This window comes from Camelus ferus, chromosome X, assembly GCF_009834535.1.
Source record: "Camelus ferus isolate YT-003-E chromosome X, BCGSAC_Cfer_1.0, whole genome shotgun sequence".
In the NCBI taxonomy this organism is placed as follows: domain Eukaryota; kingdom Metazoa; phylum Chordata; class Mammalia; order Artiodactyla; family Camelidae; genus Camelus; species Camelus ferus.
The window spans coordinates 41248856-41364477 of NC_045732.1; the positions used below are offsets into that span (position 1 = coordinate 41248856).

Genomic DNA, 115622 nt, shown 5'->3' on the forward strand with positions numbered 1-115622 from the left:
CTCTTCTTGTTATTCAAGTCTTAGCTCATATGTCAGCATCTCCAAGAGGCCTTCCTTGACTATCTAAAATAGACTACCTTTTATCCAAATCTTTCTTCGTCACATAACTTATTTTCCTCACAGGACTCACTGCAGTTTGAAATTCTCTTATTTGAACTCATTTTATTGTCTGTCTCCCTCACTAGAATGTGAATCACAGGAGGACAGGGACCTTGTTTGAATCCCTACTGCCTAGAACAATGCCTGGTATATAGTAGGTGCTCAATAAACATATGGATGAAATGGTATTTGTTTGATTATTGACTCATCCTTGTGAAGAATGTTAGCACCAGAATGAAGGCCAGGACTTTATGTGGGTTACCGCTACATCCTCACACTTAGTACAGTGCCTGGTGCACAGTAGATGCTCAACAAAGAATTGCTGGGTGAGTGAATTAATGTTCCACACACACCTCAACATACTTCAGACTGAACTTAGACTCTTCTTTCCCACCAAACCTGCTTTTCCTTCTTTATATTCCAGCTCAGTCAATGGCACCATTATTCATTCTGACACCCAACCCAGAAATGAACTCACACTCCCTTCACTTATTTACCCACTATTTTCAGGTAGTCTTCTAGCCCTGTCTATTCAACCTCCAAAACATCCCACTTACCTGATCATTTTCTACCCCTGCTGCAACTATCCTGATTCAGGCCTCATCTTTTTTTCATGACTAATGCAACTACTTCTTTCTCTTCGCCTCCCTTTTCCCCCCTTTTTTATTATGAAATGCTTTATAAATTTGCATGGCATACTTGTACAGGGGCCATGCTAATCTTCTCTGTGTCTTTTCAATCTTAATATATATGCTGCCGAAGCAAACATCCTCCTGCCTCCTTGTAAAGCTAAGAAAGCTTAAGCTACAGGGCTTGTCACTTGCCACATAGTCATATGTCTTACAAGGTTTGCAAAATATATTTTAACCATAATTGGCTAAAATTGCTGTCCCTTTCTGCTGAGAGTTTTCCTGATCACATTTTCCTTGTATTAGGTGATGTTGGAGCTGCCTCAGGCATTTTTGAGACCCAGCTAAGTGGAAGTTGATTTGGGGCATACATTTAGTTTGGGTTTGGTGGAGGCATTTGTATGTGGTTTGTATTACTTCTATTTATAGTTATTACCCAAGTGTAGCAATGGCTTCTAGGCATACTCTACTGTCTACCTTTGAACGTTAACTTTGTGTTCACAAGTGTATGTTCTTTTCTTAATGAAATCCCACCTCACAAACTGTATAAGCTGCAGATCCCACTAAACCTGCACTGTCTCTGGCTAAGCCAGATGCAACTCTCTTGCTCTTGCTCAAAAACCTGCAGTGATTTCTTATTGCTTACAGGGTAAAATCTAACACTCAACTTCTTTTTGTAAATGTTTTCCCATGTGCATTTATGCATTTGTACATGATAATCCTTTTATATACAATGTTGTTAATTTAGTGAAATTTCTAACCTCCAAGTCTCTCTGAAATCTTCCTTGACAGCAGCAAGCAGCTTCTGAGGCACTTTCTTGGCCTCATTTTGCACTTTGCAAGAGGTATCTGGGTGCTTACTGGATACTGTATTCCAATTGTTGACTTGCAAGCTAGTTTGCTGCACTGGCTGGCAATTTCCAGCCAAAGAGTCCGTCTTTTTCATCATCGCATCCCCAAGGCCTAACCCACCGTCACTTGGCAAATTGGTAAGCACAGGCATTTTTCTTTTCTAAAGCGGTGGGACCCTTTAAGAAAATGAAACAGTAAGTGTATTCCAAGAGAATATTCTAGAATGCCTGAGAAAACCAGCGCCACCTGGAAGCATGTGTGTGGCGTTCCATTCACTCAACTTCTCCCACCCCACTCTCAGGCTGTAGTCAGAAAATCGCGGGACAGGTGCATGGAAATCCCTGAACTGCATCGGAACTGAACTGAAACAGTAGGGTCAAAGAAGAGCGATTTCGGGGGAAGGGGCTGCTGGGGAGCTGACAGAAGCTTTACGGGGGAACTACGACCCAGGGACCCAGGGCAGAACGCGGGGGTAGTAGAGAGTGCAAGGTTCAATTCCCCGGCTCTGCAACTCAAGCCACTTGGCTTCTCTGAGCCCGTGTCCTCGCTTGGGGAGAATAATAGAGCTTCCCTTGCAGGGTGAAGGGTAAACGACCCGGAGACCGCCGGAAAGAGCCCGCCTCGCTGAAGGTGCTCAATGAACCGGAGCCTCTGTGAGTACTCACTCCGCCTCCACCCCGGCCCAAGGCCTGCCCCGCCGCCGCCGCCTATTAAGTTTGCAGCGCGCAGTCACACAGTTCATCTCCTCTCATAGGAGGAGTGTGTGTGTGTATGTATGTGTGTATGCCTGTGTGTGTGTGTCTAGGGTGGGGTTGTGGTTGGAGGGGTGGTGCTTAAAGCCCGAAGAAGGAGGAAGGCGGGGAAGGTTCTGGCCCCACTCAAAATGGAGCCAAGCACCCGCCTCGTCTAAGATGGCGGCTTCCCCGCCTCTCGGCTCTGGGCCCTAGGCATCGATTGGGTACCTGGGGAGTCGAGCTGGTCCAAAGGTAACCGAACCCCGCCCCGCTTTCTCAAGGTGAAGCCCCGCCCCCTATGGCGTCACGCGGGAGCCGGAGCCCGCCCTTCCCCGCCTCCGCCGCGGTTACCTCGCGTGCCCGGCCCTCATAAGATGGCGGTCGGGTTGCCTCCCCGCGGCGGCGCCGCCACTCTCAATATGGTAGCTGTTTACCCCATATTTCTCCTCCCCTCTCCGCCTCAACTTCCTCGTTGTTTTGAATAAACTTTATTGACTACTTCGAATTGCCTACCACCGCCACTGGGCTTCTCCCGGCGGCTTTTCAGGCCGTTTTTCTGCAACCGGGCCGCTGGTTCATCTCCTTCCTCGTTGGTTTGCTCGCAGCAATCTCCTGTCGGCCCAGAGACGCCGCCGCTTGCCCGTTCGTCGGGCGGCCTCCGGACTAGGCCCGAGCAGCGGTCTCCAGTAGGCCCGAACGACCGGGCTGGGGCAGAGCTGTGCAGAAAGCTGCCCTGAAGCACCGCTGGGAGGCCAGGGCCGCGCGACCCAGCGGGTGGTTCCAGGGGAAGGCGAGCGAGGTTCGCCGCGTTGCCGTGACGATCCCAGAATTCGGCGCGCGCCGCCTGTGGGGCCGGAACTGCCGGCCGAGCCTCCGCTGAGCCAGGCGCCGAGCCCGGCCGCCGGCGCGTCGGGGGGACTGAGCTCCGCGGGCGTGAGGAATCCCTGCAGCTTTGCGGATGCAGAGGTCTTTGTAGGGTTTGGGACCGAAGACGCTCTTGTCAGGTTTGTGGCGTGAGGAGGTTCCTGTCAGTTTGCGAGGCGTGAAGAGATTCTCGTAAGTTTTGGGGGCTGCAAGGATATTCCTGTCACTTTTGGGATCTCTGATGAGATCCCTGTCAGTTTGGGGGGACGTGGGAGTCTTGGTCAGTTTGAGGGGGCTGTGAGGAGATGCCTGCTAGTTTCTGAGCTGTGTGTGTGTGTGAGGAATCCTTGCTTAGTTGCTTAAGTGTGAGGGAATTCTAGCCAGTTTCAGGGGTTTTGAAGAGATCCTTTTGAGTTTCTGGGGTGCAACGAGAACCCTGTCGTTTTTGAAGCAGAGGGTGAGCTGATCAGTTTTGAGACTGAGATTTATTTCAGTTGTTGGGGTGATGAGATCCCAACTGGTTGGGGATGGAATGGTTTTGAGACTGAAGGAGCAGATCATTTAAACTCTATTCACACGACCCCAGAACTGTGATTTGAGTTGGGCGCCTAGTCTTGTCTGCCTCGTTCCTGAAAGACATCGAGCTAATTTTCGAGTAATTTGAGGACTTCCAGAGATTCCTCATCTCTCTCTAGTTGCCTCTATTTTGGGGGGAGAGGAGGGGCTTTTTCTGAGGTACCCTCAGCCTCACCCTTTAGGCTATGGTTTGCGTCATAATAAAGAAAGCCCTGGGAAGCAAGGTTGCTAGCAAGGAGAGGGGGCCGTAAGGGATTAAAGCTTCCTGAAAAGGCGTCAGATCTTTCCCTGAAACCCGGAAAGAAGTTATCACAGACCCTTGGGGCCGAAGGAGGTAGGGAAGGGGGAAAAAAAGCCTCGACGGCAGAGCGCTGTTCTTTATTTGTTAAAGGAATTCTGGCGGCCGGTGGACTTTCTCTGATTGCCCCCTACAGCCCCACCAGCTGTGTTGCATCCCGGCAGCAGTCACTCCCCATTTGTGAACTGAGGGGTTGGTACCCAGGGAGACCTGATTTACACTGTAACAAGTATTGTTTGTGCCCAGCCTTCGTCCAGAAAGGACGCGTGCTGCCGCCTCCCGCTCCTTTTGACGCTAGGAACCTGGCCCACCGCACCACGCTCCAAAGCCCGGCGAAGATGGCCTCGGTACCGGTGTATTGCCTCTGCCGGCTGCCTTACGACGTGACCCGCTTCATGATTGAGTGTGACATGTGCCAGGACTGGTTTCACGGCAGGTAAGGAGGGCAGGCCAGGCTGGACAGGGTGCAGTGGCCAGGTGCTCACTCGCTGGCTGGCTCCTTTCCCAACTCTTGTTTTAGGTTCCTGCTCAGAAACGTATCCCCCCTCACCCCACCCCCACCCCGAGGATTTAACTCCAACCCATCTCCCAGACCCAGATTCTTCCATCCCTCCTTGTAGATTAGGGCCTAGCTGACATTGGCCTTGGATTTCTCCTCTTTTTCTCTTTTCTCATTATGTGTTTCTTCTTTGTATTATTCTTCTGAACTTATTTTTCCTTAGAAAAATATGTTTTTACCAGCCAGAAAGTATCAGTTTTGTATTCTGGCAATTTTGTTTTGCTTCAGAAGCAAGCTTTGGGATAGACAGTACTGCATTTCTGAGTCCAACAAACATGGATTTGAGTTGTGGCTTTGCAACTGATTATCAGAGTGACCTTGGGCAAGTTGCTTTGCATCTCTAAGCCTCATTGTCTTCCCGTATAAAATATATCTGATACATTCTTCCTGATTATTTAAAGAATTTTGCTTTAAATAGAACTTGGTAAATGGGGCACAAATGCAATAGTATTTTATTTCTGCAGTGTTTATCTGCAGAACCATCCAGCTAAATCGAATTAAGCAGAGGAGATATTAGGTAAAACAGTAGGAGGGAAACCACTAATGAATTCCCTTCAGTTCAACATGTGTGCACGTAAGCACCTGTCACCCAGGATTCCAGAGAGGTTAGTGTGTGGAATAAACCTGTAATATTATCCCATTATTGGGACTTATATCCCAACTCTGGAAAGAAAACCATGAGAGGGATTTGTATACTGGAGGACAAAACAGTATGTGGTGCCCTCTTCCTCTTGTGTGTTGTTAGATTCTAGAATTTTCAGTTGTCACCAGTCCCTTCCAAAGGAGCTGTTCCCTGTTATCACATCCAAGACCAAACTGAAGGTGCTGGTGCTGCTGAAATTCTGCTCTTAGCATGGACTGCCCCGTGTGGCACATCTAAATTCATATTCAGCTGATCTTTATTGAGTATTTACTGTGTGCCAGGTGCAAAGGTCTATTTCCTGCCTCACCGTTATTTCATTTAAGAGGGGATAGACCTAGAGGATGGGGCCTTTTTCTTTCCTCTGGAAATAAGTGGGGATTAAGATGTCTTTCAGGATTCCTGGTATCTTTGCTAGTGCTGATCAAGTCACTCCTCTGCTTAAAATTCTTTCAGTGGTTCCCCTACAGAGTAAAATTCAGTCGTCTTTGTGTGACAGACAAAACCTTTTGTGATCTACTTGTTCAGTTTCCCGCCACTCCTCCTCTCTTGTTCATTATGTCCCAGCAAGACTAAACTACTTATAGTTCTGAGGAAACTTTATACTTCTTTATGCCTCTTTGTCTTTGCACATGCTATTCCCACTAATGTCCTCCCATTTACAACTCACAGCATACCTCCTTTGTGAAAGGCCTCTTTCCTTTGGGTTCCCATTGCACTTTGTGTTCATCCTTATTGAAAGTAATTATTTCATCATATCATAGTTATAAATAAGTCCATGTCACTCATTACAGGAGTTACCTGAGGGCAGAGGTGTCATCTTTTCAGTTTTGATATTCTCAGAACCTAGTTCGACACTAAACATGTAATAGATGCTGAGTATATAGTTGAATGAATGAAGTGAGTCTTCTTGAAAAAAGCTATTGCCTGTGGCCCTTGCTTTGGATTGTATAGGTTTAAACCTGAAAAATGAATGCCTACCCACAATATAGAGACCCCAACTCTGCAATCTGGGAATAGGGAATGGGAATTAGTGCTTCTTGAGTGCTTACTGTGTGACAGGCCCCCATGACAGAGACTTGGCATACATTTACCTCAACTAATCCACATCTAAGTCTGAAAGTTAGATATTATTTTTAAAATAATGTTAAATATTTTTCCTGATTATACAGATGAGACATGCTCATTGTAGAAACTACAGAAGAAAAAAGAAGGAAATAAAAATTATCCATGAGCCTGCTATCCAGCACAGTCCACTGTTTAATTTTTTTGTTGCATTAACTCCCATCACTTGACTTAGAATATCAACATATATTTTTACAACATGGGATTGTATTATAAGTACTTTTTTTTTTTAAATAAATACCATTTTGTAACCTGACTTTTATTCCTACTTAATACTACAATGTGAGTATTTTACCAGGTCATTAAATATTCCTCTAAACCTGATTTCTGATATCCCATCATATATCTGTGTCATTAGTTACTCGGTCATTTCCTCTGAGGTTGGATACTTAATGTTATTTCTACTTTTTTGTATTATAAATAATACTATGATGTGAGGGAAACTTTGGGGGTTCTGGAAATGTTTTGCATTTTGATTTGGGTGCTGGTTAAAACAAAAGGAAAAACATTGTGGTTGAACATCTTTGCACAGTAGAGACTTGACATTTACAAGGAACACCATTGAGGCCTCTAAGAATTCCAAATTTACAAATATGGAAATGGGTTTATGGGCTAGACCCCTCCTTAATCACATTTCTGTGGTGAGCCTATGTTTCTGTGCATACCCTGACATAAGTTAACTGCATTAATTTTTTTCCCATGAAAGAGACCAAGTTTTTATCTCTTCTCATACTTTTCTCTATGGGCTGCCAGAGAATATGGAAGCCAGCTGAGAATCAGGTCTTTGATGGGTGGCTGCTCTTGCTTACTCAGTGCATTGCACACACACACACACTCACACTCACACACTCTCACACTCTCACACTCCCACACTCCAGGCTCACAGTGCTCCAGCTAAGGCTGTACTTTAGTGTAATTGAAAATTACTAAATATTGTGGACTTTTCATGGTTGCCCACAAATGCCTGTAGATATAAATCTGTTCACATCTCTGATGGGTTCTATAGGCTAGATTTCTTAAAAGTCCAGTTAGAGATTAGTAATGCCACATTACTTCCTGGAAAGGTTATGACAGGGAAAGTGGTTATTCCATTTTCCTGATGAGAATCTGGAACTCACGGAGGTTAAGTTATTTTTGAGTTTGGATTTGAACTTAGAATTATCTGGCTCCAGAGCCTAGGTTCTCAAAAGTGGAAAAAAGATGGTATAGCTCCATCCTCCTACTGTATAGACCTGGGTTTTACAGAGCACTTTGATTTGTAGAGCAGTGGTTCTCAAACTTTTGTGTGCATCAGGATCACTTGGAGGACCTAGTAAAAGACAAACAAGATAGGTAGGCCCTACCTACAGGGTTTCTGATTCAGTATGTGAGCGGGGGCCACTCTCAGAACCACTGATTTAGAGCATTGTTCTGTCTCAGTTCCTTCCTTTTCTGTGGAATGTGACACCTTTTGATGTTGGGAGATGGGTGGGCTAACATATCATTCCTGTGCACTGTTGTTCTCAAAGTGTGGTTCATTAACTGGGAATTTGTGAAAAAAATGCGAATTCTTGGGTTAGGACTCAGCAGTCAACAAACAGGTAGATTCTGTTGCACCAAACTTTTGAGAAACATTGCTGTATACTGGTGGGGAAAGTTAGTTTGCAAGCATTTATTGATGTCTGGGGCTTTGGTGAAACCTCATTCCTTCACTGTTTTCCTATGTGTAAAGGAAGTATTGGTTGTCACATCCCCAAGTGGGTGGCTGTGATGTGGACTTTATACTCTATAGGAAATGGCACTGGCTTCAGGTCTGGATTCAAATTCTGATTGTTACTTTTTAGGAAAGGATTTCATCTCTGTGATGCCTCAATTTCCCTGAGAGTGGTTGTGATGATTTAAATAAAATGGTAATGGCCTTTGTTTATTGAGCACTGGCTAGTGTGCCAGTCACTATGCTAAACACTTTGCATAATTATCTTTATTTAATCTCTTTTTGAGTTTTAAAATTATGAATTCAATTCATTTAATAGTTATAGAATGATTTAAACTATCTATTTTATATTAGGTATGTTGTGGTTTGTGCTTTCTAAGGAATTGATCCATTTCTTCTAAGTTGTCAAATTTTAAGTGTATAGAATTATCTTTTTGATATCTGCAGGCTGGCCCGGTGATGATATCACATTTCATTCCTGATACTGAAAATTTGTGTTGTCCTTTTTTCTCTTTGTCAGACTTGCTAGAGGTTTGTCAGGTTTATTGATCTTTTCAAAGAACAAACTTTTTGATTATTGACTTTCCCTATTGTCTTTCTGCTTTCAATTTCACTGATTTTTGCACTTTATTATTTCCTTCCTTCTTGCTTTGGATTCATGTTGCTCCTCTTAATGTCTTGAGGTGGGAGCTTAGGTTATTGATTTGAGACTTTCTTTTTTTGAATGTAATCATTTAGTGCTATCAGTTTCACTGGTACTGATTTAGCTGTGTCCCACAAATTTTCATGTTTTCCTTTTCATGTAGCTCAGTGTAATTTTTAACTTTATCAGAGATTTCATGTTTGACCTATGCATTGTGTGGAAGTATGTTGTTTAGTTTCCAAGTGTTTGCAGATTTTCCTGTTATTCTGTTATTGATTTCTGGTTTGATTCCATGGTGGTCAGAGAATATACTCTGATTTCAGTTCCTTTAAATTTTTTAAAAATATATTTTTATTGAAGTATAGTCAGTTTATAATGTATCAATTTCTGGTGTACAGCACAATACCTCAGTAATATAGCAACATACATATATTCATTTTCATATTCTTTTTACCCATAATTTACTACAAGATATTGATTATAGTTCCCTGTGCTATACAGTATAATCTTGTTGTCTATTTTATATATAGTAGTATCTGCAAATCTTGAACTCCCAATTTATCCCTTCCCACCCCCTTTCCCCCTGGTAGCCATAAGTTTGTTTTCTATGTGAGTCTGTTTCTGTTCTGCAAATAAGTTTGTCTTTTTTTTAGGTTCCACATATAAGTGATATCATATGGTATTTTTCTTTCTCTTTCTGGCTTACTTCACATAAAGTGACATTCTCCAGGTCCATCCATGTTGCTCCAAATGGCATTATTTTATTTTTTATGGCCAAGTAGTATTCCATTGTATAAATATACCACAACTTCTTTATCCAGTCATTTGTCAGTGGACATTTAGGTTGTTTTCATGTCTTGGCTATTGTAAATAGTACTGCTATGAACATTGGGGTGCATGTATCTTTTTGAATTAATGTTCCCTCTGAATATATGCACAGGAGTGGGGTTGCTGGATCATCTGGTAAGTCTATTTCTAGTTTTTTGAGGAATCTCCATACTGTTTTCCACAATGGCTGCACCAAACTGCATTCCTGCCAACAGTGTAGGAGGGTTCCCTTTTCTCCACAGCCTCTCCAGCATTTATTGTTTGTGGACTTTTGAATGATGGCCATTCTGACTGGTGTGAGGTGATACCTCATTGTAGTTTTGATTTGCATTTCTCTGATAATTAGCAATCTTGAGCATTTTTTCATGTGTCTATTGGCCATTTGTATGTCTTCATTGGAGAATTGCTTGTTTAGGTCTTATGCCTATTTTTGGATTGGGTTGTAGTTCCTTTAAATTTACTGAGGTCTGTTTTATGGCCCAGAATATGGTCTGTCTTGGTATATGTTCCATGGTCACTTGAAAAAAATGCATATCCTGCTGATGCTAGGAGTTTTCTATAAATGTTGATTTACTCCTGTTGTTGATAGTGTTGCTAAATTCTTCCATATTTTTACTGATTTTCTATCTAGTTGTTCAGTCAGTTGTTGAGAAAAGAGATATTGTAATGTCCAGCTATAATTGTTAATTTGTCCTTTCAGTTCTATCATTTGCCTCACATCTTGTAGTTTTGTTGTTTGATGCAGGTGCATTTAGGATTGCTGTGTCTTGATGGATTGACACTTTATTATGTAATGTCCTTCTCTGTCTCTGGTAATTTTCTTTGCATGGAAGTCCACTTTATATGATACTAATATAGCTACTCATGCTTTCTTTTGATTAGAGGTTACATGGTATTATCTTTTTTTAATCCCTTTATTTTTAACTGACATCATTGTATGTGAAGTGAGTTTCTTATAGACAGCATATAGTTCAGTATTATTTTTGTCCTCTCTGCCAATCTCTTTTAATTGGTATATTTAGACCATATATACTTAATGCAGTTATTGATATGTTAGAGTATACATTTATCATTTCATTTTTTTTTTCCTTTTCGGGTCATTTCCTCTGTTCTTTCTGTTTTCTTCTGCCTTCCTGTGGGTTACTTAAATCTTTTCAAGAATTCCATTTTGATTTATCTATACTGTTTTTAAGTGTATCGCTTTGTAAGCTTTTTCAATACTTTCTCTAGGTATTAACGTAACTTACCACAATCAACTGGTATTGACATTTTACCAGTTTGAGTAAAAAGTAGAAACCTTATTTCCCCTTGAATTCCTTTATATTCTGCTCTTTATCTTAAATAGTTCATCTGCATACATTGAGAACCATATCATACAGTGTTAGAATTTTTGCTTCAACTGCCAAACATGATTTAGCAAACTCAAGAGGAGAAGGAAATATATTGTATGTACCCATATTTTTACTTTTTCCCTTGTTCTCTCTTCCTGATGTTCCCAAGATTCCTTCTTTTATCATTTCTTTTCTGTTTAGAGAGCTTCCTTTAGCCCGTCTTTTAGGATAGGTCTACTGGCAACAAATACTCTTGGTTTTCCTTCAATTCCTAAAGGGTCTTTTCATTTGATATCAGATTCGGGGTTTCCAGTTCTTTTCTTTCAGCCCTTGAAAACTGTTGTGCTCCTACCTTTTGGCTGCCATGGCTTCTGATGATACATCCTCTGTCATTCAAATTGGTGTTCTCCTTTAGGAAATGTCATTTTTCTCGCTCATTTCAAGATTTTTCCATTGTCTTTTGTGTTCAGGATTTTGATTATGCTATTCCTCAGCGTGGATTTCTCTGGGTTTGTCTTTTGTTTTAGTCTTACAGATTGCTGAAGCTCTGTTCATTTTTTTCAATCTATTTTCCTTCAGTTTTTTTGAGATATAATTGACATACAGTGTTGTTTAAGTTTGTGTAGCGTATAATGACTTGACTTACATATATTGTGAAATGATTTATCTTATAACTGGAAGTTTATACCTTTTGACCACCTTCATCCAGTTCTCCCACCTATACTCCCACTTCCAGAGGGTAAACACAAATCACATCATTTTTTCTATGAGTTTGGGGTTTTTTAAAAATTTCACATATAAGTGAGATCATATAGTATTTGTCTTTGTCTGAATTATTTCACTTAGCATAATGCCTTCAGGGTCTGTCCATATCGTTGCAAATGGCAGGATTTCCTTTTTTATGTTTAAATAGTACTTCATTTTTTGTGTGTGTTGTGTGTGTATACACTTTTTTTATCTATTCATCTTTTGATAGACACTTAGGTTGTTCCCATTACTTGGTTATTGTAAATAAGTCTGCAGTGAACACAGAGGTGCAGATATCTCTTCGACATAGTGATTTTCTTTCAGGTATATACCTAGAAGTGGAATTACTGGATCATGTGGTAGTTTTATTTTTAATTTTTTGAGGAACCTTCATACTGTTTTCCATAGTGACTGCACCCACCACTTGCAAACTGCACAAGGGTTCCCTTTTCTCCATGTTCTCACCAACACTTGTTATCCCTTGTCTTTTTGATAATAAGCCATTGTAACAAGTGTGAGGTGATAGGATATCTCATTATGGTTCTGATTTGTATCTCCTTGATGACTAGTGATGTTGAGCACCTTTTCAGGTACCTGTTGGCCATTTTTATGTCTCCTTTATAAAAGTGTCTATTCTGTTTCTTTGCCCATTTGTAACCAGACTTTTTTTGCTATTAAGCTGTGTATTTAATGTGTTTTGAATATTAACTCCTTATTTAATATATGATTTACAAGTGTTTTTTTTTCCGATTCCATAAGTTACATTTCATTTTGATGATTTATTTTTTTGCTGTGCTGAAACTTTTTAGTTTGATATGGTCAAGGTAAATTTTTGATTTATTTTTGGTATTATTTATTTTTTATTCTGTTGCTTGTGCTTTAGGTGTCATATCCAAAAAATCATTGCCATGACCCATGCTTAGGACCTTTTTTCCTATGTTTTGTTTTAGGAGTTTCATGGTTTTAGGTCTTACATTTAAGTCTTTAATCCATTTCGAGTTAGTTTTTGTGAATGGTGTAAGTCAGGAGTCTAGTTTCATTCTTTTACATGTGAATATCCAGTTGTCCCAGCACCATTTATTAAAGAGACTGTCTTCTCCATTGAGCAGTTTTGGCTTCTTTGTCAAGTATTAGTTGATCCTGTATGCATGGGTATATTTATGGGCTTTTGATACTGTTCCATTGGTCTATGTTTTGATTACTATAACTTTATAATATAGTCTGAAATCGAGAAATGTGATGCTTCCCAGTTTGCTGTTTCTCAGGATTCCTTTGAATTTGAAGATTTTTTTTTCTGCTTCTGTAAAAATATATCACTGGAATCTTGATAAGGATTATTTTGAATCTATAGATGGTTTTGGGCAGTATGGACACTTTAACAATATTAACTCTCCCAGTCCATGAAGGCTGGGTATCTTTCCATTTCTTTGTGTTTTCTTCAATTTCTTTCATTGGTATCTTACAGTTTTCAGTGTAGAGATCTTTCATCTCCTTTGTTAAATTTATTCCTAAGTATTTTATACTTTTTGATGCTGTTGTAAATGGGACCATTTTCTTTTTCATATAATTTGTTTTTAGTTTATAGAAATGCTCCTGATTTTTGCATGTTAATTTTGTATCCTGCAACTTTACGGAATTCATCTATTAGATCTTAAGTTTTTTTGGTGGATTTTTTAGGATTTTCTATATATAAAATCATGTTATCTGCAAATAGAGATAATTTTACTTCTTTCTTTCCAATTCTGATGCCTTTTTTTCATTGCCTGATTGCTCTGTTTGGGATTTCCAGTGCTCTGTTGAATAGAAATGGTGAGTGGGCACCCTTGTCCCTGATCTTAGAGGAAAAGCTTTCAGCCATTCACCACTGAATCTGATGTTGGCTGTGGGCTTGTCATACATGGCCTTTATTATGTTGAGGTATGTTCCTTCTATGCCCCATTTTTTTAATGTTTTTTAATCATGAATTGATGTTGAATTTTGTCAGATGCTTTTTCCACATCTTGTTTTGAGATGATCTTTTCTTTTATTCTTAATATGATAACCTTTATCAATTTGCTTATGTTGAACCATATTTGCATTTCAAGGATAAATCTCATTTGATCATGGTGTTTCCTTTAATGTGCTAATGAATTGGGTTTGCTAGTAATTTATTGAGCATTTTTGCATCTGTATTTATCAGGAGTATTGGCCTATAGTTTTCTTTTCTTGTAGTGTCCTTATCTGGCTCTGGTATCAGGATAATGCTGGCCTAATAAAAAATGAGTTCAGAAGTGTTCTCTCCTCTTTGATTTTTTTGAAGAGTTTGAGAAAAATTGGTGAAATTCTTCATTAAATGTTTGGTAAGACTCACAAGTAAAGCCATCTGGTCCTGGGCTTTTCTTCATTGGGAGTTTTTTTAAATTAATGATTCAATCTCCTTATGAGTAATTGGTCTCTTCAGATTTTCTGATTCTTCCTCATTCTTGGCAGGTTGTATGTTTCTAAGAATTTATATATTTCTTGTAGGTTGTCCAGTTTGTTGGCTTATAGTTTTTCATACTTCAACCTATTTTCTTTCTGTTGTTCAGATTGGGTAATTTCTATTGTTCTATCTTCAAGTTTACTATTTTTTTCCTCTGTTGTTTCCATTCTGCAGTTGAGCCCATGCAATGAATTTTCATTTAAGTGATTGTTTTTTTTTTAATTGTCATTAGCTCTTTTCTGTATCTTCTATTTCTTTGCAGAGATTCTATTTTTTTTTGTTAACACTTTGTACTTATTCATTTGTTTCAGGCCTGTTCACTGAAGCGTTTTTGTGGTTGTTCCTTTAAAATCCTCGTCAGATAATTTTAACATCTGTATCATTTCATTGTTGAGATTATTGATTTTCTTTGCTCTTCAGGTTGTGATTTTCCTTGTTCTTGATATGATGAGTGATTATTTTCATTGTTTATTGAATATTTTGGGTATTATGAGATTCTGGATATTATTATGTCTAATTGTTTTTGCAGGCCTCTTCCGACAGTGCACTTCAGTGGCTGGGGAAGCGGGTACTACTTCATTACTGCCAGGTAGAAGTGGAAGTCCAGGTTTCCCCACTTGCTCTCTGTTGGCACTCACTACCTCAGATCCTACTGCTGTCTCTAGTCAAGCTGCCCTCTTTCCATCATTCAGAGTCATCTTACTTTTTTTTTGTATATAACATCCAAGATTTTTAGTTGTCCTTAGTGGGTGAAGTGTGTTTACTTCATTGTTCCAGAACCAGAAGTGACCAGTTAATCTTTACAATAGCTCTTTGGAGCTATTATTTTCTCTCATGAGGCTAAATAACTTGCCCAAAGCTACAAAGCCAGTTAGTTGCTCGACTATGAGCCAAACCTCAGTCTCTGGGACTCTTACTATAGGATATGATACTATAGATAGTATAAAGCACTGTTCAGGTTAAGCCGTTTTCAAGATGTTGTGGAAGACAGAGAAAATCTGGCTTATAACTCACACATGCTCTACATTTTTGTTCCAAGTGAGATCAGGTTAAAGTGAACAATCCCCCCCTTTTTTTTTTTTGAAGCAGCAGAAGGGTAGCCCACAGCTTAGGAGTGTGTAGCAAAAGGAAAGTCTAGGATTCATATTTAGGGTTTACTAGACATAATGTATGGGCTTTAGAAGCCCTGCCCTGGAGAAAGTCTTGTAGGGTGTGGAGTTAGAAGAATCAGAAGGACAGCCCACTCTGTCAGGGCTCATAGGATGTCTCTTGGAGAGGCATTTTTTCCATAATTTTTTTTTAATAATTATAGATGCAAAGGAGGTTGCAAAAATGTATGGGGAGGGCCTTTGTACCTTTACCCAGTTTCCTCCATGGTGATACTGTAACTATAACTATAGTATAATATCAAAACCAGGAAACTGACCTTAGTACAATCCACCAATCTTATCCCAACTTCATCAGTTTTACACAAACTCATTTGTGTGTGTATGTGTATTTAGTTCTATACAGTTTTATCACATTTGTATATTCATGTAACCACAACAATCAGAATATAGAACTGTTCCTTCAACAGTGGGGTAGCAATTTTTGCCCCAGCCCACCTAGAAGAAATTTGGAATGGTGAACATGTACCAAAGGATGGGTGGTCAGTGTCCAAGAGGAGGGTCAGGAAAATTCAGATCAGAAGCTCTGATAGGCATGATGCCCAGGACTGCGTTATAGGAGCTAAATGAAAATCTGCTTTGGAAGTTCAGGCACCATGGTGAAAACATGGCTTGGGAGCCAGAGAAACCTGGCTTGGAATCATAGCTCTTCCATTTACTAGCCCTGTTGCCTTAGGGCAGTTCATTTCATCTCTCCAAGCTTCTGCTTTTTCAGCTTTATTTATTTTAAAATTTTTAAAAAATTGAAGTATCATTTATATACAATATTGTATTAGTTTCAGGTGTGCTTTCTCAGCTTTAAAACAAAGGATCCATATTTTATATAGTTGTTGTGAGGATTAGTAAGAGAATGTCTGCAAAGCACCTAGCACAGTCCTGGCACATAGTAGATACTCAATTCTGGCTGTCACCTATAACATTCATGCAATAAGGGTTTATTGAATATTAATTGTTTCCTAAGGAGTGAGTTAAGAGCTGTGTGAGATAGAGATAAATAAGACATAGCTGTGACCTTTAGATTAGCTCAGGCTAGAAAACAAGATGGATTCATTCATTTATTCACTCATTTATATGCTCACTTGTTCATAGATATGTGACATGTGCCAGGCATTGTTCTAGATAATTGGAAGGTGGGATACAGCAGTGAACGTGAGACAGTAAACTAACAGGTAAATATATAATGTGTCAAGTGCTAGTAAGTGGTATAGAGAAAGGTAAAGCAGGGTGAAAAGATGTGCCACCGCCAGGGCTGGGGACATGATTATTTTATATAGGGTGATTATGGATGGGTAACACATGAGCAGAGGCCTGAAGGAAAGTGAGGGAGGGAACCATGCTGGTAAGTAGGGGAAGAGTGTTCCAGGTATAGGCAATAAGGGACCTGAGTTGGGAGTATGCCTTGCATGTTGCCATTCCAGTCACAGCAAAGACACCAGTGGTACAGGACAGAGTGAGGGGAAAGTAGTAGAGGCTGATGGTAGGAACTGAGGGGTGCAGATCATATACAGCAGTGATTCTCCAAGTAGGATCAGCATCACCTGGGAACTAGTTAGGCAGATTCTTGCATCCTACCCTAGACCTACCAAATCAGAAACTTTGGAGGTGGGATCTAGGAATCTGTGGTTTAACAAGCCCTCCAGGTGATTCTGATGCACACTAAAGTTTGAGAACCACAAGTATAGGGCCATATGGGCCATTATAAATACTTGGTTTTCACTCCAGGTGGGATGGGAGCCACAGAAGGGTTTTGAGCAAAGGAGAGTTGTGATCTGGTTTAGGTTTTGGCTGTTGTGAGGACAGACTCGAGGTGAGGAGTAAGGGATGAAGCAGGGAGAGTTGGGGGATTCCTCTAGGTCATTATTCCTTAAAGTGTGGTCCCTGCACCAGCAGCATCAGCATCACCTGGAACCTTGTTAGAACTACACATTTATGGGCCCCACTCCAGACCTACTAAATCAAGATCTCTGGAGATGAGGCCTAGGGATCTGGCTTAACAAGCCCTCCAGGTGTTTCTGATGTTCCTTAACATTTGAGAAACAGTGGTCTAATTAGGCAATGGTGGCTTGGACTAGAGTCAGTGGTGATGAGAAGTGGTTGGGTTTTGAATATATATTGATAAGTAGGATTTGCTGACAGATTGGATTGGGTTGTGAAAGGACTCAAGGATGACTCAATTTTGAGAAGTTTTGGTATACGGGGAACAGAGTAATGGGGCAGTGACAGAAGGGGTCAAAGAGGATTTTTTGTTTGGTTGGATTTTGTGGGAGATAGAGATTGCCTGTTTACGTGCACGTCAGCGCATATGGAGTGATTCTGTTGTTGCATCCAGAATTTAGTGAAGCCTGTTATTAGCAAACTTATGTGCCAGGGACTGGGTAAGCCAAAAAAGAAACTTACCAGGGGCACCGAAACTTGCTCAGTGTCCTTTACACTCCTCCAAGTCCTATGTGCCTGGAGGCAGAGGGGCCACTGGTTCGAATAATGGGTGCCTCAGCCTCTTAGGGATGGTCCAGCCCTGTTTTTATAGATTGTGCTTGGCCTGATCAAGGTTGTTTCAGGAAACCAGAAATTGACTTGGATTTTTCTGATATTTTTTAATAAGGAAGAAAGGTAAAATATGCTCTTTTCCCTCTTTATGTATGAATGAAGATACTGTTTTTCAATGCATGGGTGGTGACAGGACCTGACTCTTTGGGCACCCTCAGAGAGCAGAGGTTGAGCAGATAAGCCAGACAGGATCCTGAGCAACCTTGTCATCTCTCAAGCTTCTCCAGTCCTCAGCGCCCAACTCAGTTCCACACCCCTGGAAGAATTGAATGCTCACTTCTGTGTTCTCATAGCACTTGACTACTAATAACCCGACATTATATTCTAGTTACATATTGTAGTGATGTAGTAAAGTCACACAGATCTGAGTTTTTATCCTGCTCTGCTACTTAATTAGTTTTGTAATGACCAAAAAGTTACTTAACCACTCAATTTCTCATCTGTTAAATTAGAATAATATTAATAATGATGATAGCTTATACTTATGTGCCAGGTACTCTCAGTTCTTTACCTATTTTAGCTCATTTAAGCCTAACAACTCTATGAGGAAGGGTACCATAAATACTCTCATTTTATAGATGCAGAAACTGAGGCATAGCAAGATTAAAGAAATTGACTAAGTTCACGCAGCTAGTAAGTGGCAGAGGTGAGATTTAAACCTAGGCAGTTTGGCTCCCAAGTCTGTACTTTTAAACTCTGTGCCTCTGAATACTGAAGAATGTCCTGATTTGCTGTGGAGATTGAATGTGATAATATATGTGTGATTCATAGGTTAGTTTTCCCCTCGGTTCCTTTTATGCAGGCTTCAAATTCACTCACCACCCCCTTATCCTACTTTATTTACTTCTAGCACTTACAAAACTGTTTTGTCACCACATGTCTGTCTCCCCCTCTAGAATGTACACTCCATGAAGGCAGTAGGTATTTTCAATCAATATTTATTGAATTTATGTGCTAACTTACATACCAGTACTGATTGAGTGCCTACCATGTGCCAGGCTCTGTGGTGCACTTTGGGGATAATTCATCTTAATCTTGAGACCTGGTGCTGTGATAATTGTCCTCTTCACTAAGGAAGCAAAATAGCATTTAGGATTCTGGGTCCCAGGTGATAATTATTGAGACAGTGTAGTCAGAAGCCTGATTTTCATCCATATGCCTTCCTGATGTGAGAAGTTAATCTACCCCAATGAATGTTTGTTGAATTGGGTTGAATAATAAATAAAGCAAGACTGGGAGATGGATGAGGTGAGGACTTGTGAGCTAGGTAGCTGCTGTCTGCTGTATGTAGTGGGGGCAGATAGCAAGTAAATGGGCAGTTGCAAGTCTACAGGGTAAGTGCTGAACTAGGGATAGTGTATGGGGGGGGGGGTGCCACAGCAATAGGGAAGAGGAAGAGAAGAAATGTGCTAGGCATAGGGAGCCACATGTGATGAGACCCAGAGACCAGAAGAAGCATAGCAGTGAGAGTCCAGCTGGCTTTTTAGAGCAGGGCTTGCTTCATGGGCGTGTGACCACTATAGTCACATGCAGCCTCATATTCGGAAGGGGGCCCCATGTCCATGGTTGAAGTTTAGTGCTCTGTGGTTGTTGTCTTGAAATTCTAAATAATTTTACCTTTGACTTTATGTTTTGTATGTGAGGTCCAATAGGATGAGTGTGTCCTGGGGACTTAGAGCTTTAGCTCACCTGTGGTCCTATGTCTTGCTGCCTCCCTGAAGAGGTTCTCAGCTGGCTACCTGGGTTGCTGGGCCTGGGTGCAGGTGCCAGAGAGTCAGGCTTAGGTGCATGTACCCTGTTCACTGAATTACAGGGCTTGGCCCCTGAGTGCCTGTGACGGCCTGCACTCGCCCCTTAAGCATCCCTGTGCCCAAGGGAGCGTGACAGTAGGTAGCAAATAAAAAGCCCCATGACAAGTTGAGAGATCATGGAAGAGAGAAAAAAGCTTTTCTGGGGAGGACGGGTCAACAAGGGGCCTCTGATTTTCATTTGCACCAGCCCCACACATTATGTAGCCAATGCTGTGTATGAGAGGCAAGAGGTGAGGCCTTTTAAGCCATGTTAAATTTATACTTTACCTTAAGAAAAATAGGAAGCATATGAGGGGTTTTGAGCAAGGGTTGACAGGATCAAATTTGTGTTTTAAAAATCATCTCTTTGGCTGTAGTGTGGAGGGCCATTTGGGTGAGGACAAGATAGAGATCAGGAGCCCAGTTAGGAGGACAGGACAATAATCCAAATTAGAGGTAATAATGGCCTTGATTAGGGGAGGGGCAGTGAGGATGACAGGGCATAATTGATAGCCACTTAGGAAATAGAATTGGTAGGACATGGTGATTACTTGGATGATAATAGCATCACATACAGAGCACTTACTGTGTACCAGGCACTATTCTAAACACTTTATGTAAATTAATTCATTGACTTTTGAGAGCAACTTTATGATACACATAAAATTTTTATCCCCACCTTAGAGAAAGAAACTGAGGCACAGAGAGGTTAAGTAACTTGCCCAAGATCCCACAGCTAGTTAAGTGGAAGGTACAGCTAGGATGTAAACCCAGGCAGTCTGGCCCTAACTAAAGTCTAAGTTCTTGATGATTGAACACCTACTTAGGGTATAGTGGAGGGAAAGGGTGAGAGACAAGTCACCAGTGGCTGTCAGGTTTCCGGCTTAAACACCTGGTGAGATTATGGTTCCAATTTAGAGAAGGAACAGGTTGAGAGGCAGGCAGGGGGAGAAGTTGAATTTGGACATGTTAAATTTGAAGTATGTAAGTGGGCTATCCAGTAGAAATATCCAGGAGGCATTTTGATGGAGGGGTCTGAAACTCAGCAGAGATCTGGCTTGCAGCTATAGGTACATAGAGGGCACATGGAGTCCTGGGAGTGAGTGAGACCAATGAGGAAAAGTAAGGAGAGAAGAGTGTCCAGGCAAGGGGACCTAAGAAAGGTCAACATTTAAGGAGTGGGCAGGAGAAAAAGAGTGCACTGGGAAACAGAAGGAGGAGCAGCCAGAGACATAATTAAGATCACATCACATCCCTGCTCATAATCCTCCTGTGTATTTCGCCCAGTTCTTCATTCAGGAAAAGCCAAAGTCCTTTATGATGGCCTGCAAGACCCTACTGCATGAGCCCATTATCTTTCTGACCTGTTATTGTTCCCCTTCCTCTCTCTGTTCCAGAACACTATCCTTCACCCTATCACTTCAATAATCTAGGCACACTCCAGCCACAGGGCTTTTGTACTTGCTGTTCTAATTGGGATGCTCTTCCCTCATATACACATGGCTTACGCCCTTACTTTCTTCAGGTCTTTATTCAGAAGTCATTTTGTCAGTGAGTCCTTCCCTGGCTTCCCTACCTAAAATTTCAATACCATTGTCATTCTCCTCACCAACCACTGTGTGTGTGTGTGTGTGTACTTATGTACACATGTGTACATGTTCCCCTTCCTGTTTTATTTTTCTACTTAGTTCTTTTCACTATCTAACATACCATAATATTTCACTGATTACATTGATTTATCTTATTTCTTGTCTGTTTCCCTCACTAGAATGTCAGCTCCATGGGGGCAGGAATTTTTGTATGCTTTGTTCTGTTTCTTTGTCTCTCCCGGCATGTAGACCAGGGCCCTTAAGATGTTTATTAAATGTTATCTGGAGGAATGGACACCAGGTAAATGGGGTGTTAGGGAAGTCAAGGGTAGAGAGTTTGTCAGGTAGAGAGAGCACAGGGTCGGCACTGTGGTAATGCTGCTGGGAGGTCAGGTGAGATAAAGGAGAGAAGTACTAATTGCATTTATCAATACGGAGGCCAGAACATCAGAGAGATCTGTTTTAGAGGAGGTGAGGACTACAATCAGCAGCAGCGGGTGAGAAAGAATATACAGCAACTTGAAAATTTTTTTATAGGTTTGGCCCTGGCAGAACATCTCTGGATACTACCGGGTGACTAGGAACAGGAGGGAGACTTCACTGTATATACTTCTGTACCTTTTGAGTTTCATAAAATGTGTAACTGATACCTATTTAAATAAAAGTCATTATGAAACTGTGTAATTTTAAACAAAGAAGATATTTAGCTGTGAAATAGCAGAGAGGGGCAGACAGGAGGGAGGGGGATCTTGTCTTTTTTACCTCTAAAGATCAGTAAGCTTGTTTAAATGCTGTTGTGAAGGAGAAGGTAGAAGGGAGAGATTGAAGATACTACAGAAAGAAGGGATAATTTATTGAGATGGTTAAAAAAAAAATGTGACCCAGGTGGAAAAGCTGACTTTACAAAGAAGGAAAGATAGTTCTTTTGTTGTAACAGTAGGAAAAGACGGGTACAGAAGGAGGTGGATTCGGTGTGGGAAGTTGAGGTAGTTCCCATCTGATTATTTCATTTTGTCTAAGAAGTAGGAGACAGAGTTATTTGCTGAGAGAGAAGAGAAAGGTCATGAGGTCAAGGATTTGAAATAGCCACTGTGGCTAATGGGGGAAGAGAACTGAGCAGCAAAGTATATGATTATCAAGCAGCATGACCCAGATATTTTTTTAACTAGACTTTATTTTTTAGAGTAGTTTTAGGTTCATAGCCAAATTGAGTAGAAGGTACAGAGATTTCCCGTATGCCTCCTGCCCCCACATGCATAGCCTCCCCTCTTATCAACATCCCCCGCCACCAAAGTGGAACATTTGTTACAATAGATGAACCTACATTGACACATGATTATCACCCGAAATCCATAGTTTACATCAGGATTTTTTTTTTAATTTTTTATTTTTTTTAACATTTTTTGTTGATTTATGATCATTTTACAATGTTGAATCAAATTCCAGTGTAGAGCACAATTTTTCAGTTATACATGAACATACATTCATTGTCACATTTTTTTCTCCATGAGCTACCATAAGATCTTGTATATATTTCCCTGTGCTGTACAGTTAAATCTTGTTTATCTATTCTACAATTTTGAAATCCCAGTCTATCCCTTCCCACCCTCCGCCCCCTTGGCAACCACAAGTTTGTATTCTATGTCTATGAGTCTATTTCTGTTTTGTATTTATGCTTTGTTTGTGTTTTTTTTTTTTTTAGATTCCACATATGAGCGATCTCATATGGTATTTTTCTTTCTCTTTCTGGCTTACTTCACTTAGAATGACATTCTCCAGGAGCATCCATGTTGCTGCAAATGGCGTTATGTTGTCAGTTTTTATGGCTGAGTAGTATTCCATTGTATAAATTTATACAATATTTATACAATTTATACAAAGGATTTATTCTTGATATTGTCCATTCTGTGGGTTTGGACAAATGTATAATGACTTGTACCCACCATTATATCTTTTTAATAATACAGAGAATAGTTTTACTGCTCTAAAAATCCTCCGAGCTCTGCCTATTCATCTCTCTTTCCCCCCTTAACCCTTGGGAATCACTCATCTTTTTCCTGTCCCCATAGTTTTGCCTTTTCCAGAATGTCATATAGTTGGAATCATAATATGTAGCTGGATCAGCTTCCTTCACTTAAGCTTCTTCCATATCTTCATGGCTTACTAGCTCATTTCTTTTTAGCACCAAGTAATATTCCATTGTCTGGATGTACCACAGGTTTATCTGTTCACCTACTGAAGGACATCTTGGTTACTTCCAAATTTTGGCAATTATGAATAAAGTTGCTATAAACATCTGTGTGCAGGAGTTTGGGTCGACATAGTTTTCAGTTACTTTGAGTAAGTGCCAACGACTGCAGTTGCCAGATGGTATGGTAAGAGTGTGTTTAGTTTTGTAAGAAACTGACAAACTGTATTCCAAAGTAGCTGTACCATTTTGTATTCCCACCTGCAGAGAATGGGAGTTCCTGTTGCTCCACCTCCTCACCAGCGTTTGGTGTTGTCAGTGTTCTAGATTTTGGTTATTCTGATAGGTGTATAATGATATCTTCTTGTTTCCGTTTGCACTGTCCTAATGACATATGATGTGGAGCACCTTTTCATGTACTTATTTACCATTTGTATACTTTCTTTGGTAAGGTGTCTGTTCAGAATTTTTGCCCATTTTTAATTAGGTTCATTTTCTTATTGTTGAATGTTAAGAGTTCTTTATATATTTTGGATGCTAATCCTTTATACGTTGTTCGCAAATATTTACTCCCAATCTTTGGCATGTCTTTTCATTCTCTTGACAATGTTTCACAGAGCAGATTTTTAATTTTAAAGAAGTCCAGCTTATAAATTCTCATTTTTCATGGATTATGCCTTTGGTGTTGCATTTTTAAAAAAAGTCATTGCCAAACCCCAGGTTATCTAGATTTTCTCCTGTGTTATCTTCTAGGAGTTTTATAGTTTTGCATTTTACATTTAGGTCTATGATCCATTTTGAGTTCTGTTTTTTGTGAAGGGTTTAAGGTCTGTGTCTAATTTCATTTGTTTGCATGTCCAGTTGTTCCAGCACCGTTGGTGAAAAGACTATGTTTGCTCCATTATATTACCTTTGCTCCTTTGTCAAAAATCAGTTGACTATTTATGTTGATCTATTTCTGGGCTCTCTGTTCTGTTCTCTTGGTCTATTTGTCTGTTCTTTCATCAATACCACACTGTCCTGATTACTGTAGCTTTATAGTAAGTCTTCAGGTTAGGTAACATCAGTCTTCCAACTTTGATCTTTTTCTTAAATGTTGTGTTGGTTATTCTGTGACTCAGATATTTTGGATGGTGTGAATTTATTGTGGCACCAATCCAGTGGGTGATTTTTCTCTAGCCGTGTCCACTGGTCCAGTGTTATGTAGTTGGAATGAGCCAGGGTTGTGATTTGCAAAGTGAGTTGAGGATATCTAAGAGAATGTTTGAAGTGAGGAATGCTGGAATCTATGAATTAGATAGGGAAGAAGGGTGAAGTCAACAGTAGTTGTGAACAGGTGCAAAGTAGGATCAAGGGAGTTTGAGGGCAAAGAACAGGTGTAATGAATGAGAGCTAGATGGGTGTACTTGTGATCAGAGGGTGTGATGTCTGCATTTCATAATTCAGAAGTGGAACAATTGCAAATGTTGACAGGGTCTAGGGGATGGCCATTAGAGCTGGTATCTTCATTTGGGAGTGGAGGCAGCAGTCTCTGAAGATGAGGAGGTCAGTGAGCTAAGAGGCTGGGATGTTAGGCCTCTATAGCCATACTAATGTCACATGGGAGGTTGGCAGGACTTGGGATGGAGAGGAATCTATGGGCAGGTTCTTCAGTGAGTGAAGGGGATATGTTGGGGAGCTGAGTAGCTGACACTGAAGAGGAGTGAGAAGAGGTATGACTGGATGATAGGAAACTCAGAGGAGTAGATCTTACACAAAGTTAGCAGAGAGATGATCTCAAAGTCTCACTGGAAAGTGAGAGGGACATCAACGCTCAGCCCAGCCCTCAGTTATAAGGGTCTGGAAGAATGTACAGCTTCTACCTGACAGGGTTCTAACACAATGCTTCTTAGACTTTCTTTGGTAAAGGACCAGGGTTTTTAAAATTTCCAATCCATAAAATTTCTAATCCTTAATTTTTATGTTACAAAAGGATTGATTGGTGGTGGTATAGAGAAAGTGGTTTTCCTGTAGGAGAAACTGTATTCAGTTAAGCTAGAAAGGTGAAGGGGTTGGTTGAAGGGGACGTGAATGCAGAGGGGTTTGTTTACCAAGGAATGGGGTTGCTGGAGGTACAACAGAAAAGTTGGGAAAGTTGATGAGCAGTGGAGGTTTGGGATGGAGAAAGCACATAGCTATATGGGATGAAAGTTCAGGAGAGGGAGATGACTGGAGGGGTTACTTTTTCAGCAGTATCCAAGGGTAACAGAGGTGTGAGACCAAAAGCATGTAGTCCAGGGAAGCAAGTTAATAGTACAAGATCAGGGGATATATTTAAAGAAGGTTTAGGCCATTAAAGGGTGAAAAAATAATATGAGCTATCACTTACTGACTATGCACCAGATTCTGCTCACTGTGCTAGGCACTTTATACACATTATCTGAGTCCGTAAAAATCCTTACCAAGTTGATGGTAATGTCCCCAATTTATTGCAACGGGTTTACAAGCAAGGATTAGCAGTCAGGAAGGTAGTTGTGGTCCTAATACCAGGAAGTCAGTTTGAGAGCATGGACTTAGCCAAAACAGTTGGAGGTCTGTCTAATTTTTATGCTACCTGCTGTGTGCAGCTAAGCAAAGGTTTTAGTAGTTGTATCTTAGCCAGAGGTTACTTGGAGGGCTGTTGATGACATCTTCAGTGAGGAAGTGTTTAAATTTTGTGAGATTATCACCTCACATACATGCAAACTCAAATTTTCAAAATTAAATAAATCTTTTTCAGACATTACACTATGACATTAGTAGCACATGTTCATGTAGAAAATTAGAAAATACAGATAAGGAAGAGAAGAGTATAATGTGCTGTAATCCTTTACTCAGAGGGAACCACTGTTGACTATAAAATACTCTTCTCATTCAACAAAGTAAATAGCTCAGTAAAGTTTAAATTTTTTTAAACGTTTTTTTGAGTTATAGTCATTTTTCAATGTTGTGTCAAATTCCAGTGTAGAGCACAATTTTTCAGTTATACATGAACATACATATATTCTTTGTCACATTTTATTTTCTCTGTGAGCTACCACAAGATCTTGTATATATTTCCCTGTGCTATACAGTATAATCTTGTTTATCTGTTCTACATATGCCTGTCAGTATCTACAAATTTTGAACTCCCAGTCTGTCCCTTCCCACCCCACTCCCCACTGGCAACCACAAGTTTGTATTCTATGAGTCTGTTTCTATTTTGTATTTATGTTCTTTTAGATTCCACATATGAGCGATCTCATATGGTATTTGTCTTTCTCTTTCTGGCTTACTTCACTTAGAATGACATTCTCCAGGAACATCCATGTTGCTGCTTAAGTTTTTGATTATATGTTGAAATAATAGTTTAGATGTACTGGTTAAATAAAATATTACTAAAATTAGTTTCACTTGTTTCTTTTTGCCTTTTTAATGTGGTTTTTAGGACATTTAAAATTACATATTCAGCTCACATATTTCTGCTGGACAGCATTACTCTAGAGTCTCTTCCAGCTTTGACCTTTCTGAGTCTTAATGAAGCTTTACTATCTGTACATTTTTAGTTCTGTCATAATTATTTTAGACCAGTGAGATCCAGTAGAACTTTTTTGCATTGATGAAAAAGTTAGATTATCTGCCCAGTATGGTAACCTCTAGCCACATGTGGCTACTGAGCACTTGAAATGTAGCTAGTGTCATGGAGGAACTGCTTTTAAAATTTTACTTATTTTGAATTAATTTAAATGTAAATAGCTATGTGTACTGGACAGCACATGTATACTGGACCTTATGAAAAAATTTCCATAAACCTTGGCTGGTTTTCTCTTTTCTAGTTGTGTTGGTGTTGAAGAGGAGAAGGCTGCTGATATTGACCTCTACCACTGCCCTAATTGTGAGGTCTTACATGGACCCTCCATCAGTAAGTAGATCTTGAGGTTTTTAAGAGAAGGTGGTCCAGAGGGGAGACAAAGCAAAGGAAGCTTGGAAGGGAGGTTGTCTTTGTCTGAGTGCTTCAAATTTGTCTCTCTTAGGAAATAGCAGAAGCCTGTGTAGGCCCTGCCGGCCAGCAGCTGCTCCACTGAGGGGGCAGAAATGCAGAGCTTCACCTCCCTCCCTTCCTTAGGAATTCCCCAGAGAAAGCACCTATCCTCCCCAGGAATTTTCCTGAGTCTGTGAGGGCCTTCTTGACTCCAGATGCTCCAAGGGGTTGTTAGATTGGATCTAACAGAGGCCTTTGCTCTTGGAACCATAGCGCATGGCCATTCTGACTCGCAGTCTCATTTTTTTCTGGCTTAGTGAAAAAACGCCGTGTATCTTCAAAAGGCCATGATACACACAAGGGGAAGCCAGTGAAGACTGGAAGCCCAACATTCATTCGAGAGCTCCGGAGTAGGACCTTTGACAGGTGAGGACCCCAACTCCAAAGGCCAGTGAATGCCAGGGCTCGGGGAAGCTGGGACCCATCTCTCTTTCCTGCTGCCCCACTAGGTGCCTCCCTCATTTGGGGGTGTCTGCAGGGCTCTGTGTGTTCTCTCTGGGGAGGGATCTTCTGTTTTAGTCGGTTTCTGAGAAACATTGTCAGAGTTTCATTTGATGTACAGAGTATGCTAAGGTCCACTTGAAAAAATTCTTAGTAGTGGGCAGTTTTTGCCTAAGTCCGGAGATGATACATGCCAAGAGAGAATGCTATAGGAGGAGTCTTAAAGATCAGAAAGTTTAATTCTCTCATTGTAGAGAAGAGGAAACTCTAAAAAAAAATTGAGTGGTCATGTGTTTCTTTTACAATCAAGAAAATTTTTTTTCCTTTAAAAAATTAAGATGTTTATTAAAAATAAGTTACTTGAATTGAGCAAAAGAGTAAGTTAGAGAAATTAATACAGTATTCTCTTTTGCATAGTTTTTAATTTTTTTGACCATTTTCAGCTTTCCTGGAATTGAAGTGTTATTTAGGATTAAAGTGTTTCTTCAACTTAATAATTATTTTTGTTTTTTTTATTTATAGGCTGTGAATCTGCTTTCTACCCTAAACCCTTCAGGTCCTCTCTCCAAAGCCAACCAATTTCTTGTGCATTCTTTCAGAAATAGTTTTTGCTTAAACAAAAACATGTATCTGTGTGTGTGTGTTCCTCTTCTTTTATTAAAAAACACAAGCAGAAACACTATATTTTTCTGCATTTTGCTTTTTAAAAAAACTCAATTATATATCTTAGAGATCAATCCATAACAGCACATACAGATATTCTTCATTATTTTTTATAGGTGTTTAGTATTCCACTGTATGGATATATGATTTATTTAACCAATCCTCTATTTAAACTGATTCTAGTATTTTGCCATTGAAAAAAAAGTCTTCATACATAAGTTTTTGCGTATGTGTAGATTTACTACTTGAAAGTGAAATTATCAAAAAAAAAAGTGAAAAGTCAAAGAGTATGTGCTTTAAAATTGTTTATAAATATTGCTAGATTGTTTCTAAAGTGGCTGTCCTATCTCATACTCCCACTAGACAATGTATTAGGGTGCCTATTTCCCTAAATACGGCTGAAACTGTTTATTACCAAACTTTTTTGCCTTTCTGATAAGGTAAAAAATGAGATTTCATCATTTCCACTTACATTTCTTTAGTTATGAAGGAAGCATGTATATTTTTGTACATTTATAAGTCATCTTTATTTTTCTCTGTTAACTAACTGCCTGCTTATGTTGTTTGACAGTTTTTCTGTTGGATTACTGCCTATTTCTTACTGATTTATAATAGCTTTCCATGTAGAAAATTTTAATTTTTCTGTAGTTAAATTTACTTAATACTATTTTTAATGGTTACTGGGCCTTGTCTCTCCCATGATTTTTTTAAACTTTGGCTTTATTTTTTCCAATTTAATCTTTGTTCCATCTAGAATTATGTATAGAGTGAGATAGACATTGATCTTAATATTTTTTCCAGATGTTTGTCCCAATACAACTTGTCAAATAGCCTATCTTTTCTCCAGCATGATTTAAAAAAACCCAAAAACTCTTGTTTTCTAGTTAAGGAAGTATGTGTGTCAAGACAGTGGTAGTAAAAATTGTTTTTATTTTTTTTAATCAGTCTTTTCTCTTTGTTTGCCAGTGTTTAAAATGGGGTGATGCTGCTCTGGGTTAGAGTAAATCAGCTGAACTTGTCAGATACGTCTTTTCTTCCTGGGCAGGGTGTTGACTGATTTCTTCTTCTCTCATCTAGAGAAGAGCACCTTATTGACAGGATATCCTGGATTTAGCTTCCCATCTGTGCTGGTGACCTGGCTTTTTGCCTTAAATAGGTCATTTCTTCTCTGGCATGTGAAATTTATGCCATTCATTAGTTGCCAGCCCACATTAGGTCTCCTTAGGAAGACCCCACCTCTTGGATGAGTGGCGGCATCCAGTGAGGCCTTCAGTAGCAGGGCCTCTAGGGTTCAGGCTTTCTCTCATTTGGCCCACAGCTCAGATGAAGTGATTTTGAAGCCCACTGGAAGTCAGCTGACCGTGGAATTCCTGGAAGAGAATAGCTTCAGTGTGCCCATCCTAGTCTTGAAGAAGGATGGATTGGGGATGACGCTGCCCTCACCATCATTCACTGTGAGGGATGTGGAACACTATGTTGGTAAGCACCACAGACCCTCTTAACATTGTTCACCCCTATCAAAACCTGCGACCCTTCCCCTCCAGTCTACCTTTTGCATTTCCTTTCTAGCCATTTTGGGAATCTGAGGTGAAATGCCTTGCCCGGAGTCATCCTTAGACAAAGCTAGAACCAAAATCTTGGTGTTCTCTTCCATCTCCTCTAAATAGACCACAAAACCCCAGGGCAAGCCCCATTGTTTACCTGGGGAATTCCAGGGATTGTAATGGTCTCTCTGTCCTCTATTAAGATGAGAAAGCCTTTGACTTTTGCCCTCATGTGCCAGTTGTGTTCTGGGTATGAGTTTTGGGGGAAAGGAAGAGAAGTGAGGAAGCAGGGCCCAGGGCAGGTGGATTATACTGTGAGTGAGACTGTGTGTCTGGCAGTTCTGTTGCCCTAGCAGATCTGGACCTGGCATGTAGTCTAAGGAGAGTGTGAGGAATACCTGCCCCCTACCTCCCATACGTGCACATACAAATACAGTGTCTGAGGAGAGAAGTTTTAAGTGTAAGGTCATTCTAGGGACTGGTTAGAGGACAAGAGAGTCTTCCCGGTCCCTGAGGCCACTTGTTGTGGAACCCATCTCTTTATTCCAGGTTCTGACAAAGAGATTGATGTGATTGATGTGACCCGCCAGGCCGACTGCAAGATGAAGCTCGGTGATTTTGTGAAATATTATTATAGCGGGAAGAGGGAGAAAGTCCTCAATGTCATTAGTTTGGAATTCTCTGATACCAGGTAGGAAGGGCAGGGGTAAGTAAAAAGCCTCACAGAATGCCTAGAACTTGTGATATACTGAGTATATATATTAGTCTTCCTTTCCTGTTCTCCTAGAGGTTTCTTCCTTTGGGATTTGGAGCTGGTTTATACTTTCTAGGGTGGCTGTTGACATAACAACCAAATCATATTTCTCCTCTACAGTTTCTAGCATTGGATAGATTATACAGTAGGTATTTTAATTAATTTTTGTCTCCTTCAAGACCTAGGACAACTTTCTTAAACCTTTTGCTGGTGTTTAGAGTGTGGCATGGTCACTGTTTAACTCCCAGGATAGGTCTTTACCTGGAACTGAGCTCTGAGAGGTTTCTCTAATTGTTCCTCATAAAGAAGACACTATGAGATGGGGACAGTGCAGTATTGTTATACATCAAGTGCCAAGTGAGTGGGCCCAGATGTGGGGAGTATGAGCATTTAGTGGCGGAAATGGTCACCTTTGGGGAAGGCTGTGGAGCTGGGACTTGGGACTTCTGAGCTGAGTGGAATGAAGATGCTGACCAGACTTAAAAAAATAAGTATCTTGTGTGCCTTTGAAGATTCTGTGGAGAGAACTTCTTTGTCTTACCTGATTCTCACTGGGATAGGGGGGGCATTTTATTCAGGCTTCAACCTTCAGTTCCCTACCAGCCAACATCTGCTCTCCACCCCTTCCTTGTTAGGCTTTCTAACCTTGTGGAGACACCTAAGATTGTTCGGAAGCTCTCATGGGTGGAGAACTTGTGGCCGGAGGAGTGTATCTTTGAGAGGCCCAACGTGCAGAAGTACTGCCTCATGAGTGTGCGGGATAGCTATACAGACTTTCACATTGACTTTGGCGGCACCTCGGTCTGGTACCATGTGCTCAAGGTAGGAATGGATATGGCTTCTGGAGACAGCCCGGCCTTGGGCTTCCCTGTTTGTTTCAGGTAGCAGCATAAAACAGGCTGCTAAGGCTTACATGCCTTCCAGACTCTATTTGGGTGACATTTCCACATAACTTCTCTATCAGGGTTGGGTACTTAGTGGATATGCCATCTAAACTGTCTCTACGTTACAATTTTGATGCTTAACATTTTTTTTAATTATGCAGATGCCTAAGGTTTTCTCTGACTGTTGCCTTAATTGAACCAATTTGTACTTCTACTGCTATGTATGGAAATGTCCATACTTACTGCAGAAATTCCTGGTAATGTGAGAAACTTCTCCTTCTTCCCCCCAAGTTTATTGAAGTATAACTTGTATACCATAAAATTGCTATATTTAAAGTGTATAGTTTGATGAGTTTTGACAATTGTATAAATAGTCATATAACTGCCACCGCCATCAAGATAGAGTGTATATGAGGTTTTTTTTAATGTCACCCTTCCTATAGTTTCCCTTCTAGTGGTTGTTAACAATTTTGTAATTAGCATATTGATTGTCAGTGATTATAAAGGATTTTTGAGGTCTGGAAAACAAATTTCTTAAGTAAGTTTTATTGTTTTCTACCATTATTCATGCTATTTAGTTTTCTTATCAGAAATGCCAAGGAAAGAGCAGAAAACTTGGAGATAGCTCTTGTCTGAAAGATTACAGATCCTGAACTAGTTGTTTTCATTGGTTTATCATGAAGAAATTGGAGTGTGTAAATGAAAGTGTTATGTAAATATTAAATTTAACTTTTTAATTTTTAAATAATTATTCTTTTTATAGAAAAATTGCAAAAACAATAGGAAGAATTCCTGTGTGCCCTTCACTCAGATTCCCTATGTGTTACCATTTTATTATATTCTCTCTTTCTCTGAGGCAAACATAATAAAATAATTTTATTTATATATTTTTCCTGAAACATTTGAGAATAGTTGCAGCCATGTTGTTCCTTTTATTTACTTATTTTTTTTATTGAAGTACGCATAGTGTCCCTTTATCTCACGATAATTCATTATGTATTTCTTAAAAATAAGGGTATTATATCACCACAATATAGTTTATCAAAATCAGGAAATACTGATATAATACTATTGTCTAATCTACAGATCTGATACAAATTTTTCCAGTTGTACAGTAGATAATTTCTAGTGTTGTTGCTTTTCTACATTGAAATTTATTATCATGAAATACTGGTTAAACTAATCAAGCTGTGAGTTGGGGATATTTTTGTGCTAGTGGGTATTTTTTTCTTTTCTGCCAAATTATCTATCTGGTGATTATCCATGCAAAACGTAATTAGGAAATAAAATGTTCTTCCAACAGATAATCACCTAACATATAATCTTTCAGAAGTCCTTGGGCGATTACTGAACTTTTAAACTTTTATTAGCTTTGATTGCAGGTGTGAGAAGGAACTCCCTGTAAATGACATTTAAAGGCAAATTCAATTTTCTTCTCATTAGTAATGTGGCCTTAAATTCTCTTAGGGCTAGTAGTATTGATCTGCTCATCTGTAGAGGCCATTTTTCATTTGGCATTGCATCTAAAATACATGATATACATTTGTCTTAAGTTGACAATTTTGTTTCAAGTGCCCTTTCCAAATTGTTTTTGTCAATCTTATAGAAACTTGAAAGTGCAGAGTGCAAAAGGACTTTTTTTTTCAGGGTGAGAAGATCTTCTACCTGATCCGCCCAACAAATGCCAACCTGACTCTCTTTGAGTGCTGGAGCAGCTCCTCTAACCAGAATGAGATGTTCTTTGGGGACCAGGTGGACAAGTGCTACAAGTGTTCCGTGAAGCAAGGACAGACACTTTTCATTCCTACAGGTCTTCCCTGGGCCCCTCTGGGAGGGTTTGAGGAGGGTGGGAAGAGGAAGAGAGCTTGTGGCACCAGAACCAACTCCTTCCCATAATGTATTGATCTGTTTATGTGGGATATCCCTCTCATATTGTCTAAAGCCTCAGAACTGGACCTCAAGAAAATTCACAGATTGGCCAGCAGGCAGCGTGGTTGCTTGGGGAGGCTGCAGGTAGGGAGGTCCAGGAGGTGTTTGATGGACTCTTTTGCACTGGACTGATGTCAACTTGGTGGACAGATAGAGAGCAAGACTCTCAACTGCATGACTGTAGGATAGTGACTGAGAGACTAGCATTGTAGGCTATAAATCAAAATGACCCAGGTGGGGGTAGTTTTTTTTCCCCCGAAACAATGCATGCCTAGGCTTCACCCCTAGAATTACGAATTTGTAGGCCTGAGGTGGGATCTGAGTGTGTGTTTTGAAAGTCCCCCTAGCCGTCTCAATTTGGGGAAAGTTGAAATCTACAGTATATTGAGTCTTCCAAGAACACAATATGTCTCTCCATTTATTTAGATTTTTCTTGATTTTCAAATTTCTTAACTCCTTGATTTTAGAATGTTGTTAATTTTTTCTCAAAATGTTTGGTGGAATTCTCTACTGCAGTCACTTGGACTTGGAGATTTCCTTTTGGGGAAGCTTTTGATTAACATTCAATTTCATTAAACTTTATTAGGCTATTTAAATTATCTATTTCGTATTGGATGAGTTGTGAAAGTTTGTGCTTTTAGAGCAATTGGTCCATTTTATCTAAGTTGTCAAATTTATGTGTGTAGTGTTGTTCATAGTATTCCCTTATTATTCTTTTGATATCTTTCAAGTCTCTAGTGATATCCTCTGTTTCATTCCTGATATTAGTTATTTGTGCCTTCTCTTTTGTTCTGTGTCAGTCTTGATGGAGGTTTGTCAATTTTATTGAACTTTTTAAAGAACTACTTTTTGTTTCATTGATTTTCTCTGTTGCCTTTCTGTTTTCAATTTCATTGATTTCTGCTTTTACCTTTGTTTTTCCTTTCTTATACTTGCTTTGGGTTTATTTTGCTCTCCTTTTTCCAATCTTCAGACAGGAGTTTAGATGATTGATTTCAGACTTTTCCTCTTTTCTAATGTAAACATTTAGTGCTATAAATTTCCCCCTCTGTACTGATTTCGCCATGTTAATTATTTTCATATGTTGTATTTTCATTTAGTTAAGTGTGCTTTTTAGAAAAGTGAGATACAATGCACATACCATAAAAATTACCGCGTTAAAGGGTGCAGTTCAGTTTTTTAAAAAAATATTCATGAAGTTGTGCAACCATCAACACTATCTAATACTGCAAAGTTTTCATCACTTCAGAAAGAAACCCCTGTACCTATTAGTACAGTCATTAATACAGTCATTAGTATTAGTCATTCCCCATTACTTCTTCCCCCCAGCCCCGTCAACCATTTTTTTTCACTCTTCTTTATATGAATTTACCTGTTCTGAATATTTCATGGAAATAGAATCATGCAACATGTGGTCTTTTATGTCTGGCTTCTTTCCCCCAGCCAAATATTTTCAAGGTTCATCCATGTCACAGCATTTATCAGTACTTCATTCTTTAAATGGCTGAATAATATTCCATTGTATAGCTATACTACATTTTGTTATCTATTCATTTTATAGGCATTTGGGCTACTTTCACTTTATGGCTAGTATGAATAGTGCTGCTGCAAACATTCATGTACAAATTGTTGTGTTTAACATGTGTTTTCAGTTCTTCTGGGTATATCTACCTAGGAAAGGATTTGCGGAGTCATATGGTAACTCTGTGTTTAACTTCTTGAGGAATTTTGAAATTCCTCTTTTCTAAAGCAGATGTATTTTACATTCCCACTAGTGATTTATGAGGGTCTCAGTTTTTCCATATCCTCCTCAACACTTGTTCTTGTCTGTCTTTATGATTATAGCCATCCTATTGAGTGTGAAGTGGTATTTTATTGAGATTTTAATATGTGTTTCTTTAATGTCTATTGATGTTAAACATCTTTCCATGTGCTTATTGGATGTTTATATATCCTTTTTTGAAGAAATGTCTATTCAAAACTTTTGCCCATTCTTTAGTTAGATACTTTGTCTTTTTATTGTTGAATTGTAAGAATTCCTTATGTGTTTTGGGTTAGACTTTTATTAGATACATGATTTGCAAATGCTTTCTCTCATTCTGGGGGTTCTCTTTTCGCTTTCTTGATGGTGTTTTATGAAGCACAAAAGTCCAGTTTATCTACTGTTTCCTTTGTTTGCTTGTCCTTTTGGAGTCATATCTAATTGCCCAATTCAAGGTTGTGAAGATTAACACCTATGTTTTCTTCTAAGAGTTTTACTTTTAGTGTTTATATTTATATCTTTCATTCATTTCAAGTTATTTTTTATATGATGTGATATAAGGGTCCAGTTTCATTCTTTTGCATATGGATGTCCAGTTGTCACAGAACCATTTGAAAAGTCTGTTCTTTCCCCATTAAAATTGTCTTGACACTTTTGTCAAAAATCAATCAGTTGACCACAGATGAATTGATTTATTTCTGAACTTTGAATTCTATTCCATTAGTCTATAGGTCTGTCTTTATGACAGTATCACACTGTCTCAACTATTGTACACTTGTAATAAGTTTTGAAATCAGGAAGCATCAGCTTTCTAACTTTGTTTTTCTTCAAGATTATTGAATTTCCATATGAATTTTTAGCTTCAGGTTTTACATAGATTTTTTTTAGTGTTTGCTCTAGTTTTATTTATATATATATATCTTACCACAGTCTACTGGTATTGACATTTTAATTGACATTTTACCAGTTTGAGGAAAGGGTTGAAACCTTAACCTTTGTTCATGCCTCTTTACCCTTACCATTTATAATATATTTGTCTTAAATATTTCCTCTGCATACACTGAGATCCACATCACGTAGTTGTTTTAATTTTTGTATCAACTGTCAAACATAAGTTAGAATACCCAAGAGAAGGAAAGCCTATTGTATTTACCTGTATTTTTACTCCTTTGTTGTTCTTTCTTCCTTCCTGGTGTTCCAAGATTCCTTCTCTTATTTCCTCTCTGTTTAGAGTTTCAGGGTAGGTCAGCTGGCAACAGATTCTCTTAGTTTTCTCTCACCTGTAAATGTCATAATTTCCCTTTCACTCCTGAAGGATATTTTTGCTGAATATTGAATTCTGGGTTGATAGTTATTTTCTTTCAGCACTTGAAGAATGTTGTGCTGCTTCCTTCTGGTCTCCATGGTTTCTGTTGAGATTTTGGCTATCCTTCAAATAGTTTTTTCCCTGTATGTGTCATTTCTGGCTACGTTCAATGTTTTTTGTTGATGTTGTTGTTTAGTTTTTCAGCAATTTGACTATAATGTGTTGATGTGGGTTTCTTTGGGTTTTATACTGTGTGTGTTCACTGAGCTTCTTGAACATGTAGGTTTATGTCTTTTGCCATATTCATGAGATTTTTAGCTGTTATTTCTTCAACTACTTTTTCACCCCTACACTAACTTTTCTTCTGGGTCTCTGATTATATAAATGTAACATATTTTACTGTAGTCCCACAGGTTCCTGAGTTTATTTTTCTCTTAGTCTGTTTCCTCTCTCTTGTGCATTTTGGGTGCTTTCTATTGTTCTGATTTCCGATTCTCTGATTCTTTTCTTCATTGTCTCCATTCTTCTGTTGAGTCTATTGTTTCATTATTTATTTCAGATGTAGTAGTTTTCAGTTCTAAAATTTCCATTTGTTTCTGTTTATAGCTTTTCTTTCTATTCCTTTTTTTGTTTGAAGCATGTTTGTAATTGTTCATTGAAGCATTTTTATGATGATTCCTTTAAAATTCATGTCATATAATTCTAACATCTTTGTCTAACATTATATTGTATAATTCTGGATTTTCTTTTCTGTTGATCAGATCTGTTTGTCTATGCATATATCGATATCATATTGAATTGATTACATTGCTTTTATAGAATGTTTAATATATGATGAGGCAAGTTTTTCCCCTACCCTCTCTTCCCATATGCATCTGCTTTTTTCTTTTATAGGTTTCTATTCCCAGGTATTTATTCACCTGTTTTTATTTCTTTGCTGGGTTTCATATAATGTCTTTTCTACACTGGGTACTTGGTAACTGTTTGGTGAATTGAATGTGCCTACCAGAGATTTGAGTTGGATTGATTTACAACTTGGTAGAAATTCCCACAAACTGAGTGCAATCTACTTAGTTCTAAAAGCATTTTGTGTCTCCTGTCTGCCTCAGGTTTGGGTTAGGTGCTAGAGTTAAAAAAATCGATAGGCCTTTTCAGTATAATGCTCTAATAGCCAAAGTAGAGAAGAGCATTTATTCTAGCCAGAGGTTTGTGAAAATCTTCTCGGAAGAGTGACACCTCAAGGGTAAGTAGGGACTGACCAAGGAAAGGAGGCAGGAAAGACCCCCTCAGATATGGGGAAAGGCATAAGCAAAGCAAAGGCAGGTGAAGCAGTTTATGGATACTGAAGCCTAAAGATCAAGGGGCTGGGAACAAATGAAGCTGAAAAGGTTAGCAGGCTGAACTCACTCACTGGGAACCATTGAAGGTTTATTTGTGTGTTTATGTAATTTATGAAATATTTCAGATGTAGCAAATGATGCAAAGAATAAAATAATGAACACCTACCTGTATGTTCCTAATTCAACTAAAGTATATTACAAATATAATTGAAGCCTTCAGTATACCTCTCCTTAATTACATTCCCATTCTGCCCTCAGAGCTAGGTGTTGTCCTGAAGTTGATGACATTAGTCTCATGCATTTATCCCTTTATTACATAGATATGCCTTACTAAGCAGTATATAGTATTGTTTTACATGTTTTTGAATGTTACATAAATGGAATTGTATTAGATGTATTTTTCTCAACTTTTTTCTCTGAACCTGATGATTGTGAGATCCATGTTGATGCATGTAGCTATTGTCCATTTATTTTACTTGCTTTCTAGTATTCCATTGTATGAGTATACAGAAATGTATTGTGGATGTACACTTCATTGAAGTTTCGAGTAGGGGATGACATGGGCAGATTTGTTTTTCAGATATATCAGTTAGGGTTGGGATGTGGAGGACAGACTTCAGAGGTCAAGATTGGTGTAGAGTGGTGTTTGCAAACACTTTGGACTCAGGACCTCTTTATATTCTTAAATGTTATTGAGGACCCAGAAGAGCTTTTATTTATGTGGTTTATATTTATCATTACTTACCATATTATAAATCAAAACAGAATTTTAAAATATTTATTAGTTTATTGAGAAATAACAAGAATGAACCCATTACATGTTAACATAAGTAACAATTTTTATGAAAAGTAACTATTTTCAAACCAAAAAAAAAGTTAGTGAAAAGAGTGATGTTTACATTTCTGCAAATCCTTGTAATGTTTGGATTAATAGAAAATGACTAAGTCCTCAAATCTGCTTCTGCATGTTGTGATATTATATCATGTATCCTTTGAAAAACTCCAGTGTAGACCTGTGAGAGAATATGGGTAAAAAAGACAAATAACATAGCATTGTCGTGGACGTAATTTAAACTTCGCATACTCTGAAAGAGTCTCAGGGAGCCCCAAACTTCCCTGGATCACATCTTGAGAACCACTGGTAAAGAGGAACCAGTTCAGAGGCTGTAGCAAGTAGCCTAGGTGAGCGATAATGAGGGGTCTGAACCAAGCCATTGGTAGGATGGATGGGTGGAGAAGGGGAGACGAATATGAGAGAGATTTAAGAAGAAAAATCAGAAGAACCCAGAAGGCAGTGTAGGGTCAAGGGCAGGGAAAATAACTGAGGTTCAACTAGGTACATGCTTTACAACCAACCTGTGAAGTATATATTTAGCTAGAAAATGATAGAATTGGAACCCAGGTTTGTCTAACACAAAAGTTCTGCTTTACCTAAGGCAGAGTTAGAAGGAGTAGTCATGGCAAGGAGGTCGTACCCTTCTTAGAGATGAGTGAGGATGGGGGAGGCAAAGAGATTTTGATGTGGAGAGGAGCGAAGTAGAAGGAGAAGGAGTCTATTAACCCCATAGGTTGGTCCAGTTCATGGTTATAATAATGGCAGACTTGGCCAGAATGGATGTTGGGAGAGTGGAGGAACCTAGAATGTTCTGAGTTACTACCAGGCTGACTGCTCTAAGGAGTTATGTTTGAGATGAGTGGGCAGTGGAGATGCCCAAAGAAAGAAAGGCCCTCTGCCAGCTATGATTTTGCCTTGTTACACTGCAGGATGGATCCATGCTGTGCTGACCCCCGTGGACTGCCTTGCCTTTGGAGGGAACTTCTTACACAGCCTTAACATTGAAATGCAGCTCAAGTGAGTCCTGAAGCTGTGCTGATCCCGAGTTGGCCATTCCCATCTGCTAGAGTCCTTGAGTTCTCCCCTGTAGTAAGGAGTGCAGCATAGAAGGAGGCGAGATGATCAGAAAGGAATGGGTACTAGTTCTGTATGATGTACAGCCAGAGGATCAATACCTCTTCCTCACTTAGTAGTTATGTGAATTTGGTCAAGTTGCATAACCTTTGAGCTCAAATTTCCTAACGCATAAAGTAGGGTCTTACAGGATAGTTGTGAGGAGTAGAGATAATGAATACAAAGCATTCAGAACAATACCTGATACGTAGTAGGTGCTCAGGAAACAGAATCCTTATTATCATTGTCATTGTTGTGCCTACTTCCTCCAGAGCCTATGAGATTGAGAAGCGGTTGAGCACAGCAGACCTCTTCAAGTTCCCCAACTTTGAGACGATCTGTTGGTATGTGGGAAAGCACATCCTGGACATCTTTCGAGGTACAGAGCCCTTTACCAACTGTCCCTTTTGCCCTGTGTACATAACCATCACTTCCATCAAGATACAGTACTATTCCATCACCATAAAGATCTCTGTAGTGTCACCCCTCTGTAGTCTCACCCACTTTTTCCCCCTACACTATCCATAACTTCAGGAAACCACTGATCTGTTTTCCATCTCTATAATTTTGTCATTTCAAGAATGCTATAAAAATGGAGCCATACAGTATGTGATCTTTTGAAATTGGCTTTTTTTTAACTAAGCATGATGTAGGAGGGTAGAGCCTGGATTTTAACTTTTTTATTTAGCAAAGATGGCTGAGAAAATTGGATTACAGTGCAATTATTCCTATTTCCTGCCAATTAAAACAAGAAACTCAATCTGGATAGTGTCAGGGTTCCTTGGATATGCTTCCCATGAGGACAAGGCTGAGTCCTGGCCATCCTGGCATCATTGTGTTGGTTCCTGGGTATCAACACAGGTGGAAGCCAACCTTCTGGGTTTCCTCTTTCCTTATCTACTCAAATAGAGTGGCTCCCTTACCCAGACCTGAGATTCTTCAAGGTGACTTGGCCGGAGAGGAATCAGTATCTCAAGAGTAACAAAGAACTTCAGAGGCCAATGAGTCTCTTACACAATAGCTCAAACCCTTATTCTGCCACCTAGGCAGACTGTCACTTACATGTTCATTCAGAGGCTGGATGACTAACTACTTATTATCTGTTCTGAACAGCTCAGTTCAGAAGAAAATTCTTTATTGAGCCTAAATCTGGCTGTTTGTTATAACCTCCTCCTGGAGTAACTCAGAACAAGGCATTAATGGTTCTTCAGATCTGTGTAGGTGGTAATCATGGTCCTCCATGAGTGTTCACATTTTGAAACCCAAAAGGCAGAGTAGTGTAGAAGGAGCACAGGCCTCAGATTCATACAGACATGGTTTCAGTCCTGGCTTTGGCACTTACCACGTGTGTCCCTTGGTTAAGTCTCTTTGCCTCACTGAGTCTCAGTTTCCTGAACGATAAAACGAAGATAATGAAATCTGGCTTACGGGGTTGGGTATAGGATTAAACAAGATAGTAGGTGTCAAATGCAAGGTACTCATGAAATGAACACTATTGTAAGAACTGAGATCTGGAGTTGTACTTAGAACCTTGAGCATTTTCTCTGGTCGCTTGAAAAAAATAACAAATCCTTCAATTCCTTGCATGGCTTCTTTGACACACTGCCTTCCTCTTTCCCCCTCTAGGTTTGCGAGAAAACAGGAGACACCCTGCTTCCTACCTCGTCCATGGTGGCAAAGCCCTGAATTTGGCCTTTAGAGCCTGGACAAGGAAAGAAGTAAATATACTTATTTATCTATCTACTTTAGAGGTCTACTCCCCGTAGGGAATGGCTTTGGGCAGATCCTTTGGGGAGGTAGAAGAGACGGGGGAGGTTTATGGACTCCTGTGATTAGAGTGGAGGACTGGGCTAGGACTCCTTGGATTATGTTTTTTAAATTTTTTTCTCATTATAAAAAGTAATACATGGTTACTGTAGAGAGTTTGAAAAATACAGAAGAGTGTTAAAGAAGGAAAAACTTTGCCTGTAAATTTAACACTCAGAGGGAATTAACATTAACATTTGGGTATATTTTCTCTTGTTTTTTTTTTAATTATGCATTTTTAAGACATGATTGCTATCACCCTGTACATACAATTTTGTATCTGAATTGGTTGGCTTATCTTAATTTTCCTGTGTCACCAAAGTTCTTCACAAACATTAAATAGTTACATGATATTCTTTTGCAGATATGTACTGTTGTTACCTTAATACTTGTTTATTGTCACTTCCTTTTAATTTACTTATTTGGGGAGTAGTTGTAGAAAATCATGCAGTAAATATCTTTTTGCATCAGTCTTTGTCCCTCATCTCTTGATTGTTTCTTCAGGATCAGTTCCTAGAAGAGCAATCACTAGATCAAAGTATATGAAAAAATGTAGGACTCTTGATGCATACCGCCAAAATGGCTTTTTAGGAATATACCAGTATCCATCTATCCAATTTAATGCTAAACAGTTATGAAAGAGATTAAGAGAGCTCTCTATGTACTGATTTGGAAAGATCTGCAGAATTTGTCATATAAAGGTGTAGAACTGTGTATATAATGTGCTACCTTATGTGTAAAAAAGGGGAAAAACAAGAAGTGTATTTGTGTGTGCTGAGTATTTGCCTGAAGACACAATCTGGAGGGATGCAGAAGAAACTAATAAAAGTGGTTACCTGTTGGGGTAGGCTGGGGGTGCTGATGGCAGGGACAGATATATATTGAGGCTTTTCAATATATATCTTTTTATATTGTTTGATTTTTTGAACTATGTGAATAAATACCTACTCAAAAGGTTGAATTTATTTAAAAAGCCAGTTTTTAGAAGTGCAAAGAGAGAAGAAATGTCAATATATTCTTTTATGCCTCTAATACTCTTTATAGACTCCTTCCCCTGCATATAGTAGCCTGAGGAGACTTTCCAGCGCCATTTGCACAATTTCCCCATTTCCTGTTGCCAGTCTTCCCCTCAGACATCCTTGGACTTCATGTTTTGGGCCTTCTCTTGCTCCCTGGGCTCACCTACACCTGGACCTTAGCCTTTGATTCTATTTTTCCACACCCCTCAGTTGTGGCTACCTTGGGTTTCATCTCTGACCCTGCTTCCCCACCCGACCCCCCATGAAGTGAACTTCAGAGTGACTGTCCCAGGAACACCGAAAGGGAGGGAGAGGGGTAGGTCCTAAGCACTCATGTCCCAGACCAGGATGGCCCCAGGAACCAAAGGATGGCCCCAAACAGCATGGCCGAAGGGAGCTGGAGGAGAGTACGACACAGAACTGAGGAACCCACACTCATGGAAGAAGTTTTTTGTGAGGTGCAGATGACTGCCATGAGATGCACTTGCTTCTTCACCTTTCCAGAGCCCCTGGGCTGGGAGGAGCCTTTAAGGTTATCCAACTAGGTCATGTGGATTCTCAGCCCCCACTCCTGTTCAGCCACCAAAATAAATTCCAGATAGATTAAAAGAGTTAAAAGAATCAAACCATTGAAAGCAAGGAGGAAATGCTGAGGAACTTTTATCAGTCCTCTGGATACAGAAGTGAAGTCCAGACTGGTAGAAGAAATCACAAAGGAAAAGCTTGAGAGGTCTATCTGCATAAACATGTAAATAAGATTGCAAATAAATTAAAAGGGAGACAACCAATAGGTTACTCTTAAGCTAGCTGTAAGCGAACTAGCTGTGGACCTGTAGCTGTTCAGCACTGAGTTCTCTCGTCACAAGTGGAGAGGCTGGGTTGTCCCTAGGCAACTCCCTGAGGTTCTTGACTTTCTGAGGGGCGTGGCTCAAGCCCACAGCTAAGTTCCTCACACTCTTTTGACACTATCCTTTATCAGATACATGTTTTGCAAATATTTCCTACCAATTAGTGGTTTGTCTTAACAGTGTTTTTCCAAGAAAAGTTTTTATTTTTTAATAAGTCTAATTTATCAGTTTTTTCTTTTATGATTCATGCTTTTTATGTCCAAAGAAATTTTGCCTAGCCCGAGGTCATAAAGATTTTCTTATCTGTTTCCATCTAAAGGGTTTAGAGTTTTAGATTTGACATTTAGGCCTATGATCCATTTTGAGTTTATCTGTGTATCTGGTGCAAGATATGGAATGAAGTTCTTTTTTTGCATTTGGATATCTAATCAGTCCAGTACCATTTGTTAAAGAGACTATCCTTTCTCCATTGCATTGCCTTGGTAAGTTTGTTGAAAATCAGACATTCATTTATGTGGATTTGTTCCTCATGCCTTTTGTTTGACAGGCTCTGCCAGATCATGAGGATGAGATCCCGGAGACAGTACGGACCGTACAGCTCATTAAAGATCTGGCTAGGGAGATCCGCCTGGTGGAAGTAAGAAGCATGGGAGCCGGGGAGGTGTTTGGGGAGGGCTCAAGTTTCAAATGGCAGGTCAGGCTTTTGCAGTTGGCATGAGAGCTTAGGGGGAAGGTTGGGAAAACTCTACCCAAGGACCCTACTCATTGATTCATTTATTCATTCATTCATATACTTATTATGGGCCTCGCAAGTGGGCCACACGTTGGGCTAGGCCCTTAGGATACATAAATAATACAGTGCCTGCCCACAGAGAATTCATGGTCTAGTAGAAGACCCTGGGCAAAGTTAACCTGTCTGAGCCTCAGTTTCCTCATCTCTAAAGTGGGGATAGTTAATAACTACTCAGGGGTTGTTAAGAAGATTAAATAAGGTAATACAGGTTGAACACGAAGTATAGTGCTTGGCACACATAGGTCCTCAGTAAATTCTGATGGTGGGTCTTGGTGGTTGTGGGTGGTGGAGTTCATAGTAGTAGTTGTTGTTATTAATATTTTGACTCAGTCTCTGCATTCTACAAAATGACAGTTCTCCCGGGTTGAAGATGATTACAAAGCCATGTTTCAACAGGTGGCATATACCACGAGGCAGTAAGGTGTAGTGGTAAGAGATTCAGAGAAACGTGGGTTCTGTTTCCTGCTCTGTCACTTGCAAGCCTTTCAGAGCCTCATATCCTTATGTGTAAAGTGAGGATAACACCACCTTTTTACAGTTTTGTCAGGATTAAGAGCTAATGTATATAGAGCCCCTCGCACAGTGCCTGGCAGAGTAAGTACTCAATAAATGTGAGCCATTGTTATTAATAGACTTTGCAGCAGAGAGAACTCAGTGTGGGCTGGTGAAGTAGCAGAGGCACCAGAGGAGAATTGAACTTGGGGAAGTTTCAACTTTCCTTTAGCTCAGAAGCTGTAAGGTTACATTTAGTGCCCAGGATATAGGCACTAAATCTATGCTGAAGGGTGGTCAGAGTGAGCTACTAGGAAGTTGGGCTTCTAGCCTCACTGCTTGCAGCATGTTTCACTGCCTACACCATAGCTTACATTGCCCACCTCCTACCTCATTTTCCTCCACTCCCATCTGTTGGAATCCTTCAGGGTTTAGTTAAAAGGCCTACCTTTTCTCTGACTCTTCCCCACTTAAACCAGTTTTGTATACACAGAAGTTTGGACTGATTGGAAGAGGACTTAGAGGTGGATCATATCTGTTCCATTGGCTTTCAAATGTTTTGAAGCAATGAATTCCTTTTTTTCAAATGAGATCTTACATAGAAGCTCAATATGTACAACCAATCAAAGCCTAACTGCTATGAATAAGATGAAGGTGGGAGGCTTAGAGCATCACTTGTTTCTCTTGTTTGCCTTCCACCTACTTCCAGTCCCCAGGGCTCCTCCCAAGAAGCTCAGAGGAGCCACAGAGCATCTTTGAAAACCATCTTTCCAGTCTAATCCTTTAATTTTACAGCTGAGCCAACAGAGCCCCAGAGTTGTTAGATCACTGACCCTTGGTCACAGAGCTAGCTAGTAGCAGAATTGGGACTAGAACCTCTCTCCTTGTCTAAAATCCTGCTGTTCTTAGAGTTGGAACCACACAGTTTAGTACTCAGTTATTTTCTGTCTCATGTCAGCTGTTCTTGGCGTCTTTTCTCTCCAGTTTTGACAGTGGCGCTGGGCTTTTCCTCCGCTCGTCTTCTCCTTACTCGTCAATGGCTGGGTAAAGAAATGCCACCCAGTAAATTCCTGATGACTTATTGTGCAAAAACTAGGGTGTGCATCTGTGGAGCATCTGTAAGCCCCTTCATGGCAGTACCACCAGTGCCATGAATAGACCTCTGCTCTTAGTGTAGAGAGAACCCTTGAGTAAGCTCTAACCCCATCGTGTACTAACACTCTTGTAGGATATCTTCCAACAGAACGTTGGGAAGACGAGCAATATCTTTGGGCTGCAGAGGATCTTCCCAGCCGGCTCCATTCCTTTAACCAGGCCAGCCCATTCCACTTCAGTATCCATGTCCAGGCTGTCACTGCCCTCCAAAAGTGGTTCAAAGAAGAAAGGCCTGAAGCCCAAGGAACTCTTCAAGAAGGCAGAGCGAAAGGGCAAGGAGAGTTCAGCCTTGGGGCCTGCTGGCCAATTGAGCTATAATCTCATGGATACATACAATCATCAGGCACTGAAGACAGGCTCTTCCCAGAAAGCAAAGGTGGGTGCTGGCCCATGGGTTCAGCCCAACCCTTTTGGGTCCCTTGGAAGAGCAGGGTATCAAAAAGACAGGCTATCTTGTCTTCCCACCTCCCTTAGGGCCCCTGGTGTTTGGCTACCAGTCCCACTCATTTAATAGGCATTTATTGAGACCTTGTCTATGCTGGGCACTGTGATAGGTGCTGTGGACATAACCTTCAAGAGGCTGACAGGCTAGTGAGAAAGATAGGCATAAAAACAAATGAATGCAATGAAGTGTTGTGGATGCCACAATCAAGGGTGTGTGGGGGACCCCGAGACACGGGAGGGGATGATTCTATCTGGGTAGGGGTGATGGTCAGGAGCTCTTCTCAGAAAATATGAGCTGAATATTGAAATGCTGGCATGGGAATTACATTTGAGAACATGGTATATGAGTGTCAGGTTGGAGTCTTGAACAGGTTTTTGAAAAAAGCCCTCCTCCAGGGCTCTACCTTGCTTCAAGATTGTGGTGCCCTCCATGGGCATGTGAACATGCTTCCCCTTCTTTTAAGGAAACGTGTTTTATAAGATTGATAGATATCCCCTGAGCCAGTCTTAACATTCTCAACCTCCTGCTCCTGCGATCGTTTGGGTTGGGGGTGGGGGACAGCGTAGCAGAAGGCCTTGGTTCAGGTGGTTTTAACAGTAAACTCAGCCAGTGAAACCGGAGGGAACTGGCCATCCTGATTCACATGAGAGTCCCAGACAGTTGACAACTGAGCCTCCTCCTTCTGCAGTTCAACATCACTGGTACCTGCTTGAATGACTCAGATGATGACTCTCCAGACTTGGACCTTGATGGGAACGAGGGCCCGCTGGCCCTGTTGATGTCCAATGGCAGGTGAGGTTGGGAGAAGGAGCACAGAGATACTGGGATTGTTGGTGGCAGTATGTCACTAAGATAAGGCATGGAATTGGGACCTGGGGTTGGGGCATGGATTGGGGAGGAACTGTACTTGGGGAAATACCCAGGTATTATTGGATATCATTGCTTAGTACAGAGAACTATGTAATTATGGGGGTGGATTGGGGAGAGGTCTGGAACTAATTGGCAATCCTGAGAAAAAATATTGTATAGTTGTAGAAATTTCAACAAGTCAACGGATTAAAACTGTTGGCAGGAATAGGAGGTAGGATAGCACACTGGTTAAGAGCTTTCGTTTTTCATATACTTTTTGCAGTTAGATTTTTAGGTATTTGTTTTGCAGAAATATTTGCACAAGTGTGTAAAGAGAAATGTTCAGTGTTCACTGTATCATTATAATAAGCAATTGGAAACATTGATCAGTAAGGGTTGGACAAATAAATTATGGTACTCTAGAGTACCATGTAACTTAAAAAGAATGAGTTTAGTATCTATTGACATGAAAGATTTCCAAAATATATTTTAAGTGAACATATCAGGTTACAAGATAATATATAAAAATAGTTCACTTTAGTTTTTTAAAAAGACACGTATGCACATGTGTGTATAGAAAAGTGACATAAAGATTTTCCTTTATTTTTAATTTAACTTTTTTGAAGAGGTTTAAAATTTAATTTATGCAGTTTAAAATTCAAAAAGTGTGAAAGAATACATAGTGAAAAATTTTGCTCCCACCCATCCGTGTTTCCCAGTTCCCCACCCCATGTCAGTGATTTCCTTCCAGAGATATTTATACACATCCACACAAATAAATATATTTGTTACATATTTTATACTTGTCACACCAAACCTGTCACAGTAGTTACCTTTGGAAAGTAGGATAAGGGAGGCAGGAGAGGAAATTTGCACTTTAGTAGCATTTGAATTTTGTACAGTGAGCGTATATTACTTTCTTAAAATAATTTTTAACAATTTTCTAAAAGAATAAAATGAAAGTTCTTCATGACAGAAAGCATGGGGTTAGGAATAATCAGGCAGCCCCGAGTTTGAATCTCAGCTATGACACGTTTTCACTGGGTGACCTTGAGAAGTTAATCTGACCCTCACTGTCCTCATTTTGTCTATTCTATAAATAAAACTTACCTTAGGGTTGTTGGAGGACTAAATGAGGTCATGTATGTAAAGTGCTTATCACAGGTCCTGGCACATAGTAAATGCTTTAAAAATGGTAGCTCTTATAAATACAATGATGGAGGTGAAAGATGATGATGGTGGTAGTGATGATGGTTGTGGGTATGGCCAGAAGCTGACTAGGTCACCAGAAACCCTGAAACATGTAGGGGGCAGAGGAAGATAGTAAAAGTTACCATCTGGACACTCAGAACACCAGACAGGAGCAGTCAAGATCCAAGTACAGAGTCTGAACAGTGTATGAACACAAGCAACAAGGATACCTTAATAGCATTTTTATAGGAAAAGACTGTCTTTAGATCCCAAGGGTGAGTGTAGTAGGTCTACCTGGCTGGTAAATAGGGGGAAAGGGAGTGTAAGAGTAGGGCAGATTCTGAAAGCAGCAGAGCTATCCTTGTGATTTGAGAACCTAGTTACTGAAGAATAAGATTAGAAAGACTGTTGAGCATTGCCTTTGTCCAGAACCCATGGTTGGTCTCCTAGGGAAGAGAAAATTGAGAGTCCTAAGGGTCCAGCCTATAATGGCTATTGAGGACACAATGAGACATTTTTCCTTTCCCCACCAGTCTTTCGTGTACTGCTTCTGTTATGTCCTGCACATGCCAGAGGCTGCTGCTAAGTGAACTTAGGGAGTCAACGTATAGAAATATTTACAGACAATATGATACTATGGTCTTTTTTCTAGAATAATGACGTGTTTCGTGGAGACTAAGGTGTAGAGGAAACAAGATTGGCTGTGTGTTAATTGCTGAAACTTAGCTGGGTCATAGGTACATGGGAGTGTTTTAATATTTTGTGTATGTTTGAGATTTTTCATAATTAGAAGTTAATAAAAGATCGAGTATAAATTGCTTCCACTTACTGAGCACGTGCTGTGTCAGACTCTGTCTTAGCCGCTTACATGCATTATTTTCTTCAGTCTTCACAGCAACCCTGAAGTTAAGTGTTGTTATCCCTATTTTACTAATGTGGGAAAGTTGAGGCCCAGAGAATTTAATTATAAGATTAGCTAACATTGGGCACTTGCCATGTGTCAGTCTCTTTATTAGCTCATTTAATCCTCCCAGTAACCCTATGAGGTAGAAAACAGGTCAATTTAATGACAGGTAATTCACCAAAAGCCAATTCACCAAATGACCATTTGCTGAATGTGTCAGGTGTACTGATTTACCAAAAATTTGTTTCTCTTAACTATAAGGTTTATTTCAGCAGTTTATACTGGTTAATATTGTTTACCATGTGTAACAGGATTTTTTAAGCCACTTTTGAGTTTTTCCCACTTCCTTTATATATTTTTAACAGCTTTTTTGAAGTATAATTCAAATACCATATATTAACCAGTTTTAAGTGTACAATTAAATGACTTTTAGTAAATCTAAAAAATATGCAACCATCACCACAATCCAATTTTAGAACATTTCTATCACCACAAAAAGATCCCTCATATCCACTTACAGTCAGTCCTGGTTCTCATCCCCAGGCCCAAGCAACCACTAGTTTACTGTCTATCTCTATGGATTCTAGACATTTCATATAACTGGAATCATACAATATGTAGTCTCTTGTGTCTGGCTTATTTCACTTAAAATAATGTTTTTGAGGTTCATCCATGATGTAGAATGTATCATTAGTTGGTTCCTTTTAATTGCTGAATAGTATTCCACTGTGTGGATTTACCACATTTTGTTTATTCATTCACTGATGGTCATAGTGTATTTGGCTATTATGAATAATAATACTATGAGCATTTATGTACAAGTTTTTGTGTGGACAAATGTTTTTGTTTCTCACTTATGAGTAAAATTTTGGGTCATATGGTAACTTTGTTTAATTTTTTAAGAAACTACCAAAATTTATCCCAAAGCAACTACCATTTTACACTCCCACCAGCAATTATGAGTTTCTCCATATACTGGCTAATACTTGTTATTGTCTGTCTTTTTGATTATAGCCATTCTGATGGATGTAAAATGTTACTGTGTTTTTTTTTCCTAGAAATCTTTTAATTTTTAAATTTTTTTCAATTTTATTTTTCATGGAGGTACTGGGAATTGAACCCAGGATGTTGTGCATGCTAAGCACGCATTCTACCAATGAGCTATAACCCTACCCCCTTTATTTTGGTTTTGATTTGCATTTCCCTAATGACTAATGATATTGAGCATCTTTTCATGTGATTATTGGCCATTTGTATATCATTTTTAGAGAAATATCTATTCAGATCTTTTGCTTGTTTTTTAGTTGACTTGTTTGTCTTTTGTTGAGTTCTAAGAGTTATTTAAGTATTCTGGATACAAATCCTTTTCCTGGTAAATGATTTACAAATGTTTTCTCCCAGTTTGTGGCTTGTCTTTTCATTTTCATAATGATGTCTTTTGAAGTACAAACATTTTGAATTTTACCTAATCCCAGGCCACAAACATATTTTCCTATACTTTCTTCTAGAAGCTTTATAGTTTAAGCTCTATGATTTACATTTTGATCTATGATCCATTTTGAGTTAATTTTTGTGTATCATGTGAGTTAAGAGTCCACATTCATTTCTTTGCATGTGATAATTCAGTTACCTCAGCACCATTTGTTGTTTTTTTTTTTACTTGTTTGTTTTTTGGGGAGGGGAGGGAAGTAATTAGGTTTATTTATTTATTTTTTAGAGAAGGTATTGGAAATTTAACCCAGGACCTCATGCATGCTATGCATGAGCTCTGCCACTTTGAGCTATACCCTTCCCCACTTCAGCATCATTTGTTGAAAAGACTATTGTTTCCCCACTGAATTACCTTAGCACCTTTGTAAGAAATCAGTTGACTATAAATTTAGGATCTAGTTCTAGACTCACAGTTCTGTTCCATTGATGTATATGTCTATCCTTACACCAATATCACACTACCTTGATTACTGTAGCTTCATAGTAAATTTTGAAACTGAGTAGTAAAAGTCCTCCAGCTTTGTTCTTTTTTGAAAGTGTTTTGGCCATGTTTAGTCCTTTGTATGCCCATATACATGTTAGTATCAGTTTATTAATTTCTACAGAACTAGCTGGATTCAGATAGGATTGCATTGTATCCTAGATCAGTTTGAGGAGGATTGCCATCTTAACCATATTGAGTATGACTGTTTTTATGTACTCCTCCTCTCTCTCCAGTACCAAGAGGGTAAAGAGCTTATCCAAGTCTCGGAAAGCCAAGATCTCAAAGAAGGCAGACAAGGCTAGGCTGGTGGCGGAACCGGTGATGGAGGATGAATTTGACTTGGATTCAGATGATGAACTACAGATTGATGAGAGACTGGGAAAGGAGAAGGCGACCCTAATAATAAGACCAAGTGTGTACTGGCTCTTTTTCTTTCCTGCCCTGCACATTTCACATTTGTTTTTGGTACCCTCGATAGGCTCAAGACCTTAGGTTTAACTTGTTGACATTCTGATTTACCACTTCTGTAGGCTTCCCTGTAACTTTGCTCTAGAGGTTTATTTATAAGCTAATTCCTAACCTGTCTAAATTAGTCATCTGTGGTCATTACTTTCAGGAAAATTACAGTCTTATATTCTTTCCCCTGGGTGTTTGGCTCAGATGCTAATCTTAGCTTCATGATAAATGCTTTCCATTTTTTTCTAGAATTTCCTCGAAAGTTGCCCCGTGCGAAGCCTTGCTCTGACCCCAACCGAGTTCGTGAACCAGGAGAGGTTGAGTTTGACATTGAGGTAGGATCCTGCCAAGTTTCTAGTCTTCTGCTCATTCTGGTTACAGAGACAGAATACACATTGTCTCCCCCGCTTCCAACTAGAATGACTTTCTATGCATTCAGTTCCCAAAATATTTATTTAGTGAAAGGCTGTATGCTAAGTGCTGCTGAATATATAAATGGAAGATTATACTTTAGCTGAAATATTTTTAAAACCCTTAAACACGGAGTAGAATAAAAGGCAATGTGATGTAGCAGGAAAGAGTATCTGATTTGGAATATCTGGTTCTGACTTTACACAACTTATTTAACTTCATTGAGCCTTAGTTTCCTTATCTGTAAAATGGGAGTTATAATACTTGTCTCACAAAGATGCTGTGGAGATAACATGAAAGAACGAATATTCTGCTTAGTACTTGGTATACACTTGGTGCTCAAAAGATATTAGTATCAGAAATAAGACTGTCAACCCTGTACTGGGGCCTTACCAGACCAACCCTGGGCAGCTGAGGTGATATCCTCTTTCCCCAATAGGAGGACTATACAACAGATGAGGACATGGTAGAAGGAGTCGAAGGCAAGCTTGGGAATGGGAGTGGAGCCGGTGGAATTCTTGATCTGCTCAAGGCCAGCAGGCAGGTGGGGGGACCTGACTATGCTGCCCTCACGTGAGTACTGACTTTGATCTCCCCTTTCTAGGTGATCAGACAACACACACCCCCGCTCACCACCCAAAGTGCTGGGTCAGCCAAGCAGTAGATATTAATTGAGCCATTTAAAGGGACAAAGAATTAGCCAGGGAATTTGGGCTGAAAGAATAAAGTAGATATGAAATCTGTCCCAAAGAACTTAAGATCTGACCGAGAGGCGATGTACAGATTTCAAGGGTAATCAGTTTTGGGTTCTTTGGAAGTTGGAAGAGGGTCTGGAAAAAGCATGGAAGGAGAACGGTGCCTTTTCTGGGCCTTGTTTAAAAAAGAAAAGAAAGAAAAGAATGTGCATGGGTAAACAGGGAGGGAGGTGCGCCCCTCTCATTGCCATCTTGCCTGCTGTCTCTGGAGAGACTTGAGTCAAGAAGGAGTGGTCTTTTTATGAAAACAGTCTTTAATACTGTTTTGGTCTTTAGTTTGATTTCTGGTTTTTCACCTGGGATGGTTTTCTCCTCCTTCCTCTCACCCCGACCCCCACACCTGTTGTCCCTCCTCGCTGACTATTCTGATGACTGGTTTCCTCTGACAACTAGAGAAGCTCCCTCAGCATTTCTCCTCTGTCCTTTGCAGCGAGGCTCCTGCCTCTCCGAGCACTCAGGAGGCCATCCAGGGCATGCTGTGCATGGCCAACCTGCAGTCCTCATCGTCCTCACCAGCTACCTCCAGCCTGCAGGCCTGGTGGACCGGGGGGCAGGACCGAAGCAGTGGGAGCTCCAGCAGTGGGCTGGGCACAGTGTCTAGCAGTCCTGCTTCCCAGCGTACCCCAGGGAAGCGGCCCATCAAGCGGCCAGCATACTGGAGAACCGAGAGCGAGGAGGAGGAGGAGAACGCCAGTCTGGATGAACAGGACAGCTTGGGAGCATGCTTCAAGGATGCAGAGTATAGTAAGGGCAGCTGAGTGCTTGAGTCCAGGCCAGAAGGGCTCCCCCTAGCCCCAGTCTCAATCCCAAATCTAATCCAGGAGAGCCTATAGTGAGCAAAGGCCTAGATATTTGGTTTCTCTGTGCCATATTTTCTTAATCTGTAAAATGGGGGTGGATATCTCACAGGTCGATGGTAAGAATTAGATATGATGCTTCCACAGAGCACCTGGTACAGTGCCTTGCTCATGGGAGGCCCTCAAAAAATGATAGCTATTAGCCATTTTTAGCATTGTCCAATCTTTACTGCTGATGACTCTTTTTTCCCTCTTGCCTATTTTACTTCCATTACTTGTATCTTTTGTGTTGTGTCGTTCAGTTCATCCCTTACAAAGGTATATAATGACCTTTTAGTGGGCTTGTCACATTTAATAGATGACTCCTTTTTTAAGCTAAAATGTATTGAGTACTACAAAGTATAAAGCACCGTTTTTATATAGTAAAGCTGACTTTAATTATAGGTTTTTATTTTAGTGTTATTTAAAAAAAATTAATCCTCATTGACCAAAATTTGAACAAGACAGAGAAGGCAAAAATTCCCTTTTACTAACACTCTTCCCCCTCTGAGGAAGGTTATCCAAAGACAACCTTTGTTGTCAGTTTGATGTATACCTTTCAGTTTTTTGTATTTATACCCATATGTAGACATAGAGGTGTAGTTTCCTTTAGTGTGTGTGGTTCTACAACTTGTTTGGATATCTTTCAACATTAGTCCATAGAGCTCTACTTGATCAATACATTGAAATCTACCTGTTGCATAGTAGTCTATAGCATAGATGTACCATCATATCTTTAACCGTTGCCTACTGATTAACATTTAGGCTTTTTCTGATTTCTTAATGTTACTAACAATGCTGCAATGAAAATTCCTTTAAATAACCTTTTGTGCCCATGAGCCAGTTAACATTTCTCTAAGGTAGCTAGACCTGCTGAGTTGAAAGGAATGTACAAAATAAATGTTAGTAGTGTCATACTCCCTCCAAAAGGGTCAGTATATGAGCAGTGTATGAGAAATACCTATTTCCACAAAGCCTTACCATAGTGGATATTATCAGCCTTTTTAATTTTTGCCAATCTGATGGCAAAAATGGTGTCTCAGTTTGTTTTATTGGCTCTTCCTTATTCATTTCCTGTGAATTATCTATTTAGTTTTTCACTCATTTTTCTATTATGATGTTAGTTTTTCTTATTGATTTCTAGGCATTCTTTTAATATAGTCTAGATTTGTTGGAGTGTTTTTTTTTAATATATTCTACAAATGTTGAAAAGTGTTTTCTTTAGTCTGTTGCTTGTATTTTAATTTTATTTATGTTATTTTAAGCATGTTGGAGATTTCAGCTTTTACATAGTCATCTTTATCAACTTTTTGTATTTTATGTTTTGTGTGAAAAGACTTTCTTATATTTTCACCTGAAACTTGTATAGAAGTTTAAAGTTTTAGCTCTTTTTCTGGAATAAGTTTTGTGAATTGTGGGAGGGAAGAATCTAACTTTTTTCTCACATGGATAGTCATTTGCCCCAATACCATTTATTGACTAGTTTGTGAATTATCCCCCTGATGTGATGTTCACTTCTGTTCTAAATTCCAATGTATAAGTGAATTTGGTTTTCTACTGTTCCCAGTTCTGTTCCTTAATAGCCATGTGACGTTGGGCACACTAGTTAACTTTTCTGTGATAATAGTACCTACCTCATAGATTGTTGTGAGGATTAAATAGTTATATATAAAGTACTTAGAACATTTCCCACCACATGGTAAGTGCTGTGTGTTAGATGTCATTAATATTCTGTTCCATAAAAACAGTTGTCCATTGCTATGGCAATACCACATAGGTTAGTTACTATAGGTCTTAAGTCTGGTAGGGCAAATTCCCTCTGCAGAACGTGCTTTGGACCTGAGGAGAACACAGATATTCAGCAAGCCCACCATCTCTGGGCTGCACTGAGATTGGTCTTAGGGGCACGTCAAGTTTCCCTGGCTTACCACATCCTGCCTTCAGCATACAATCACACTGACCTATAGCCAAGACATCTGGACCTGGTCTAATGAGTCCTACCTCAGAACAAACAGCTTACTCAATCTCTGCTTCCCGGTCCTTGCTTTACCCAGCAGCACTGGAAAGGCAGTTTAACAAGGAAATACTCACCTATTTGTTATTATTTTTCCAGAATTTCTAGGCCATTATTGATTTTTTTTCTAGCCCAAAGGGATTATAGAATCAGCTTGTCAAATTCCATGAAAAATCCTGCTAGGACTTTTTATTAGGATTGCACGGCGTATGTAGATTAATTTATGGAGACTGACATCTTCCATCAGAGGCCTTTCTGCTTTAATGGGATGTATGCATTTCTGAAAACATCTTGAAAATTTGTGCAGTAAAAATAATAGGGCTTACAGGAAAAAGAGTGTTGGAGCACACCCCTCGAAATCTCTGTGGTTTCAAAACTGTAACACTGGCCTAGGTAATGACAGTCCTAATACTCATCCTTGCCCAGTTAGAGCCCATTGACATTTGCACCCAGTGTCAGAGTCAGTGGATCCTTTGCAGCCTTAAACCCTGGCTGGGCTCAGGCTTCCTCCTTCCAGGTGTAGGTTCTTGAGGGTATTTGCTTAAGATAGATACCAACTTCATCAAATTAAAATCTTATCCAGAGCCTAGTCATCAGCAGTCTTTTTGTTGTTTTTAAAATGGACAAGTGTCTTCAGTGCTTCTTCATCTGCACTCTTAGCCATCCTCCTCTCCCACCAGAGCTGAACTTTGTAGAAAACAAAGCCATCATTTGTCCTTCCTCTGATGGGAGGCAGTATTTGCAGGATTTTTAGCTTTTGTGTGTAGGTCTTCATATATAGCTAAGGCTTTCTCTGAAATATGAGAAAATTCACCACTGATTGGTTAAAAACAACATGCCAGGAAAAAATGCTTTTGAACCAGTGCAACTTCTGGATCATTCTGCCATTTACCTTTTGGGTAAGAGCAGTCACAAAACAGGCCACCTTGTCCTTCTATCTTCAGACATGGTCTTTCTCTGTTCATCCAGGTTTTCTTATATAGCTCTTCTTCAGTTTATTTCTTCAGTATATTACTAGGTATTTTATTTTTCAGTTTAGTTCTTATTGAAAATGGCATCTTTTTTATCTATTTTCTAATTGGCTGTTGCTAGTGTGCAGGAAAATGATTTTTCTATATTGATCCTGTGTTGGATTGCCTTGCTATACTCTTACTAGTTCTATTAGTTTTTCAGTCTTGGGCTCTTGAGGTAGGTAATCTATGTCCCCTATTGTAGTTTACTAGGGCTTCCATTTCAAAATACCACAGACTGGATGGCTTAAACAAGAGAAATTAATTTTTTCACAGTTCTGGAAGCTAGAAGTACAAGATCAAAGAGCTAGCAGGCTTGGTTTTTCCTGAGGCCTCTCCTTGGCTTGCAGATGACCTCCTTCTTGCTACCTTTTCATGTGGTTGTCCCTTTGTGCAAATGGGCCCCAAGTGTCCCTCTGTATAGCCTAATCTCGTCTAAAAAAGACACCAGCCAGATTGGATTAGGGCTCACTCAAGTGGCCTCATTTTAGCTTAATTACCTCTTTAAAAGCTTTATCACCAAATACAGTCATATTCTGAATTACTGAGGGTTAGGAATTCAACATACAAATTTTGGGGGACACAGTTCAGCCCATAACATTCCCTTTCTTTCTAGTATTCACACCTCTAGATTTTCTAGTTTTATAACAATAGTAATGGTGATCGGGCATCCTTGTGTTGTTCCTGACTTTAAAGGTAATGCTGCCAATGTTTGTTCACTCAATATGTAGGGCTCTGTAGGTCTCTGATAGACTACTCTCATGAAGTTCAGGGGAGTCTCTAACTATAGTTTGAGGGGTTTTTATTTGCTTTAAAATCGGGAGTGGAATTAGATTTTTTCAAATTTTTTTTGGCATCCTTTGATATAAACTCATAGTTTTTCTCTGTTAATTTGCTAATGGTGATTTACATTAGTAGAATTACTGATTTTGAATTGACATTTCCTTTTTGGGATTAGCTGTCTTGACTGTGGTGTTTAGTAATAGTTTGTCTAGTTTGATGATTTACTAACTGTAATGTTTGGTGTTTGTTTACTATTAATTTCTGGTTTATTTTACTCCTTTTTCTTAATATTCTTTGTACAACATTTCAAGTTGAAAGCTCTTGTCGTTTATTTTCAGTCTGTCTTTCCTTTCGATAAAAGGTTTTTAAAATTTTATTTTTTAAATTGCCATTAAGTAAAATGTGCTTTGTTGATATATATACACTTAGATTCTTATAACCACCTGTACCACCACTACCACAATGAGTAGAACACAGAACCCCCTACAAAATCCCTTATGTTACTCCTTAGTAGTCATGCCCTCCCTCTACCCCTAACTCCTGGCAACCACTGTTCTCCATCACTGTGGCTTTTTCTTTGCCAGAATGTCATAATACAGTATGTAATATTTTAAGACTAGCATCTTTTACTCAGTATAATGCCTTTAAGATTCATCCATGTTGTTGCATATGAATAGCTTATTCCTTTTTATTGAAGAGTAGTATTCCATTGTATGAATCTACCACAGTTTCTTTATCTACTCACCCAGTGAAGGGTTCTAAGACATCTTCATCACCCCAGAAAAATACCCTGGGTCCATTAAGTAATTGTTCCCCATGTCCCTCTCCCCTTATCTGCTGGTAACCACTAATCTGCTTTCTGTCCATATAGATTTACCTGTTACAGATATGTCATATAAAAGTAATCGTATAGTATGTGACCTTTTGTGTCTGGCTTGTTTCACTTACCATAATGTTTTTCACATTCATCTAAGTTATAGGATGTATCCGTGTTTTATTCCTTTTTATGGTTGAATAGTATTCCATTGTATGCATATATCACAATTTGTTTATGCATTTATCTGATGACAGGCATTAGGGTTATTTCCACCTTTTGGCTGCTATGAATAATGCTGCTGTAGACATTTGTGTGCATGTTTCTGTGTGGACACATGTTTTCATTTCTCTTGGGCATATACCTAGGAGTAGAATTGCTGGATTGTATGGTAATTCTATGTTTAACTCTTTGAGGAACTGCCAAACTGTTTTCCACAAGGACTGCAAGAGAATTGTCACCTTAGGTGTATCAAGTCTTCTAAACTATGCACATGATATATTCCTCTATGTTTACTCTTTTAAAAATTTCTTTCATCAGTGTTTTATAGTTTTCAGCATACAGATCCTACACATTTTTTGTTAGGTTTATCCCTGAGTTCTGTATTTTTTGGAGATACTATAAATGGAACCTTTTTTTAACCTTTGGTTTCTAATTGTTTATTGCTAATGTATATAAATATTGATTTTTGTGTGTTAATTCTGCATACTGCAGCCTTGGTAAACTCATTTATTCTAGGAATTTTTTTTGGTATATTCTTGGTATTTTTTGTCTAGATGGTCCTGTCATATGCAAGTAGGAACAGTTTTATTCCTTTCTTTTCAATCTGTATTTTTTCCCCTTCTTGCCTTTTTGTTCTGGCTAGGATTTCAAGCACAATGTGGTGAGAGTGAACTAAAACCCTTGCCTAGGAGGGAAAACATTCAGTCTTTTCACTATTATGATGTTACCTGTATAGGTTATCAGGTTAAGGAAGTTCACTTCTATTCCTGTTTTACTAAAAACAATTTTATGAATGGGTGTTGAATTTTCCTGATGTTCTATTTCCATCAATGGAAATAATCATGTATTTTTCTTCTTTAGTCTGTTAATATGATGGGTTACATTGATTGATTTTTCAAATATTGAACCAGACTTGAGATCACAAGCTAGATCTTACCTGCTCATGGTATTTTTTTTAATATATTACTGGATTTGATATACTAGTATTTCATCGAGGATGATTGTGTCTATGTGAGATATTGGTCTATAATTTTCTTTTCTTGTACTGTCTTTAATTTTGGTATCAGGCAATGTTGTCTGAAAGAATGAGTTGGGAAATGTTCCCTCCTCTTCTGTTTTTCTAGAAGACATTGGGTAGAATTAGTTTTTTTTTTTTTTTTTAACGTTTAGTAGGATTTTTGAGTGAAACCACCTGGACCTAGGGATTTCTTTTTTAGATCTTAACTATGAATTTCTTTAGTAGATATGGGATTATTCAGGTTTTCTATTTTGTCTTGAGTGAGTTTTGATAGTTTGTGGAATTCAAGGAATTGGTCCATTTTAACTAAGTTGTAGAATTTATGAGTGTAGAGTTGTTTTAGTATTCCCCTATTATCCTTTTAATGTGTGTGAGGTCTTTTGTGATATCTCCCTTTCCATTCCTGATGTTAATAATTTGTGTCTTTTTTTTCTTTGTCATTCTTGCTGGCATCTTGTCAGTTTAATCGAGCTTTTCAAAGGACAGTTTTTGTTTTCATTTAAAATTTATTAAGATTTGAATTTTTTTTACCCAGGATTTAGTCTTTGATAATTGTGCATTGTGAACTTGAGAAGAATGTATTCTGCTATTGTTGGGTTGAGCGTTCTATAAATTTCATTTATATCAAGTTGATTGATGGTGATGATCTATATCTTTGCTAATTTTCTGTATACTTTTTTTATTGGTTACTAAGAGAGATGTGTTGACGTCTCCAAGTATAATTGAGGATTTATTTATTTCCGCTTTTAGTTCCTACAGTTTTTGCTTTGTGTAGTTGGAAGAAGCTCTGATAAAGATTGCTACGTTTTATTGTTGAGTTCACCCTCTTGTCATTATGTTATAACCCTTTCCATCCTTGCTAATTTTCCTTGGTCTGAAGTTCTTTGTCTGATAATATAACCAATCCAGCTTTCTTTAATTAGTGTTAGTATGATACATCTTTTTCTAATTTTATTTTCTTTTATTTTTTAATCCACCTATATGATTACATTTAAAGTGAATTTTTTTATAGACAGCATTTAGTGGAGGTTTTACAAAAATCCTTATTGATAATCTCTGTCTTTTAATTGGTATTTTTAGACTATTTAACATTTAATGTAATTAATAGTATGTTCAGGTAAAGGCTTACCATTTTATTATTTTTTCTTTATTACCTCTAGTTTTTGTTCCTCTGTTTCTCATTTCCTGCCTTCATTTGGATTATTTGAATAATTTTTAGTATTCCATTTTAACTTATCAACTGAATTTTTATTATTTCTCTTTGTATAACACTCGTTCTTTTTTTTCCCTTTCTCTTTTATTTTTTCTAGCTCTGATATTTTATTTTTTTATATATATAAACATTTTTTATTGAGTTATAGTCATTTTACAATGTTGTGTCAAATTCCAGTGTAGAGCACAATTTTTCAGTTATGCATGAACATACATACATTCATTGTCACATTCTCTTTCGCTTTGAGCCACCACAAGATCCTGTATATATTTCCCTGTGCTACACAGTACAATCTTGTTTATCTATTCTACATTTTGAAGTCCCAGTCCCTTCCCACCCCCCACCCTCCTGGCAGAGGCTGTGGAGAAAGGGAACCCTCCTACACTGCTGGTGGGAATGCAGTTTGGTGCAGCCACTGTGGAAAACAGTATGGAGATTCCTCAAAAGACTAGAAATAGACTTACCATTTGACCCAGGAATCCCACTCCTGGGCTTGTATCCAGAAGGAACCCTACTTCAGAATGACACGTGCACCCCAATGTTCATAGCAGCACTATTTACAATAGCCAAGACATGGAAACAGCCTAAATGTCCATCAACAGATGACTGGATAAAGAAGAGGTGGTATATTTATACAATGGAATACTATTCAGCCATAAAAACCAACAACATAACACCATTTGCAGCAACATGGATGTTACTGGAGAATGTCATTCTAAGTGAAGTAAGCCAGAAAGAGAAAGAAAAATACCATATGAGATCGCTCATATATGGAATCTAAAAAAAAAATCAAAATTACAAAACAGAAATAGACTCATAGACATAGAATACAAACACTCATTCTTAAAAAGACTGTTCTTCCCCCCCATTGAATGGTCTTGGCACCTTTGTCAAAAATTGAGTGTAGATGTATAGGTTTCTTTCTGGACTTTCAGTTCTATTCCATTGATCTATATGTCTATCCTTATGCCAGTACTACAGTGTGTGGATTTTATATGTTGATCTCATTTTATCCTGCAAATTTGCTGAATTCTCTTATTAGCTTTAATAGATTTTTTTTAAGGTTCTTTGGGATTTTCTGTACATAGAATATAGTTTTATATCTTCCTTTCTAATTTGAATGCCTTTTGTTTCTTTTTCTTGCCTAATTGCTGTGGACAGAACTTCCATTACAATGTTGAATAGTGAAAATGGATATTCTTGATCTTAGGAGAAAGCATACAGCCTTTCACTACTGAGTATAATTTTAGCTGTTGGTTTTCAGAAAGGCCTGTTACCATATTGAGGAAGTGCCCTTCTAGTTCTAGTTTTATCTCAAATGAGTGTTTTTATCTCAAATGAGTGTTGGATTTTGCCAAATGCTTTTCCTACATCAACTGAAATGATCGTGTTTTTTCCTTTGTTTTATTAATGTGGTGTATTGTATTGATTGATTTTCTTTTTTTAAGGAGAAAGAAAATGTATTTTTGTCATTAAACTTTAAATGACTTTTAATCTTTGCCTTCACACAATTTTGAAAAATATCATTTTTTTCAATTTTATTGAGAAATAATTGACATAGCATTGCATGGGTTTAGGTGTACAGCGTAATAACTTGGCTTTACATCTGTTGTGAAATGATTACCATGATAAGGTAACATCCCTCATATTATATAAGTAAAAAGAAAAAAAAAGCTGATTTTTATTCCTTATGATGAGAACTTTTAGGATCTATTCTTTCAACGACTTTAAAATATACCATACAGCAGTGTTAACTATAGTCATCATGTTGTACATTACATCCATCTCTAGTACTTATTTATTTATAATTGGATGTTTGTACCTTTTGACCACCTTCATCCTGTTCTGCTCCCCACCCGTGCCTCTGGTAACCACAAATCTGATCTTTTTTTCTGTGAGTTTGGACTTTTTTTTGAGGTTCCACATATAAGTGAAATCATACAGTATTTGCCTTTATCTGACTTATTTCACTTAGCATAATGCCCTAAAGGTCCATCCATATTGTCACAAATGGTAGGATTTCCTTCTTTTTATGACTGAATAAGACTCCTTTATTTGTTTGTTTAATATTTTATATATATACATATATATATATATATACACACACACATATATATATCTCATATTTTATTTATCTGTTCATCCATTGCTGGACACTTAGGTTGTTTGATTGATTGTCTTACATTGAACCACTCTTGCATTCCTGGGATAAAGCCCTCTTGGTCAAGGTATAGAATCCTTTTAATAGGCTCCTGAATTTGGTTTGCTAGTATTTTGTTGAGGATTTTTACATCAATATTCATAAAGCATATTGGTCTGTAGTTTCCTTTTCCTGTAGTATCTTTTTTCTAGCTTTGGTATCAGGGCCTCATAGAATGAGTTAGCATGTGTTTTCTCTTATTCTATTTTTTGGAAGAGTTTGACAAGGATTGGTGTTAATTCTTTGTTAAATGCTTGGTCCTGAACTTTTCTTTGTTGGAAGCCTTTTGATTTCTGATTCAAGCTTTACACTTGTTACAGGTCTGTTGAAATTTTCCATTTCTTCTTCAATCAGTTTAGGTGATTTGTATGTTTCTAGGAATTTGTCCATTTCATATAGTTTATCTAATTTGTTGGCATATAATTGTTCATAATATTCTCTTATAATCCTTTTTATTTCTGTAAGATCTGCAGTAGTGTCCCCATTTTCATTTCTCATTTTAGGTAGACATATCTTCTCTTTCTTCTTCATTAGTCTATCTAAATATTTGCCTATTTTGTTGATCTTTCAAAGAACCAGCTTTCGGTTTTGTTGATCCTGTTGTTTTTCTTTTCTTTATTTCATTTATCTCTGCTCAAATTTTTATTTCCTTCCTTCTGTTAGCTTCAGATTTAGTTTGTTCTTTTTCTAGTTTCTTAAGGTGTAAAGTTAGATAACTGATTTGAGATCTTCTTTTTTAATAATGTAGGCATGTATAGGTATAAATGTCTCTCTGAGCACTGCTTTTGCTGCATCCCATACGTTTTGGTATGTTGTATTTTGGTTTTCATTCATCTCAGAGTAATCACACTTGTGATTTTTTTCTTTGATCTATTGATTTTTTTCAGAGCATGTTGTTTAATTTCTACTTATTTATGAATTTTCCAGTATGGTTACTGATTTCTAGTTTTATTCCATTGTTGTTGGAGAAGATACTTTATATGATTTCATTCTTTTAAAACTTATTGAGACTTGTTTTGTAGGCCAGAGTATGGTCTATCCTGGAGAATATTCCATGTGTACTTGAAAAAAATGTGTATTGTACTGCTTTTTGAGTGAAGTGTTCTATATATGTTTATTAGGTCTGGTTAGTTTCTGGTGTTGTTCAGATATTTTATTTCCTTATTCACCTTCTGTCTGGATGTCTTACTCATTATTTAAAGTGAGATGAATTCAAGTCTCCAACTATTATTGTGGAACTGTTTCTCCCTTCAATTCTGTCAATATTTGCTTTATATGTTCTTGATTGAGTGACCCTTTTATTACTATGTAATACCCTTCTTCATCTCCTGTAACAGTTTTTACTTAAATTCTATTTTTTCAGATACTAGTATAGTCACCCCAGCTCTCTTTTTGGTCACTATTTGCGTGAAATATCTTTTTTCATGCTTTCACTTTCAACCTAGTTGTTTCTTGAGACCTAATGTAAGTCTCTTATATACAGTATACAGTTGAATCATGTTTTTAATCCGTTCTACCTGTCTTTGCCTTTTGCGGGCTCAGTTTAATCTATTTACATTTAAAGTGATTACTGACAGGAAGGACTTACTTAGGCTGTTTTGTTATGTGTTTCAATGTCTTTTGTCTTTTCTGTTCTTCACTTCCTAAGTTACTGCTTTCTTTTATGTGTAATTTACTTTGGGGGGGGTAGTATACCAAATTGAATGACTCATTTACTTTTTTATGTTTTTCAGTTTTCATAGTGGTTACCCTGGGGATTACAACTAACGTCCTAACTTTATCAGTTTGGTTTGAATCAGTACCATCTAGCTTCCACAGCATACAGAGATTCTGCTCCTATACAGCTCTTCCACCCCATATGTGTTATTTTTGTCACAAATTACATCTTTAAACATCATTCCTATTAACATAGATTTATAGTTATTATTTTATGCATTGGAATTTTAAATCATACAGAAAACAAAAAGAGGAGTTAGAAACCACAAATACAATAATACTGGCTTTTGTATTTACCTCTGTAGTTGCTTTTACTGACGTTTTTCATACTCTCTAAAAGTCCTTTCATTTCAGCCTAAAGGACTCTCTTTGACATTACTTAAAGGGCAGGTTTCCTAATGACAAACTACTCAGCCTTCGTTTATCTGAGAATGTCTTAATTTGCTTTAGTTTTTGAAGAATAGTTTTGCCAGATGTATTCTTGATTGACAGCTTTTTCTTTCATCACTTTAAATCCATCATCCCACTGCCTCTGGCGTCTATTGTTTCTGATAAAGAATAGGTTGTTAATCTTACTGTGGATCCTTTGTAGATGACAAGTTGCTACTGTCATGCTGCTTTCAAGATCCTCTCCTTTCTTGTCTTTGTTTATTGACAGTTTGAGTATAATGTGTCTCAGTGTGGATCACTGAGTATATCCTACTTGGAATTCATTGAGCTTCTTAGATGTATGTCTTCATGTATTTCATAAAACTTGGAAAGTTTTTGGCCCTTGTACCTGCATATAGTCTTTCTGCCTTTTTCTTGCTTTCCTCTCCCTCTGGCACTCCCACATTAATATGCTGGTAATCTTGATAGTGTCCCAAAAGTCCCTTTGCCTCTGTTCATTTTTCTTTTTTTTCTTTCTTTCCGCTCATCAGATTGGATATTTTTTTCTTCATGTTTGCTAATTCTTTCTTCTGCCTACTCAAAATCTGCTCTTGAATCCCTCTAGTGAATTTTTTTTTATTCACGCCGTTGTACTTTTCAGTTCCAAAATTTCTATTTGGTTTCTTTTAATATTTTTTATTTCTTTATTGATACTATCATTTTTATTGAAACATGATTCTCTTTGATCATAATTAAGACAGTTGATTTAAAGTCTTTGTATAGTAAGTCCAATGTCTGAGCCTCCTCACGGACAGTTTTTATCAATTTTTTTTTCCTGTAAATGAGACACACTTTCCCATTTCTTTGCATGCCTCATAATTTTTTTGTTGAAATCTGGACACTTTGAATATTATAATGTGGTAACTCTGGAAGTCGTATTTTCCTTCCTCCCCACTCTGTTACTGCTTATTATAAGCTACAGTTACCTATATATTTAATGAATTTCCAAAAATTTTTGCAAAGACTGTATCCCTTGTTGTATGTGGTCACTGAAGTATTCATTCCATTTTCTCAGCAGTCAGCTGGGATTTTATGACAGAGTTTTCCTTAAATGCCTTAATTAAGCAGGCCTTTTCTTTGTTAAGCATTCTCTTTCTTTTTTGTGTGATTTTTTTTTATTGAGTTATAGTCAGTTTACAATGTGTCAACTTCTGGTGTACAGCACAATTTTCAGTCATATATGAATATACATATATTCATTTTCATATTCTTTTTCACCATGAGCTACTACAAGATCTTGAATATATTTCCCTGTTCTATACAGTATAAACCTGTTTATTTATTCTATATATATCTCTCAGTATCTACAAATCTCGACCTCCCAGTCTATCCCTTCCTACCTCACAAACATTCTCTTTCTTGTTGTAAGTTTTTGATTGAATTCCAGAGTCCCCAAAATGTAGATTCTTACAGGTTTTGACAACTAAATGGTTGCTTCAGAGGAAGGACAGATTCTCGGAGCCCACATCTCCATCATTTTGGGAGGGGGCAGCACTCTTTCCACCCTTATATTTTTAATATGTATATTTTAACTTATATTTTCTTTAAATGTCTAGAATTAATTATTATCTACATCTTATTTCATCTTGAATAAGACTTGAAACTTAGAATGGAATTGCTTTTGTATGTTGCTCTGTGCATATTATCTCAATCCTAAGAACTTTGCAACTCAGGTAGCATCTATTATTTTAATTTTATGAGTGAAAGTAGTGAGACTTACAGAAGTTTTCCTAGGCTACAAAGCTAGTATGTTAGTCCATGATTTGAAAGTAATTGTCTGATCCTAAGACTCATGGTCTTTCTATAATACCACACTTCTTCTTTCCTTTAGGTGGAAAAACCTTTCAAACCCAACCAAATAACATTGACAGCCGTTGGGCTAGTAGGGATGGGACCTTTCTCAAACAACTCTGTTATCAGTAGTTTTTTCTTTCTAGGGACAATTAATGACCCTTCTTTTAAAATTTTTTTAGTTTTTCAAAAAAATTATTCATTTACTTTTGTTAATGGAGGTACTTGGGATTGAACCCAGGACCTAATGCATGCTAAGCACGCACTCTGAGTTATACTGTCCCACCCCTCAACCCTTTTTTTTAAAAAAAAACTTTAATGAATCAGGAAGCAGAGGTTTTCCTTCTTCTCTCAAGGAGGAAGGCCTGAAAAATGGACCCATTTTCCTACAAAGAGGCCCTTCTGGAAGGACATGGGAGACTGGATTTCTCTGATGAATTCTAGAGAAATTTGTAGAATTCTAGAGAAATTTGAAGCTGGTCATTAAAGAGGAATGGGAGTGGTCATTAGGAAATTTTCACCCTCACTTTACTTTTCTTTTAGGTTTAGCAGCAGCAGAGTTTTACCTCATCAGTAGGACCTTTCTAGATCATCTCCCCATTAAATCCTGTAGATACTGCATATGGTTTGTGAGGAGAGTATGATAAAAATTGGATGTTTGTGTGTATTTATATAGGATAAGATACTTGTTTATGTGTGTTCTGTCTTTCACATCATTCAGTTTCAGTAATCTTGTTCCTAATTGAGCCTAAGTTGTCTTTTTTCCCCCTTTGTGTGAATGTGTGTACCATGTCTTTTTCCATGAATTCAGCAAATACTTACTGAGCACCTACTGTGCATTATGTTCTGCTCCCCTAGTTTAAAGTCCACTAATACATATCCCAGCCCTCTCAGTAAATTGAGGGCGACAAATTTACTAATCATCTCTTAAATACTGTATAACAACTCCAGTAGAGGTGTGCACAGGGTACTATGGATAGTTGAGGAAGCATCTGAATGAGATTAAAAGAAGAGGGAAGACTTCTTGAGGAAGTGAACCTAAAGCTGAATTTTGTAGGGTCGTTAACTCATTAAGTTACTCACCAAATAGATGTTGGGTGAGTGAAATCAGAGTTAGGTGATTCTAGGAGAAGGACATTTGCAGCAAAGGTGCAAAAGTGGAAAGACATAAGTTTGTGGCATATTCAGGGATTCCTGAGGTTGAGTATGGATGAAGTGAAGGGTCCACTTGTAGAGGGGTGGGAAGAACAGCTCAGGGTTGGTATCATTGTGTCGTCACCCTTATGGATGAGATCTCAGTTTACCCTGCTTTTCCCTCTCACTGCAGTTTACCCTTCCCTGGAGTCTGACGACGATGACCCTGCTTTGAAATCTCGACCCAAGAAAAAGAAGAATTCAGATGATGCTCCATGGAGTCCTAAAGGTGATCCAGTATTCTGCCCTTAAACTGTGGGGAAGGTTGGGGGAAAAATAGACTGGAGTAGGTAGGATATTTAATATAGGAAGACATGATTCAGTCACTCATTTGTTTATTCAGCAAACGTTTGTTGAGTGCCTGCTTTGTGCCAGGTACCATGTTAGGTGCTGGAGCAAAAATGATCAGTAAGACAGAGTTCATGCATTCAGATCACCAAAACCAGAGGTAATGGAGCATGTTGCTTTTGATATTACATGACTTAAGATGAAAAGAGGAAGATCTTGAACAGAGTTCAGCAAGCAGCCTAAGGCTCCTGAGAACATTCTGCTACCATCATCCCTGGCCCTTTAATAATAATATTGTTGTCAAAGGAGAGAAATTCTGCTGACTGTTGAGCTCTGCAAAGCCCAAGACTCCTTAGATTGTCACCTGTACTGGCTGAGAAGCCATCTCTGAGGAAGGAAGAAAGCATGCTTGTTGAGTTGAATATGGAATTTAGAGGGTAATAAAAGAATTTTATTCATTTCACTGGCTAGGTGATTTTTACGTTGGCAGGTGTGTCAGTTAGCTTTTGCTGCTTATCAAACTACCCAAAACTTAGTGGCTTAGAACAACAGTTGATCATTTCTCATGATTCTGTAGGTTGGCTGAGCTGTTGTTCTATTCTGGACCAAGTTGGCTGGGGCTGGATGGCCTATAAAGATTTCCCTCAGGTGTCTGGGACCTAGTTTGGGGTGGCTGGGGCCTCCCTCCATGTGGCCTTTCATCCACCAAGAAGCCGGTCTAAGCTTTTTCACAAAGTAGCAGGAGGGTGTCCAGCAGCAAGAGAGGGCAAGCCTCAGTGAGCAAGCACTTTTCAAGCCTCTGCTTGTGTCATGTTTTCTGTTGTCCCATTGGCCAAAGCAAGTTACATGGCCAAGCCTCGATTCTAGGAGTGGAGAAATAGATTCTATCTCTTGAGAGTGGGAACTGCAAAATCCTTCTATGCACACAAGGACATGTGAGGAAACTGAGAGCAATTACTGCAACAGTTTGCCACAGAGGGTGCTGGCATCGTGGTACCCTCATGGTTCCCCAGGAAGTAAAGGGCCTGCTGTCCCTACCCAGTCTTATTTGGCCTTTCTGGTATTTGCTTGGGGTTGGGGGAGTGGGGTGGCAGGGCAATCCTGGAAAGTGTTCTCTTAGTGAGTCAATCAGCAAATTTCTCTTTTACCTTTCTTCAGGCCTATTTTCTGATTTTATTTTCTCCTATCCTTTCTGGCTGATTAACATAGTAGAAAATTTGGAAAATAGAGGAAAGTATAAAGAAGAAATCATCCATGTTTCTGCCACCCAGAAGCAACCACTGTTAACATTTTGACATACTTACTTCTAGTCCTTTTTCTTATGCATTTTTCTTTTTATGGTTGAAATCGGTCATTTACACTACTTTAAAATTTGTTTGCCTTTTAATCAAAATAATGTATATATTTGGTAGCAAATCAAATTGTACAGAGAAGTTTAGGATGAAATGCAGCGGTCTTCTGCCTCTGCTTTCCCTACTTCCAATCCCATGCCTGAGAGGCAACCTTATAGTTTCCATTTTTCTGGTAGTTACCTCGAAAATTCAAGACAATAGGGTTTATACCATCATTGATTTATTAACTTATCCTCTGTTTCTCTTTCCATCAGCTTTTGTCAATCTCTTGATTACCCACTTTCTACGATATGGACATTAGTGCTGCTAGTCTTTCTTCCTTCCTCCAGCCTTCTATAAGTTATACTTTTTCATTTACATTGTCAAGGTTGTTAACACTGTCTTGTGATTAATACTCTGTTGATTAGAGGTTGACTGTAAAAGTTGAAAACCAATAAATATATCTGGCCTTTTGATATCATATCATAAGCATGTCCCTATGCCATTGTTTATACATAATATTTTAATGGCTACAAAATAGTCTATTCCATGGACATACCCAATTTACCTAACTCCTCTAATGTGGGTCATTTAACCTATTGCCAAGTTTTTACAATTAGTGATAACATTTAGAGTGAACATTTTTATATGTAAGTATTTGTATCTTCGTTTATATACTTGGGATAGATTCCAGTGAAACTCTAGAAGGGTAAAGTATATAAGGATATCCAGTGGAAAGTCTCCCTCCCACGTCAGTTCCACAGCTTTCCAATTTTCCACCTGGAGTCAACCACTGTTACCAGTTTCATGTATATCCTTTTAGATGTAGTTTATGCATATACAAGTAAATACATGTGTATATTTTCTTTTCACTTCTTTCTTAATTCAGTTGGGAACCATACTTTATATACTGTTATGTGCTTTACTTTTCTCACTTAACAATTACATGTTAGAGATTATTTACACTCCCACAAGCAATGCATGAGAGTGCCTGATTCCCTACACTCTTGCCAATAGTTTGTTAATATGAATGTTTTAAAAGCTCATGAATATGTGTTGCCAAATTGTTTTCCAGAAAGGTTTTACTAGTTTACACTCCCACCAACCATGTGTGAGAGTACTCGTTTATGAATCCTCACAGACATTGAGCATATAGTTAGGAATAGTATTTGCCTATGAGTAATAGGAACCTCTCAGGCATCCTTAGTGAGTGATTATCCCCTCAGGGTCACAAGATGGTTGCTTTGCCTCCAGCAGAAGGGTCTGAATTGCAGTCAGGAGGAAGAGGAAGAGCAAAGAAAAAGCAACAGGCCTACCGAGCACTGCCCCTGCCCCCAAGGAATTTTAAGATCTACTTTTTAAAAAATATCTCTTTGACTAAAATTATGTCACATGGCCAAGATTATCTGCCAGAAGGTCCAGGAAATATACTTTTTAGTTAGAAACATTGTTCCACAAAGATATGATTTTTTTGTTAGTAAGCAAGAAAGGGAGAATGATACTGGGTTGAAACAAGTAGTCTCTATCTAATAGATAGTCTGTTTTTTTGATCTTTGGTAATTCACAAGCAAACATATCTCAGTGATTTAATTTACATTTCTTTGATTAGACATTTCCTATATGTTTGTATTAGTATTAGAATTTCTTCTTTTATAAATTTTATTTCTGACCTTTGCCCATTTATCCATGTAGATCTTCAAGATTTTCAAATTGCCCTTTTATATAGTAAGAAAGAGTCAAATATATATGTATATTTTTTCCATCATTGTATCTGTAGCACCTTGCATAGTGCCTGACACATGGGAGATGTTTAGTAAGTATTTCACAAGTGAAAGAAATGATACGTGTGTATAAGTAGAACATTTAAGGGAATCAACTGAAAAACTGTTAAAACTAATATGAGAATTCAATAAATTGGATAATCACTGAATATAAACCACATATCCAAGAATCAAGAATTGCCATATGTCTGTATCAACCATAATACAGTGAAACTTACATGAAGAAAGTGTCAAAACATTACTGAGAAACAAAATAATGCCTGAATAAGTAGAAGTGTAGCATGTGCCTGATTACAAGGACTGATTTTTATCAAGGGTCATTTAATTAATGTATAATATGTTTAACACTATCCCAAATCAAAATCCTAATGGAATTTTGTGGGGAACTCATTCTAAAATTAATTTAAAGGAGTAAACAGATATGATTAAAGAATTTTAGAATGGAAAAAAGTAAATGAGAAGAAATTAGCTTTATAAGATTTAAATATACTGTACTGCTGTATCAATCAAATTAACATGGTTACAAGCACAAGAATAATCAGTAGATTTTTTTCCTTTAGGATAACACACTTGTTATGAAAAATTTCGAATATGCACAGTATTAGAGAGGTTAGTATCATGAACACACATATCACTCAGATTTAATAACTAACATTTTGCTCTATTTGCTTCATTCTTTTTTTTTTAAAGGCATCTTAAGGGAAATTTCAGACAGCATGACATCTCAGTTTCCTTGCTGATCTTCTAATTGTCCTATCCATTAGATAAAGTGGGGTATTGAAATCTCCAACTATTGTTGTTGAATTATCTGTTTTTCCTTTCAATTCAGTCAGTTTTTGCTTCATATATTTTGGGCCTCTGTTAGGTGCATATACATTTATAGTTGTCATATGTTCTTGATGGATTGGCCCTTTTATCATTATAAAGTGTTCTTTGTTTCTAATAGCAATTTTTGTCTTAAAGTCTGTTTTCTGATATTAGTGTAGTCTTGAATCTAAAGTGTGTATCTTGTAGGCAGCATATAGTAAGATTATGGTTTTTATCCTTTCTGCTAATCTCTGCCTTTTAATTGGAGAACTTAATTCATTTGTACTTAATCTAATAACTAACAAAGTGGGTTTACATTGTCCATTTTTGTATTTTCTCTGTGTCTTACTTCTTTTTTAATTTTTCACTTAGTGCCTTCTTTACTGCCTTCTTTTGTGTTTAGTAGCTATTTTCTAGTGTCTCATTTTAATTTTTTTTCTTTTCTATATGTATATATTTGAGTTATTTTCTTAGTGATGGTCCTAAGTATTAACAATATCTTGATTTATACCATTCTAATTTAGGTTAATATCAACTTAATTTCAATAGTATACAAAATCTTTGCTCCTATATAGTTCCATTCCTTTTAAACTTTATTACTGTCAAACTACATCTCTATAAATTGTGTGCCTATGAGCATAGAATTACGACTACTGCTTTATGCAGCTGTCTTTTTAATTAGATAGGAGATAAAATGAGATACAAAAAATATGTTTATACTTTCTTTTATATTTACCTATGTGGTTACCTTTACTAATGCTCTTTATTCATGTGGATTTGATTTACTGTATAGTATCCTTTTATTTTAACCTAAATAGGTCCCTTTAGCATTTTTCGTAGGGAAGGCCTACTAGCAATGAACTTTCTGTTTCTGCTTATTTAGGGATATCCTGATTTCTCCTTTTAAAAAAATATTTTGGGGAGTAATTAGGTTTATTTATTTATTTACTTATTTACAGAATATGGGGGATTGAACCCAGGACCTCATGCATGCTAAGCATGCACTCTACCAATTGAACTATACCTCCCCTTCTGATTTCTCCTTTTCTGAAGGGTAGTTCTGCTGGATTTAAAATTCTTGGTTGATGGTGGTTTTCTTTCAGCACTTTGAATATGTCATTCTACTTCCTTTATGCTCCATGGGTGTTTTTTTTTTTGTATGTATTTTTATTGAAGTATAATCAATTTACAGTGTTGTGTCAATTTTCTCCATGGTTTGTGTTGATCAGTAAGCTGTCAATTTTATTACCCCTTTTATGTTATGAGTCACTTCTCTTTTGCTAATTTCAAGATATTTTTGTCTCTGGTTTTGGTTGTGATATGTAGTCTCTTTGAGTTTATTCAACATGAAGTTTGTTGAACTTCTTGGATATGTAGATTAATTTTTTTTAAATCAGATTTGGAAAAGTTTCAGCCATTATTTCTTCAAATAGTCTTCTGCCCTTTTCTCTCTCTCTGTTGGGACTCCCATATGCATATGTTAGTAAATTTGATCCCCTCCCACAGATCCCTTTGACCCTGCTCATTTTCCTCGTTCTTTCTTCTTTCTGCTCATTAGACTCGATAATCTCAATTGACCTACCTTCAAGGTCACTAATTCTTCCTCCTGCCTACTCAAATCTCCTGTTGAAACCCTCTAGTAAAATTTTTATTTCAGTTACTTTTCAACTCTGAAATATCTACTTGTCTATGAAATATCTTTTTATAATTCCTGTCTCTTTATTGGTATTCTTTATTTGGTGAAACATCATTCTTATACTTCAGTTATTTAAACGTGATCTCCTTTAGCTCTTTGAACATGGTTAAAATAGGTGGTATAAAGTCCTTGTCTAGTAGGTCCAACTTTGTTTAGGAAGTAAGGGAGAGTTTTTGTTCGTTATTTTTTCCCTGTGTATTACTATCCTTTCTTTTTCCTTTGCGTATCTTCTAATTTTTTGAATACTGAACATTTTAAATAATGTGGCAACTCTCAAAATCAGATGCTCCCTCACCCTACTCTCAAGGGTTTGTTTTGTTGTTACTTTTTGTTATTTGTTTGTTTACAGAATTAGTTCAGAAAAGTCACTAAAGTAGAAGTTTTTACTCAGCCTAGTGGTCAGCTAATTATTAGGCAGAAATTTCCTTAAATGCCTGGAACCAATAAATCTCCCAGCACTTGACAAGGGGCTCTATGTGCATTTAGGGACAAGCTTTCAGCACTCAGGCAGGCAATTTACAACTGTCTTAGCCTTCACATCCTGCTTTGCAGAGCCTCAAGAGTCAGCCAGAGGTGAGTGCCTACAGTTTCTCAAGTCTTTCCTGATCATGCTCACAAGCCCCTATGCTTGCATATGATCTTCTGAATTCCCAGAAATATGTGGGAGCTTTTCTAATTCCCAGTGGATATCTCATTCCTCAGCTTTTCCTTTTCAGCTTTTGGGTTAGTCTATTTGCCACAACTGTTATCCATCACCTTAAGCAGCTATAACATTAGGCACTTACCTTTAAATATTTTTGATAAATAACCCCCCAGAGAGAAACTTAGCACTAGACTTTGAAAGAAAGCTCCAGCTCCTTTCTGCTCCCTATATTAGTGGGAATGTAGGCTGTTATCTTTCAAGACTACCACTGAGCTGGGGAGAAGTGGATGGAGTCTAGGGCAAGTTGAAATGCCACAGAGCTCACTGCTGTTACTGAGATTCAGCTTTTTCTTCAGTAAATGCTCTCCAGGTTGCTTTAAGCCTTTGGTTAATTTCCAGAGTTCTGAAAAAGTTCATTCTGACAATTTTTGCCAGTTTTTTCATTGTTTTAATTCAGAAGTGAATTTTTGGAGGTCCTTAACTTTGCCATTTTTGTTGATGTCATCCACTATGACATACTAAGTATTAGTTTAGTATGCATCTCTATAAAAATGACATTTTCTTCCATTACCATAGTACCATTATATGACATCTAAGTAAAGTAACATTTATTTCATAGTATCATTTAATACCAAATCCTTATTCAAATTTCTGCCAATTATACCAAAAATATCTTTTATTATTTGATTGTTTAAACCAGGATCTGTTCAAAGACTACACATTTCATTTGGTTATTAAAAGCTCATAACCTCATTCAGTATTTAAAATTTTTATTATGACAATTTTCAAGCATACATAAATATTCTCAATACTTAGATCCTACAGTTGTAATACTTTGCGATATTTGCTTCGTTATCACTGTCTATAGTTTTTGCCATGCCACTTCAAAGTAATGTTCAGCCATCATAACATAGTATCTTACCCCTTAATACTTCAGTATCTCCTAAGAATAAGAATACCCTCCTATGTAATGGCACTGCCTTTGTACAGTTAGTAATTCCCTAAGATCTTCTAATAACCCAGTCCGTATTCGATTTTCTCATCTGTCCCCACAAAATGTCTTTCATAGTTTTTCTCCCCCAAACCCAGATCTAATCAGGGAGGTTAATTTTTATTCAGATTAAAACAGCAACTTGCTCGTCTATTATACAGGTCAGGAATTTGTAAAGGACACAATGGAGAAACCTTATCTCTACTCCATGACGTCTGGGGCCTCAACTGGGAAAATTTGAAGGCTGGGGTCACTTGATGGCCAAGAGTTTGAATCATCTGAAATCTCATTAACTCACATGTCCTCCCTGGGCTGGGAGCTCTCAGAGACTAAAAGTACCAATCAGAGTGCCAACATGTGGCCTCTCCTTGTGACTAGCTTCTTCACTGCCTGGTGGCCTCAAGGCAATCAGACTTCTTACATGGCTGCTCACGGCTCTAAGTGTGAGTGTGTGAGTGTTCCAGGAAGCAGTTCAGAAATTAAAGTTGGCTCTTCTGACCTAGCCTCAGAAGTGTTACTTCCACCACATTCTACAGGCTACAGATGAGCCTGCTCAGATTCAACAGTCGGGAACATAGATCCCACCTATCAATAGGAAAAATGTCAGAGAATTTGAGGCCTTGTTTTAAAACATCCACACATAAAGGACTATAGAGAATAGTATAAAATACACCCAAGAATCCATGACCAAAAATAGTACATTAACATTTTTGCAAGATTTACTTCAGGTCTTTTTTTAATTGAAGTATAGTTGATTTACAATGTTGTGTTAGTTTCTAGTGTACAGCATAGTGATTCAGTTATACATGTATAAATATATATATTCTTTTTCATTATAGGTTATTACAAGATATTGAATATAGTTCCCTGTGCTATGCAGTAGGACCTTGTTGGTTATGTATTTTATATATACTAGTTTGTATCTTCTAATCCCAAACTCCTAATTTATCCCTCCCTACCCCCTTTCCCCTTTGGTAAGTATAAGTTTGTTTTCTATGTCTGTGAGTCTGTTTCTGTTTTGTAAATAAGTTCATTTATGTCATTTTTTTGTATTCCACATAAAAGTGATATTTGTCTTTGTCTGGTTTACTTAGTGTGATAATCTCTAGATCCATTCACATTGCTGAAAATGGCATTATTTCATTCTTTTTTATGGCTGGGTAGTATTCCATTATATATATATATATATATATATATATATATATACACACACACACACACACACACACACACACACACACACACACACACACAGATGGGGGGCCACTTACACAACTTGATACTTTTTATTGTATATAATATTAACCACAACTTCTTTATCCAGTCATCTGTCAGTGGGCACTTAGGTTGCTTCCTTGTCTTGGCTGTTGTAAATAGTGCTGCTTTGAACATAGGGATGCATGTATTTTTTCAAATTAGAGTTTCCTCTGGATATATGCCCAGTAGTGGGATTGCTGGATCATATGGTAACTCTATTTTTAGTTTTTAAAGGAATCTCCATACTGTTTTCCATGGTGACTGCACCAGATTACATTCCCACCAACAGTGTAGGAGGGTTCCCTTTACCCCACACTGTCTTCAGCATTTATCATTTGTGGACTTTTTAATGATGGCCATTATGACTGGTATGAGGTGATAACCTCCTTGTAGGTTTGATTTGCATTTCCCTGATAATTAGCAATATTGAGTATCTTTTCATGTGCCTATTGGCCAGTTCATTTTTTAAACAAGTAAAATATCACCTTTTTAAAGAAAGGACTTTAGCCTCCTGAATTTTCTGTTCTAGAATCTACATACTGCTTATACAGAAACTCTCCTTTATAATAATAATAGCTAACCAACCAAGGAATCTTTAAATCCAAGTCAGTTACCTCCACTGCCTCTTTTTCTGTGACATTGACTTTTTCATTTACTTGAATGAATTCTCATACACCCACCACTGAAAATCAACAGTTGTCAAGATTTTTCCATATTTGATTGATCTATTACTTTCTTCTTTTTTTCAAAATTGTCTAAAGAAAATATCAGATAGTCTTTCCCTCCCCCACCCCACCATGTACTTCAGTATACAACTCTAAAAAATATGGACGCTTTCCCGCATAGCCACAATCCTGTTACCACACGTAACAATATTAATAATAATTTGATAATTCCTTGATATTATCTAATACTAAGTTCATAATCAAATTTCCTTAATCATCTAACCAAAAAAGATGTTTTTATAGTGTTTTTGTTTAAATCAGGATTGAAACAGGGTCCATACGGCATTTAGCTCTCATGTTTTTTGAGTTTCTTAATCTAGAGCAGTCCCGCGCTTTTTTGTTTTATCTTATTGATTTGTTATAAAGACTGGTATAATTGTCCTGTAGCACATCCTACCTTCTAGATTTGTTTGCTTGCTTCCTTGTGACATTGTGTTTTTAATGAAACCAGGCCAGTTATCTTGTAGGATGATTGTTTTCTAGTGGTGTTGTCATTTAACTTTTTTAAAAAAATATTTTTGTTTCCTAAAAACTGGAAGTAATACGAACTGCTTACTTGATGTTAGGTCTTTGGCAAAATTACTTCCCAGGTGATGCTGTAAATTTCCCACTGCATTGCATTAGAAGTCACATGAAGTTGGCTGCCTCACTGTTAGTGACAATAAGGTTAATACTTAGGTTAAGGGGGTGAACTCCTGATCTCGCTATTGTAAAAGCTAGTTTTTTTTTTTTCCCTTGAGACTGTCAAGTAATCTGTGAGGTAATACTTTGGAGCTATGTGAATATCCAGTTCCCTAGAATCAGTTGTTTCATTAGGGCTTTTAAACCTGTGATTTTTCTGATTTTGTCATTCCTTCCACATTTATTGGCTGGCATTCTTCTGTAAAGAAGAGCATTCCCTCATCATGTGGGGCTGTTTGGTTATCCTGAAATACACTTCCTATGTAAAATGTGGGATGAGTAACTATTTTTTGATTCAAGGTTGTTAAAGCATTATAAAAAGGTTATACAGTAAGATCTTTAGGAACTTATAGCCTGGTTATTAGACAAAAATAACACACGTCAACATTAGAGAATGAGACAAGATGGTATGTGCTATGTATTAAGTGACTTGTCCATGTCATAGGTTCAGGGGAGGAAGAGGTCAGTGTGAACCCGAGACATCCTGGAGGTTTTACGCAGAAGGTTGATTTCAGCTTACTTTTGAGTAACAGGCAGGTTTTGAAAGGTAGACAAAAGGGAAGAGGGTACTCCAGGAAGTGTGGATGGTAAGGATGAAGGCACAGGGAGAGAGGATGAGCTGTATGTGTTCTGGAGGCATAATAAGGAAGCCATTCTGTCTGGAGAAGCTGAGAATATGGGAGTGGAAATAAGGTTGGGAAGGTAGGTAGGGTGCAGAACATAGACAACTTTACATGCCAAGTCAGGGGAATTAATTTCTAGCCTTTAATCAGTGTGTACTTGTTTACTTTGGGCATTTGTGAATTAGCTGTTTACCTAACAGGAAGCAAAATCTGGCTTTGTAAAAAGCTAGAAGCAGGAAAACCAATGAGACCACCTTGGGGCGGCTCAGAGGTAGGGAGTATGGTTGGCAATCAGATAAATGTCTTTATCCTGTTCCCTCTGCAGCCCGTGTGACCCCAACTCTACCGAAGCAGGACCGTCCTGTACGTGAGGGGACCCGAGTAGCTTCCATTGAGACAGGTTTGGCAGCAGCAGCTGCAAAGCTGGCCCAACAGGTAGGTGCTGACAATCAGGCAATGGCCCTGCCACTGATCCCAGTTTGAAAACTCAAGACCTTCAGCCTGATAGGACCCCACTGTTGTCTCACTGGGAAGTGGGTAACCTTTGGTCTTTAATCCATGGCAGTATCCCAGCCCCCTTCTATATCCTACACATCCCAACTCAATGACAAGCTACTTCCACGGGTCACACAGTTGACATGATTTAGGATGAAAGAAAATAGGGTGCTAGAGAAAAGCCCTTGCTAATACCACTTACCTTTCTGGGTGTGTAAAAGCCTCTAGATGGGAAGTACCAGGGCTGTCCTTGGGTGAGAGCATTTGCCTTCAGATGAAACCCCAAGGAGGTGACTCAGTTGAGTACACTCAATTTCTCAGTCTCCCATCAGTATCAGAATGTGGTTTTTTGGGAGAGAGGCTTTTCTTATCCTCTATAACAAATACTTTTGCCTTGATCTTCACCCCCTGCTTCCTAAGAAAACTTCACCCACTAATTTTTGTCCTAGAATCAAGTTGACTTCTTAACATTTATAGTTTGCAAACTTCTTAAATGTGCTCAAAAATCCTGGGAGTAGTTGGAGGTGAATCTTCTGGTTCTTTCCTTATCAGCATCCTCTTAGATCCTTATGCCACATCCCATAGCTTAGAGCATTTATTGAGCATCTGCTTTCTGTTAGGTGCTTCCATGTACAATGTCTCATGTAATCTGCCCAATAGCCCTGTTCAGTAGGTGATATTTTCATCATTTTACAGGTGAAGAAAATGAGGCTCTCTTTAAGTGAGTAGTCCAGGATAATACAGCCAGTAAATGGAGGAGACAAGGTTCAAACTCATATCCTCTAACTTCAGATTTCCTGTTACTTGTTATTTAAATGAAATGAAATAGTTAAATGTTTATATAATTCAGTAATTATAGCCTATTTAAATAAAATTTAATAGAATGATGTTTTTAATATAATGTTCTATGAAATTCTAGAGTTGCTTAAAATGTCTTAGAGACTGTTGCTGGGAGCCAGCCAGACCAGGTGGCCGTTCTTTGTCCAGAACTTCTCTCTGTTATGTATATCCTAGTGCCATGCAAGATGTAATTTGAAAAAAACGGTGGAGGGAGGTTCCACTACTTTTAAATAAATTAATTAAAGGTGTGAAAAGTATTCTTAGTGCCTTCTGAGGAGCTCCCTTCTGGTTGGGTTGATCAGGTACAACCTCTAAGAAGAGGTTTTGAAATTGGGAAGGGTTTTTCAGGCTAAACTTTTGTAGGGGATAGGGAGGCCTTCCAGGAGAAGAGAACTCCTTGGTATAGCACACAGGCCCTCTTGATATGGTCTCTGGTCACCTCTCCTCCCTGACCTAAGCCAGCCCATCATGCATGCCCTTTATACCCACCAGCCATACTATTCCATTACAGTGCTTACAGTTCATTCAGTGTAGATTGTCTCATGCTTCTGTGCCTTTGCACAAGCTGTTCCCTCTGCCCACTGGGAATCATGCCCTCTCACATGCCTTTACCTAATACCCCTTCACACCATCCACCACCAATTTATTTCAGTGGCCTTCTGCACTTCCATAGCATTATCTCATGGTACTTATAACCATAAGTAACTTTTCTGTGTCCCTTATTAAACTGTAAGGAAGGGCATCAAGGGTGGGGACATACCTAATTTAACTTAGTATCCCTACTATGCTAACCATGTGTTTAGTCATTGTTGGTTGAGTGAATGAATAAATGGATGAGCAGATTTTTCTGAATTGGAGGCTTCATGTTGGGGAATGGAATAAGATAAACAGAGGTGAAAAAAATGGATTCTGGGGCCAGCCTGCCTGAGTTCAAATCCTTGCCCTCTCACTTGAGCAAGTTACTTAATTTTCTCTGCCTCAGATTCCTTGTAGACTCTGTCCAAGGATTAGATAAGGTAATACATATAAAAGCCCTGAAAACAGCACTTGCCACAGAGTAAGTACGATAGACATATTAGCTTTCATCATTATCATTATGAATTGGCTAGGTATAAGTGGCCAGACTCTTTGGAAAAACCACAAATGTCAGGCCAGGAAGTTTGAACTTGAGTGGGGACTTGCTAATGGCCTTTTGAGCAAGGGGATTGATGAGGTGTATGTGGCCCTGTCATAAGACAGTCTGGTCTTCTATGGGGTAATCTGGATAAATTATGTGAAAAGTAGATGAGCAACAAAGGTAGAAAAATTTAGGCTACGTGATCTTAGTATGAAGAGAGAATTTCTGGATTCAGGTGAGAGAAATGAGGGGCAGAAATGCAGTTCCTGGTATGGATAGAAAAACACTGTGGCTGAGAAAAGAGACTCTGAAGCCAGATGGCTTGGGTCTGAATCCCTGCTTGGCCAGTTACTGGTCCTTGTAACCTTAGGAAAGTGACAACCTCTCTGTACCAGTTTCTTCTAAAAATGGCATTATAATTCTTTCTTTTCATGCTTCTTATGAGTATTAAATGAGTGAAATTATAGAACAGTGCCTGGCATGTATTGCTAATATTATTATTCTTGTCCCTCAGAAATTCCTATGATAGCCACAGCCTGTCGGATCTTCCGAAGGCAGGAATAGGCCCGTGTTGCCAAGAGAAGGCAAAGAAATGTAATCACTGAGTTGGTCTGTGTGGCTGTGTAGCATTTCAGAAGGTGAAGTCGTTTACATGCTCTCAGCACCACCTTTCCAGGTTCTCAGGGCTCCAGATGCCCACTATACAGGTACCCAGTACACAGTGGGTAGATCTATAGAGCAGTGGATGGATGAAATCCAAGATACCTGGAGAAGTGATGCAACTCCTTATTCATCCCTCCCATCCAAAACTGAAGTTTAAGATCCAGTGACCTGGAAGATTGTCAAGTCTTCTATTAAAAGAAAAAGATCAGCAAGAGGAAGAGATGAAGATAGAATATAGTTTACCACTTGTTGAGTACCTACTGTGTGCTGCGCTTTTACGTCATCATTTTATTTAATCTTTACAACAACCCTGAAAAACAGCTATTATTTTGCCCACTTTACAGATGAGGCAGTTGAGTTTCAGAAAGGTTAGTAACTTGACTAAGGTCATCCAACTTAGGGAGCACAAGACTAGATTTGAACCCAAGTTTGTCTCATTCCCAAGGTACTACTCTTTCACTCTCAGATGTCCCATTTTAAGAAGTGTGCAAGGTGGGTGTTCAGCTAGACATGGTTGAATCTTGAACCTAACAGCTCTTCAGCTGTGAGGCTTTGGGCTCAAGTTACTTAATATCCCTGTACCTCAGGTTTCTCATCTATAAACAGGGATTTTCCTTCTCAGGACTTTTCTGAGGATGAAATGAGGTGAGATACATAAAGTGCCTCAGCTGCTGCCATAAATTTAGCTATTATTGTTAGAAGTGTCCATGGTCCACCTCATAAGTGGCAATGCTTATTGCCCAAGCCCAAGACCAAAACTGAAGTCTCTGAACTCATTTACCCTTTTGTTGCCACTGTACTGATTAGTGACAGTGATGACTTAAGGATGGGCAACACCAAAGAGATGACCTCAGGTATTGGAAGGCCTGTGTGTTGTGTGTACATACATCCAGGCTGGGCTTGGGGTGGGGGCGGGTTGCAGAACCACATTGACCACTATCTAGTTGCCTTTCTAGAAAATTTTCTTCTCTTTTTTCCACTCCTAAATTCTCCCCTCCCACTTGACTTGTGTTTCAGGAGCTACAGAAGGCCCAAAAGAAGAAATATATTAAGAAGAAGCCTTTGCTGAAGGAGGTAGAACAGCCTCGCCCTCAAGAGCCCAATCTCAGCGTGGCAGCACCAGCCACAACTCTGGCCACTACACCCCAGCTTCTGACCTCCTCCTCGCCCCTGCCTCCTCCCGAGCCTAAACAAGAGGCCCTCTCAGGAAGTCTTGCTGACCACGAGTATACTGCTCGTCCCAATGCCTTTGGCATGGCCCAGGCAAACCGCAGCACCACACCCATGGCCCCTGGTGTCTTCTTGACCCAGCGACGCCCTTCAGTTGGCTCCCAGAGTAATCAGGCAGGACAAGGTATGACTCCCATATGGTTGTAGAACTGAGAAGGGTCTTAGGGCCAGTGGCTTCAAACTCTAAGCACCCTGGTAAATGAGAACACCTGGGAGGGACACTGATGGGCATCCTAAGATGCTTGGACTTGATCTCATAGGCTGTGAAGGTACATTGACTAGTGTTAAGCAGAGGCAAACGCAGATGTGGGTTTAGAAAGATCCTCCGGTAGGCCAGAGTAGAGGGTGGGCTGAAGGTGGGAAGTCTAGGAAGGAGGTGTATATACAAGTCCAGGCTGCAGTGAAGAGGGTCTGGGGCTCTAAAGGAGGGGAAACATGGATCAAATATGGAGGAGGCCACGTGGGACATGGGAGGTGATTTGGTGTGGGAAAGAGGAGGAAGGGGAAGGGATTTCAAGCCCTCCTTTTCCTCACTTTGGCTCTGGAAGCCCAGACCCTAGAGTACACAGCTCAAGGGTGAGGAGATTGGTGTGGTATTGGAGTGATGAGGGTTGGGGTTTCTAATGAAACAAGGCCCTGAGAGTGACAATTTTCAGGACACTGAGCTATAATCGCTAAACCAAGCACTTGTTTAATTTGGCGGGTAGGATAAGAGGATAGGGAGGCACAGTCACCTCCTTTCAGAATTCAGGAAGAAAAATGATTGGGACCAAAGGAATCAGTGCAGAAAAGGAACCAGACAGACTAACTAAGGAGTCTGTAGCTGCTGCGGGAGGTCATAGGAGGAAGAGCCAAAGCATGTGGTGTTGGATGGAAGAAGTTAAGGAGGGCTTCTTGACCCAAGATAGCCCTGGAGCCAGGCGTAAGGGTGGGGAGACTCTGTGGGCAGAGGAGGGGAGTGGCCAAGGACAGTGGATGCTGGAGCTGCTGCTGGCACTCTTGCCATAGCCTTTGCTTACCTCTCCCTTCCCCCACAGGAAAGCGTCCCAAAAAGGGCCTGGCTACAGCAAAGCAGAGACTCGGCCGGATCCTGAAAATCCACAGAAATGGCAAACTGCTTCTGTGAACCCCTTTGTTCCCTGCCCCTCACCCCATCACCCCCATTGCCTTCTCTGTTGTCAACTCTCGGGGCACTCCTGGATCCCACCTGCCCCGGACAAGGTGCTGAGGCGCATTGTCCTGCTTTCTTGGAACTGACCAAAGGCATGGACTCCCCCACAAGCCCCTTCACCAACTCCATCAGTTCCCTTCCCCACTTCCACTGGAGCGTTCTGCCTTCCTTTTCTGTATCTCTGAGTAGCAGGTAAATGAAAGAGGCTTCTAGCTGACTAGAACTCTCTTTTCTGCTGCTCCAATCCATTTCCCTTTCTCCAGCCTTGTCTGCCCTTTACTCTCGCCCCAACTTAGAGCTGGAAGGCAGGATGAGGAGAGCCTGGGCCCCTCAGTATTTCCCTGGTCATGAAGTGGGAGGCCCAGTACTCAACACTTTCTGTGGCTCCAGCCCTGTCTCCAGAAGCTTGCCCACCTCTGCCCATTCTCCTTCCTCCCCTCAACCCAGTGGATGTGTCCCACTCCAGACTTGTACCTGAGAAAAGGCTGTGGCCTCTGCCCCTTCATGCCAAATGCTTCATGGAAATAAAAGAGGAGGGCTCGGAGTCTCCTCACTGCCCCACTGTGGGCCATTTCCAGAGGTGGCATAGAAGGGCCATGGGCTGACTTCACTAATCCCTGGGAAGAAAGATTCCTGTCACTTCTCAAGGTGGGGAGAGGACCGACGTCCAAGCCTTTGACCATGACTTTGTAGCCCATTGGAGGAAGCTACTTTTGGGTGGCTACAGATGAAGCTACTTGTCCCAGGGTGTGCCCCAGGGATTTGCCTGGATTTTGAGGTCCTGCAGAACATTATCCACATAGCTGTGGCTGGGTCCCAGGAGGTAAAAACCATCTCACAAAAGCCTGAAAGCACCTGCCACCGAAGCAGTTAACCCTCGCTCTACGGCCTGCTCCCTTCACCTGTACCACAGAGCACAGCCTGGACCTTCTGGAGAGGATGTGGCAGGACAACTTACCCCTGGGTTCTCCAACAGGAGTCTCCCTGCTTCTCTCCCCATCTTGATGTGTTGGTCTGAAAAAGACCTCAGAACTCAAATCTTCACTCCTCGGCCTCTGCACTCCCAGACGTCAGGTGGACACTCAAGCAGAGTGCAGCCCAGCTACTCGGGAGCTTGAGCCTAGGAGCAGAGATGCCCATCTGTAAAGGAGCAGATCATCTGATCCTCCCTCCCCCTCTTCCCTTTGTGAATGTTTCTATTGTCCAGACAGTGCCCACCCTTCTCCCTCCATCTCCCTCCACCTTCTCTGTCTTGCCTCCCTGGCAACTTGGACTGGATGGAGAATGTCTCCCTCTCTCCATTTTGGCACTGCCCAAGTGGAGTGCATCCTTGTCCTCCACCCCCGACTTTAACCTCACCCCAGTTTTCCCAGTGCTTCTGGGGAACTTAACAGCTACCATGCAGGCCACAGGGAATACGTGAGGCTTCCCTAGTCATCTTTGTGTCTCCAGTTTGTCTTTCTTTTCTCCACAGCCCCACATATACTCTCCTGCCTTGGAATCAGGGGTCCCTTAGCCCCATTTGCTTTTTCTATCTTGGGGACCCCAGGGGCCAAGCAGTCCTCCATCTAGTCACACCAAAGGCAAAAAGCCTGGCTACCTCCCCCCTAGCACGTGAGGTCCCCACTCCCCTCCCCTCTGTTTCTGCCCAGCTTTGCTTTTCTTGGGGATTTCAAGGCAGCAGAGGGTAGTGAGGGGAGGGAAGGGGGGCAGCTTGTGTCCCTGTGTAGGCAACTGCCTGACTAGGCCCTGACTGCTGTAACCAAGACCAGGACCCCAGCCCTTCTGCCCATTAACACCCCCTTCCCTTGATCTTTCAAAGGCAGCTAATTGCTAGCAAATCCCCCTGGTTCCAGGCCTCTTTCCCCTCTGTTTCTTTGTTAGAAGTTTCTGTGAAGCTGAAACCCAACCTCCATTTGACTGGGTTTCCGTTTAGTTTAGTTGGGCTCTCAGAGCCTGCTGTTTGTTGTTTTGTGTTTTAAATGAAAAGCAAGTTTACCCTCAGATTTATGCTTTTCCAAAGAGGCTAGTGTGCTTTTTTTTTTTTTTTTGATGTTTCAGGTTCTAAGTGAAGTGAGTTGGGGAGGGGTTGGGAGTGGTCATAACCAAGGTTTAGAACATGGTAAGAGAGTTACCTCTGGTCTCCAATCCCCAGCACAGAGCTGGAGGTTGGATAGGGGGCAGGGAGAGAGGATTTCTATTCACCTTTAATATATTTTTACAAAAAAAGCAATTTAAAAACAAGCCCACCGCTTCTGTACATGTCTAAATATATTTTTAGAAGTGGGTAGGATTGTGAATTTCTGATGCAGGGCCTTTTTATAAACAGGTTAGAATAGCATCATACAGACTTCTCTGTTGTTTTTTTCCCCTGTTTTTTTCTTATGTTGTGTTACTAATGTAATTTATATTTTTTTTTAGATCCTCCCTTTCCTATAGAGATAAAAGTGATTTATCTTGGCAATTGCTTTGCTTGGCATTTTTTTTTTTGGTAGTGGGAGTGGTGGGGTGTTGGGGTCCAGGAGTGCTGCCTTCTCTTTACATTCTCTCTGTCTCTCCCAGGAACTCAGCACTTCCTGGTGCCCAACCTTACTCCTGAGGTGGGAAGGGGACAGGATCGCTGCCCTCATAAGAAACTCAGTTCACACACCAGAAACATAAGCAAAAGTACAGTGAGCAGAAAAGAAAGGGTGCAACAATTCAAAGGAGCCTGACAAGTTTGTTGGGAAGCTTCCATGGGCTGTTTAACTGAATACACCTATATCCTCTTTCTGCAAATGGAGCATTTGTGGGGTTTTCTTTTTCCTTCCCTCTCTCTCTCTGACATGCTCCTCCAAGCTGAACTTGATTACTGTGCTTAGGGCCAGTGCAAGAGATATAATTATTAGAGCTAGCATATCATGGTCATTTCCTTATATCAGACACTGCTCTTAATGTTCTGTGTAAATTGATTCATTTCACTGTCACCAATATCCTCATCCTACTGATGAGCAAACAGGCAAAGAAATCTTCCAGCCTCACACATCGTAGATTGTGGAGCCAACCTGTTCCACAGTCTCTGTTCTTACCTTATCACGTCATTCTAGCACCTCTCACTGATATTAAGTGCCTTTTCTGTGCCAGGCATTGGGCTTGGGTTTTTACATAGGATATATCATTTAATTCTCACTGAGATAGTTATTAGCCCTATTTTACAGTGAAGGAGACTGAAGCTTGCCACTGGCCTTCCACAGCAGCATCTGCCTGACTCCAAAATTCATGTTCGTTCTTCTCATCATGGCAGAAAATCTCTAGCAGCTCAATGACCCAAACAGATGTTATTAAGCACTTGTGTGTGAGATGTAGCATTGACGGCTGTGTCCTGAGGAGCGCCCCTGGGGTGAAGATGGAAGCCTCAGTTCCAAGTTCACCACCGTCTGGACTCTGTGGCTGACTGAGGGCAGGCTGCTTACCATCTGAGGGTTACTATAAAAGGAATTTGAACACAATCAGGATTACTTCATCCTGGAGATTTTGCTTTGGTGGACCTAGAGTGAGGCTGGCTGGGCTTGGCACCTCCTGGCTAAATGACCTCCTCCAGCTCTCCCAATCTGAATCTTGGTATTAGGCAGGATTTGGATAGAGAAGGTTCTTGTCTGGGGCATGGGGAACTGTATCTTGTGGTAGAAAGGCAACAGGACAGAGGGAGGGATTTTAGAGCCCTTGTGGAAATGGTGGGCTGGGCTCTCTGTCACCAACTCCCACTTCACCCTTTTCAGTAAGGGGCCAAAGCACTGTCATCAGCCTCAGGTTAGAGGATAAGCTAGAGTCTTGGTCACTTTACTCCTCATCTAGGCAGGAGGTACCAGCAGATGAGAGACTTCTGTCCAAAAAATGGAAGGAGAACAAGAGCACCCAACTTCAGTCTTCCCCCTTTCCAATATGGAGTAGAAAAGTGCACAGGACTTGTCATGAAGTGTGTGCCTTCTCAGTGACTAATTTGGGAGATGTTGCTTGTCTTGATATCAGATGTTTCTAAATTTGCCAGATGGAATTGTTTCAACTACAAAGCCCTCTAATGCGTGGATGCTGATGCTGTTGATTCCCAAACTGAATCTTTTATCGCTGACCTGTCCTGAGTACACATCACACACACTTCTGCTTTCCTATGTTGTATTCCCGGTCTCAAGTACACAGGCTCTCCTCCCTTTTCATCAGGATCCTGTTCACATCAAGTTGACTAAAATGGCACTTGCTCTCCAGTAAGCTGAGTGGAAGAGAAGAGCACCATATGGCACGATGTGATGACAGAGATGAGCACAGGATGCTGGTCAGGGGATCTGTCCCGGGGAAACAGGGAGTTCAGGCAAGGCTTCCGGTCAGGGGTGATGTTTGAGTTGAAGGATGAAAAGTAATTAACCAGTCAGGCAGAGAACAGTGGGAAGAGTATTCCAAGCCAAGGCAATAGCATGAATAAAAACAGAAGTGGAGGGGAAAAAAACCATGTGCATATAGAAGAAATGCAATTTAGTATAACTGTAGCTGTTACTTTCACCTGGGGGAACATATACAGAGTCCAAGAGGGAATGTGTAGTTTGAGAAGGCATATGATGAAAATTGATTAGTTTTTAGGCACAATATTTATTTTAAAATCTCAGATAATGGAGGATATATAATTTTGATGTTTGTCAGAAGACTTAACTGTATCCTATGAATGACAGAAAATGGCATGATCCAACCTGCTTTCTAAAAAGATCCCCTCGCCAGTCATAGGAGTGGATTAGGAGCAAGAGAGATGAAGACAGGGAGATGAGTGAGGAAGTTACTCAAGGAGGGGTGGGGAGGGCACCATCTCATCTTCTAATGCCCCATCAAATGCCAACTTCCCTAAGGAAGCCTTCACCCAACTCTCTAGTCAATTTGGACTATTTTCTGGACTTATGCATCTCATAAAGGGTAGATATCCCAAGTCATTTTCAGGAGGTAGAGCCATGGAGGCAGCCACTCATACAACTGGAGAGACAGAAGTTGCACCCCTCTATCCCTATTTTCAGCTTTTTAACTCTCAAAGAAGCTCAACTTTAAAGGCCCTCTCCTTTCCCATAGGACCCCAATGTCATGCCAGCACTCGCCAATGAATGTGATAGAGAGATAAAATACTCATTTTATATTTTCCTTGTCAGAGGTACAGCAAGCCTTCCTCACATTCCATTCCAGGCTATCATACTCAGACTTTCATGGTTATCTCCCTAAAGTCCTATTTTCATCATCTCTTTCTGCTTAAAAACATCCATTGCTTCTAACCGCTTATTACATCTTCTGGGTTTCCAGGATTTTCAAACCTGGCCCAACCTGGAGACTGGTGGAAAGAGGATGTGCCTGGGAGTTGTGAAAACCAATGATTCAATTCCAGCTCTGCCACCTATGTGATCTTGAACTCGCTACTTCATACTTTCTTGACTTAATTTCATCATCTATAAGAATGAAGATATAACCTCTACCTCATAGGATCATTGGGAGGAATTATATTAGCTAGTGTCTTTAAGGAACTTAATTCAATGTCTGGCACTCAGGTCATCAGTAAATGTAGTTTAATTTTTTTCCAGTTAAAATTTTCCCAATGAGGCCTGCAATGTACAGATAAAGTAAGCCTTTAAAGGAACTGAAGAGAATATTTCAACCTGGGGCAGGAAATCTAGTTGGCTTCAGGAGGAACATATTTGAAGGACATAGATGGTTGAGTCAATAGGTTTGGTGAACTTTACACTCCTGTAGAGGAAATACAACTAAATCTGTGACACAAATTTGCTGGAAGGTTCCAGAGTATCATCCCTGCCAGTTCAATATCACTGGTTCAGTTGTACAGTGCTTTATCAAAGCTTCTTTTGTTTTCAGGCCCTGTGCATGCCTTTGAAGGACTTGATCCTAAGGAGCATGGGGTTTAGTACACAGACATGGAAACCAAGTCTACTAGGATAAATGCTATGTACAAGTACATAGTATAAATACTATAATAGGAGCTTACTAGGTACAATGTACTAAGATAAATAAGTATGGGGTGCTATGGAAGCATGAAGGAAAGAGACCAAACCCAGTCTGAGGAGAAGGAAAGGTGTCTACAAGCCTTTAAGTTGGGTTGGTGTACAGGCTGGAGTAAGATCGCAAGTGTTGGGGGATGAAGCTAAAGAGGTTGTCAGGAATACAATAATGGAGGCCCAGTTTATGTTTCAGAATGTTTTCTCTGGTGATCCTTGGGGTGGGGAGAGACAAAACCCAGTTAGTGTGGAAGCCAGTACAAAGGTGGTTGCAAGATTCCAGTTAAGATGCAGTGAGGTCTAAACCAGGGCAGTGGCTATGAAGATACCAAAGATGTTAACCCACACCTTTCTTTTTTTTTTCCTGACATTTTACTATGAACATTTTCAAACATTCAGAAAGTCAAAGTGGTTGTACAGTGAACACCAATATATCTACCATCTAGATTTTACAATTAGTGTTTTACTACACTTGCTTTGTCAAATACATCTATTCACCCCCATCCACCTATCAACCCATCTTATTTTTTATGCATTTCAAAATTAGATACCTGTACACATCCCCTTAAACACTTCTGCATGAATACCATTAATTGGAATTCAGTATATGTTTGTGGTTCTTTTTTAGCTAAACTATTCATACAGTGAAATGTACATACCTTAAGAATATAATTTCATAAGCGGAGGGTATAGCTCAGTGGTAGAGTACATACTTGGCATGCACGAGGTCCTTGGTTCAATCCCCAGTACCTCCAATTAAAAAATGTATAATTTCACGTTTTGATAAATGTATATAGCTGTGTAACCCACACCCTTATCAAGACACAGATCATTACCATCGACCCAGAAGATTCTCACCTGTCCCTTACCAATCACAACACTTCCCTCTTCTACAGTAGGCCTTGAGTTTGAAATGGTAGGATTTGGAACATGAGAAAATAAAAAGATGATCCAGGTGGAGAGAGCCTGGGTGGCCCCCTCTCCCACAAAGTCATGAAGGCAGGTAGCTATGGGGGATACACAAGCATTAGTAAACGAACTTAGATGGATAGTTGCCTTTCAGCCTCCCTCCTCTCCCCACATTGAGCCTCATCTTTATGGATCAATGCGTGAAATGGTGAGGCAGAGGGAAGCTGAGTCAAGGGACAACCAGGCCCTTAGTAACTAACAATCTTGTAGGGGAGACAGAAACACTCACAGTCACAATTCAGTGTAACAAATGTTTAATGTTGCATTGTACCATGGTCAGTGCTATAACAGAAGAAAATGGAAAGTGAGATAAAACAACACAAAAGTTCCACAAGGGTTTGGTGGTATGTGTGTGTGGGTGGAGAAAGGTGAGATAAAGCAAGGGATTCAGACTCTTCAGAGGAACTGGAAGAGCTCAAAGGGAAAAGGAAGAGCATTTAGCAGATATGAAAAATTTCCTGGAGGTAAGAGGAGTTAAGTCGAATGACATTGACTTTAATAATAAGTGTAGTAGACCTAAAGATATTTTAAGTTGCAAATAACAGAAAACAAGTCAAACATGGGACATGGGCTCATGTAATTGAAAAACCAAGAAATATGTGGAAATTTTAGGCACAGTTTAATCAGACTTGGTGCCGATTATCTCAGTTCTGCCCTCTTTTGTATCTTAGCTTTGTCTTCAGTATATTTCTTCATAGTTAAAAAATGGCTGCACACAACACAGTGCTTTCCACTTGTGCTTATTTTCCATCTTATATATCCTCTTTGGGGAAGTGCCTGTTGAAGTCTTTTGATATTTTTTTTTGCCTTAAAACAATGTCAGTTTATTAGCTTATAGTTCTGTAGGTTAGAAGTCCAACCTAGGTCTCACTGGGCTAAACACATGGTGTTGGCACGGCTGCATTTATTTCTGGAAGCTCTAGGGAAGAATCTATTTCCTTGCTTTTTCTAGCTTCTAGAAGTGGCCCACATTCCGTGGCTCATGGCCCTCTTCCTTCATCTTCCAAACTAGCAGAGTTACATTTCTCTGTCCATTCATCCATAATCACATCTCCTTCTGACTCTTCTCTTCTGATATTAATTGGATTGTTTGTTTTCTTACAATTGACCTTGGAGAGCTTTTTATGTATTTAGGATACAAATTCTTTGTTGGATATGTGATTTGCAAATATTTTTTTCCCAGTCTGTAGCTTGTCTTTTTTATTCTCTTATCAGTACCTTTTGCTGAGCAACAGTTTTTAATTTCGATAAATTCCAATTTATCAAATTTATGTTATGATTAAGAATTCTTTGGCTAACCCTAGGTCATGAAAATTTTGGATAATTTTAATATACTGTAAGAGGCTTAGGTCAAGTTTTTTTGTTGTTGGTTTTTTTTTGCCTATGAAATGTCCACTGGTACCAACATTGTTGTTTGTTGAAAAAACTGTCCTTTCTGTGTTGAATTGCCTTTGCACCTTTGTCAAAAATCAAGTAGCTGTACTTGTATGGGTCTATTTCTGTAATCTCTATTCTATTCCATTAATCTTATGCTTCTATCTTTTAACCAATACCACACTGTTTTGATTGTAGCTATATAGTAACCTTTAATATCAAATAGAGTTATTCCTCCCACTACATTCTTCTTTTTCAAGATTATTTAGCTATTCTAAGGCCTGTGCCTTTTCATATAAATTTTAGAATAAGCTTTTCTGTGCCTACACATATCTTGCTGGTATTTTGAAAGGAACTGCATTAAATCTATAGACCAATTTGGAGGGAATTGACATGTTGACAGCTTTAAAATATTTGTAGATTTTTACATATTTTTAAATTGAAGTGTAATAAGTATAGTATATGTAAAAGAGAAGGGCATAAACGCTAAATGTACAGATTGAGGAATTGTCATAAAATGGGCACATTCCTGTAATCGTTACCCCATTCAAGAAATATAATGAGTAGCCCCTAGGAGACTATGTCTTAACACAAAAGAGATGGGAGGTGAGCTCATGGACCCACATGAGATGAAGAGGCCCTTAGGGAGCTATACCCTCAAGGAAAGGAACTAGAAAATAGCCTTGCTACTGTTGTAGAGACACGTTGAGGCAGCTTGTCTGTGTTGTCCTGGGCTTTGAATGGGGAACAAGTTTTTCTTAGCCATGTAACTGGGCTTTACATGGGTTTGTGGTTAAGCCTATACTACTTATATGGTCCCAGTGCCTACAACTTGTAAAATTAACAGAAAAAATGATCTCTCTGGGCATCTGACAAAAGCAAACACCAGACCTCTCAGTATAAACACACCTGCAAGCCAGGCTGAACAGGATTTTCATAGATAGAAACCTGTTGTACATGAACAAAGTAATCCACAATAAGCAAGAGTCATCAAACACAACATACAGTAAGATTAAACCTTCATGAACTTCAGATAATAGAAGAATCTACTAGAGTTAATAAAGTAAGGATGTTAAAATTAAGAACATGGAAGAAGAAATTTAAAAACATGAAAGAACAAAAACACTATTTTAAAAAAGAACAGGCAGTTATGAAAAAAGAACCAAAGCCGACTTCTAGAAATGAAAAATGCAGTAATTGAAATTTAAAACTCAGTGAATGAGTCTTAGGAAATTACTCAGCAGATAGCAACACAGAGTTAAAGAGAGGAAAAAGAGGCTGGGATACATGGAGGATAGAATGAGAAGGTCTCACAAATGAATAATTGGAGTTTTAGAAGGAATAAATATGTGGGAAAGAGAGGGAAAATAATATACAACTGCTTACTCAACATTTTAACTTGGAAATATATCTAAAATGTAACTCCTGAACTTCCTTCCCCAAAACTGCTTCAGTCCTGGCCTCCCTCATATTAATAGATGGCAACTTCATCCTTCCAGTTGCTCAAGCCAAAAACCTTGGGTAATCCTTGATTCATTTCTTTTATATCCCATATCCAAGTTATAGGCAAATCCCATTGGCTTTCCTTCAAAATATTTCTAAAATCTGACCACTTTTTGCTGTCTCCACTGCTATCACCTTGGATAGAACCATCATTTCTCACTTAGGAACTTACAATAGCTTCCTAACTCATCTTACTCTTTCCTCCATCACTTCCCTGTAGTCTAATTTCAACACAGCATCAAGGGGGGTCTTTTTAAAAATATAAGTCAGAGACTTCCACTTCAGAGAAGATAGAGAAGACACATTTTTTTCCCTGTCCCGTCCAATAAGTACAACTAAAACCCCTGGATATTACATATAAACAAACACAAAACTTTGAAAGGCAGAGAGAAGGCAGATCAGCTAAGGACACCGGGACCTGAGAAACAACACAGTGATAAGTTCCTTGGTTTGGTTTTGTTTGTGTGTTTTTTTGCCTCATACATCCTAGACTGGCTACTGGAAAAGCTGGCAATCCATAAACACCAACAGATGCAGACAGAAAAAGACCCTGAAAAAGTCTGCTTTCTCTAGGTGAACTTACCAATAAATGGGTGACTTATAAGCACAGAAAACTTTTAGACAATGGCCACTTTACTCCAGTCAACCACAGGGAAACTATGTCTCCACACCCACCCTCACCGACAAAGACTGAGTGAAGAGCCCTAGGGCTGTGATGAAAAAGGCTCCAACCTCCAACACGGTGGTGTCAAAGAAAGCCAAATGAGGAACCTGGACTTCCACTCCCATCTGGCAGTAATGATGTAGCACCATAACTTCCCCTGCCAGAGCCTTCTCAGAAGAGGCCAGCTCAAACAGAAGATTTAACTAAGGTCCAGAGCCTCATAACATAATACCCCAAGTGTCCAGGTTTCAGTAAAAAATCACTCATTGTACTAAGAACCAGGAAGATACCTCAAATTGAATGAGAAAAGACAATCAGCAGATGCTAATGCCAAGATGAAATAGATAATAGAATCATCTAAGTTTTATAAAAGAACCATCATAAAAATGCTCAACAAGCAATTACAAACGCACTTGAAATAAGTGAAAAACTAAAAAGTCTCAGCAAGCCAATAGAAGATGTAAAGAACCCAATAGAAATTAGAACTAAAATCTTTAACTAAAATTTAAAACTCAATGGGTGGAATTAACAGCAGAATGAATACAAAAGAGAAAATAATCAGAGAACTTGAAGATAGAACAGTAGAAGTGACCCAGTCTGACCACAGTTCCTGGAACCGATAGGTGACTTCAGCAATGCTACAGGATACAAGACCAACATACAAAAAAAAAAAATCAATTGTATTTCTATATCATAATGATCAACACCTAGAAGCTGAAATTAAAATTATGTAAATTGTGTAAATTTAAAATATACAATCACTTAAAAATGCAGCACTTCTATGTAAATCTAACAAAACATGTATAGGACTTGTGTACTAAAAACTACAAAATGCTGATGAAGGAAATCAAAGATCTAAATAAACAGCTTGTGCTCATTGATTAGAAGACTCAACATAGTAAAGATATCAGTTCTCCCAAATTGATATATAAGTTTAATACAATTTCTATCAAAGCTCCCTGCAAGACTTTTTTTGTAGGTAGACAAGATTGTTCTGGTATTTTTATGGTAAAACAAAGGAACTATATAACTATAGTGCATTGCGTGTTGGTCACCCCCTCCCCCCAGCAAAGGTATGTCCACTTTCTAACTCCCAAAACCTGTGAGTGTGACTATTTAAAGGATCCTTGCAATTGTGATTAAAGTAAGGATCTTGAGATGAGATCATCCTGAATTACCTGAATGAGCCCAGAATGCAGTAACTGTCCTTATAAGACACAGAAGGAAAGACACAGACACAAAAGATAAGGTCACGTAAATATGGAGGCAGAGATCAGAGCTTTGCAGCCACAAGCCAAGGAACACCTGGAGCCACCAGAATCTGGAAGAAGAAAAGGAGGATTCTTCCCTAGAGCCTTTGTAGGGAGGGCAACCCTTGATTTCAGACATCTGGTCTCCAGAACTGTAAGAGAATACATTTCTGTGTTATAAGCCACCAAGTGTGTGACAGATAATTTGTTAAGGCAACCATAGGAAACTAATACAACAGCTAAAACAATTTTGGAAAAGAAAAAAAGTGGGAAGAATCACTCTACTTGTGTTTAACGCAATGTGTTAAAGCCACAGTGATCAAGACTGTGGTTTTAGTGGAAAGATAGACGCAGAGATCAATGAAACAGAGAACACAGAAATAGCTAACCTATCTACTCACAAATACAGCAAACTCATTCTTTTGACAAAGGTACAAAAGCAATTTAATGGAGGAAAGATATTCTTTTCAACAAAAAGGTGTTGGAGCAATTGGATATCTATAGGCAAAGAAAATGAACCTCAACCTAGATTTCACACCTTATATAGATATTAACAGAAAATGGGTCATAAATTTAAATGAGAAATCTTTGAGACCTAGGGCTTGGTGAAGGGTTTTTAGACATGGCACCAAAAACAGAAAAGAAAAAAAATTGATAAATTGGACTTTATTAAAATTTTGCTCTAAGACCCTGTTAAGAGGATTAAAAGGCAAGCTAAAGACCAGGACAAAATACTTGCAAACCACAAGTCTGGCAAGGAACTTATGTGTAGAATATATAAAGAACTATCAAAACTCAACAGTAAAAAGTTCTGATTAGAAAATGGTCAAAAAACATGAGACATTTCACTGAAGAGGATATATGGACGGCAAATAAACACGTGAATAGATGTTCAATGTCATTAGACATTAGGGAAATGCAAATTGTGACTATGCTGGGACATCTCTACACACCTGTTAGAACAGCTAAAATACAAAATAATGGCAGTATCAAATGCTGGCAAAACTGAGGAGAAACTGGGTCTGTCATACATTGCTGGTGGGAATGTAAAATTGTGCAGATACCCTGGAAAACAGTTTTTTAGTTTCCTAAAAAAATTAACATATACTTGTCATGTGACCCTGGAATTCCACTCCTTGGTATTTACCCTACAGAAATGAAAATATATCTGCACAAAAACCTGTATGCATATGTTCATAACAGCTTTATTTGTAATAACCAAAAAACTGGGAATGAACTTTTGATACACACAACTTATATGGGCCTTATGGGCATTACGTTGAGTGGAAAAAGTCAGTCACATACTGAATGTCAGTAAGTAAATGGTTAAACAAACTATGGTGCTTCCATATCATTGAATACTACTCAGCAACCCAAAGCAGCAACCTAAGTAAACTATTGGTGCATGCAACAATTTGGATGGGTTCCAGGGTCATTATGCTGAATGAAAAAAGCCAATCTTAAAACATGATACATTGTACGATTCCATTTATATAATATTCTGGAGAAGACAAAATTATAGAAATGGAAAAAAAGATTGCAATTAGTTAAAAGGTTAGGGATAGTGGTAGGGAAGGTGGAAAATGTAACTATACTGGAGAAGCATGAGGGAGATCTGTATGGCAAAGGAATATTTCTGCATCTGGATTGTAGTGGTTATATGAATCTATACATATGATAAAATGACATAAAATGATACACAACACAATGCAAAAATGTAAAATTCCTGGTTACATACATACACACACACACAGTACAATATCATATTGTATTATAATTATGTGGAATCCATCCATTAAGTAAACTGGGTGAACATGAGACCTTTCAGAACTGTCTTTGCAACAGTCTTTAAATCGACAATTTCTAAATTAAAACTTTAAAAATGTAAGTCAAAGCAGATCATTTCTCAGCTCAAAATCCTGCAATGAGTCCTCATTTTACTCAAAGTCCAAATCCTTAACTTCTTTATCTGTTGCCCCGTCAACTTTCTGACCTCTTCTTCCACTCTCTTCATGCACTCTAGTCTAACCACATTGGCCTCCTTACTGTTCCCTAAAAGTGCCAGGCATACTCCTGCCCTTGCTCTAGCTAGGAATTCATAAACCTCAGTTCTAGGGATTTTTCTTGACTTTTTAATTATTTCTTTTCATTTTCTCCCGTTCTTTCCTTTTTTAAAAAAATTGAGTTATAGTCAGTTTACAATGTTGTGTCACTTGCCAGTGTAGAGAACAACTTTTCAGTTAAACATGAACATACATATATTCATTGTTGCATTCTTTTTCATTGTGAGCTACCACAATATCTTGTATATATCTCCCTTTCCTTCTAGTGTCCCTGTTATTTGGAAGTTAGCTCCTCTGGTGTGGACCTCTCATTTATTCTCTTTCCTTTGCTATTTCTCTCTCTCTCCCTCCCTCTTCCATATTAATTAGTTATTCGGATTTACTTTCTGGAAGATTTCTTCAAACATATTATCCAACCCTCCCAACAAGTTTTTCATTTCTGCTAACGTATATTTAATTTCCAAGAACACATTTTCTGTTTTAAAAATAATATTCTGTTCTTGTTTCAGGAATATATTATCTTCTGAGAAATGGTTAATAGCTTTTAAAAAGAGGGGGCAAATCTAACCTCTTACTGCATATTTTCCTTCAAGTTTTTTCTCATCCCTCTTTATTTTTCATGTTAGAGATTTTCCTCCAGAGACTGACAGTCTGTTTGAACATGTACTCTTAAACTCCTCATTGCAATAAAGGGTTCCTAATCGCAATTACGCCTACAGTCCTCCATTCCAGAGACCCTGTTTTACCCTCCTCTAAAAATAATCCTTGAGTCTTTTGCCAGGGCACAGGAGATAAATTACCCAGTTCACAGAATGAGGAGGATTTGGAAATCAAAGTGCTTCGTAAACAGATTTTCATACAATCCTTATGTGTTTAGCCCCCATTTTCATTACCACTTCCAGCACTATCTGCTATCTGAAGTATCCCAATGGCCTTTTCTACAGAAATAGAAAACGCCAATCCTAAATTCATTTGGAATTGCAAGGGACCACAAGTAGCTAAAACAATCTTGAAAAGAGCAAAATTGGAATTTTTGTATTTTAAAACATAATATAAAGCTACAGTAATCAAAATAGGGTGGTACTCACATAAATATAGATATATAGACCAATGAAATAGAACTAAGATTCCAGAAATAAACCCATACATCTATGATTAACTGATTTTTAACAAGGGTTGAATGACCATTGAACCACAAAAGAATATTCTCTTCAACAAATGGTGCTTGGCTAGCTGGATAACCACATGCCAAAAGATGAAGCTGGACACCTTCCTCATACCATATACAAAAATTAACTTAAAATGAATCAAAGAGCTAAATATAAGAACTAAAAATATAAAACTTAGAAGAAAACATGAGCAAATTTTTATGACCTTGATTTGGCCATGGATTCTTAGATATGATACTAAAAGGATAAGCATCAAAAGAAAAAAAAGATAAATTGGACTTCATTAAAATTTAAAATGTTTATGCATCAAAGACACTATGCAGAAAGTGAAAAGACAATTTACAGAATGAAAGGGTTGGCAAATCATGTATCTGATGAAGATGTAATTTCCAGGATATGTAAAGAACTTTTATAATTTAACAACAACAACAACAACAACAACAACAACAACAACAACAACAACAAAAACAATTAAAGTATGGGCTTGAATACACTTTTCTCCATAGAAGATACAAACGGCCAATAAGCACATGAAAAGATGCTCAACATCATTAGTCATTAGGCTAATAAAAATTCAAACTACAATGAGATGCCCCTTTACACCCACTAGGATGGCTAAAATAATAATTTAAAAAACCCAGAAAATACTGTTGGCAATGATATGGAGAAGTTGGAACTCCCGTATACTGCTGATGGGACTGTAAAATGGTGCAGCCACTACAGAAAATACTTTCGCAATTCCTCAAAAAATTAAACATAGAATTACCATATGATCAAGCAATTTCAGTTTTAGAAATACACTCCCCCAAATTTAAAAAAGGTATTTAAACAAATACTGGTACATGAACATTCATAGAGGCACTATTCACAATGGCCAAATTTCCATCAACAGATGAATGGATAAAGAAATGTGGTATATCAAAACAATGGAATATTAATCAGCCACAAGAAGGATGAAGTAATGAAACATACTACAACTTATATGAACCTCACCTTCTACCACTAAATCTATAAACCTATTACCTTTTGCCCCAGTCTCTTCTCCTTCCCTCCTGTTATCTAAACCTCACTCTCTGTTCTGTGTTTAATTCCCTTCCTGCATTCCCAGCATCTTGCTTTAGTGATTATCCCCTTTGTGGGGCTATATTACATTTCCATCTCTAATAGCCCTATTTGATGAGCATTAAAATACACCTATGTGTATCTTTAAAATAGTCTATATAGCACTGTTCTTATTTCCTCACTATTAATGCACTTCTCACCCCACATCAGTCTGGTTGGGACTCCACCACTCATAAATATGTCTTCTAAAACACTAATGACCATTAGCTTGCTAAACTCAATGGCCACTTTTTAGGCTTTATCACACTAACCTCTGATCAGCATTCAATACAAAGCTTATTACATCCTTACATTTTAAACACTTCTGGCCTTATCTTCCTTGATACAACATTTCTACATTTTCTTCCAATCTTCTGGTTATTCACCTCAGTATATTCTGACACAAAATTTTAATATGTAACCATTAAATACAAAAATAGCTCACACAGATCTCCTAAAGCACTTCTGTGTGTTATGCTATCTTCATGAGGAATCTCACACACACCTATGGATCTAAGTACTACCTGTGTGCTAACTTTAAAAAACGGCTCATTATGAGAAATTCAAGCAATACTGGAAAGCACGAAGAAGAAAGCAAAAAAAAAAAAAAAAAAACACCTTAAAATGCCACACTCCAAAACAATCATTAACATTAGGTGAACGTCATTTCAGACATTTCCCAATGCATGAGAAAATGCAGTTTATTAAGTTCTTCTATAAGATGACGTGCTAGTCGGCAATCTTCTTCTGTCCCTTGGGTTGTGTTTTTCCTTCCAACTAGGTTTTAAACCTGTCTTTGCATATTATGTCCCTGTTTATTTTTCTGCCTTACCACCTTTGCATAATAGCCTGTTTCTTTTCATCTTGCTCAGACTTAATTGGAAAGCTGTGTGCAGTCCCCTATTTTCTCTGCTATGAGGGGGATGAATTATACTTACCTTATCTGGAAACTTTTTGCCCCCTTCTCAGGACCACACTGTAAGATACGCTTCTAATTGTCTATGTCACTGTAGCTGAAGGAACAGTGGTAAGAGTGGTGATGGTGGATAGTCACTAGGAGGGTCTGGGCTCGACCACTTTGCAAATTTATGTCATGAGGTTAGCTTCCTTCTTTGTTTGATTGTGACTCGGTGTGCTTTTTGCTGGATTTCACTATTTTTCTTCGGGGTTCATTTTAGTAGGCATTGGAGGAGGGAAATTCTGTGATTTGACTGTACGCCACCATGTTTTACCCTGGCAGCTGACAGCATAATTCCGTAGTTCCAGTCTGGACTTCTCCTTTGTTCTCTAGATCCACGCGACCAAAAGAGTCATTGAGATCTCCCCTTCTATGCTGTGGCCCTCACTGTCCTTGGCCTATCCAACAACAACTTCCTGACCCACCCTGCCTTCCCATGCAGAGATCCCTTGATTTTATGGAGGAAACGAGACGTGATCTAAATGAGTGATACTGTTCACAATCCTCTCAGTTACTGATTGGCCTAAGGCTGGACATGCAAGAGAAGCTAATGTGATACAAGAGGAATTCTACTAGGGAGAAGCTTCTCTTTCTGAACAAAATGACCGAGCCTCACAGGAAGAAAACCTTTTCCTGCTTTCCCTTCTTCCTGCCTTGGACTTGGATGCATCGAACAGCATTTGTGACCAGGAGGGAAAAAGCCAAGAGAATTATGGAGATGTCAGCATTGACATTTTAAATCACTGAACCAACTCTGACAACCACCCTCATCTAGACCTTTTGTTTCATGAAAGTTTAAGCCCCATTTGTTTAAACCACCCCTAACTGGGTATTCTGTTGGCATCTGCATGGGTATCAGCAGCCAAAAGAATAACTGTGACACATTTATTGCACACACCTCAAAATGAACATAAGTGAACTCATGATCCTCTCTACTAAACTTGACTCTCTTCCAGTCTCTTTCACCTTAGTAACTTTTACACCACCTACTCCTACTCAGCTGTCTAAGTCAAAAACCACGAATTTCCCTTAAATCTGCCCCCTCCCCATACACACACCGACATTCTATCACCAAATGTTGTCAATTCTCTCTCTCAAATCTCTCTCCAATCTTTCCACACCTGCTGCCACCACTCCAGTCCAACTCAGCAGCATCTATTGCAATGGACTACTGAAAATGGTTCTCACCACATCTCCTCTGGCCCATCTCCAATACATTCTCCAGTATAGCAATCACGATGTTTTTAAAGAAACATATGTGATCAAGTCCATCCCCTTGCTTAATATTCTGTAATGGTTTCCCACTTAACTTGGAGTAAGTGCAAACTCCTTACAGGGCCTAGAAGGCCTTATGGGATGTGAACCTTGTCTATGTTTTTAGCTTCATCTCAAACTTGGTCCTCTTCAATCTCCGGACTGACATTACTGGCTTTCTTTTACTTTCTCGACCACTTTGAGTTCTTTTTCATGCCAGGAAGATAGACACATATATATCTGTATATATGTATACATATATACAGACACTAATATACATATACATATACATATATAACATTATATGATGAGTAGATTACATATATGTAAGATATGTTTATTATGTAATTATACATTCTATATAGTATGTGGCATATATTCTATAATACATAATTATAGAATATATAAAATATTATTATAATGTCACATATTATATAATGTATATAGTTCCCTCAGCCTAGTACATTTTTTCCCCAATCTTCGCCTCAGTAACTCTTCCTCATCATTCAGGTCTCAGCTAGCATGTCATTTCCTTAGTGAGCCTTCCATGGACCCACATGACTAGGTCCAATTCCTCATTGAATGCTACCACAGCACCATGTTCCCTTTAAGCACGTGTAACATCTAATTACTTACTCTGTTTTCCTGCTGGACTGGAAGCTCCTGAGCACAGGCACCATGTCTGCTTTGAAACAAAACCCTCATCTTTCCACCAACAAATCTTTAAACCTACGTTGATTCTCACCCAACTTCTTCCTCCTGTTAAGGGAGAAAATGTCTCTCCTCCTATCTCTTCACTTGTCCTTCGGCTCCCACATCCCCCTCCCCATCTTCTCAAGTACTTTGAACATATGACTCCCCCTAACCCCCACCCCTCAAACACACTCTTTTCAGAATCATTCATCTCTCCCTCTCCTCTCCCTCTGACTGACTTGCACAGAGAGACCCCCTATAATTCATCTAATCATTAAGAGCCTCCTTCCCAGTAGTGGCTTTTTGGTGAATGTTCACATGGGACGCAAATATTCTCAAATTCTGGGTCCATTTGGAGAGCTCCACCCACATGCCTCCTCTTCCAGTCTGGTCGCCGGGCTGCCAGTCTTATTCCATCTCCCAATCATTAACCACAGCCCTGAACATGAGTGTCAATCCTGACTTCAGTCCCGTGTACTTCTTGGGAAAACGGGCAGACAGTAAGATGCATTTATCAAAGTTCTGCTGACTGAGGATTTCCCTTTCCCCGCTGTACTTCAGGGCCACATCTCACTGGGACTGTAATATCACAGCCGTCCATTTCCACATGGTTTCAGCACATCCTGTAGAGCACTTCACTAGACCAGTCTAGAGCCTTTCTCCCCAGTCACCAGGTCATAAGAAACTCCCAGTGAACCCATATGTGTACGTTGAGGAACAGGTAGCAGCACAGGGAGAGATAAAAGCCCAATTTTGCATATACCATTTCCCTTTGGTGACAGAGTTCTACTGGCTACACTAGACTTATGGCTTAGTGGATGAGTCAACACCCAGTGCATGATGGGCAGCTCAAGTCACATGATCATCTGGCTTCTCATAGTCAGTCTCTACGAGGGCCAGTAGCAAGCTAAGAGCAGTTTCTCAAAAAGATAATAGCTACTTGCTCATGGAGTCGTGGATTTACTTCAACTCTAGAGTCCACTGATTTGATTCTCTTATTGGGGATTACTGCAGACTCCCTATGGCATCATGATCTGCCACAGGCACTTCAAGCACCATTGGATCTCCTGGGTCATAAGGGCTTGGTGGCAGAGCTGCTTGAATTGCAGCCTGGGACGATCAGAGAGCCTTTGTTTGCTCTGGGCTTTATTTAGTATTGGTTATTTTTCTTGCCACCTACAAAATGGGTTGGAGCAGGACACCTAAATGTGGAAATCTTTTTCTTTTTTCTTTTTTAATTGAAGTATGGTTGATTTACAATGTTGTGTGAGTTTCTGGTGTACTCCATAGTGATTCAGTTACATATACATACATACATACATACATATACATACATACATACATATATATATATATATATATATATATATATATATATATTCTTTTTCAAGATATTGAATGTAGATTATTACAAGATATTGAGTGTAGATCCCTGTGCTACACAGTAGGACCTTGTTGTTTATCTATATTATATAGCAGTTTGTATCTGCTAATCCCAAATTCCTAATTTATTCTTCCCCCTCTTCAAATGTGGAAAATTTTATCTTCAGCATCCAAATTGGCCCACCAAGGGTTGTGCCTCATTACTGGTAGGGAATGAAAATTGAAGCAACTTGTCTTCCACGTTGGAGGAACTATCTCGACGTGTCTCAAGCCACTGGCCCCCTGGCAATATCACAGAGGTAGCAGGCTCCTGTAACTTCAAAGGATTTAACTCGTAGCCTGTAGAACCTCAAAATTATTTCCAAGGCATCTACAGTAACTGCTCCTTTGTCTTCTCTAGGTCCCATCAGCACAATGTCAACAGTAGTGGGCTAGCATAATTCCCCTTGGATGGTGGTGTGGTTAAAATCTAAAGAGACTAAACTGGAACTCTGACTCGGAGATATGATTTACGTCTGGACAAGACAGTAAACGTATAGAATCTTCTATGCCAGGAAAATCAGACTTGCTTTTAGTGTTCTCTGCTTCCTGGAATCTAGAAAAGAGTATTGATTTGCTTCAGTAAAGAGGCTACACCTGGGATAGCAACTGCTGTGGAGCCACCACCTGATTATATTTGTGATAATCCACAGTCACACTCCAAGGTCCATCCATTTCTTGCTCTGTCTAATATTGGTATGGGAATAAGATAGGAATCACTGCCTCTGCATCTTTTAATACTTTGCTGGTGGCAAGAAATTTCTGATATTTCCACAGGCGTGTGATATTGCTTTTGACGTGGTTATCTTGTAAGGAGTGGACTATCTAGTGGCGCCTTCTTCCTCTTCCTCTTCCTCTTCCTCCTCCTCCTCCTCCTCCTCCTCCTCCACCCCCCTCTCCTCCTCCTCCTCCCCCCTCTTCTCCTCCTCCTTCTTCTTTTTTTTTTGATGGGCGGAAGCAGAATTTTAATGATACCGTGGATTAGCTGGACACTTTCAGGCAATATGCATTCTGTTTGAACAGTGTTCACTTCTCCAGAATTAAGGGGGGCTATTTACTCTTCATATGCCCACATTTCTTTCTTTTTTCTTTTTCTTTATCGAAGTATAGTCAGTTTACCATGTTGTGTCAGTTTCAGGTGTACAGCATAATAGTTCAGGCATGCAAATACGTACATATATTCCTTCTCATATCCTTTTCCATTATAGGTTACTACAAGATATTGAATATAGTTCCCCATGCTATACAATATAAACTTGTTGTTTATCTACATTTTTTTTTGTTTATCTCTATTTTAACACCTTTATTGTGGTATGGTTCCTGTACGGTAAACTACACATATTTTAGATGTACAACTGATAGATTCTGATAGATGTATACACTAATGAAATCACTATCACAATCAAGATAACTAACATTTCCATCACTCCCCAAGAGGTGCAATTTTCGAATTCCCAATTTATCCCTTCCCACACCCTTCACCTCCTGATAACCATAAGTTTGTGCTCTATATCTGTGAGTCTGTTTCTGTTTGTATGTAGGTTCATTGGTGTCCTTTTTTTTTTTTTTTTAGATTCCACATATGTGATATCATATGGCATTTTTCTTTCTCTTTCTGGCTTACTTCACTTAGAATGACGATCTCCATGTCCAACTATGTTGCTGCAAATGGCATTTTTTCATTCTTTTTAATGGCTGGGTAATATTCCACTTTATATGTAGACCTTATCTTCTTTATCCAGTCATCTGTCGATGGACATTTAGGTTGTTTCCATGTCTTGGCTATTGTAAATAGTGCTGCTATGAACATTGGGGTGCATGTATCTTTTCAAATTAGAGTTTTTTTTCCAGATATACGCTCAGGAGTGGGATTGCTAGATCACATGGTAAGTCTATTTTTAGGTTTTTAAGGAACCTCCATAGTGTTCTCCATAGTGGCTGCACCAATTTACATTCCCACCTACAGTGTAGGAGGATTCCTTTTTCTCCACACCCTCTCCAGCATTTATTATTTGTAGACTTTTTGATGATGGCCATTCTGACTGGTGGGAGGTGATACCTCATTTTGGTTTGGATTTTCATTTCTCTAATAATTAGAGCTATTGAGCATGTTTTCATGTGCCTGTTGGCCATCTGTATGTCTTCTTTGGAAAAATGTCTGTTTAGGTCTTCTGTCCATTTTTTGATTGAGCTGTTTGTTGTTGTTGTTGTTGTTGTTGTTGTTGTTGTTGTTGTTGTTGAGTTGTATGAGCCACTTGTATATTTTGGAAATTAAGCCCTTGTCAGTTGCATCATTTGCAAATATTTTTCTCCCATTTCCTAGGTTGTCTTTTTTGTTTTGTTTATGGCTTCCTTTGCTGTGCAAAAGCTTGTAAGTTTAATTAGGTCCCATTTGTCTATTTTTGCTTTTATTTCCATTACTCTAGGAGATGGATCCAAAAATATGATGCCATGACTTATGTCAAAGAGTGTTCTGCCTATGTGTTCCTCTAGGAGTTTCAGAGGATCCCATCTTACATTTAGCTCTTTAATCCATTTTGAGTTTATTTTCATATATGGTGTTAGAGAATTTTCTAATTTCATTCTTTTACATGTAGCTGTCCAGTTTTCCCAGCACCACTTATTAAAGAGACTGTCTTTTCTCCATTGTGTATTTTTGCCACCTTTGCCGTAGATTAATTGACCATAAGTGGGTGGGTTTATTTCTGGGTTTTCTATCCTGGTCCATTGATCCATGTGTCTGTTTTTGTGCCAGTACCATACTGTTTTGATTACTGTGGCTTTGTAGTACAGTCTGAAGTCAGGGAGCCTGATTCCTTCAGCTCCATTCTTCTTTCTCAAGATTGTTTTGGCTATTCGGGGTCTTTTGTGCTTCCATACAAAATAAAATTTTTTTCTTCCAGTTCCGTGAGAAATTTCATTCTAATTTGATAGGGATTATCTTGGCCCTGTATATTGCCTTGGGTAGTATATCTTTCCATCTGTTTCTGTCATCTTCAGTTTCTTTCATCAGTGTCCTGTAGTTTTACAAGTACAGGTCTTTTGCCTCCTTAGGTAGGTTTATTCCCAGGTATTTTATTCTTTTTGATGCGATGGCAAATGGAATTGCTTCTTTAATTTCTTTTTCTGATATTTTGTTGTTAGTGTAAAGAAATGCAACAGATTTCTGCATATCAATTTTGTATCCTGCAACTTTATCAAATTCATTGATGCGCTCTAGTAGTTTTCTGGTAGCTTCTTTAGGATTTTCTATGTATTGTATCATGTCATCTGCAAATAGTGACAGTGTTACTTCTTCTTTTCTAATTTGGATTTCTTTTATTACTTATTCTTCTCTGATTGCTGTTAGCCCCTGTACTTTTAATATGGTGCCCTTAAACAGGATTTTTTTTAATTTTTAAAAATTATTATTATGTTTTATTGATGTATAGTCACTGTACAGTGTTATATGTTACAGCTGTACAATGTATTGTTTCACAATAATCAAAGCTTATACTCCATTCATAGTTATTATAAAATATTGGCTAAATTGCATGTGTTGTAAAATATATTCTTGTTGTTTATTTTGTACCTAATATTTTGTACCTCTTAATCCCCTAGCCCCTCCCTTTTTAATAAAATCAACTGTACTTCAATTAAAAAGCAAACAAACAATCAACCCATGTAAAATATGGGCAGAAGAATTCAATAGACATTTTTCCAAAAGAGGAAATGCAGATGGCCAACAGGAATATGAAAAATTGCTAAACCTCACTAATATCAGGGAACTGCAAATCAAAATCACAATGAGACATCATCTCACACCTGTCAGAATGGCCATCTCCAACAAGAACACAAATAACTAATGTTGGGAAAAATATGTAGAAAAAGGAACTCTGGTACACTGTTGGTGGGAATGTAAATTGGTGCAGGCACTATGGAAAACAATATGGAGGTTTCTCAAAAACCTAATACTCGAACTACCATATGGCCCAGCAATTCCACTTCTGGGCATATATCTGAGAAAAACAGAAACATTAATTCAAAAAGGTACATACACCCTGCTATTAACAGCAACATTAATTATAATTGCCAAGATATGGAAGCATCCTAAGTGCACATCAATAGATGAATGGTAAAGAAGATATGGCATATATATGTAATGGAATGCAACTCACACATAAAAAAGAAGGATATTTTCCATTTGTGGCCCTTCATTCACTTTCTTTTCACTTCAAAAACCAGAATTTTATAACTGGCATAAATATTTCCATTGCACCAAAAATAACAAAATACCTAGAAACAAACTTAACCAAGGAGTTTACCTATACTCTGAAAACTGTAAAAAACTGATGAAGGAAATGGAAGATGATACAAAGAATTGGAAAGTTATCTTGTGCTCTTGGATCGGAAGAACCAACATTATCAAAACGGCCATAGTACCCAAAGCAATCTACAGATCCAATGCAACCCCTGTCAAAATACTCACGACATTTTTCACAGAAGTAGAACAAACAATTCCAAAATTTATGTGGAACCATAAAAGACCCCAAATTGCCAAAGCAATCTTTTCTAGTTTTTTTTTTTCTCTTCCATTTTTTTTTGTTCTCTTTTCTTATGGTTTGAAGACTAGAGAAGTTGCTGTAACATTTGTTGTAAAGCTGGTTTGCTGGTGCTGATTTCTTTTAGCTTTTGTTTATCTGTGAAGCTTTTGATTTCTCCATCAAATTGAATGAGAGCTTTGCTGGATAGAATATTTTTGGTTGTAAGCTTTCCCCTTTCATCACTTTAAATACATCCTGCTACTCCCTTCTGGTCCATAGTTTCTGCTGAAAAATCAACTGATAACTTTATGGGAGTTCATTTGCATGTTATTTATTGCTTTTCTCTTGCTAACTTTAATATTTTCTCCTTATCCTTAATTTTTGTCAGTTTGTTGACTATGTGCCTGATTTATATCAACTTGTGTACCTTCCCTTCTAGCCTATGGTAGCAGTTGTCGTTGATCATGACTGCTTCCCTAGTGTCTCCACAGTGACTAGCACATACTAGGTGATAAGCAAATTTTGGGGTGGGTGAATGAACTTTCCTTCAGCCACTCTAGCTTTGCGAACTCAGGAATGAGTCCATAGTCAGCACTCCAAACCATGCCCCACTCCATCTCACCATGTCAATCTTGTTCTGCTTATAGGGGATTTGATCACCACAAAGAATTCCCAAATCCCCCAGAACCCCAGTGGGTTGTCCATCAATTTCTTTTCTCCAGACTCCATAATTAATTGACTACAGCCAGCAATCTCTAATGACAAGTCATTCTGATTACTACACTTGACCTTGCTTCCCATTATGGCCACCACACCCACTTTCTCTGTGTTGGTTCAGTGCCAACCTGGCCTCTGGCATTTAGTGATCCTCACCTTTGTATGGAAACCGAGGATACCAGTTCAGCTGCCGTGATTCCCAATAGCATTCCATGAATGTTGAGAATCTCTGAGAAAATGTTAAATATATACCAGTGTTTCAACACCAACATAATCTCAAGTTGTGGAAAGAAACTCTGTGGTCCTACTTGCATGACTTAGTCAGTGACATAAACATTAGAGTCCATCATTTTTCCCCAGATTGTTTTTAGTTACTTTCTTTCCAACATGTCAAGGGACTTCTGTTATTTCCAACTGTCTTGGGGAAAACCAGGAAGAGATCTAGTTCATGGTAAGCATTCCTAGAAACTAATGGAGCCACACCTAGCAGCTCGAGCTAACCCACAAAGTCTAAAGTCTGCAAAGTGCATCAATGTTGGCAATTTAGCTCAAACTAAAATTGCGTTTCTCCTTACCTGGTTGAGCATTCTCAAAATCCATTACCACAAATGCTATTTGGATTGTGTTGGTCTTCTTTACACAAATTTGAAGTTCCTCTCATCACCAAGTTTTTTTTGTACATTACAAATAATTTCCAAAAATCTTCTCAGCGATGTCCATTCCAATTTTCGAAGTTTCGTTATTTCCCAATTAACACCCTGATGTTCACATAAGAACCCTGAAGAAGCTGTGAATTCAACTTGTATTCTGGACTTATCTGTGGGATCAGGTTTCCTAGTTAATCTTGGGAACCAAGTTATGTAGTCTTTTAACATATTCACTTGAGTTTTAATCCATACTTTGTGGTGATTATGTGAAGATTCATGTTCTTGCTTTAATTTATTTAGTGAAGTCATATGAAGCCACCATGGTCTTGGTAATTAAGTTCCTCATTGTTTCTTCACATTCTCTGGCAAGAGTTTGTAAGTCATTCAAAGGTAGTTTTCAATGGATACTTTTTTCTAGTTTCTCAGAATAAATAATTTAAACATTCCACCACTATACTCTTGTCTATAAATATTAATTAGTACCTCACTAATCACTGAAATGAATAACACACTAGAAACAACCCCAAATAGACTAAATGAGGCAGAAGAATGGATCAGTGAGCTAGAAGAAAGATTAGTGGAAATCACTACTGCAGAAGAGAAAAAAGAAAAAAGAATGAAAAAAATTAGGATACTTTAAGAGAACTCTGGCAGAACATGAAGCACAACAATATTCCCATTATAGGGGTCCTAGGAAGAGAAGACAGAGAGAAAGGACCTGAGAAAATTTTTGAAGAGATAATAACCAAAAATTTCCCCAAATAGGGAAAGGAAACAGTTACCCAAGTCCAGGAAGTAAAGAGATTTCCACACAGTATCAACCCAAAGAGGAAAACACCAAGGCACATAGTCAACAAACTGACAAAAATTAAGGATAAGGAGAAAATATTAAAGTTAGCAAGAGAAAAGCAATAAATAACATGCAAATGAACTCCCATAAAGTTATCAGTTGATTTTCAAGCAGAAACTATGGACCAGAAGGGGAGTAGCAGGATGTATTTAAAGTGATGAAAGGGGAAAGCTTACAACCAAAAATATTCTATCCAGCAAAGCTCTCATTCAATTTGATGGAGAAATCAAAAGCTTCACAGATAAACAAAGCTAAAAGAAATCAGCACCAGCAAACCAGCTTTACAACAAATGTTACAGCAACTTCTCTAGTCTTCAAACCATAAGAAAAGAGAACAAAAAAAAAATGGAAGAGAAAAAAAAAAACTAGAAAAGATTGCTTTGGCAATTTGGGGTCTTTTATGGTTCCACATAAATTTTGGAATTGTTTGTTCTACTTCTGTGAAAAATGTCGTGAGTATTTTGACAGGGGTTGCATTGGATCTGTAGATTGCTTTGGGTACTATGGCCGTTTTGATAATGTTGGTTCTTCCGATCCAAGAGCACAAGATAACTTTCCAATTCTTTGTATCATCTTCCATTTCCTTCATCAGTTTTTTACAGTTTTCAGAGTATAGGTAAACTCCTTGGTTAAGTTTGTTTCTAGGTATTTTGTTATTTTTGGTGCAATGGAAATATTTATGCCAGTTATAAAATTCTGGTTTTTGAAGTGAAAAGAAAGTGAATGAAGGGCCACAAATGGAAAATATCCTTCTTTTTTATGTGTGAGTTGCATTCCATTACATATATATGCCATATCTTCTTTACCATTCATCTATTGATGTGCACTTAGGATGCTTCCATATCTTGGCAATTATAATTAATGTTGCTGTTAATAGCAGGGTGTATGTACCTTTTTGAATTAATGTTTCTGTTTTTCTCAGATATATGCCCAGAAGTGGAATTGCTGGGCCATATGGTAGTTCGAGTATTAGGTTTTTGAGAAACCTCCATATTGTTTTCCATAGTGCCTGCACCAATTTACATTCCCACCAACAGTGTACCAGAGTTCCTTTTTCTACATATTTTTCCCAACATTAGTTATTTGTGTTCTTGTTGGAGATGGCCATTCTGACAGGTGTGAGATGATGTCTCATTGTGATTTTGATTTGCAGTTCCCTGATATTAGTGAGGTTTAGCAATTTTTCATATTCCTGTTGGCCATCTGCATTTCCTCTTTTGGAAAAATGTCTATTGAATTCTTCTGCCCATATTTTACATGGGTTGATTGTTTGTTTGCTTTTTAATTGAAGTACAGTTGATTTTATTAAAAAGGGAGGGGCTAGGGGATTAAGAGGTACAAAATATTAGGTACAAAATAAACAACAAGAATATATTTTACAACACATGCAATTTAGCCAATATTTTATAATAACTATGAATGGAGTATAAGCTTTGATTATTGTGAAACAATACATTGTACAGCTGTAACATATAACACTGTACAGTGACTATACATCAATAAAACATAATAATAATTTTTAAAAATTAAAAAAAATCCTGTTTAAGGGCACCATATTAAAAGTACAGGGGCTAACAGCAATCAGAGAAGAATAAGTAATAAAAGAAATCCAAATTAGAAAAGAAGAAGTAACACTGTCACTATTTGCAGATGACATGATACAATACATAGAAAATCCTAAAGAAGCTACCAGAAAACTACTAGAGCGCATCAATGAATTTGATAAAGTTGCAGGATACAAAATTGATATGCAGAAATCTGTTGCATTTCTTTACACTAACAACAAAATATCAGAAAAAAGAAATTAAAGAAGCAATTCCATTTGCCATCGCATCAAAAAGAATAAAATACCTGGGAATAAACCTACCTAAGGAGGCAAAAGACCTGTACTTGTAAAACTACAGGACACTGATGAAAGAAACTGAAGATGACAGAAACAGATGGAAAGATATACTACCCAAGGCAATATACAGGGCCAAGATAATCCCTATCAAATTAGAATGAAATTTCTCACGGAACTGGAAGAAAAAAATTTTATTTTGTATGGAAGCACAAAAGACCCCGAATAGCCAAAACAATCTTGAGAAAGAAGAATGGAGCTGAAGGAATCAGGCTCCCTGACTTCAGACTGTACTACAAAGCCACAGTAATCAAAACAGTATGGTACTGGCACAAAACAGACACATGGATCAATGGACCAGGATAGAAAACCCAGAAATAAACCCACCCACTTATGGTCAATTAATCTACGGCAAAGGTGGCAAAAATACACAATGGAGAAAAGACAGTCTCTTTAATAAGTGGTGCTGGGAAAAACTGGACAGCTACATGTAAAAGAATGAAATTAGAAAATTCTCTAACACCATATATGAAAAATAAACTCAAAATGGAATTAAAGAGCTAAATGTAAGATGGGATCCTCTGAAACTCCTAGAGGAACACATAGGCAGAACACTCTTTGACATAAGTCATGGCATCATATTTTGGATCCATCTCCTAGAGTAATGGAAATAAAAGCAAAAATAGACAAATGGGACCTAATTAAACTTACAAGCTTTTGCACAGCAAAGGAAGCCATAAACAAAACAAAAAAGACAACCTAGGAAATGGGAGAAAAATATTTGCAAATGATGCAACTGACAAGGGCTTAATTTCCAAAATATACAAGTGGCTCATACAACTCAACAACAACAACAACAACACAACAACAACAACAACAACAACAAACAGCTCAATCAAAAAATGGACAGAAGACCTAAACAGACATTTTTCCAAAGAGACATACAGATGGCCACAGGCACATGAAAACATGCTCAATAGCTCTAATATTAGAGAAATGAAAATCCAAACCAAAATGAGGTATCACCTCCCACCAGTCAGAATGGCCATCATCAAAAAGTCTACAAATAATAAATGCTGGAGAGGGTGTGGAGAAAAAGGAATCCTCCTACACTGTAGGTGGGAATGTAAATTGGTGCAGCCACTATGGAGAACACTATGGAGGTTCCTTAAAAACCTAAAAATAGACTTACCATGTGATCTAGCAATCCCACTCCTGAGCGTATATCTGGAAAAAAAACTCTAATTTGAAAAGATACATGCACCCCAATGTTCATAGCAGCACTATTTACAATAGCCAAGACATGGAAACAACCTAAATGTCCATCGACAGATGACTGGATAAAGAAGATAAGGTCTACATATAAAGTGGAATATTACCCAGCCATTAAAAAGAATGAAAAAATGCCATTTGCAGCAACATAGTTGGACATGGAGATCGTCATTCTAAGTGAAGTAAGCCAGAAAGAGAAAGAAAAATGCCATATGATATCACATATGTGGAATCTAAAAAAAAAAAAAAAAGGACACCAATGAACCTACATACAAACAGAAACAGACTCACAGATATAGAGCACAAACTTATGGTTATCAGGAGGTGAAGGGTGGGGAAGGGATAAATTGGGAATTCGAAAATTGCACCTCTTGGGGAGTGATGGAAATGTTAGTTATCTTGATTGTGATAGTGATTTCATTAGTATACATCTATCAGAATCTATCAGTTGTACATCTAAAATATGTGTAGTTTACCGTACAGGAACCATACCACAATAAAGGTGTTAAAATAGAGATAAACAAAAAAATGTAGATAAACAACAAGTTTATATTGTATAGCATGGGGAACTATATTCAATATCTTGTAGTAACCTATAATGGAAAAGGATATGAGAAGGAATATATGTACGTATTTGCATGCCTGAACTATTATGCTGTACACCTGAAACTGACACAACATGGTAAACTGAC

At 38.7% G+C, this 115622-nt stretch overlaps 1 protein-coding gene and 1 non-coding gene across 5 annotated transcripts; one reads left to right on the forward strand and one right to left on the reverse strand.

Moving 5' to 3' along the window:
* Positions 1–761: 761 nt before the first annotated feature.
* On the reverse strand, positions 762–868 carry LOC116662351. Its single transcript, XR_004318387.1, has one exon. It is a non-coding gene; the product is annotated as a U6 spliceosomal RNA (small nuclear RNA).
* Positions 869–1874: 1006 nt separating this feature from the next.
* On the forward strand, positions 1875–86876 carry PHF8 (PHD finger protein 8). 4 transcript variants are annotated; one of them, XM_032475470.1, is made up of 23 exons: positions 1875–1950; positions 2159–2233; positions 4299–4488; positions 27193–27278; positions 27656–27764; positions 29821–29981; positions 30596–30737; positions 31436–31622; positions 33332–33494; positions 39786–39873; positions 40242–40348; positions 41596–41687; positions 44190–44279; positions 46156–46458; positions 47216–47319; positions 51680–51858; positions 52152–52237; positions 52753–52886; positions 53499–53812; positions 68442–68537; positions 79457–79566; positions 83264–83600; positions 84514–86876. In XM_032475470.1, the coding sequence occupies exons 2-23, from the start codon at positions 2218–2220 to the stop codon at positions 84600–84602; spliced, it is 3183 nt and encodes a 1060-aa protein (XP_032331361.1). In that variant the 5' UTR covers positions 1875–1950; positions 2159–2217; the 3' UTR covers positions 84603–86876. The 4 variants fall into 4 exon arrangements, with proteins under 4 accessions (XP_032331361.1, XP_032331363.1, XP_014417555.1 ...); XM_032475472.1 differs by lacking the exon at positions 46156–46458 and having other exon boundaries at positions 1876–1950; XM_014562069.2 differs by lacking the exons at positions 1875–1950; positions 2159–2233 and adding an exon at positions 2599–3370.
* Positions 86877–115622: the final 28746 nt, after the last annotated feature.

Bases quoted from the DNA above. Each gene is read 5' to 3' on its own strand.
- PHF8 (XM_032475470.1), top strand. The intron at 33,495-39,785 runs GTCTTCCCTGGG...GTTACACTGCAG, and splicing joins GACACTTTTCATTCCTACAG to GATGGATCCATGCTGTGCTG. The intron at 39,874-40,241 runs GTGAGTCCTGAA...TACTTCCTCCAG, and splicing joins AACATTGAAATGCAGCTCAA to AGCCTATGAGATTGAGAAGC.